Here is a 144,179-nt window from a genome sequence, read left to right as displayed (position 1 = left end):
GCCAGACCACGGAGGACCTTATAAATCATTTTTAAAATCTAGATTTTACTCAAAGAGCAATGGAGAGCATTTTAAGAAGTTTAAGTATTTCATGTGCATTGACAATGTATTTCAAAGTTTATATGCAATCCTAAATATAAGGGAAGATCTGTTTTGGAGTATGTTGCATCTTCTTTGGAAACTTGCCAGTGAGTAAAATTGCAAATGGCCAGATGGACCTTAGAAGAAATAAGATTTCTACTCCTGGCCAATAAAAATTTCATTCTCGAGGTAAACAAATATGTATAAGCATAATTGGCCCTAACAAGAATTAAACCCACAGGTATTTTTTGTTTATAATGAACTGACCTATTCTTACTTGGGATTTTTTTTTTACTGTACTTGGTTCTATGGACCAAATGGTATTGGTTGTTTGAAATAACTTTAAATAATCTCTCAAACCTGAGCAAGATCCCCTGGGCCATTAGAAGATGAGCTATTTGCATGCCAGACTGCAAGGTTCAGCATATGGTCCCTCGTATTTGCATAAATAAAATCTTAAGAAAGCATTTTCAATGAGGTGTATTTTATACTTGTCTTTCATCCACAATACCTAAATTGTGTTTTTTCAAGAATAAATTACTTCCTTGTACATTGTCCTAAAGTAATATTTAATTTGTAATTTTCCCTTATACAAACAATACATATTTAGTGTTAAAAATAGAAATAAGCAAAAAGAAAAAGATTAAAATATCTCGTAAGAGGCAAATACTTCCTTTTGTTGATTGTTTTACAAAAATGAAATTATATCCTGTATCCTGATTTGTGTTGGTCATTAATATTTTTCCATTTAACCACATTTTTAACATGATTCTTCACCTAAATATATTTTAGTGAGTGTTGCCCTCCATCTTATGCGTAAAAGTGTTTTAATCAATCCCGTATTGCTAAACATTTAAGTTACTTTGTTTTTAAAAACTGTAAGTAATACTCTAACTTATGAGTTAGGATTAAATAACATCTAATGGCATAGTAAGAGTAAAAATATACTAGCCACAAAATATATTTATCAGCCCTAAGCTTATTCCAACTTAATAATGATCAGAACAAAGGAGTATCCTTTGGTTGTGAGTAAGCCTCCATAGAGAGATTAATATCAGATATTCAGTTATTTTAAGAAATTGTATTTGTATATACTCTGAGGTCATCTAACTCCAGGGCAAACCTCTGTCAGTCTGTGTGAATTTCTGTGGCTGCCATAAACAATCAGTGCAAGCAAAGTAACCTTTAACATTGCTTATGGGGCTAAATAAATATACTAAAAAGAAAGAACTCTTTTTCTTTTAATATAGTCACTTAGCTCCCAGCATAGAACATCTTGAGCTTCAGGACAAATAAAAATTTCCCCAAAAGACAGCCCTGAAACCACAGCTAGAGGAGTAAAGAGGCTGTTGGAATTTGATCTAAATGGACGTCCTCAGTCTTGGCTCGAGTCTGCAGGAGTCTCTCCCAGTGGAGAAATGCGGCCAGTGGTCACAATGAAACATGTCTGCAGGCCATTGCAGTGATCCAGAAATACTAGGTTCCCACCTGCAAAGTTGAAGTACTGAGCCTCAGTGACCTTGACTGGATGTAGTGTCCACATTTATAGTCTGGTCTCTGAGCTCAGACCACCTGCATTTGAATCAGAGCTCCACCTCTTCCTAACTGTTTGACTTTAAGCAAGTTCTTCAGGCCTCAATTTCTACAGGAGACTGTAAGAACATCTTATTAGGCTTGTTCAGAGGCTTAAATAAAATAATCCATTTAAAGCACTTAGTTCAGTACCTGGCTCATCGTGCATACTTGGCAAATGTGAGTTATTAATTTCTGGAATTTGTGAACCCACATAGGATCAAGAACCACATGCTAACTCTCTATCAAGACAATTTTTCATTTATTTCACTTGTTACCAGTTCCAAAAGGAGGAAGACAAAATCTTCAAACACCTTGGTATGTCAAACCTTATTTTAAAAAGAATTTGTGTGGGTATTTATTTAAACGATTTAAGTGTGTAATTCTGAGAGCAGAATTCTACAATTACCTCTAAATGAAAGAATACGTTTATAGATTTTAACAGAGTGAAGTTGTGAAAGTAGAAATTTTCCTCCAAAATTAACTGGTGGTTACTTGCAAATGACCAGGATTTATTACTCAAATGACTTTTAAAAACTATAACAAGTAACTATGGAATAAGTATACATATGTAAAATATGGCTCCTAGTGAGATATGGGCTAAAGTCCATTTATCACCAGGTTTTGTCTGAAAAGAAGAGGGGAAAGATACATTGGTGAACATTTTGTAGTGTTAAAAGATGATGACTACATATATGCACTAATATGCGATATTTGTTTTTCTCTTTATGTGGAATCTAGAAAAATAGTACAGAGGAACCTATTTGCAGGGCAGGAATAGAGACATAGACGTAGAGAACGGACATGTGGACACAGCGTGGGAGGAAGGTGGGGTTGGAATGAATTGGAAGATTGGGACTGACACACATACACTACCATGTGTAAAAATGTTAGCTAGGGCTTCCCTGGTGGCGCAGTGGTTGAGAGTCCGCCCGCCGATGCAGGGGACACGGGTTTGTGCCCCGGTCCGGGAAGATCCCACATGCCGCAGAGCGGCTGGGCCCGTGAGCCATGGCCGCTGAGCCTGCACGTCTGGAGCCTGTGCTCCGCGACGGGAGAGGCCACAGCAGTGAGAGACCCGTGTACCGCAAAAAAAAAAAAAAACCAGATAGCTTGTGGAAACCTGCTGTATAGTGCAGGGAGCTCAGCTCGTACTCTGTGGTGACCTAGATGGGTGGGCTTGGGGGGTGGGAGGGAGGTCCAAGAGGGAGGGGATATATGTATACATATGCAAAGTGAATCTGCTGATTCACTTCGTTGTACAGGAGAAACTGATATGGTATTGTAAGGCAACTATACCCCAATAAAAAATAAAATAAAATAAAGTAAAATAGATAATCAACAAGGACCTACTGTATAGCACAGGGAACTCTACTCAGTACTCTAATAACCTATATGGGAAAAGAATCTGAAAAAGAATAGAAATATGTATATGTATAACTGAATCACTTTGCTGTACACCTAAAACTAACTCAACATTGTAAATCAACTATATTTCAGTATAAAATAAAGATGATGACCAAAACAAAGTGATCATTTCTATTTGGATAAAATGAAAAATGTTAAATATGTACAAAAAAAGTGTTCTGTGTTTTTCCACCCCAGTGTTGTCTCAGCTAACTTAAGAAAGCCCTAAAATCCTATTGGAGAGAAAACAATTATTTAAGTTGTTTGCTACCATATCAGCCTAAATATTTTTTTTCATTCTATTATGATTTGCCTTTCTTCAGTGGATGGTTGAAGGAAGTGATCTTCGGGATAATAAAAATAAATTAGGAACATTATCACAATTCCAGACTTCCTATTGAATTGATGTGTTTTAACAAATATTTGGAATTGTTCATGACTATGTAAAATAATTCTGATCAGTGCTTCCTTGTAATATATAATATGTGGAGTTATTTTCTGAAATTTAAGTCTTTCGATGTTGAATCTATTTTTAAATGTTCATTATTACATGATGCACAAGTGGTACTCCATATACTCCACAAATATTTTCCTTGCTGTATTATTATGAAAACAATTCAATACATTAGAGTAATTTTTTCAGTAATTTTAGCTTGAACTGAAGATCATGCAGAAGGAACAAGCTTATCACAAAGGACCATCATCAGTATGAGCCACATCTGGTTCAAATACGTGAAACTTATGAGGTTATTCATCCTTTGTTAATGCTATGGCTCTATTGTCCCCTTAAAAGAAGAATAAATAGTTTCATTCTTAAAAAAAAAAAAAGGAGAAAGAAAAAGAAGGGAAGAAAGAGCAGGAAAATGAGGAGCAGGAGAGTAGGACAGAAAGAGGAGGTAGAGGAAGTACACTTGATAATGTACAATTGCTTTTAGATATATTAGAATGTAAAAATGCCTAAGAATCAATCACAGCTATTGAAATACTGTCATTGAGAGCAGAAGTATCTGAGATCCTAAGATAAATCACAGTATACAAAACTACTTTCTTCTCAAAAACAGACCAGCTTGAAAGTGGTCTTTGGTAACCTAACATCTCTAGGTCTTCATCGTATCATTTGAAAAGTGAGAGATTCAGCTAATTACCTTTTAAAGAATTTAATTATCTGTAATACCTATGATTTTATGAACAATATTAAATATGTTAAACTTCAATAAAAGCAAAGAAATTGGAACACCTCTAGGACATTTTTTTTTACTAAAAGGTTGTTTTACTTAAAGAAAGATAAGAATAAGTTTTTTTCCTTCTGCTTATGTAAAGATCAATGAAATTAAGGTTAGCACTAATTTAAAAGAAAAGTTACATCAAGGGGAAATGATAAGGAAATGAGAAAACGTTTTATGTTACAAAGAAATGAGAAAATTCCATAGAATTTCATATCTGAAAACAGGCAATATACATAATACTCAAATCCATTTTTGTGTGTATTGCTCTTTTATTATAAAAGAAATACATTCTCACTGCAAACTAATCCATTTGGGAAGTGGAAAAAAAGATGGTAGTTCAGAGTTCTAAACACTGTAATTAAATATCAAACCATTAACAATTTTCACTTGTAGTGATTAGTACTGGTTCGGTATGGCACATTCCTCCATCTGTGAAAAAAATCATTCTTCTCTAAAAGTAAAACATATATTAAAAAATGAAGTCATCTATGGTCCCACTTTCCACAGATAATCATTAGTAAGAGTTTTGTGTATATCCTGCAGCTAGCTTGCTTTCTCTCTCTCTCTCTCTCTCTCTCTCTCTCTCTCTCTCTCTCTCACACACACACACACACACACACACACACACACACACACACACACACTTTTTTGTTGTGAATTCTTACTTTTCATGAAACCTTTCAATTACAAGTAAATTATTAACTTAAAGAGATAAGGATTTTTGAAAAATGGATATTCCAGAAAACCCAAGTATAAAAGAGCAGGTGGGTATCAAGACATACTGGAATCAAGAAGATCATCAGAGACCCCACCATATTTTTCTCTTTTTCTGTGGGGCCATTAAGTCTCATGTTTGCTTCTTTCTGCACATCTGCTTTTTTATTTCCCTCACAGCTTTGGCTTCCTCACAGTTCTGGAGTTTAAAAGTTCAGTTCTTGTAACCATCCCAAATAAAACTAGCATCTCTTAAACTCAATTCCAAACTCTTGGAAAAGAGAATCTTGGCTCTATTTATATGAGTTGAATAGGGCATGCTGTAGTTCTCAAGAAAAGGGACATGTGAGTTGGGTAGACCTCATAACATTAGTCTGCTGTACTGTGGACATCTTTTGTGTCAATAAATATAAATCTACCTCACTATTTTAGAAGCTTCAAGATAACCCCATTACTTGAATTCTTTACTTTCTTCTTGATAGGGTATTTTGAATGTTTGGGCATCTTTCTAAGCACAACTTTATTTCTTTAGGAATAGTACCCATAAATGGTTCAAAGAGTATATATATATATATATATATATATATATATATATATATATATATATATATATATTCTTTTTGCCCAATTACTTTTCAGAAAATTTAAATCAATGTTGTGCTTAGTTGGTGGCTGATGATGAAGGAAAGTGCTTACTTTTCCAATCTCACTATATAGTAAAGGTAAGTTCTGCCCATGGAAATGCAAGCTTTTAAGTGGGAAATATTTGTAAGCAGTAACCATTTACTTTTTTGCACATTCTTTCACTGAAGTATAATTAACATAGAGTAAAATTCACCTTTTTGTGTATAGTTTAACAAGCTTTAACAAGTGAATGCAGTCTACCATACACAATCAAGGTATAGAACAGTTCTGTCACTCCAAAAATTGTCCTCCAGAACTGTGTACCCTTCTCTACCTTAGCCTCTGGGAACGATTGATCTGTTTTCTGTCCCTACAGTTTCGATTTTCCAGAAAGTCACATAAATGGGATGATAGGGTATGTAGCTTTTTTAGTCTGGATTCTTTCTCTTAGCATAATGCATGTGAAGTTTGTTATGGGTCGAATTGTATCCCTACAAATTCACATGTTGAAGTCCTAACCCCTCAGTACCTCATAATATGACCTTGTTTGCAAATAGGGTCATAGTAGATACAATTAATTAAGTTAAGATGAGGTTATACTGGAGTAGGATGAGCCCCTAGTCCAAAATATATATCAGGTGTCTTTATAAAAAGAGGAAATTTGGACATAGACAGGGAGAATACCATGTGAAGACGAAGACAGAGATTGAAGTGATGCTTCTACAAGTCAAGAAACACCAAAAGTTGCCAGCAAAGCAGCAGAGGCTAGGAAACAGGCAGGAAACAGATTCTTCCTCACAGCCCTCAGATGGAACCAACACTGCTGACATCTTTATCTCTGGACTCCCAGCCTCTAGTACTGTGAGAAAATAAATTGTTGTTTAAGCCACCCAGTTTGTGGTATTTTGTTAAGACAGCCCTAGCAAACTGATACACTTTATTTTTTCCATGTCATTGTATGCATTCACAGTTTGTGTCTTTTTATTGCTGAGTTTTATTCTATTGTATGAATGTACCACACATTGTTCACCCATTCATCAACTGAGGGGCATTTGGTTTGCTTCCAGTTTTCATTGATTATGAATGGAACTGTGGAAAACATTTGAGTACATATTTTTATGCGATTGTAATTTTTCATTTCACTTAGGCAACTAGGATTGTTGTGCAATATGATAAGTGTATGTTAAAGAATATAAGAAATTGCCAAACAGTTGACTAAAAAATCTTCCATATTTTACAGTCATACCAGCAATGTATAAACATTTTACTCACTCTGCATCTTCACTAGAATTTGGCATTATCATTTTATTTTGCTTTGTTTTGTTTTTAAATATCATTACAGGTGTGGAGGGGTATCCCATTGTGGTTTTAATTTGTTTTCCTGTATTTATTAATGATGTTGTATATCTTTTCATATGCTCATTTGCCATCTCTGTATTATCTTGGGTAAAAGATCTGTTTAAATCTTATGCTCATTTCATTATTTGATTGGTTGTTTTCTCATTGTTGAATTTTGAAAGATCTTTATATATTCTGGATATAAGTCCTTTATGAGATATTCAACTTGCCACTGTTTTCTCCCACTCTGTAGCATGTCTTTTCATTTTTCTTAAGAGTGTCATCCAAAGAACAGACATTTTTACTTTAATAAAGTTCAACTTCTAAATTTTTCTTTTATGGATTGTGCTTTTGGTCTTGAATCTAAGAAATGTTTGCCTAATTTAAGGTCATGAAGATTTTCTCATGTGTTTTCTTGCAGACACTTCATAATTTTTAGCTTTATATTTAGGTTTATAATCCAATTGGAGTTTTTTTTTTTTTTTTTTTTAAAGAAGATGTTGGTTATAGGAGATTTTTGCTGTGTTGAGTCTTCATTTCTGTGTGAGGGCTTTCTCTAGTTGTGGCAAGTGGGGGCCACTCTTCATTGTGGTGCACGGGCCTCTCACTATCACGGCCTCTCTTGTTGCGGCGCACAGGCTCCAGACGCACAGGCTCAGTAGTTGTGGCTCACGGGCCTAGTTGCTCCGCAGCATGTCGGATCCTCCCAGACCAGGGCTCGAACCCGTGTCCCCTGCATTAGCAGGCAGACTCTCAACCACTGCACCACCAGGGAAGCCCCTGGAGTTCCTTTTTTACATGGTGCAAGGTATGAATTGAAGATTTTTTTGTTTTGGAGTTTTGTTTGTTTTGCATATATGTATACAATGGTTTTAGCACCATTTCCTATTAAATTTTTAAAGTTTTGCCATCTACTTTCTTGTTAAATAATGGTCTGTGCTTTTCTTTTAATGTTTTTGTTTGGTTGTAATATCAAACTCATAAAATAAGTTTGGAAATACTTTCTTCTCATTAACTTTTTGGAAAAATTTGTGTAGAATTGGCATTATTTCTTCTCAAATGTTACAAAGAATTCACCAGTCATGTCCTCTGGATCTGAAGTTTCCTTTCTAAGATAATTTGTAACAACAAATTCAGTTTATTTAATAGATATAGGTTGTTCATGTTATTTATATTTATCTATCATTTCTTTCTCTATCTCAATATGTCTATCTCTATCTTCTTGGAGTGGAGTGTTCCAGTAGTTTGTGTCTTCAAAGAATTTTTCTATTTTAATTAAATTATAGAATAAATTGACATAAATTTGTTTATATTATTTCCTTATCATACTTTCCTATCTCTGTAAGTTCTGCAGTGATCATCTTTCTGTCATCCCTGATATTGGCAATTTGTCTTATCTTTTTTCTTATTTATCTGACTAAGGATTTATAAATCTTATTGATTCTCTCTGAAAACCAGGTTTTGATGTCATTAGTTTCCTCTATTGCTATTGTTTTATGTTTCATTGGTTTCTTTTCTTATATTTATTATTTCCTTTGTTCTGCTTACTTTAGGTTTAATTTGCTCTTTTTTTTTTTAAGTTTTAAAAGATGTGATAGGGCTTCCCTGGTGGCGCAGTGGTTGAGAGTCCGCCTGCCGATGCAGGGGATGCGGGTTCGTGCCCCAGTCCGGGAAGATCCCACATGCCGCGGAGCGGCTGGGCCCGTGAGCCATGGCCGCTGAGCCTGCGCGTCCGGAGCCTGTGCTCCGCAACGGGAGAGGCCACAACAGTGAGAGGCCCGCCTACCACAAAAAAAAAAAAAAAAAAAAAAAAAAAAAAAGATGTGATAAATTTTCTGAGTTTAATTTTAATTGCTATAAATTTCCTTCCAGGAAATGTTATGGCTTCACAGCACAATTTTTGATATATTATTTTAATTTTCATTCAGCTCAAAATATTTTCTAATCTTCCTTTTGCATTACTCTTTAGTTTTTACTCTTTGTAAGTTATTTAGTTCCCAAACTTTGGAACTTTTTAAAGATATCTTTCTATTATTGATTGTTAATTTAATTTCATTATGGTCATATTTTGTATTATTTGAAAATTTTTAAATGTATTGAGACTTGTTTCATGACTTGGAATATGATTTGCTTGAAAATGCACTTGAAAAAATGTATATCTGCTGCTGTTGGGTGAAGAGATAATCTCTAAATGTCAACTAGATTAAGTAGATGATAGTACTCTTCCAGTCTTCTGCATTTCTATGGATCCAATTTTCATTGTATATTTTCTACCAATTATTGAGAGAGTGGTGTTGACATATTTGGCTGTAATTTTGAATTGGTTTATTTATCCTTTCAGTTATGACAGTTTTTGCTTCATGTATTTGGAAGTTTGTTGTTAGGAACATAAACATTATTATGTTGTATCCTCATGATTAATTGACAACTTTATCCTTATGAAATGACCTTCTTTATCACTAGTAAATTCTATAATTTACATAAAAGCATTCCAACTTTCCCTCCCATTAGTGTTAGAATGATATATCCTTTTCCACCATTTTACTTTCAACTTCCTTGTGTCATTAATTTAAAGTCAGTTTCTTCTAGGAAGCAAATAGTAGAGTATTACTTTTATATACAATCAGACAAATTGATAATCTCTACCTTTTAATTGAAGTATTTATGCCATTTATATATAGTGTGATTATTGACATGACTGGGTTTAAATCTACTGTCCTATTATTTTTCTTTCTATGTTCCATTTGCTCCTTGTTCCTTTTTTCCCCCATTTTCTGCCTTGTTTAGAATTAATTATCTTTTATGATTTCATTTTATCTCTGGTTTATTAGCTCTAATTTCCTGTATGTGTTTGTTTAGCACTTGCTTTCAGGGATTCTGCCATATATCTTTAACTTACTATGATCTACTTTCAAATAATATTATACTACTTTGTATAAAACCAAATATTTCCATTTTACCTATCCCAACATTTCTAATATTATTGTCATAAATTTTACTTCTGCATTTGTTATAACCCCCCACAATGCAATGTTATTATTTTTACTTAAATAATTATCTTTTAAACTGATTTTTTAATTAAAATATTAATTTATACGTATCTATATGCTACTAATTCTTGTGCTCTTCTTTCTTTTTTGTAGATCCAGATACCTATCTGGTATAATTTTCCTTCTACATGAAGGACTTACTTTGACATTCTTATATTACATGTCTAATAGTAGTTATTTTTTTCATATTTTGTATCCTAGAAAAATTATTTTGTCATAGTGTTTGAAAGGTTTTATACTGGATATAAACTTCCAGATTGACAATTTTCTTTTCTTTCAGTATATTAAAAACATTGTTCCACTCCCTTCTGGCTTGCATTGTTTCCTGAGAGAAACAATTTGTCATCCTGATCTTCGTTTCTTTATATGTACAATTTCTTTTTCTCAAGCTGTCTTTAAGATTTTTCTCTTTGTCACTGGTATTATTAATCAATGTGATTAATGCTGTGTCTTATTATAGTTGTCTTAATTTTCCTGTTCTTTGTTCACTGAGCTTCGTTTTCCATTTCTGGAAAATTTTCTTATTATTTATTTGAATATTCTTGTATTTTTTAAAGTACTCTTGAACTTTTATTTCTGGAACTCTCAAGTCATGTGGAAATAGTTTGATCTTTTATGAAACTTGCTTCTGAACTTTGCTAGGTGGGAACAAAAAGCCTTTAGTCCAGGGCTAATTTTTCTTCACTACCTAGGCAATGCCTTTTTCTAACACTTTACTCAGTCATCCGTGTTTTATACGGTTTTTCTGTCCTGACTGTTGAGAATATCAACTCTTAAGGCTTTTTCTGTCTGCACTTTACAAGTAGTTTTTCCCCTGGCTTGGCAGTTTTCTCAGATTCATGTGCTGATCAGTATTTGGCTGAAGACTTAAGAAGAGGGAACCCTTGATAGATCTCTGGAGCTCATTCTCTTTCTCTGCAACTTTCTCTCCATTATTCTTTCCTTGTTCTACCAAATCTTCCAATTCTGTCTCCTTGGTGCAAGGTAACTGCATGGTTTTGCTTGCATTCTCTCTGTACTGTGGCTTGGAAACTCCTAAGGCAGTAAGTTGGGGCAACTGTAGGACTAAGGTTGCTTATTACCCTCTTCTCCAATATCACAAATTTCACTGTCTGTTGTCCAATATCTGAAAACCATAGTTTTTTCTTTTTCCCTAAACAACTAAAAATTTGTTTAAGACTGGATAGTAAAACTTGTCCCTTTCATTTCAAAGTAGAAGTTGAGACATTTACTTTACAAACACTCTTCTGTGTCTTGCAAACTCTGTAATATAGAAACCAAGGAGCTTTAATAATTGATTGCACATACAATTGCTGTGTAAATGAGGCCACACACAAAAATGGGTTTCTTTTCTTAAAAATATTTTGTTAATGTCAAAAAGTTCAGTGACCAAAAACATTTCATTCATTAAGTCTGTAAACATTTTTCATGTTGAACATCTGTTTGGATTTTAGTAAAATCTTCTGGTTCCAAGGATTGAAATTTAAAATGATATTATGTGGTCATTTGCAATTCAAATACAATTAATATTACTTGCAGGGAAAAAGTCTGAAATCATCTGAATTGAATGAATTAAATGTAATCTTTTACTAGTGGAAAGCAACGAAACTATAGAGAAAATTATCTCAAATTTGAGCATAAATATTGTCTCTGCCTATAACTAACTTACATCAACTTTCTTTTATGCGTGCCTCCAAATGATCCATCATATACAGTCAAGAGAATTCATTCAGGAGATGTTGGAAAAACACATAGACTCACAAGTATGCTTTTAGTGTTTTTTTTTCCCCTTTTGACCAGTAGTTTTCAGAGAAACTGCTAAATTTAATTTGTTTAATTAGTAATTATGGAACTTCACAACTTTTGTTCAGGAATTTCTTAGCTCGTTTGTTCTGAGAAAAATTTGAGAGAGATAAGTAAGGCCAAGCTCTGGAGGTGAGAAAAAAAAAGACAGTTTGATCCAAATCAGGCACATTCTGAGGGTGGCTTGGGCTTGCTGAAAATGGGTCTAACATATATATTTGGCTCAGAAATGTAACAGTACATCATGTCAACCTTTTCTTTCTCAGACAAAATTTCTTTGATCTACCCTGAAAAGTCTAGTTTTGCCAACATTCCACATTGCTACAAAAAATTTTTGCCAGAATTAATGGTGAAAATATAACTCTAAATTCAGTCAGTGTTGAGTTTACCTAGATACAAGTATGTGAATTGCGTTGATGATTTAGAAGTAAGCAAGAGATCAAACTTATTACCAAGTCAGTCCACCAAAAACTAACTAGGCCCCATACAAAAAGTTGAATGAATTCGTGGAAATTATCCATTAAAACACAACCCAGAGGTCAGCTTGGGAATTGAAATATTGCAAAGTGCATATATTTCAACTTAGAGAATTAAGAATTGTGAGAGCTACCAGAGTTGCTTTATGATAACGAGTTTTAGTTAATAATGTCATTTCTGGTAGTCAAAGTTGACAAATAGAATGTTAGCCCTCAAAAAGTATTTGATACTATGTCTTCTGTGTTTTCCTATTTCCCTGCTAGAAATGGATAGTCAACATGTTTAATGCTTCTTTCAAAAAAATTTTAAAAGGACAAACCTGGAGACCTTGGGATATTTATTACCTTCCTCAAAATGTAGAAAACACTTAATGATAACATCTCTGTTAGCTGTGGTGACAGAATTATGTATTTACATCTAACACATTTTTTCTGTATAACAGGGATTACTTAATTACATAGTACTCACATCCAAGGAAATTAAAGTTATTTTAAAGTATGAAGAACATCTTTTTAAGTGAAAGTTTCGTTTACTGTTTCTGAAACATATATTCAACTCAGAATTTCCAACTTTTTAAGAATTGTGAATACATGTCATACACAGTTTGTGTCTGTATATATAACGTATAAAGTAATTTTACCTTTAAAAATCTAGTGAATGTATCACTTGCAAGGAAGAATAAAAAGTATGATTCTAAGACAGTGAACTCTTTAGTTCAAATAACTGAAAACCTGTTACGGCTATAATTACATAGGTGGAAAATTGGCAGTCCGTAAACCATAGACCTAACGTGAGTTGGTATAAATAATTACATGTTTATATAGCTCAATTTAACAAGGCTACTCTGGCAAAAGTCATTTAGAAAATACAAAATAAAAAGTTAAAATTCTAAGCAACTGTACTAGTTAATTCAGTATTAAAATCCATGTTGATCACAAATGATCCAGAAATAATATTAAAGAGCAAACCTGTAGAAAAATTACACATCAGTGCCCTTTTAGATGTATATGGATGATTAACTTTGAAATTGAAAGAGTGTTTATGAATCCTGGTCACTCTTTAAATGTATAAAGTCATATTATATTAGTGATTGTTGTTAAATAATTACAATATGTGGTAATTTATATTATATAAATGATATAATTTATATGTTTATCTATGTTACAATGTTGCTGTACATTTTATAGTCCCATAGCATTTACAAACCAGTTTCACATAAAACTTCTCATTCAATTCCCTTAGCAAGTCTACAAGGCTGCTGTTAACTCAATTATTATTATTCCCATTTTCCAGTTGAGGAAACTGAGTCTGAGTGGTTGTACCTGGCTCATATAGTTGGACTTCTGAGTGGCAGAGGTTAGTAAGAATCCAATCATCTAAGCTGATTACTTAATAACAAAATAAGAGACTTCATACAAAATAAGCAATTCTATTATATGGCTGTTATTATCTAAATAGTACTTCTTAACGGAATGAAAAAGAGGAGAAACAGCATGCTTTTGTAAATGGTTTTAATGAAGGTTCTGTTAGAAGGAATTGGTTATTTTTCTGGTTGCATTCATCATAGCACAATTAAAAAACTTACATGAATTAGAAAAAAACATTCTCTTTGTTACAGTATATTCTGCAATAAAAAATATTTTTAAGAAGTCAACCATTGCTTTCAATCCAGGTGTAAAAAAAACAAAACTGTCAATGAGCAACTTCAGAAATAGTATTTTTTAAATGATGCCATTTTGTATTCTGACACTTCTGCAACAGAAAGGGGAGAACATTTTGCGTTAAACAATGAGGATGTGTCCTTAGTTTCCTTCTCTGAGCTTTGCCATTTGAAATTTGCCTTTATTTTATGTACATACAACTCCAGACATGTGCTAAGACACAACCTTCAGACACTATTTGCTAGAAAGATGCAAATTGAAGACCTGAAATCTAACATGCAATAAATCAAAAATAAGCAGCACAAGCAGCACATAAGGGGACACCTTCTTTCCTTAATCTGTAAAAGTCAAATGTCACAGTTGATGCATCGACCAAACTGCAATGGAAAATGTGTTCATTTCAGATGCTGAGTCAGGAACACCAAGGCTGTGTGAGCAGAGGATGACAGATGGAGACTCCCAACTTCTAACTCCATCTTGGGAAAGGAATAAATGGAATTTTCTCAGGGCTCACCCACAAGGGTGACTTTTTTTAAGGCTTTGGGAGATTTAAAAATAAAAGTTGAAATTTTCAGAAAATGCCTCCCTAAGAGTTGGTTATAGGACATCCAAGCCTACAGGCAACTGTAAATGTGTTGCTTTTGCTGGAATTAAAGTTTAGGAGCTTCCCAAGGGATGGTCAAAACAAAGCAATGCTTTCCAGCATGTGAGACAGGTCCACTGATGAACAATTATTCTAAGTATATGCAGAAAAACTTCATTGTTCATTTGCTTGTTTTCATTTTACTTGCTAACATTTTGAGTATGCATTTGATGAATATAAAATCCCTCGGTTTCTGCAGGCAATTGGTTCCAGGACCCCCAGGGATACCAAAATCCATGGATGCTCAAGTCCCTTATAGAAGATGACATATTACAGTCGGCCCTCTGTATCCTCAGATGGGGAATGGGGGATACAGAAGGCTGCCAGTACATAGCAAATATAGCAAGCATATTAAACTTGGAAGATTGGGGGTTATTAGGACAAAAATAAAATAAAGGGAAATAGTAAGAAATAATGATCCGGATAACACAGGATTTGATTCCTTTAGACTTCTTGTATAGACACTAATCCCATCATGAGTGCTCCATCCTTCTGATCTAATTACCTCCCAGAGACCCCATCGCCAAACACCATCGCATTGGGAATTAAGGCTTCAGTATATGAATTTCGGTGGGACACAAACATGCAGTCCATAACATTGCCTGCCCAAAGGTACATAAGTAGTAAGTGACACAGCTCATGGAAAGGCAAACACTCTTAAATGCTAGGATATTCTGCATAAGCATGGAAACTGGGCAGTCCTACTCCATACTGATCTCTTCACCAGAATCATCTGACTTGTGAAAATGCACTGACTTTGAATCACAAGGGATATGGTCAGGGTATCCGCATTTTTATTTAAGTGTATTGGGTACTTCTTATGTTTAAGACTCAAAGCTATAGACTGTATCTTTACAATAGAGGTACATGTACAGCCCCTAAGAATAGAGATTGTTCAAAAGTTCAGATGATTTAGTTCTTTCTTTCTGTGAACGTATGCTTTCTTGGCTTTTCCAGAGATGTTTTCTAGATCAATGAATTCAAATTAGCTATTAATACAATTGTAACCCCACACCTTCCACCTGCATATTATTTGGTAGCTGCTAAAGAACTTTTGTATATATTCTCTCATCTAAGCCTGTGAGACTTCCCTGAGACCAGCAAGCCAGGTACAAATTTACATGTGAGAAAAGGAAGGCTCTGGGACATGAAATTACTCAGTTATTAACAAATAGAAAGTAGTTGGTCAGCTGTCTAGAGAGTCTAATTCTTAGTCTTGTCTTATTTTTGGCAGCTTCTCCAGTTCCATCAAGAATTGAGAAAGTATACTGTAAGCCAAATCTTTGAGACCACTTGCCCTGAGCAAATGTCCAGCTGATAACTGAGAATTAAACCTGAGCAGAGGTAGCCATTGCTATAGTAATTCCCCCAGTTCACATTTGGCTGTAACCTCAGACTTGTTGCTTTCACCTAAAACTCTCCTTTAAAAACAAAAGTTGGAACCATGGTGATATAGAGGAAAAGGCCTGCCAAGGTGAAAAGGGTGGGCTTTTCTCCCATCCTTTATCATCCCTCACCACACATGACCCAGGTCAGTGTCACCTGACATCTCTAGTCAACTACGGGGGCAGTCAATGTAGAAAACATGGAGAATAAACTCTCCAACACACTGGGATATAATTCCTGCCATTATTTTATTGATTTGAGTTTGCTTTAGTTTTATTGTTTTTCTCCCTTTCTTTTTTCTCTTTCCCTTTCTTCCTTGCTTTCTTTCTTCCTCTCTTTCTTTCTTTCTTCCTCTCTTTCTTCCTTTCTCTCATTCTTTCTTTCTCTCTTTCTTTCCCCCTTTCTCTCTTCCTCCCTTTCCTTTCCTTTCTGTTTATTTATTTTCTTTATTCTTTACTCCTTTCTTACAATGAATTTTAGTGGAACAGGATTTTGAGATGTGCTAATTAATAGTTTTGAAATTAAAGATATTATATTCACTTTCAATCCTCTAAGATCCAGAAACATATGAAAAACCCACTCCTTTTTATTAAAGTATAAAAATGGTTTATTTTGTAAGTTATTTTAGATTGCATTTTATCATAGAAATTTAAACATCAATTAAAAGCAAATTACTTACATTATGAATTATCACAACCTAAAATAAACATCTCTCTAGATAGCATTTACATATCTCCCTTGGACAAACATGTAATATACAATACCAATAGGAGAAAGTTTGTATTAAAAATAGGCATTGTATATGTTTCTTACTGTCTTTAACACATCAAAATTATAGTTTGTTTCCAACAACAAATAAGTAGCCAGATATCTTCAGAATTAGAGGTTTGAAAAATACTATCAAAGGATGTTCTCATTAATTCTCTCAGCTTCTGCTAAAGTTTACAGGAGTAAAAATGTGAAAATTGAATAAGAGGATATCCCATGGAACATTCTTATAAAAAGTGAAAGTGCCAAAGAAGAATAGTAGCTATGTTATTTTTGATTTTTAAAATATATTAGAGAGATTGTTATTCCCTCATCACCACAACATCTGACTACATTCAAAGAGCTTAATGAAAGAGATGAGTCTATGTGTTACATTAAAAAAAAAGAATTTTGTACAAGCATGTACTGTGAAAGAGATAAACAAATTACTTTCACACAGTGCTATGTCAAAGAGATTAATTCTGGCACAGATGTACTTGTTGGCACTGGCTATAATACAAGTATTGTATATTTCCCTCAAAATTGCTAGTATTCTACCAAGTAAATAAATGCCATTTTTAAAAGGCCAAGGACCTTGAGGAAACTAATAAACATCAGAAAGCAAGAATGCATGTATTTATCTGGTCGTTTATTTTAAAACTCAGAGTTAACATGCATTCCATATTAGGTAGTATCACTGTTTAACTGTTTTTATAGGTCAAAGTGGGTAACTATCAGCAATTCATATGGTTCAACCTAGTAGAATATCTATTATCAGGTAACAGCATTCTTGATTAATTGTCCAAGTAACATAGATTTCATAGTACAAGCTCAAAACCACAAAGTAATAGGAGGTTGACCTACAATATTCACATGCGTTCCAAGGTAGAATTAAATCTTATACTCTAGTTACAAAATCTTTTATTGGCTATTATCCACTTTGTTGGTTTCTTGCCTGTTATTTGATTTGTCCAAATCAAGTTCACTTGTGGCTTAAAACATTTATAGGCATACATGTGATATCATGTACACAACAATAACTTTCTTTTAGTCATGATGATACCAATTCCATGTTGGTCATGGCTTCATAAAAACTTATTTCTGTATCTTACTCAAGTGGTGGTGGTGTGAAAAAAGTTTCCATAAGGAAAATTACATTTTATGTGCTGTCCTTAATGACATGTTCTTATTAAGTCATCTCACCTCCCTAATTTAGTATGGTATGGAAAGCATCTAAGAAAATCATGATTAAGGATCTTACTTGAAATGAGAGAACTAAATTCTGTTAAGCTATCTAAAAGAGACAAAGCCACAGACATTGAAACAAGAGGAGTTATAAGTTAGGGACCATCTTTACACAATATTAGGAAAGAAAGGATGTGTGCTGGGTATTCTCTGAAGCTCTCTCACCTACCTAAACTCTATCTGGCAGAGTATTCTTTACTCCTTTCTACCCTGCTCTCACCAATGTCCTCGGGCTTCATGTTGGTTTAGACCCATGGCAGGCATCGGGAAGAGACTAAAGGACAGTAATGTGGGAGAAGGTGAAGGAATTATCTCTCCACACAGTCTGCTGCTGGTCCCTTCCAGGCTTGCTGAACTTCAGCAGAATCTGCTTTCTTCCATGTCTCAGCTTCAAGTGAAAGGCCCCTCTTCCACAGGTTTAATTTATGTAAAGTTCTAATGACACTGTCCCCTCCCCTTCCCACTTCAGTCCTAAGAATGATAATGGCTTCATTCTGGTGCGAGTTTCTGAGTGTGTCACTAACTTTTGTTTGTTTCCTTATCCCTACTCATACCTCTGTAATTTAGATTCTTTTCAGCTAAACTCTTTGATGATGTTATGTGTTTATTTACAATACTTGGAAGGCACAGCTTTTTATTTGTTTCTTATAAGCTTCGAATACTGTTTGCAATATTTATAATATTATAAGTAAGCAGGCAAACAAACAAATACATACATTAAAAGAAATGGAGATTACAAGCAGTTGAGAAGACTTCTGGAAATGCTTTAGTCTGACACGTGGGGAAACTTTTAAAGCAGTGGTTTTACTGTATTATTTTCAAAGAATTTTTTGGGTTTAATTTTAGTAATATATTTTATTTAACCAAGTATTCCAAAAATATTACTAGTTCATCATGTAAAAATCAGTATAAAATTATTAATAAGGTATATTACATTCTTTACATGAAGTATTTGAAACCCAGGATATATTTTATACTTACAGCACAGCCAGCCCCTGGAGGGCTTGGTAAGACACTTGTATTACAGAGAAAGAAATAAATCCTAAACATTGAGAAATTTGCCATTTCAGTTTTGGAGGTCCACTGGTCAGAGGTATACCATGACATCCCCTCCAAAGCAAACAACCAATTTCTATATCTTGCTTCCTTTACCACAAAGTAAAAAATATCAACACCTACTATGTCCCAGAGTAATTTTTTTATTGAAGTATAATCGATTCACAATATTAGTTTCAGGTGTACAACATATTGATTCAATATTTTTATAGATTATACTCCATTAAAAGTTATTACTAGATAACAGCTATATTTCCCTGTACTGTACAATATATCCCTGTTGCTATTTATTTTATGCATAGTAGTTTGTGTCTCTTAATCCCATACCCCTATCTTGTCCCTCTCCACTTCCCTCTCCTCACTGGTAACCACTAGCTTGTTCTCTATATCTGTGAGCCTGTTTCTGTTTTGTTTTATGCATTTGTTTGTTTTATTTTTTAGTTACACATATAAGTATTAACAAAGAGTATTTGTCTTTCTTTATGGATGAGTAATATTCCAGTGTGTGTGTGTGTGTGTGTGTGTGTGTGTGTGTGTGTGTATACCACATCTTCTTTATCCATTCATCTGTTGATGGACACTTGTGTTGCTTCCATATCTTGGATATTATAAATAATAAAATGCTGCTATGAACATTGGAGTTCATGTATCTTTTTGAATAAGTGTTTTCATTTTCTTCTGTTACATACCCAGCAGTGGAATTGCTGGATCATATGGTACTTCTATATTAGTTTTTTGAGGAACTTCCATGCTGTTTCCCATTGTGGCTGTATCAACTTACATTCCCACTAACAGGGTACTAGGACTCTATTTTTTCTACATCTTCACCAACATTTGTTATTTGTAGACTTTTTGATGTTAACCATTTTTACAGGTTTAAGGTGATATCTCGTTGTGGTTTCAATTTGTATGTCTCTGATGATTAGAGATTTTGAGCTTTTTTTTTTGGTATATACTGAATGCATACTTTATTTATCTATTTATTTATTTATTACAAATATTACCATGTATATGTCTTTATGCTTAATTAATATTTAGGGCATTTATTTATTTTTTTATTTTAACATCTTTATTGGAGTATAATTGCTTTACAATGGTGTGTTAGTTTCTGCTGTATAACAAAGTGAGTCAGCTATACGTATACATATATCCCCATATCCCCTCCCTCTTGTGTCTCCCTCCCTCCCACCCTCCCTATCCCACCCCTCTAGGTGGTCACACATCACTGAGCTGATCTCCCTGTGCTATGCGGCTGCTTCTCACTAGCTGTCTATTTTACATTGGGTAGTGGATATATGTCCATGCCACTCTCTCACTTCATCCCAGCTTACCCTTGCCCCTCCCCGTGTCCTCAAGTACATTCTCTATGTCTGCATCTTTATTCCTGTCCTGCCCCTATGTTCTTCAGAACCTTTTTTTTTTTTTAGATTCCATATATATGTGTTAGCATACAGTATTTGTTTTTCTCTTTCTGACTTACTTCACTCTACATGACAGACTCTAGGTCCATCTGCCTCACTACAAATAGCTCAATTTCGTTTCTATTTATGGCTAAGTAATATTCCATTGTATATATGTGCCACATCTTCTTTATCCATTCTGGAGATTTTGAGCATTTTTTATGTGCCTGTTGCCATCTGTATGTCTTCTTTGGAAAAATGTCTTTTCAGGACTTCTGCTCATTTTTTAACTGGGGTGTTTGGTTCTTTTAATATTGAGTTGTATGAGCTATTTATGGATTTTGGATATTAATCCCTTATCGGTCATATCATTTGTAAATAGTTTCTCCCATTCAGTAGTTTTTCTTTTCATTTTTTCAATAGTTTCCTTTGCTGTGCAAAAGCTTTTAAGTTTAATTAGGTCCAATTTGTTTATTTTTGCTTTTCTCTCCCCCACCTTAGGAAACAGATCTGAATAAACATTGCTACAATTTATGTCAAAAAGTGTTCTGCCTATGTTCTCTCCTAGTGTTATGGTTTCAAGTCTTACATTTAGTTCTTTAATCCATTTTGAGCTCATTTTTTGTATATGGTGTAAGAAAATGTTCTAATTTCACTTTTTTACCCATAGTGGTCCAGTTTAATCAGCACTACTTATTAAAGAGACTGTTTTTTCTCCATTGTATATTCTTGCTTCCTTTGTTGTAGATTAACTGACCCTAGGCATGTGGATTTATTTCTGGGCTCTCTATTTTGTTCCACTGATCTATGTTTCTACTTTTGTGCCAGTACCATGTTGTTTTGATTACTCTAGCTTTGTAGTATAGTCTGACATCAGGGAGTCTGATTCCTCCAGCTTTACTCTTTTATCTCAAGATTGCTGTGGCAAGTCAAGGGTTTTCTCTTGTTCTTTCACCTGAAACAAATTCCTCTATCTTCTCATTTTGCTTAACTTTTCTATATGAAATTAGGTGGAACCATTACCCATTGCAGTCTTGAAGGGGTGTCCTTGTGTAGGAGCATCCTTATGCAGTCTGCATGTGCCCAGTGGCTTTGGTAGGAGAGCTGGATTTGATGTGAACAAAAGTCGCATCTTTCCTCAGAGTGTGCTGGCGGCTATCGTCTTGGTAGGAATTGGGGCTGGAGATGGTGGGGCTGAGGTGAGAGCTAGGTGTGAACTGGAGCTTCTCCTCTGCCCAGAGGTCATCACTGCCTATTGGGTATGGGACCAGGTCTTCAGAGTAGAAGGCTTGAGGGTCAGGTCTGAGCTGGTTCTGTTCCTCTTAAGTGTGTGCTCTCCCACTCCCAGCACCAGCATCCCTGTCCCAGAGGGAAGCAGTGCTGGAGCAAGAGGAGCTAGTGTGGCTGTTTGGTGTGGGTATGGGTATGGGCTGTGTGGCCCTAGCTGCAGTCAGCGACCCACAGTGCTTCTGATGCAGTGCCTGTGTAAGTGCCAGTATTGGCTGCCCCCACCCTATTCAGATGTCCCTCTGGGTCTGAGCTGCTTTTGTGCCTCACAGCTGCTTTTGAGCCTCCCTTTAGCCCCTGTGGCCTTCACCCTAGTGGAGCTACAGTCAGAAAGCAAGTGGGACCAGAATGGTTGCTTGGGGCAAGCTGGGTCATGTGTCAGGGTGGTCACCAGAAACCTACCAGCAACCCATGCAGTTTCAATCCTTCCTCTTTGTCCTATTTTGGGAGTAAGGAAGTATGTGTGCACTCCTCACAGCAGAGTCCAGGCTTCCCACATCCTTCCTATTAGTACCCCTGGCCCTCCAACCAGACAAGGAGACTCATTTTCCCCCAGGGATGAGGTGCCCAACATGTGACTTGAACCACTTACTCCCCAGACAGAGGATGTCTACCCATATAACCCCCAATTCTTCTTAGTCTCTCCCCAGGGCACAGGTCCCCAACTAATCACTTCTCTTCCCTTCCTACCTGATCCCATGTGTATCTTTCTTACAGCCTGGGTTGTACAGGAGTCTTTCTTCCAGTCTCCGGTTAGTTTTCAGTGAGAAGTGTTCCACATGTAGATGTATTTTTGATGTGTTCATGGGGGGAGGTGAGCTCTGCTTCCTCCTAGTCTGCCATATTGATCTCCCCCCAGTGACTTTTTTTTTTTTTTTTGGTTATAAGATTAGTCAAGAAGTTATCAAAAAGGATAAATTTGATTATAGTATCTTCATTCATTCAAGAAATAACTAATAATACAGCTGTAAATAAGGTGGATAATGCCTAGCCTCGTGGAGGTTATTATCATGCTGGCAATTAAGTCTTTAAACAAATAATTACACATATGGCAATTCTTATATTTATTAAGAGAGAAATACAGTGGAAACTAATCTGGGTAGAAGGCAATGACTTATAAACTGAAAACTGAAGGATGCATTAACTAGGTGCAGATAAAAAAGCAAAAGCAGCCCAGATCTGCATGAAGCCTCTGTGATGTGAAGGAGCACAAGGTAATTGAACCACTGAAAGGAGTCCAAGGTGACTATATCACAGAGAGATAAGTAAGATATGGTAAGATATGAGACTAAGATTGCAATGAGAGTGATATAATTTTAAGACCTTGTGGTTAAAGATTTTAGAGGCTCTTCTAGGAGCAATGGTAAACCATTGATGGATATTAGAATAGCAGCAACATGATAAAATCTGAGTTTGTAAAGACAACTGTAGCTGCTTAGAGAAGAAAGAAAAAAGAGGTAGGATGTTGAGGCAGCAACAGTGGATAAGAGGAGACCAAGTAGGGCTTCCCTGGCTTCCCTGGTGGCGCAGTGGTTGAGAGTCTGCCTGCCGATGCAGGGGACACGGGTTCGTGTCCCGGTCCGGGAAGATCCCACATGCCGCGGAGTGGCTGGGCCCGTGAGCCATGGCCGCTGGGCCTGCGTGTCCGGGGCCTGTGATGGGAGAGGCCCATCCGTGATGGGAGAGGCCACAGCAGTGAGAGGCCCGCATACCACAAAAAGAAAAGAGGAGATCAAGTAAACTACAATATTGATTTAGAATAGGATGTTACATATGGAGAGATGTAAGCAAAACTGAGGGAATGGCGATTAACTGAGTATGGTCGGAGATAGAAGGAGACATCAGAGATGATAACCAGGATTCCACATTGAACAGAATATTTGATGATGGTGTAGTCTATTGAGGTAGAGAATCCTGGGTAAAGAGCAGGTTTGTGGTGAAAGAGAACTGATTTGACTTTGAAAAGTTGAGTTTGAGGCATTTAACACATGGACCAAGTCAGCAGTTGAGTTTGAGAGATGTAAGGATAAGACATTGCCTAGAAAAAGAGCACTGAGGGAAGGGTCAAGCTCAGGGTGGAATGTCAACCTTTGAAGATTGAGTAGAAGAGGAAGAGACAGCCAGGGAGAGCAGCAAGGAGTGACCAGGGAGTTTAATGAAAATGAAAAGTTTCTGGTGTCAGTGGAGTCAAAGCAAGAAATTCTTCCAAGAACAATCAAATGCCTTGGATGTGGTTGAGATTTTACCTAAGATAATGAAAGATTACTTTTTGGATTTTGTGATACTGCGGTCATTGGTGGCATTAGCGTGGTCAGTTTTGGAGTGGAAAGTGGAAGCAGAAGATAATTTGCAGCTCAGTAAGTGGAGAAAATGAGTAGAGACAACTCCTAAAATGCTTGACTGAGAGAGAAGAGTAAAGAGCAGAAGTGGGAAGGGACATAAAATAGAGGGAGTTTTTTTTTTGTTTTTGTTTTTGTTTTAAGATAAGAAGCAAGATTATCTGAGATAAGAATGTTCACATAGGATAACAAGTTGAAGACTCAGGAGACACCAGGTAATGTAAAGTACAGTAGATAAAGATTTCTGAGATGGCAGGAAGGGAAGGATTTGAGGAAAAGTGAAGGAACTGGGCGTGGACAGAAGATGGTATATTACCCTCATTGTAGTAGATAGGTACATTTGGTTTCAGGAATTGAAAGCCTTCCTCTCTGGGAGCTTATACTTTATCTGTAAGGCAATTACTGAGAGTGAAAAAGGGTGGAAGGCTAGAGGTTTGACAATACTGTGGAGTAATGAAATAAACATTATGTTAAATGGAATTCTAAGTCATTTAGAAAAAATGAAAAGAAAAAAGCATTGCCAAGCAACACTGAAGTTTCATTTAACTTTAGTGACCATAAATTTAGAAGTACCAATCGGATAAGTTTTGTACAGTGCTTTTTCAACAAAGTGCAGTGTGCCCAACAAGGGAGCACTGTTGCCCCAATGACAGAGAACCTCTCATCTCCTGCTACATCTCTGTGTGAATTTGTGTATATCCCTGTAAATCACCACACCCATCCATGCACCCATGTACTGACACCATATAAAGATGAGTCTCTAAGAGTCTTATCCTCAAAAAGAGTCTCAAATCCACTCTCCCTAACCCATTTCTAATTCACAAACTATTTATTGGACCTTGGGATCATTTTGTGTTTGTAGGCACGGTTCATCTCTCGAACACTAATTTATATTGCTTCCACCTGTGATGATCATTCAGATTGTCCTTCAGCATGTGCTATCTCATGCACCCATAAAGGAAATAGTTTCCATGTGAAAATTAGGAGTGGTCTTTTGTCACTGACCTAAGCCCATGTGCAGGGTAAATAACTCAGTTATGCTGTCTGTACAACCCAGACTTCTTGTTTACCTTCTTCCAACACATCTTTCCTGTTACCTTAGGGTTAAAAATGTTATTCATTATTTCTAACAACAAACCCCCCATAGAAATGCCCTATCTAATACAGATTTTCCAATCCTGAAATCAAATTTGTGACCAATTCAAAGCTTGTCTAATATCGAGTGAGGGAAGGAGACTCTATAGAGGATTTGAATCAAGTTATTCTGAAGTGATCCTCTGCGACTTCACTCACTAAATCCAAGGACTAAAAGGGACCAAGAAAGAGGAGAGCAGGTAAACCTTGTTTCAAGTAGACCCAAACTGTACAAATGTTAGCTTTTCAAGCCTTCTCAAGAAAGTGAACTTTAAACATTTAGGCACCATGGTTTCCTTTTGAAATCTGACGAAATTTACAAATACTCTCCCTGAAAAATGCACACACAATCATATGCATATGAATTTTTATTACAGTTTTAAGAGTTTCCCAGATACCCTAAGTATCATTCATGAGTATTGGTTCATAGCTCTCCAAGTAAATGATCAGTATTCAGAGGAAAATCAGCACATTCTTTGAGATTTCTTCAATCAGGCATTCTAGACACTAACTCTGCAAACCACTCAGAATTATATTTGTCCCAAGAGGTGTGGGGGAGAAAAATAATCACCCTCCACATTTTCATAATACCTGTCTTAACAAGGTAGCATGTTTCTCATAATCCAGACCTCAAAAATTAGAGTAAACCTTTACATTTTTTAATGATACATATTGAAAAATTTAACATGTTTTTTAAACTAATTATCATAATTAAGAAAAACTTGTAGAGATGGAAATGAAATTAGAGAATCACAAATCCATGCTGGAGATGTAGATTCTGGGTAGGCTTACCAAGCATCTTGGTTTGCGCAGGTATAAGAAGTGTTCCCAGGATATAGGATTTTCAGCACTAAACCCAGCAAATCCCTGGAAAACAGAGACGAATTGGTCATTCAAATAGGTAGATGACTTTATTCCTTCTTAACCAATGTAGCATGGCACAGAAAACTAGCCTCTGGCTTAATCAATTCAAATTTGTGCTTAGGAAAAATTACAAGGGGTAATAATTAAATTTATTGTAAGTTTACTTTGTGATAGGCAGAGATTAACACTTCCATGTGGAATATCACTTTTAAATCTAAGTTATAATAGAGGTATTATTATTACTACATCTTAAGGATGAGATTCAGTAATTAGTCCAAGGTCAGGTAGTGAGCAAGTAGAAAGTCCAGCATTCAAACACAAGAAACATGACTCCTGGGCTTGAGATTTTGGGGTTTTTTTTTTAACATCTTTATTGCAATATAATTGCTTTACAATGTTGTGTTAGTTTCTGCTGTATAACAAAGTGAATCAGCTATATGTATACATATAACCCCATATCCCCTCCCTCTTGCGTCTCCCTCCCACCCTCTCTATCCCACCTGTCTAGATGGTCATGAGGCACCAAGCTGATCTCCCTGTGTGATGCAGCTGCTTCTCACTGGCTATTTTACATTTGATAGTGTATATATGTCAGTGCTACTCTTTCACTTCGTCCCAGCTTATGCTTACCCCTCCCTGTGTCCTCAAGTCCATTCTCTACATCTGTGTCTTTATTCCTGCCCTGCCCCTAGGTTCATCAGAGCCTTTTTTGTTTGTTTGTTTAGATTCCATCTATATGTGTTAGCATACAGTATTTGTTTTTCTCTTTCTGACTTACTTCACTCTGTATGACAGACTCTAGGTCCATCCACCTCACTACAAATAACTCAATTTCATTTATTTTCATGGCTGAGTAATATTCCATTGTATATATGTGCCACATCTTCTTTATCCTTTCATCTGTTGATAGACACTTAGGTTGCCTCCATGTCCTGGCTATTGTAAATAGTGCTGCAATGAACATTGTGGTACATGATTCTTTTTGAATTATGGTTAGATTTCTTGACTATTATTGTATGAAAGTACAATAACTAGCCTATTAAAAACCCAAGTTTTAAAAACCTTTGAGAACACATGAGGATATTTAGGTTTGCACTGAAGACTGGACAGTTTAAATATAAAGACAAAGGTATTCACCCCTATAGATACAGTAGAGACTATTTCTAATTAATTCTCCTCCCAAACCTTTTTTTCTACCAAACACAACATGAGTCTCCTGTATATTTTGAAAGACATGCTGTTAATGTCCAAGCATAAACTGGACAACCATCTATTGGGCTGTTATATAGTAGATTTATTCATCATGTGAGTATGAATTGATGACTACTAATAACCTTTCCAATTAGAATTTCTCTAAGTCTGTGAATTTCTAAACTTATACAAACTCTTAATTTTCAAAATGTCATTTCCAATTCTATACATAGTTTAAGTGCAGAATTAAACCCTACTGGCATTTATGAATCAGGCTAGGGCATTCCACTTATTTCTACAGCAGCAAGTATTTGAAATGTTGGAAAGGCTTGGGAACTGTGTGAGATGAGAAGCTTCCCCCGACACAGATAAAATATAATGTTCTTTTAAAGTAAGGCCAACCAAAAGAAGACACCATCTGTAAAATTTTTAAATCAGGTATTCATCATTTCAATTTTAAGAATATAAAGGCAACCCAGCTGGATGATTCATTGGGACAACATCACTGAAGGCAATCTGGTCTTATATTGAACACACCTGCTGGAACTGGAAGGGAGACAGAATAAGTAAAAGAATTTTTATCTTCCAATATTATCCAGAAATATTACAGTAAAAATAGTTGGCAACATTTTTCTATACAGTCCAAATTGAATGAATATGTCTGGCTTTGTTTCATTTTATTTCTCGTTGTAGGATGTGTCCACAATGGAAATTCCCAAACTGACCTTCCTAGCTACAATAATAGTTCAGTCAAATGGTATGATTCACTAAATAAAAGAAAACAAAGGTTTAAAAGTGTTTGGTTTAATCATTCAAAGATTAAACTCATCTATCACTCAGTAGAATCAATTGTTTATGCATGTAAACATAGCTTTTATTTTAAAAATTCTCAAAGAGAATTGAACTTACATGAGGAAAAAGGATAGGCAACATTGATTATAGTCAAGAAAAAATGCAACATTTAAGATGAGCAGTAAGTAAAATTATTAGGAAGTGAGAAGGGGGAAAAGGAGGAATTGGTTTTAACTTCCAGCTTTGATTTGACTCTCCTTTCCAATCACTTACCATTTCTCATACCCCTTTCCTTTTTCTATTATATGGAAATTAGAAGGAAAAACTGATAGGTTCAAAACGAGTAAAGAAGACAAGGTGTCTAAAGAAAGAAAAGGATAAATAAAGTTGGAGCCTTGTCCTGGAGCTCTCTTTCTACATGAGAAGTTTGAAGAGCATCATTTCCTTCAAGGAAACAGGGCATTTTGTCAGCATGGTGCTCCCTGATTTTTTTACTGCTAGCATTTCATTCACCACTGGCACCAGCTGGAGTCAACCCAAAGCATGCTTCCTCCCCAGAACCGACTAAACTACCATGATGTTCCCAGCATGGCTCATCCTCCTACCATCTACCTCCATCCTGGGTGTAGATGATTTAGGAGCTTTGGGAAGCTGGGATAGAATCACATTTTCAGTTTTGTTCCTGCTAATCCTTTAAATCCTTTAAATTATGTCAGTTTACTTGCATTTTCATCTCCTTCTCTTGTGTCAGATTATTGCTAAAATGCCACATTCTCAGGGAGATTTTCCCTGACATTTAAAACATCAGCATCCACCACTACTCAGCTGCCTACTCTTCATTCTGCTTGTTTTCCTCTCACATTGATTATTATTGAATGTATCATGTATGTTCATAAGTAAGTTTATAAGTAAATTTACCTATTGCTTTTCTCCCCCTACCCTGCTCATTTCCATTAAAATCCACAAGGCAGACACTTACATCTGTCTTGTCTATTGCTGTGTCTGTGAACCTGGCATGTAGTAGGCACACAATAAATGTCAATTACTGGAATTAATTATTTGTCTTGTCCCCTATATCTGGGTCATAGCAGAAGCATCCTACTTTGGTTACCTCTATCTCTTTGAGAGCAACAGATAATATAATGATGAATATAGGACCCATGTGTGACAAGGAGATACAGTCTGGATTTTGGAGGTTGGAGACCTGGTTTTGTATCACTACTACAACCTGAGCTTTGAACTCTGAGCTTTAGCTTCCTCTTCTGTAAAGTGAGAAATCATTAAAATCATACCCTCTTTTCATCTCAAATAATTTATTTGAAAAATACATACATAGTAAAATTTTATAGAAATATTGGTTATTTCTGTTTAACAAGAAAATCTGCCTGCTTTATCTGAAGTAGTAAGTAGCATATGGGAGCCTACAAACTGTATTAAGACATATCTTTCTTGGATATGATCTATGGTTCTAATTGGCTGGACACCTGAAAGAATTTACTTATGTTCCCAAGCAGTCCTCTTTCTCGAGTCCCTAAGTTTAGAGACTTAGTTGGCCATTGTAGCTAAATTATATAATATCATCTATCTTTTCTACATAATGCTATGATGAACTAAAATAATTACAACTTTATATTCAGTATGCATTTTTCAAATCATATAACCTGTTCTTTAGCAAATGCACTTTAAAATTTTGAGAAGGAAGTCATTCTTTGATATGTTTATTGTCACTTGAGAACAATTGGTGTGGTAAGCTTATTGTCTGGAGAGAAAATTGTTATTTGACTTTATAGAATATCCTACTTTTCATACCATGGGTATAACACTTCATTTTAGAAATGTGGTACTCTAATATTGTAGGAGCATGAAAAGGAGGCGATTTCAGTCACTACTTAAGAATCATGAGCTCAGAGGACATCTAAAAAGTCTTTAAGGAACAAAAAACCTGGAAATGAGGGGGGGAATGACTGGATATATTTTTACCTTTTATTTGAAGTCCTTCTGACTTCCCTTCTCACTTGATTTAGATTCATTGCTCAGTATTAATTCTGAGGCTAAGGAAAAATAGGCTGCAGGGGAAGTTACAACAAGCTGAGAAGCAGATAAGTCTATACAACTACACTCTAAAGCTCATGGAAAATTTCAGTGTCATTTGCTTTCATGAGTCATGATGTCTCATCTGCAAGTTAGTCCCTCAAAACCTGACACAAATAGTGCCTTGCTAGAGCTGTTACTTCTGCTGAGGACTGAATGTAGACTCATTTGATTCTTACCATTATCTTAGTCAATCTTTCTTATTGCTCTAGAAGCTCCTTTCACAAAGCTGATAGAGGCTTCCCATTCTGCCTTGTATTAATCTGAATGGATAGAGTGACTCAAAGAAAAACAACCACAGATAGTAGCAGTAGAGTATATAGAGGTCACTGATCCAATCCACTTATCATAAAGAAAAGAAAACTAGGGTCAAAGAAGGCTGAGTGATTTGTTCAGAGTGAGACGTGGAGTTGAAATGAAGAATGACGTGTTTGTGTCACGTCTAACGCTCTTACCACATAATATTCTCTACCTTGAGTGTTTCTTTTGACCTACTTGAATATTTCTAAATGTTAGATTGGAGGAATAGAATAATTCGTTACATATTCATCAAAGAAAGGGCAAACTACACAGTTAGGGTAATTAGGGCAGACATTTATTCCTTAAATGGGAAAATACACAGGAAGTATTTAGATCAGTGGTTGGCACTTACCAATTACTCAATTAGTGTTAATCAACATATATTTATTAGGTGTTAGGTCTGAGTTATTTGTGAACTGTCTTAGAATTGAACAACATGAATCATCTATATAACCATGCCTTAGCTCTTGTGACATTGGAAAATCTACCTAACTTGTACAATTCACTTTCCTCATCTATGAAAAGGGAAAGCCAATATGAATCATCCAGCGTTGCAATAATAATACCTGGAATTTAAAAGATGTTCATAAATGGTGGTTGTTATTATTAAAATCTCTCATATCCTCAGCATGATAGCAACTAATGACTCACTATTTCAATCCATCTTTGATAAATTGAGACAGACTGAAATCGACAAATGTCTCACCTCCCTCTACCTCCTACCACAGGGAAAGACCATTTCCCTGCCCCCTTGATGTTAGGTGTGACCATGGGACTTTCTCTGACATATTAGCAAAAGTGATATGCATCATTCCTAGGTGGAAGCACATAAAAGCCACTGCATGATTTTTGTACTGTCTTTCTTCTATGCTTTGACTGGTATTCTGGATGATCCCAACCTACATCAACCTAGGGACCTCAATGAGGACCGCATGGGACAGAGAGACCTGTCACTGAAAGATGGACATATAACGTGAGCAAAACACAGCTTGTCTTATTTTCTGTCCATGTAACTTGGAGATTTTATTTTCCTTACTGCAGTATAACCTAGACTATCCTGATGATACAAGAAGACATTTCAAAGTTAAATCTTTGATAACTATTCACCCAATGACATCTATGTAAATCCTTACTATTACTGAACTTTTCCTACAACAATTCCATATGACTTATTAATTCTGTCCCTCATATATGTCAACAGATTCATTCAATAATATTTTCTGAGAGCACACTGTATTCCCTCATTTCTAAGACATAGCTTTTGCATAGTAGCCATGTAGCAGATGCTTGTTAAGGTAAACTGTCAAATTGAATTAGAACATGTCATTATTACTCAGAAGACCTCATATTATTGTTTCTTTTTGGGTAAGTAATAACCAGTCTGCCATTCTGGATCTAGAAGAATGAAACAGACATCCATCAACCTAAAATGTTTAAGCCCAGTTTCACCTGTAGGTAGGTACTACTGATGTCCATCAGAATTCCCTTTTGTAAACTTTGAGTGCTATATATGATTGGGCTGAATGCAAAGTGGATATAAAAAATTATATATATATATACCTTAGGTCAAAGTATGAAATTTATGTTTGGCTCTTGTCTGCCCTTCCAGTGTCACATTCTGCCTTCCTAGTACTCCCCAAACAACTTTGGACATATATGTAATGGATTTTAACTGTTCATAAAACTATATGGCATTCCAGTTTTTCTTGTCCCTGATACCCCATTTCAGTCCATGTCATTCAGCCCCAGGATTAGCCAATCAAAGGTTTCTATCAACCTAATCTACATGCCTGAGTTAGGAGTGGTCAACTAGAGCCAACCAGAGCCAATCAGAACCAAGGAGCATCAGTCCTGGGACTCTGGGACTCCTGCTATAGTAAATAAGAAATTATCTTTCTGCTGGGGACTGAACTGAGCCTGAAGCTTCTGCTGGCATCTTGCCACAGCAACATAAGAGCCTGCCTACCAAATACACTAATACAGAGAGAGAGAAAGAGAGAGACAGAGAGACAGAGACAGAGGGAGAGAGAGGAGAGAGAGAGAGGGAGGAAGATAGAGATTGAAATTATCCTTTTTAAATCTTCTCTCCTTTTTCAGGTCTCACCAATTCCTTTTCCACAGTTGGAGACCTGATGGCTTGGCAATTCTATTTACTGTACAACTTAAATCATTTCCTCTGGAGTCCTTTTGAGAAGTAGGGTTACTCTTCTTGCTACTCATATTGCACAGTAGGAAGGCTAAATTCGGGTCTCATGCCCTCCATTTTCCTGTGAAGTTGGCTATTAAGAATGTCTACTATTCTCTCCAAGAACCTCCTTTCTAATTTCACACCTACCTCTCCAGTCCCAGAAAATGGTTTTCTCTCCTAATTCGGATAAAAATATGAATGATTAGGAATGAATTCTTACAAACACCTATTCCCACATTAGATATACTTATGTTTAACCCACCTCTTTTTTTCCTGCCTCAGTGAAAGAATTGTCCCTTCTATTTCAAGTTAATTCTCCTACATGAGCTCTAGATTTTATTCCTTCCTATTATTTCTAGGACTCTCTTGTATTCATATTCTGTCTCCCTGTCTCTCTCTCTCTCCCTTTCTCTCTCTCTCTCTCTCTCTCTCTCTCTCTCAATATCAATCTCTCTCTGTCTCCATTCCTCTATTAACACATATGCACTCAGCTGTTGTGTTGCCAAATTTAGCCAGTAAAACTAAAAGATCCCCTAGTAAATTTCAGGTAAGCAATGAAAAAAATTAATATAAGTATGTCCCAAGTATTTCATGATATAGTTATACAAAAATTACTTGTTTTTTACTTCAAATTCAGATTTAATTAGACATTCTGCATTTATTCTGGCAATTCTACTTAGCTACAATGCACCACAATCCACAAAAGCAAGTTCGGCAAAGTGGCTCATTGTTTTTTTCTCATCTTCTGTATTGAGTCATTCTGAAAGAATGGTTTTGGCTTCAGTCTGGTATAATCTTACATCTCTACAGAGCTTTCGCTCACAAATATTGACCTCTCAGAGTATAACTGAGGTGTCATCATGTCAAAAGCTTCTTTGCTTTTTAGGAATGAAGACTGATAGGAAAGAATGAGGAGACTGAAGGAAGCAGAAAATTCTGTCCTAATGTACATTTACATGCACTCTCTCACTCCACATATAAACTCTCATCATCTCTAGATCTCATTCTGGTCATTGCCCTGTGGTTTTCCTCTTCACAGAGTTTTCTTTTACATCATTCTATTCTCAACCCTATGTTATCTGCCATCATTCCCATCATTCTAATGAGTCTAATGAAAATAAGGTTATTAACCAACTTCCAATCATGAAATTCAGCAGACATATTTAGTCCTTACCTTACTTGATCTCTGCTTTGTTTATTATGTTTTACTCACCTTTCTTCCTGAAACATTAACTGTTATGAATTGAATTGTGCCCCCACAAAAAAAGGTACAATGAAGTCCTGTTCTCCAGTACCTGTGCCTATCGCCTTATTTGGATAAAGGTCTTTGCAGATGTAATTCAGTTACGATGAAGTCATTAGGGCGGGTTCTAATCCAATATGAGTGGTATCCTGTTAAGAAGAGAGAAATTTTGACCAAGACATACACACAGAGAAGAACACCATGTGAATCTACAGACACAGAAGGTAGATGGTCACATGAAGATGGAAGCAGAGATGGGAGTTATGTAGCCATAGCCAAGGAATACCTGGAGCTTCCAGAAGCTGGAAGAACTAAGGAAAGGTCCTCCCCTACAGGTTTCAAAGAGATCACGGCTCTTCTCACACTTTGAATTTGTACTTCAAACCTTCAAACTGTGAGAGAATAAATTCCTCCTATTTTAAGTCTCCCAGTTTATGGTACTTTACCAAGGCAGCCCTAGGAAACTAATAGACTCACCTACCTTAATGCTCATGACACGATTAGATTATTTTCTGATATTTTCTACATTTTTCAGATTTTTTTCCCTATTCTTCTATTTAATACTTAAATGTTGTTATTCACCAGAGTTTGATGTTCAGCTCTTCTCATTTTACATAATTTATCTAAATGACCTTATCCCTCACAAAGCTTCAACTACCATCTGTGTACTACCTATCAAATACAACAATTTATTATGATTAATGTTAGTATTATTAGTCAATAAAGAGTTTTTTGTTTTTTTATACCTCTGTGTCCTAAACACAAGTAGCACTATCTTGAAAAGAGGTCATATTGAATTCCTCTTGAATTCGTGGAGGAATCCATGACTCAGGAAATGGATGCACCTTGAAAAGCTGTCCATTCTCCTTTTGTGTCCAAGAAGTGTTCCAGTCAGCTTCCTCCACCCTAACTTTCCCAACAGTCATTAAAATATTTAATTCTGAAGTCAGTGTAAATACTTATTCTAACAATTATTGTGGGGCATAACAAGTGATAGAATGAGAAGCTATTGAGAGAGACTGATTCTGGTTTCTTCCTAATACGCAGAAACAGCTGAATTAAGCACCAAAGAATCCGAGTTCTAAGCATGATTACTTTATTATTACTACCTAAGCAATATTTGTTTACTTATTTTTTATTCTTTATTTATTTATTTAATTTCCATTTTATCCCTTCAAGGTTTTGAGGTGATTCATAAAACATATATAAAATAAAATAATACCAAAATTAATAACCTTATGAAATGCACTTACTAACTAAAGTTCCCAAGAGTGCTATGTTGCTTAAATGAGAGAACATGTGAAACTGGGCTTTATATTATAAAGTAATAAAAACATGTAAGGTATTATTATTTTGAGAAAAAGATAGTTGTTTTTCGAAGAAACTATTATCAATGTCTTACTACATGAGTTTCCAAAATCTAGTAGGTTTACCCAATGTGTGAATCTAGCATGAATTTAACAAATGGCTCAGCCTCTCCATTCTTAAATGACAGAGTGAAAGAAGCCGAGATCGGCTAACTTCTGGAAACAGCTGGAAGAGAGAATGCAATGAGAACAAACAAGAGCCAGACAATGATTCTCTCTTTTGTGGACAATATTCTTAGATTACAATGTTTATGAGGATTATAGAGGCCTCCATAATCCCTAATAGACCAACCTGTTCTTGAGTTTTTTTTTAATTTGAGGTGGTACTTATTAATCTGATTTATATTTGAAAAATACCATCATAATGGAGCTGATGCACACGAGTCTTCACGATGGATGCATTCCATCCCAGTCCCCTACTCATACCCACAAGCATATGATTGCATTGTCTCAGGTGAAACACACCTGTGACTTTCCCGGCATTTGGCATGGAACTTGCCTGGTATAAGCCCATTTCTGAATGGCACATTGCCCCTTTGCTCCTTTTCTCTCAAAATGTCTTCTTTTAGGAAAACAGAAAAACACACCTAGACAAATGACAAAGCATGCTTCCATAAAAGACCTTCAGCATGCATGAGCCAGCCAAGATCTGTACGTGTTTGATTACTGCCAGTACATTCATCCAGCAAACAGATGCAAATGGGACTTGAAGGGACACAGAGCAATAAAGTTTTCCATTGTGCTATGCTGCACAGCACTGCAATTATAGGCACATCTGCGGTAACTCATATTCTGGGAATCTAACAGAAAGTCTTTGATTTCATTTTTCTACCTGCACTGAAAGCCAAATATTGCTATTTCACACATTTCAGTATCCTGGTTTTATGTTGATCAAAGCTGGTGACAAGGTGACTTCCTATTTTCACAGACTCCCCTCTGTCACCCCCCGATCCCTGTCATGGCCAGCAAATACTGGCCTCTGATCATCAAACCTCTGTTCACAGATTCGGAGAAAATCTGCTGACTGGAGCATATTTCTTCTACAGTAGGCAGAGGAACAAAACAACATAGAGGGAAATAATGAAATAAAGGATAAAGGAATTGGCAACCAGGAGCTTGGCCAGCAGAAAAGAATTTTCTAGTTAATAAATTAAGGTTGAACATGACAGAGCTGAAATGTAACCTTTACAAGTAAAATCCACAAGAATTCAAACTTGAAATTTTGGAAAATACAATGACAGAGCTGTCTTTGTTTAATGGTAACCTCAGTGATTTAAGGAGAATTTTAAATTCCAGTGAAACTAGAAGAGAAGGAAAGAATAAAAAGAGTACTTTTTCAATTTTTCTAGAATAAAATGGATTAGAAAAATATTTGTGAGAATGCTCAAACAAATGAATAAGACACATATGTATCTACCTTGAATTGACTTTCATAAAATGACTTCTGAAAACTATGCAATTCAAATATATTTCAGATCTGCCTACATTTCTAAATTTTAAAAAAATCCTTATATACTTAAGTCAAAGTGTACAGACTTTGAATTACTAAAGCAACTCTTCAGCCTGTTTCTCTTATGTATGGGTTTCCTGTCAATTTCAAATTTGTAATTTCTGTAGATATTTTCCTACCATCTTGAATAAGTTATAAAGGAATAAAAGAAGGAATTTTAGGTAGCAGTCCCTTTACCAAGTGGAAAGATTATATTAATTAATGTTAATCCCATTACTTCACTGTATTAAATCACTGCATATCTTGTCTCAACTATAAAATCTAAAGTTAATATCAGAACTATGGAAACATGTAATAGCTCATCAGAAGGAAGCAGAATCTATAACCTAATACCTTTATTTCATAGACGGGGAACATGAGACCCAAGAAGAATAATGGTTACACAATACAGCACAACTTCAGACTTGGATATATTTTTTAAAAATTGTCCCATCACAGATTCTTCAGAGACCTTGTCCACTAATCTCAGGTTTTACCTGTTTTACTCGTGAACTGACAAAAATAAAGATGTCTTAGTATCTCAGAAATGGAAGGTCAATCAGAGACCAGCTTATCCCGCTGACTAGTAGATGGAGACATGAATAGTTTCAGAAACAAAAAATTATGTCCTATGCAAATCAAAACTACACTGAGGTACCACTCACACTGGTCAGAATGGCCATCATTAAAAAGTCTACAAATAACAAATGCTAGAGAGGGTGTGGAGAAAAGGAAACCCTCCTACACTGTTGGTGGGAATGTAAGTTGGTGCAGCCACTATGGAAACCAGTATGGAGATTCCTCAAAAAGCTAAAAATAAGGTTGCCATATGATCCAGAAATCTCACTCCTGGGCATGTATCCAGACAAAACTATAATTCTAAAAGATACATGCACCCCTATGTTGATAGCAGCACTCTTCACAATAGCCAAATCATAGACGCAACCTAAATGTCCATCAACAGATGAATGGACAAAGAAGATGTGGTATATATATATATATACAATGGAATACTACTCAGCCATAAAAAATAATGAAATAATGCCATTTGCAACAACATGGATGTAACTAGATATTATCATACTAAGCGAATTAAGTTTGAAAGACAAAGACAAATATTATATGATATTACTGATATGTGAAACCTAAAATATGACACAAATGAACCTATCTATGAAACAGAGACAGACTCGTAGACATAGAGAACAGACTTGTGGTTGCCAAGGGGGAGAGTAGATGAGGGAGGGATGGAGTGGGAGATGATTGGGGCTAGCAGATGTAAGCTATTATATACAGAATGGATAAAAAACAAAGTCCTCTGTATAACACAGGGAACTACATTCAATATCCTGTGATAAACCATAATGGAATAGAATATAAAAAATAATGTATGTATAGCTACAACTGAATCATTTTGCTGTAGAGCAGAAATTAATGCAACATTGTAAATCAACTATACTCTAATTAAATATTTTTAATTAAAAAAGGAAACTATTTCCTTAAGGCTATGTAATTAGTTAACTAGTTAATAATGGGAGTTGATGATCTTTTACCCTCTATTCTGTAGTTCATCTAAGCAAATAGAGTTCAGTCTCATTCTAAGTCCAATGAACTCTGGGAAATGTGCTTAGTTTATATGGGGACTTACCTACCTAAACTAAGATCAAAATGCTTTATTATATAATGTGAGACAAAGGATTCTACCCACCAACTTTGTGGATGACAAAGAAAAAGGGACTGTGGGTGGTAAATCCTCCTTCTTACACACACACACACACACACACACACACACACACACCCCGAAGTCCTGAACTCATTAAATTGCAGTGGAGGGGGATACTTCATTGAATGCCCTCAAGTTCTTCTTTGTATTTAAACTCCTGCACCGGCACCCTCAACTTCCTCTTTATCAGGTTTGCAGTGCCTCTGCACTGATATCTCCACATTAACATATACTCTCAGAAAAAGGATTGCTATTATTCATATCCTAATGGACTTTTAAATATCAGGGTCCAACTTTTTCCAAAGGAATTTGCATTTTAAGCCATGTACGTATTTGTACAAAGAAAGTTGTGGGGTTTTATCTTTTTTTCTCCTAGTAAAATCAGCGACAATTAGGTAGGAAAAGCATTTGGGAGCACATACAAAGTTTTCCCTGACATCCTCAAAATAACACCATATGGCTCACTTCCTTCGTTGCCTTTGAGTAAGCCAAAATCCGATCCCACACTGCCTGCAGACTCACCAAAGCTCAGTCACATGGCCACGTATTTGTAGAGTACATCTTCCTAGGTGTGGCCTGAAACCTGAAGGGTCATCTGTTTTTAGTGAATCTCCCAGAATTCCCTTTGTCAATATGTAACAGGTGACTGACTAGCACTGAAGGATTAGTATGACTGCACAGTTTAATTCAACTTTTTTAAAAAATATCGCTGGAAAGTTTGAGGTGAATGCCTGAAATTCTGTTATCATTACTTTCTGTACAATAATGTATTTTTAGTTTGCAAATATCAATAGCATACCCTTCAATTTTCAAACTATAAAACCGTTACCACCTTATTAAGTATGTAAAAGAGAGGCATGTTCTAGAAATATTGTGTTACAATTTAGTTCCAGCTTTGCAACTAATGTATTCACTCATTCATTCATTCATTTATTCAACAAGCCTGTACTGAGCTCAAATTACATCTACCCTGTGGAACTTGTATTCTAATAGAGGTGACAGACAACAGAAGTAATTAATAAGTAAAACCTATTTTATGTTACAAGGTGATATGTGCCATAGGAAAAGAAAAATTTTAAGTACATTAAGAATAGAGGAATGAGGAGAGGCCAGAATTTGGCAAGGTTTCAAGGGAAGTTAAAATTGCAATAACCAGGAAGGAAAGGGTAACTGTGGAAGACAAGACTTAAGGCATAAGCATGAGCTATACTGACCAATCTCTGAGTTTTCTAATTTTTGAAAGGAGAACATTTAACTTAAACTGATGGCTGAAGGAGAGTAAGAATTATAATTAACATCTATCTATGTAAACCATGTTATGGAATGGGAAAGCTGTAGTTCTTCTATCCTCACCATCCTTACTCCATACCCCACTTCATTTTTAATTATATGCCTCAAAACGTAGCCTCATAATTTGTCTATTCTCTTCTGGGGGATTTTGTAGTCCCTTTTTTTAACTCTTTCACTTTATTCTGTACTCAGTGGTTAGATTTACGCTCTTGAAAGATGACTCTGCACATGATTCACATCTTCAAAATGCTTCCATTTCTCCATTGCCTATAGAAATTCAAAAGTCTGAACTAGTGTGTAGGGTGTCTTAATTGCAACCAAAAGAACTTTGTAAGAAATGTCGCCCATGACTTTCTCAAATTATGTCCAATTTGGACCACACTTATATTCACCTATGGACTGCCTTGTCATAGAACTTGTTCCATATCCCACCCACCAAAAATCGTAGCTCAAGTGCCACCTCTTCCTAATAAATTTTATGATTTCCTTTGCCCTTAAAGCCAAAATAACTCTCTCCCTCCTATGAAGCTTGTTCCATTAGACTATTAACTATATTTTGCTCTGTAAAATAATTGTGTGCGTGTGCATTTTTTTATCCTGCCAGAGTAAAACATGTAAAAACTAGGCCAAAGTTTGCAAAGCATCTATTTCCAAACTAAGTTGTATAGAGTTTCTCAGAGGGTAATCTGAGAACTACTGAGCACATGACATATTCAATGAAGAGAAAAAGGTGTTATAGTTAAAAATGATTAGGAAATAAATAGATTAAATATGCTTAGGCCCTATGGTTTAAATAGATACACTGTGTATACTTCCTAATATTTATATAGTAGTACATAAAAAGTTCTGAGTTAGAGTCTTGCTTAACTTTGTATATTCCTAAATTCATCTGATCATGGAACCTTTTTTTTTTTTTTTTTTGCCTAACTTATATGAACGTATTTTGAAACTATTGTTCAGATAAAAAGTTTTTGATAAATGTTAAGGTAAAAATTTTGTCTGTTACTTAATTTCTGAAATGCCTTACAAATAAAAACTTTTAATTCAGCTGTCTTGAAACTCTGTGTTTCAGGATGACATCAAAATTTCCCAGATGTTAAAACACTCTGTGATCATTTTGTAATGTATAGAACTATAGGGCCACTATGTTCAGCACCTGGAACTAACATAATACTGTGGGTTATTTACACTTCAATTAAAAAAAATAAAATAAAGAAAGAAAAATAAAGTAAATGAAAGAAAACTTTTAAAGTAACCATCAGTGATAACATAATGCAGTTAATTTTTATTTGAGGCTCAAATATTTGGTTAAGAATTTTATGTACTTATCATTTGGACACTGAAGTATACTGTCTGGGATTTATAATTTAGGCAATAATAATGTGTCCCAGTAAAATTTCACTTACAAAGCTTAAGATAGAGGCTCTTTCCAGGGCCAATTTTACCAATAAATTAAAATATATTCAATTTAAAAAGAAAGCACGGCCTGGGCTCTCTGTTTGATGACAGATTGACCTGGTAAAGGTGGCTACCTAAAGGTGTTTTATTGGTAAAGACAGCCTCCCCACAGCATATTAAGTCTGCCAATTTGAGCCAAATACATGCCCAAATAGTGAGAATTGTACAAGCGAATGTAGGAATGAACAAATAAATGAATTCTCTGTGTTTATAAGTGAAGAGAGGGGAAGAGGATAAGAAGACATTCTGCTTGTCATGAGTAGTGGCTTATCACCGAGCTGAAAGAAAAAAGTATAAAAAGCAGAGAACAAGGATAAATAAAAGAGGACAAACTTCAGATGTCCCATTTTTGCCTGCTTCAGCAGCTCTTAATCAAGGGCAATGTTGCCCACTAGAAGGCACTTGGAAATGTCTGGCAAAATTTTTGCTTGTTGTAAGTGGAGTGGGGTAAGGGATGCTCCTGACATCTGTTTGTAGAGGTCAGAGATGTCATTCAAATCTTATAATGCACAGGACAGGTCTCCACAGAAAAGAATCATCTGTCTCAAAGCGTTAATAGTGCTGCTGTTGATAAACCCTTGCCTATACTGAGTTCAGAAGTTGTGAATTGAGGTATATTTTGTGTAATGGAGAAGGTACGTATAACATTGCTTCATGGAATGTATGAAGATTTTCCCTTTGTTTTGGTGTTTCTACATAGCATTTTTTGTATGAAGAGGCTTCTTCTCCAAGGGGATCATTGTTAGAATCAGCACAACCAAACATAAGGGCAAATAGGCACAAAGCAATTAATAATATGAGATACATGCAATGATGCCATTAGGTTCTCATGGTGATTACTCACAGCTTTGAGGAGAAGTTTTAAATGCTCAGGGAGAGTTTTATAATTCTTCCTTTAATTCATTGCCATTTCCTCAGATTTTCTCCTAAAAAATTTTAAAATGTGTCCTTAAATAATCTTATTGAAAATAAAATATATTTGCTTAATGTTTGGCAAAAGTCTGAATAACATGATCTCCCCTTTTTAGGTATTGTGGATGTGTATGAATATGCTATCCTTAAAAATATACCTCTCTTCTCTTGAGTCTTCTAAATTGTTTCATGGTTGGAGCAAAAATTATAACACTGTCTGATGTGTTTCTAAATGTATGTAAAGGGACTCTTTATGACAATTATATTTTAAATAGGCAAGGATACAGAGATGAGGTAAGGTTACTATACTTCATTTGAACTGGTAATATGGTGACACTAGTAGACTGTGTTATGTATAAAAAATAATACCAAGAACAACCATTATAAAAGATACACAAAGAGATACTCAAAAATACCATATATAAATGAAAATTTTTTTTAATGTTCAAGTAGTTCACAAAAAGGAAAGAAAAAAAAAGAGGAAAAAAGTCAGAAAAAAACAAATAGAAAACAAAAAATAAAATGGCAGACTTAAGTCCCAACATTTAATTATATTTAATTATATTAAATGTAAATAGTCTTAATACACCAACCATAAGACAGATTGGTGGATCATATTTAAAAACATGATTCAACTATGTGCTATCTACAAGAAACTTATTTCAAATATAACAATATAGGCAGGCGGAAAGCGGAAGTGCGGGGAAATATACACCCTGCAAACACTGATTGAAGAAAGCAAGAGTGTGCCTACTGATATCAGATAAAGTAGATTTTAGAGCAAAGAATATTACCAAAGTGGCATTATTATAATGCCATAATGCATTATCATAATCAGAAAAGTGTCAGTCCCCCAAGAAGACATAGCAATCAAGTGCATACGAGCCAAACAACAGAGCTGCAAAATGTGTGAACCAAAACTGACCGAACTGAAAGGAGGAATAGAGAAACCTTATACTTGAAAACCTCAACAATTGCCAGAACAACCAGATAAAATGTCAGCATGGATATAGGACTTAGCAACACCATTAACCAACCGGATCTAAGCAACATTTATAGAACACTCCATCTGACAGCAGAATGCACATTCTTTTCAAGCAAGAGAGACCACATTCTGGGCCATAAAACAAAACTCAATAAATTTAAAAGAATTCCATTGTGTCTGGACTATATTCTTCAAATATGTGAGATGAAACTAGAAATCAATAACACAAAGATAACAAAAATTTCCAAATGTTTTGTGAATAAACAAGCACTTTTAAATAATGCATTATCAAAACAGAACTCTCAAAGGAAATTAAAAAATACAGCTAACTGATTGAAAATGAAAATACAACATATCAAATTGTAGGACACAGATAAAGCAGTGCTGAGAGAGAAATTTGTAGCACTAAAGGCAAGTAGAAAAGGGGAAAACATTGAAATTAGTCATTCAAGCTTCTACTTCAAAAACCAAGAAAACAGAAGATCATAAAAAAACTAAAAGCAAACAGAAGGAAGGAAATAATAAAAAGTAGAAATCAATAAAATTGAAAACAGTAGAGAAAATCAATGAAGCAAAGAGTTGGTTCTTTGAAAAGTTTAGTAAAATTGCCAAGCCTACTATAAGACTGACACAGAAAAAAAAAAAGGAGGGGCAAGAGAGAGGTAACACACATGTTACCAATGTCAGAAGTAAAACAGGAGATATAACCACCACCCTGAAGATAGTAAAAGGATACTTAGGGAATACCACAAACAACTCTACACAGGAATTTTAAAATTTAAAATACACAGGAATTTTAAAACTTAGAGAAAATGGATCACTTTCTCAAAAAAAAAAAGAAACAATCACAACTCACCCCCTATGAAATAGGTAATTTGACTAATTCTTATAACTATTAAGGAAATTGTATTCGTAATTTTAAAATCCCTGAAACAGAGATCTCCATGTCTATGTGGTTTCACTGTGTAATGTGAGCTATAAAGTTTTTGCAGATGATCTTTATTAAGTTAAGAAAATTCCTTGGTATTCCTAGATTTGCTCTTTGAAAGACCCTGTTAATGGGATCGAAAGACAAGATACAGAGTGGGAGAAAATATTTGCAAACCATAAACCCTGATAATCATCCTAACCAGAATATATAATGAATTCTCAAAACTCAACAGCAAAAGAAACCAAACAACCCAACTAGAATATGGTCAAAAACATGAAAAAACATTTCACTGAAAACGATATACAGATTGCAAATAAGCATGTAGAAGATTTCCAATATCATTATCCATTAGGGATGCAAATTAGAGCATCAATGAGATGTAGTTACACACCGATCAGAATGGTAAAAATGTTAAATATTGACAACACCAAATACTGGGAAAGATATGGGGAAACTAACATTATCCATACATTGTTGGTGGCAATGTAAAACAGTACAGCCATCTGGAAAACAGTTTAGCAGTTTCTTAAAAATCTATCATACAATACGCAACTACTTTATGACCCAGTCAATTGCACTTTTAGGTGCTTATCCTAGAGAAATGAAAACATGTGTTTATACAAATCATGTAAACAACTGTTTATAGCAGTTTTCTTCCTAATATTCCACAACTGGAAACAACTCATATGTCCTTTAATGGGTGAATGATTAAACAAACTCTGGTACATCCATACCATGGAAAAATACTCACAAAAAAGAATAAACTATTGACACAGAAACAACCTGAGTGAATCTCCAGAGAATTATGCTGAGTGAAAAAGGCCAAAACCAAGTTATATACTGTAAGATATATATATATATATTTATATATATATATCTTACATTTATATAACATTCTTGAAATGACAAATGCTATAGAAATGGAGAACAGATCAGTAGTTGCTGTGGATTAAGGAGGGGGTGGATATGGGAGAAAAGTGTGAGTGGCTATGAAAGGGCAGCATGAGGGATTCTTGGGTTGATAGAAATTTTCTGTTTCTTAACTGTACCAATGTCAATATCTTGGTTGTGATATTGTACCATAGTTTTGCAAGATGTTACTACTGGACTAAATTGTGTAAAAGGTTCATGGGATCCCTCCATATTATATCTTATAACTGCATATGAATATACAAATAAATTAAAAGTTTATTTTTTTTGAAAAAGCCACATTTGCCCTCTTTTAGGTTGTTTCCCTTAATCCAATTAATATTTGTCAGGTTTTGACCATCTGTCAATCTCTACTCTTCAGAGACAGTTCAATGACTTACTGGCAAGCATTTATAATCTCCCAAACCAAATAGTCAGTTAGTGGTGGTTCCCTAGAGTACTTTGCTGAACTGTGTAATCATCCCACATAAGCCAAGCAGGAAGAAGTGCCATAATTGATTATCAATGTCTACAGTGGATGTGGAGATAAGCGATGGCAGAAGACATCTTTGATCTGTTGAGCAGCATAAACACATAAACAGAATATTTACAATATTAGAGTATAAATAGTAATAAGCAGAAGTAATAAATAATTCTGCCTGCTGATGTAGAGAAGACACCAAAATCATAGAAGCATTTTAAAAAGGCATAATGTAAGGGAAAGAACTTTCCATAGAGAGGAAATCATACACACAAGCAGAGTGAACAGCACTCGTTGATTATAACATAGCGATACTACATAAGGATGGCAGGAAGTGAAGCAGAACAGACAGCTTGGGTTTACCTGGTCTTGGGCTCCTTACAGCATGCTAAGGATTTCAATTATTCATAATTTTTAATTACTTAGAATCAAGGGCACATTATAATTTCAAGGACTTTTTTCTTTTTAGAAATGTACAGACTAGGTGTTTTTATCTGAAATATCATCATCAGTTGTATACACATAAGCAGCATCACTTGCAGAAAATCAGATGGAGTGAATCTACTTCATCCTGGAGCACTGGCACAATTCCTTGAAGAGTCAATCCTTTTTTGAGGACGGCTAGCTTGCTTGAAACTATCATAGGTCAGAAAAATGCTTGAGAAAAATTAAACTGAATTATTTTTTACAATTGGTGCATAAAGATGCAAACACCATGCCTTTGGAGAGTCACATATGGTGCATCACACACATTAGTCTGGATTTCTTGGTATGCAGCATTTAGATACATGATAGAACAATAGCTCCTAACCTGGTTGACCATCATTCTTATCCAGGGAACGTTAAAAATCTAAACTCCCAGGCCATACTGCCAATTTACTCAGCGAATCTCTTAAAAAGGACCTAACTTCTCAAGTGGTCCTAACTTTGGGCAAGTTTGAAAAGCACCATATTAAAACTTAAAGCTTGTTATATATGGGCTGAACTGTATCCCCCAAAATTCGTATGTTGAAGCCTTAATTCCTAGAACCTCATAATATAACTGTATTTGGAGATAAGCCCTCTAAACAGGTAAGAAGTTTAAAATGAAGCCATTAGGATGGGCCCTAAACCAATCTGACAGGTGTCCATATAAGAAGAGGAAATTTGATGGAGCAACACCAGGAATAAGCACACACAGAAGGACAACCATATGAACACATAGCAAGAAGGCAGCCATCTGTATATCATAGAAAGAAGACTCAGAAGAAACCAAACCTGCCAACACCTTGACCTTGGACTCCAGAACTGAGAAAATTAATTTCTGTTGTTTAAGCCACCCAGTCTCTGGTATTTTGTTATGGAAGCTTTAGCACACTAATGAAGGCTGGTTTATGTTGAATAAAATGATGTTAGAGTACTTGTCCTAGTTGAAAAGGTGAAGATCATAGCAAAAGTAGAGATGACCTAGCAACAGCCAGAAGATAAATGAATAGGGAATCATCTATTAGAACCGGAATGTGTAAACTACAACCCACTGGACAAATCTGCCTCATCACCTATTCTTGTCAATCAAATTTTATTGGAAAACATAGACATGCTCATCCATTCATGAATGTCTATGGATGTCTATGGCAGCTCTCAGGTACAATGGCAAAGTTGAGTATTTGAAAAAGAAACCATTTGGCCCATAAATCCTAAAATATTTACTATTGGGCCTTTTACAGAAAAAAATTTGTCAACTTCACACTAGAATATAAACTACAGGAGGGCAGGGACTTTCTGTCTAGCATATCATTGTCAATAGAACTTTCTGCAATGATCAAAATATACTATCTGTACAGTCAACATGGTAGCCACCAGACACATGAGGCTATTTAAACTTAAATCAGTTATAATAAATTAAAATTGAGAATTTAGTTCCTCAGTCTCATTAGCCACTATCAAGTTTGCAATGGCCGTGTATGTGGTCAGTGGCTACCATCTTGGATAACACAGTTCTAGTCTCACTCCTTATTGTATTCTTGGTGCTTAGATCAGTGCCTGGCAAATAATACACAGGCATTCCAGAAATACTGATAATTGATAAAGGAGTAAATGAATGAATCAGTGAGGAAAGAGAGTTTCTCATGCATATATAAGCATTAAAATTCACACTGAATTAAATTCCAAACTATGCCACTGTGGTAGGCAGAATTATAAAGAGATGTCCCCCAAAACCCCCATCTCATAGTTATTCAACCCTAATCTAGGTACTTTTTTGAAGGGACTTTCTAATTGTAATAATTAACGTTATAAATCCTAAGATAAGGAGATGAAACTAGAACATCCACATGAGCCTAATCTAATCATGTGAATCCTTAAAAGCAGAGAAATTTCTCTAGCTGGAGTCAGAAGGCAGATGTTGCAGAAGAGGAAGGAAGGTGAGATGAGGCAGAAGAGGAGCCAGAGAAATTAGAAGTGTAAAAAGAATTTCTTAACCTTCTGTTGTTGACTTGAAGGAGGCCACAGCCCTTTAAATGAAAGTGGACTCTAGAAACTGAGAACAGCCTTCAGCCAACAGCTACATAGCATTGAATTCAATCAGTAACCTGGACTCAATGAACCTGGAAATGAATTTCCCCCCATGGCCTCCAGACAGGGACACAACCATGTTCTGAGTCTCTAAGCGTGGAACCAATAGAGCCACCTGTGCCTGAACTTCTGACTCACAGATACTGTGAGATCATAAAGCTGCTAAACTTGTGGTCATTTGTCATTTATATAGCCACATGCAGGAATTAAGTCTCCAAAAATTAGGTTCTTGGAGTGACTATAAAGAAAGCATGAATAATTATACATCTGAGAGGAAAATAAACCCCCATCCCATTCTCCCCATATCCCTTCTAAAGGGATTTGGGGGAAAGGCAAGTACTCAGCTTATATAAGGCAACACTTCCTGGTTCAAAAATACATCTTTGGAGCCAGTGCAAAACTCAGCTGTGCTGGCTGAGTCAGTGGAACACAAGAGCACCAGAAGACACCTCCTCTCTATTCCCACACCCCACCAAGTTCTACATTAACTAAGGGCTTTGTAAAGAAAATTTCAAGCCAAACTGGACTGGAGCACCTCTGTCTGAGGTCACACACACACACACACACAAAATATCACAAGCCATGTAACTATGTCCCCATCCTATCTTTTATCTTAATTTCCTCTGGAGTAGTTGATTTTCTTTCATATATCTCTTGAGATATGCAGTTAAACATGTTTAACACATAAGTATGTCATTCCCCAGGGACACCAAACAAATATACATATGAAGAAACTATGAAAAACACTTAACATCTAGTAAATTATTTCCAAATACCTTTAAGGTAATGGCATATATTTAGAAATAGAAATGATCTTAATGATAATCTGTCACTCTGATTCTAATTCCCCATCTTTCCCTTCCAAACACACAAAAACAAGGGGTGGTGGGTGGAACTCCACCGCTGAGGAGAACTTTGCTCCTTGTGAGTCTATGAAAAGAGCATGTGAGAGGAATATTGGTGGAATTTGTAGATACCCAAAGAAGTAGAAGAAACCATTCATGTTGGAAACAGGGGAGGCCTAGGAAAAGATTATCCAGCATCTCCAGCCTCTGTAATGGAGCATGAGTCTTGTCCATAAGGAAGAAAAGAGAGGGGGAATGCTTATCAAGTACACGGCCAAGAGGATCTAACCCAGATATATGTGTAGTTTAATTAATGCGTAGAGAGTCTTATAATGGTTTCCCAGTTGTCTAGAGAATCTTATAGTGAACCATCCCTGAAGAGAAGATAAAGAAGTGGTAGATCCTTAAATCCTAATATTATAAAAGGAAAGGAGAGGGAAATAAATGTTTTACAAAGCAACAGATGAAAACATAAACAAGGGGAGAAATGGTATATAAGATTGAAGCCAGATCATGGGAGCCTGTGTACTAGATCCTATTAGTGGTCCCCCCACACAGATTCTCTTTACTAGTTTGGTGCACTCATCCTCTATAGTTGGCATGACTATTGATGATAAAGGCTCACAGCCTCACCATTCTCTGGGAAATTGCCCATGGCTAAAGGGAGTCACCTCAGCTGAAAATGCCTAGGATCTGCAGTATTTGTGATGGCCTGTAGGTATAAAAGGTGGTCTCCTTGCCTCAAGATGGAAAACTCACTGGTGCCATTTATACTTCAGAGCTCCCCATGGGATCAGGCTAAGGCTAGATGCCAGCTGAAGCCACATCTTTGCTTAACTTCTTCCTTTTTTTTCTCCTGCTTCCTTCTCTTTCTTACAGGTTTCTGCTAAAAACATCTCCTTAAATATTATTCAGGCATAAAACGGAATGAAATAATGCTATTTGCAGCAACAAGAGTAGACCTAGAGATTATCATACTAAGAGAAGTAAGCCAGACAGAGAAAGACAAATATCATATGACATCACTTATATGTGGAATCTAAAAAAGTTTTTTGAATGATGCAAATGAATTTATTTACAAAACAGAAATAGACTCACAGACATAGAAAACAAATTTATGGGATTCGGGATAAATTTAAAGGATAAATTAGGAATTTGGGATTAGCAGATTTATATACTATATATAATAGATAAACAATAAGGATCTACTGTATAGCACAGGGAACTATATTCAATATCTTGTAATAACCTATAATGAAAAAGAACAGGTTAAGTTATAGATAGATAACTTATCTATCTACCTATCTATATAAAACTGAATCACTTTGCTGTACATCTGAAATATTGTAAATCAACTCTACTTCAATTTTTTAAAAAATCTTAATCATTCATCTGCAGAAGAATCCTTATCTCACATTTATTTCTAGGGAATCTGACCTAAGATACACAGGAGTGCCAAGCTAAGAAGTTTGGATTGTATTATATAAATAATGGGGAGCTACTGAAGGTTTTAGAGAAACTGTGCTCTGCAATGATTAGCCTAGAAACTGGCAGCCTGTAGAAAGAATTAAGGGAATAAATCCCCCTCCATCACTAATTATCACACAAAAGTCATGGTCTTAAAATTAAATATTAAAGAGAGAGAGAGGGAAGTAACACTCAAAATCCCTGCTTTATGACTATATAGATTTACTCAAAAAAGAGTTATAATATTTTTATTACAAAAATCTCTGATTAGAATTTCTATGGCTATTATTTGCCAGAAGTTTGTAGTTTGAAAGTTTGCTTTTGTGCCTTGTGTATAATCTTGAAGTACCTTTTTTTTTCTTCCTGTGACATTGCCCACCCATATCCACTAAGGACTAAACAGTAGAAAATAAATTTACCTTTAGAAAGAATGACTTAAGCTAGATATAGAATTTTTTTTTTTTTTTTTTTTTTTTTTTTTTGTGGTATGCAGAACTCTCACTGTTGTGGTCTCTCCCGTTGCGGAGCACAGGCTCCAGACGCACAGGCTCAGCGTCCATGGCTCACGGGCCCAGCCGCTCCACGGCATGTGGGATCTTCCCAAACCGGGACACGAACCCGTGTCCCCTGCATCGGCAGGCGGACTCTCAACCACTGCGTCACCAGGGAAGCCCTAGATATAGATTTTTTAAAGGCAAGATTTAAACTCAGGAGTGAAGGTAGGCCCTTGTAGATTTTCTGACCCTGGCTGGGAAACCTTAAAAAAACAAGGCTAAAAATCTACCTGTGTTTGGTGGTTTGGGTGTAAGTTAACCTAAGTTCATGACCATGACCAGAATACCCTCAGGAAATTTCCTCTGATGGCTGACTCCAGGTAATCAGGGCTTAAAAGTCACACAGCTTAAATGTCAAGCATAAGACAGATGAAAAGGAATATATGTGACTTTCATGCAAAATGCTTACAGTTGGTATGCTAAATATCTCTAAATAATGTATTTGCCAGAAACCAATGGAAGATATTTTTATTCATGTTCAGAGAGTTCACAAACAAATTCTATTATTGTAAAAATCTAAAAATATACACAAATTTATTTTATCTCCCCTCAGTGAGATAAAGCTATGTAGCAACAAAATTTAGGTCTTCTACTTGTATCACGAAAGACTGGAAACTATTTACTAATGTGGCCCTCTATTCAGATAACTTTCAACCCCATTGTCCTAGGAACAAGCCCTGATAAAAGAGGAAAAACAATAAGAACAATAACATTCCCTTCTCTTATTCACTCAGATTGTCATGGAGTGTGATATTTAAGGTAATAAAGCATAGTGCTTTTGGTCCACTCCCTAAACAAAATTTTAATAACCCCCTAATATGTACATAGTCTTAAATCTGGTGCTGTGAGTTTATATTACAGAGACTTACATATAGTAAGCACTTAAAAATTCACTCACTGGCATTAAAACATTATACATATACTATAAGGAATTTTAATTTTCCAAGCATAATGCAAAGCAAAAGAACTTTTTGATGATTCCAAATCTCCTGGAACTCCTAGTTTTGTAAGACATGGTAGTAAAGTGAGTTCTTGTGCATTCCTTTATTTATTGCACTTACTTTTTTTAAGTATCTATATATCTATATACATATACATATCTATATGTATCTCTGTATCTTAGGCACTGTTGTAGTCACTAGAGATAGAGCAGTAAGCAGAGTAGACAAAAATCCTTGCCTTCATAAAGACTGCATTATAGTAAGGGAAACAAACATCAATGAAAATGAATAAGGAAAAAAATACAAATAATATGATCAATAGCAACAAATCCCATTGGAACAAATATAATAATGCAAGAAAGGAGGAGGTGATGTCTGGGTTTGGGAGAGGAGAATAATTACGTATTTAAATAAACAGTCAGGGAAGATTTCATTAGGAAAAATTAGATCTTCTCAAATGAAATACCTAAGGGAGATAAAAAAAATAGCCAAGCAAATATCTGGAGGAAATAATTATTCAAGAAGAAGAATGGTAATTTCAAATGAAAACGCCTGGAAGCACAAAAAACAGCCAGCATGCCACTAGGTCTTAGGTGAGTGAAAGTGTAATAAGAGAAAACTAAGAGAGGTAATGGCAAGATCAAATAGGGTATCATCAGCAATTTTGACTTTTACTTGTGTCCTATAGAAGCCATTGGAGGTTTTAAACAGAGTCATGACTTATCTTTAAAAAAAAAAAAAAAAAAAAGAACTTCAATGACATTAAAAGATACCAACCCCACAATTTTGGCTGTAATCAACTAGAAAGATAAGAGTGACATTGACTAGGGTAGTGGCTGTGGATGCAGTGAGAAACATGGAGATTCTAGTAACTTTTAAAGTAGATCCAAAAGCATATTTCAAATGGTTGGATATATAGTAGGAGAAAAGTAGTCAAGGATGATGTCAAGGTTTCCTGCCAGAGCTTTGGAAGAATGGAGCTGGAAGGATTAACTAGGATGGGGAAAATGATTAAGGGAGCAGGTTTGGAAAGGATATGAGGAATTCAGATTTGGACATTGTATTAGTTTGCTGGGGCTGTTGTAAAAAAGAATCACAAAAGATGGCTTAAACAACAGAAATTTATTGTTCCAGAGGCTAGAAGTTCAAAATCAAGGAGTCAGCAGGGTTGGTTCCTTCTGAGGTTGTGAGGTAAGGATCTCTTCCAGGTCTTTCTCTTTGGCTTGTAGGTAGCTATCTTTTGTCCACATCTCTTCACCTGTCTTCCCTCCTTGGGTATCTCTGTCCAAATTTCCCCTTTTTATAAGGATGCCAGTCACATTGGACTAGAGTTCACTCTAGTGATCTCAGTTCAACTTGATTACCTCTGAAAAGATCTTAATCTCCAAATAAGGTCACATTTTGAGGAACTAGGATTTAGGATTTCAACATACTGTCAGTAGGGCCACAATTTAATACATAAAAGACATGGCAAGATCAGGTTGACAAAATGCTATGTTATTTATTTCCACTCTAGGTTAAATGTTAATGTTATAATGACATATTATATACTCTGGAAACAGAATGTCCCAAATAATGTCAAAATACATTTCTTGAGGACAGAAATTTGTCATTCTTTTTGTTTGTTTGGTTGGTTGGTTTTAAACTCCACATACTTTTTAGCATAGAGGCTTTAATATATTAGAAAATATTATCTGAGAAATTCTTTAGCTGCAATTCACAGCTAATTGAGGCTTTTTAAATAAAAACATTTATAATATTCCCTAAAAAGAAGTGTGATGGCAGACAGATAGAGGATTAAAGAATTCAGCCACTCAGTTATGTCACCAAGAACTTTGGGCTGTTCATTTTTCAATTCTGCCATTCACAGAACATTGCTATCATCTTATGAGTATCCCCTCATCACTCCAAGATGGCTACCACAGCTCCAGGCATTACATCGTCATACAACCATGGCCAAAGAGAAGGAGAGCTACTTCTAACAGTTTCTTATTCATCACAGATTCAATCTTTCCCAGAAAACTTATAACCACCAGCTCTTACAGGCTTCCTTTCAGAGACTCAGGACTGTATCATGTTCTATTTTCAGTGGAGACAAGGAACTGAGAGTCTTGTAGTTTCCATTTTTAACAAGGAAAAGAGACTTTGCCTTTAAATTGCAAGAAGGATGGAAAGGACAGTGTCTTCCACAATAAGTCTTCAATAAATACCTAATGGGTGAATGATATACAATCATGGTTATGGAAGTTCAGTGATGTCAATGATTGCCCACTATTTTCTTAGAGTGAATTCTAGACTCCATAGGATACCTCTTTAATATTAGATATTTGACTTTATAATTTCCAACTAAAAAAGAGTAACATAAGCACTACCTCCAATTTACTTTACTTAGATTCCCAATTTAGAATTTCTGAAAAAAAAATAGCATAGGAAAAGAGTCAAAAATGAAGCAAGATATCAACAACAAATAAGTAATTGTTAGTCAATAAATAGGTAATACCAAAAAGAATGGATGAAAATTTTATGAGAAGGAAAACTTATGTACAGTATGAGAGTTGTAAGAGTGAACTGGTGGTGCTATCAGAAGTCCTCCAAGTAAGAAACCAGATTAATTGACTCAAGGACTTCTTCTTAAATTTTATAGTATGTTTTGGCTGTCCCACTTAGCACTGAATCATCTTCTTAATACTGTTACTGACTTAACTATTTAATATGTGTACTATTTCTTTTCCCATTGAGTAGAAAACTCTTTGAAGATAAAGGATATATCTTTTACAGCAGCATCTCAACCAAAGATGATTTTGCCCCTCAGGAGACATTTAGAAAAGTCTGGAGACATGTTTGGTTGTCACAATTCAGGATGAGTGCTATTGGCATGTAGTGGGTAGAGGCCAAGAAGGCTAATAAATAATCTTCAGTGCAAAGGATATCTCCCTCCAATATCAACAACAAAAAGCTGTCTGAACCATAAGATCAGTAGTGCTGAGGTTGAGAAACCCTCTTTTTACAGTGATCCTCAAAATTCCTCATTTAATATTATAGACATTTGAATTGTGCCAATTCTTATAACTAAGAATTCAGCGAACAGCTACTAATGTTTTCTTCTAACACCTTGTAATGTGAACAGTTCAGGCTCAACAGATTTCTCCATGCATGGATATTTCAGTGCTTTCCAGGAATGTGGTGCCCTTCTGCATGCATAACTCAGTTCTAAGCTGACTGTAGAAGTTCTGGAAATATTTGCTGAACAGAATTGAAATTAATTTGATGTTCAGACTAATAAAACATCTTTGGGCCCTTGCAACTGTCTCAGCTTGTGGTTCAAACTAGTTGAAAGGGCTTAAACTGAATGCAAAATTATGTTGTGAAGTTCTAACAGCAGTGCTTTTAAAAACTGTTAAATGATTGCAGATGACACATCTATTTCAGTTTCAATGAGAACATCTGAGAGAGATAACAAAGTGGTTTGAAGCAATTTCCACCAACAATTTGAGGAAATTAGAAAATATGCCAGAAAACTATACTGCAACAGAGGGAGATGAAATGCATGACTTCCCTGAGAAACCAGGAAAGGGAAAGTGCTGTGCTCTCTTGCTGTTCTAAAGGTCCTTTCAATGATTGGCCCCATATGCTGTAAGTTCCATGGAAATAGTATTTAGATATCTCATTCTGACCAAGCATTACTTGGTCTTTTTCAATTTCCAGTGGAAGACATTAAGAAGGATGTGTTGCATGAGTAGCTGTTCTGTGTTACAATTTCTAGTAAGTTGTTGCATTGGTTTGCAATTTTCTTAAATTGTGAAAAATAAAAGGAAGGAAGATACAAGTAGAGCTTTTCTCCATTATGTTCAAGTGTTTGGCCAGAAGCTCCCCTGAGATTCTGTGATAGTTCGTCTATAATATGGTGCAATTGGATCATCATTATACTTACATACCATCTGCTCACTTCTGTAATTCTGCTTTTTTACCCATTTGTTTCCATTTCAACTATTTTCATCTGAAGTGATACACATTTGCTAAGAAAAATCCCAAGCATATTGGATGTAGGAGGACTTCTGGACAAGTGGCTTTCAGTGTGTTAGAAGATAGAATTTCATTTAACATGCCTGTATCTATTTCATTTAGAGCTGGTTTTTGAGGTCCTATATTTGGGAAGTTCATTAAACTGCACATTTCACAGTTTTGCTGTTCTTTTCTCTTTAATGATGCTATTTGGATTCAGGCACACATTCAGGAGAGTTGGAATGGAGCCAGTTTGTGAAATTTGGTATCTGAATTTCTAATTATTTTAGATTATGAATTCTGTATCACACATCACATTCTGCCCCCTGATACACATATGCTATCCTTGCAGAGCCCCCTTGCCACAGCTGATCTTTCTCAACTCACTTTCAAATAAAAAAATAAGACTAGGAAATATGGCTATCTCATCACAGTTTCTAGTACAAATCCTTTCCACCACCCCACAAGAAAAATGCTGTATTTTCCAGTTGAGAGTAGTATTTCTTTCTATTGCATTCAGTAATAGTTGAAAAACTCTAGTGTTAAACACTAAATTCATTGTGTTACCTGAAAATTGACCAGGTGACAAACATGAGAACAACTAACACAAGGCTCTGTACTCTATATACCTGCTCTTATACTAAGCACTTCATGTGTGTTCAGTGATTCAAGCACATAAGAACTTTAGGAGGTAGGTATTAGTATTTTTACCATTTTAAAAACATAAGTATATTGAGATTCAGTGATAGTAAGAAATTCAACAAGTTTTCATGGCTAGTAAATCTTGGAGCTAGAGTACACCAGATTTTTCTAATCTCAAAACCATATTCTTAACAACTAAGTTCTAATTGGCTTGTGTGATACAAGGTTTCCTATCAATAGCAATGACACTATCATTATCTCAGAGAATCTGCCCCACAAGATGAGACTTACCTGGTCCCTTTCTTTCCCATTACCAAGACAGACAAGCATTTCCATTCTTCTGAGACCGAAGGCAAGATGGCAAGAGAGGAAGTCCTTAAGGCAAGAACTGACTTAAATAAATTAGATGCTGAGTCATGTCTGTGAGTGAAAGAACCCTGAACTCAAAATGATACGGTTATAGATTCCTCTTCAGGCAAACTACAAGAGAAAAAGAGCCCTAAAATTCTAAACCCGTTTTCTGAATCTATGAGTTAAATTAGTCTTAAAAGTTATCAGACACAAAAATCAGCTGTTTCTATATACTAACAAGGAGCAATCTGAAAGGAAATTAAGAAAACAATTCAATTTACAGTAGCATCAAAAGAGTAAAATACTTAGGAATAAACCTTATCAAGGAGGCAAAAGATTTTACACTTCAAACCACAAAATGTTGCTGAAAGAAATTAAAGAAGACACAAATAATTGGAAAGACATTTCATGTTCATGGATTGGAAGACTTAATATTGTTAAGATGTCAATACTACCAAAGTGAGCTACAGATATAATGCAATACTTATCAAAATCCCAATGGTGTTTTTTGTAGAAAAATTCATTCTAAAACTCATATGGAATCTCAAATAGCCAAAACAATCTTTAAAAAGAGCTAAGTTGGAGGTTTCACACTTCCTGATTTCAAAACTTATTACAGAGCTACTGTTATCAAAACAGTGTGGAACTGGCACAAAGACAGACATATAGACCAAAGGAATAGGAAAGAGAGCCCAGAAATAAACCCTCACATATATGGTCAAATGATTTTCAACAAGGGTGCCAATACAATTCAATGAGGAAAGGACAGTCTTTTTAACAAATAGTGTTGGAAAACTGGATATCCACATGCAAAAGAATAAAGTTGGACCATTACTTTACACTAGTGCATATACAATAGTAAACTCAAAATGTGTCAAAAAGGTAAATGTAAAACTAAAACTATAAAGAAGAGTTTTAAGTTTTATAAAACTACAAAACTTAGAAAGAGAGGTAGGGAAAAAGCTTCACAGCATTTGATGTGACAATGATTTCTTGGATATGATACCAAAAGCACAAGCAACAAAAGTAAAAGCAGATAAATTGGACTAGATAAAAATTTAAAACTACTCTGCACCAAAGGACACAATTAACAGAGTGAAAAGGTAACCTATGAAATGGAAGAAAATATTTTTATGTCATATATCTGATAACCAGTTAATATCCAGAATTTATAAAGAACTGTTAAAGTCAACAATGAAAAAACAAATAACCTGACTTAAAACTGGGAAACGGACTTGAACAGACATTTCTACAAAGAAAATATACAAATGCCCAACAAGCATGAGAAAAGATGCTCACTATTACTAATTATTATCAAAATGCAAATCAAAATGACAATGAGATATCATCTCACACCCATTAGGATGGTTACTATCAAAAAGGAAAACAAAATACAAAATAACAAGTTTGGCAAGGATGTGGAGAAATTGGAACTCTTTGTGTATTTTTGATGGGAAAGTAAAATGGTATAGCCACTATGGAAAAAATTATGTCAGTTTCTCAAAAAATTAAAAATAGAATTAGAAAGCAATTTCACTTTGGGGCATACATCTAAAATAATTGAAATTAAGGTCTTGAAGAGAAATTTGTACATTCATATTCATAGCACTGTAATTCATAATAGCCAAAACGTGAAAGTAACCCCAGGTCTCCATTGTCAGATAAACAAATAAACAAAATGTGGTGTGTATATACAATGGAATATTACTTGGCCTAAACAAGGAAGGAAATTTTGACATATGCTACAACATAAACGAACGGTGAGGATATTAGACTAAGTTAAGGAAACTGTTCACATAAAAATAAATACTGTAGGATACCATTGATATGATATGTCTAGAGTAGATAAATTCATAGAAACGGAAACTAGAATGGTGGTTTCCAGGGGCTGGAGAGAGAAGAAAGAAGGAACAGTTGTTTAATGAGTATAGAGTTTCAGTTTTGCAAAATAAGAAAGTTTTGAGATTGGTTGCACAACAATATGAAAACACTTAACCCCACTAAACCATACACTTAAAAATGGTTAAAATGGTAAATTTTGTAAGCATTTTGCCACAATTTAAAAAAGTTTGGGGAGTTAATAAAATACCTCCCCCCCAAAAAAAACCCCAATAACAATGATAGGGATATGGCACAGGGATACAAAAGTCAACTGGAAGAGCTCAAATTGCAACAATTTAAGTAACAAAATAAAGTAGTATTAGATGCTAACCAAAAGTATAAAATAAATATTCCTGAGTCTATAGTGAGGATGTAATATCTACATAAATTATTTGAAATTCCTCTGTACAGGTTATTTGTCTATTATTAGTTAGTTAATTAGTTTTGACAGTTTTGAGATATATTGGTCAGGTGTTTTGTAGAAGGTCTCTTAGTTGGGATTTATCTAATATTTTTCTCATAATTAGATTAGGGTAATGGGTTTGGGGGAAGAAAACCAAAGAGGTAAAGTGCCATTCTCATATCATATCAAGGGTACATACTATCAACATGGCTTATAACTGTTGATGTTGACCTTGATCATCTGGCTTGTGATAGTGTTTTTCTGGTTATTCCACTGTAAAATTACTCTTTACATGTAGGGACATTCTACAAAATATCTGACTAGTAGGCTTCAAAACTTTCAAGGTCATAAAAAATAAAGAAAGTCTGAGAACCTCTCACAGTCAAGAGGAACTTAAGGAGACGTGAGGCCTAAGTAAACTGTGGTACCTTGGATGGAATACAGGGACAGAAAAATGACATTAGGTAAAAACTAAGGAAATCTGAATAAACTATGCACTTTGGTTAGCAATAATTTATCAGTTTGGGGTAATTAAGTGTGACAAGTATTCCATACTAATGAAGTATATTAATAATAGTGGAAACTTGGTGTGGGGAAAACAGAAGCTCTCTGTACTACCTTCATAATAATTCTGGAAATCCAAAACTTTTCTAAAATGAAGCTTGTTGAAAAGAAAAGAAGAAAAAAATATAACTGGAGTTAGGTGTGAGGAAAAGGCAAACATCATTGTTTGTTTAAATAATATTCACTCACCTCAAGCCTTCTCACCCAACGTTTTTGCCTACCGATTTTCTCCTAGATTCATATTTAAAATGAAAATAACAAATGAACAAAAAAAGCCACAGTACATAAAAAGGAAATTAATATTTTGAAAGAGAAGAAAAACAACTAAAAATGGAATAATCTGTATTTAAAGATCATGGTGTCAGGTTGATTATGAGTATGTTTAAATCATCCATGGCCCTGTGTCAAAGCCTCCATGTGTTTGTAAGTGAGATATACAAAAAGATCACCATCCCTGCTGTATGGAGCCATGTGATGAAAATCAGCACATTCAGCAGCCTTTCCACATGATTTCAGCTCAACAAGGAAGGAAGGCAAATGTCAAATTTAAGCCTTGTGACTCTGGACCCTCCGTGCAGTCAGATCTCTGTGAGAAGTAGGCTAACACGTTGTATTTCCTCCTCTATGACAACCCACAATACACCTGCCTTCTACAAGCTATAAAGGGATGGAATTTTGTATCAGAGTATCAACCCCTCTGCTATCTAGTTGTCCATCTTCAGTAATCCAAAGGGATGTCAAACACACTAATAACCACCAGAACAATGTCAAGGTCAGCTAATGGTCTGTCAGCTTGTAAAAGCCATAAGGACTGTATCAACTGGCATTTCTCTTCTCCCCATCTCAAGAAACAGCTGCTTTCCCATTTGCCTGGCGGCTTGCCAAAGAAACACAGTTAGTTAACACAGAGCTGTCAATAATCCAGAGTAGCTGGACTTGATAAAGTAATCAGGAGGGGATATCATTTAATCAAGGTCCTCGAAACAGGGAAAAGAAATTGGGATTGCTAATCAGGTAATTGCAGGAGGAATTGCTCAAAAATAATTTGTATTGAGCTGATGGAATGGCAAGTCCAGCTTACAATCAGGAGGAAGGATTTTTTCATGCTAGTGTCATCCTTACTATGACTGCTAATCTTTGTGCAGTGTGCAAATGAGATAGAAATCCATTCTTCCATGGCTCTCAGATCCCTAAATATCACATTTCTGGCTTGTGCAAAACACAGATATTGACTAGACTGTCTCTGGAGAAAACAGACTTTGCTGTACCTTTGAAGGAAAATATGGACACAGTGGATCACATTCAAAGTCACTTACATATTGACCTGATTATATCCAAATATGTGATTATGAACAACGTAAGCTTCTATCCCAACAGGGAATTTAACATACTGTGGATTTTTCTCGGAAATTTTGAGGAAGTGTCGTAAGTAGATTCCTCTTGATTTACAATACATGTTCAAAAAGGATTACCAGGGAATATAAAAATTATAAATAATACAACAGTAAGCATTTCTGTAAATTGACTCCCATGATTTTTTAAGATTGAATATAATTGTTTACAACCCCTTCATCATTACAAAGATAATTTAAGGTAGCTTCCAGTTCTTCATAAGATAAGCAAGATAAACATTAACTCAATATCAGCCATAACATGAAAAAAATAAAGTAAAATAAAATAGATTAACAATAGTAATGAGTAAAGAAACTTTCCAGTGAGAGAAAATATTGAACACTTGACGTGTACTAGAAAGAGTGCTGTTTATCTTCACTGAATGTTTTGTGGATATTTTACAATCATTGCTTTTACTCTTCCATTGCCCTAATTTGTCTATATTCTGTATATTGAAATTATTATAAATATGGAGTCAGAGACCATACATTAGAAGATTCATTCACCACTTCATAGTTATGTGCTTTAAGTTCTGCTTATCTGATTGTTTCTTCCTTGAAAAATTGGGATAAAAACAAATACTGACACAAAGTTTTGTTTTAGAATGTAAAGTGCTTAGCCCACTGTGTCGTAGGATGTAATAATCACTTAATAAATGATTGCTATTAATATCTCTTCCTATCTTTTGTCTTATTTCTTCCCAAGCTGTGCTTCAGAAAACTGCTATCCTTTCCTTAAGTAAAAGATGGAAATAATTACTAACGCCTTGGTCCTTTGACAGGGGCCAGTTATAATTCCACAACTTGATATGACCTAGACAGGATCCTATTAATCTGTACAAATATAACAGGGAAAAATTATTTAATGTGCAAGTATCCTTAGCCTTGAACTATCTCTACCTTATCCATTCCATCTGTCCAAGAGAATCTTGTACTTGCCCATCACACTTCTTCTTCCCGCCCCCAATCTTTACTCTTTAAAAAATAATTTCAACTGATTAGTTTATGAAATCATGTGATGCATGGGGACAAATTTAACTAGAATTACTGATTCTAGTTGGGTTACAAGAAATCTCTCACTGATTTTTACTTTTATACTTAAGCTGGATGTCATCAGAAAGAGTTATTGCACTCAAACAAAACTAAATACAACTACAAGAATAGCTCAACTGGTGCTCCGTTTGTAAGACAGGAGGAAGAGGAAAGATTGTCACTGTCATGTAAGATATGTGTTAATAACATTCTGTGTTATTTTGTGATATATAGGCACAAAGTCTTTGAAAACAAATCTGTTGTTATGCTGGATTTAATGTGCTAGTCTTCTAGGATTCTGACTGCTGTAGACTCAAAGGGGGACTGATTTTAACTCTCCTTTCAAGAGCTCACCCATCCATTAATAACTTTACAGAGAGCTACCCAGTCTTTAGTATACAATTATTTATTAACAATTTTGTAGTGAAACTTTAGGAGATACATATAATTAGAAGATAGCTTCCTTAAAAAAAAAAAACAAACTCCAAACATACCAGAAATAAAGTTATGTGTCCTTCACTCTTCCTCAGACTGATTATTGATCTAAAGCAGGGAGCTTACCTCTAAAAGTTTCTATTTCTTTATAATAACTTCCCTATAATATGTCAGGAAGCCCTGCTTAACATTAAGGTCTCTACACTCAATAATGTATATTACTCCATACTTGTATTTATGTAGATTGACAAAAGATTCTAAATTTCATCTAAAAAATAAATGTGAAAATAGACATGAGCATTTAGAAAAAAAAAGTACAATGAGAGTGACTTTACCAGCTATTTATGATTAACACAATCAGATACCAAATTTATTATGAATCCAAAGTAATTTTAAAAGTTTAATAATGGCACAGAATAGACAAAACAGAAAGAACAGAAGCAAACTGTTGTACAAGAAGGATTACATTTGAAATCCATGGGAGAAGAGTGGATGGTGCTGAAATACTGGGTAAATAACAGCCAAAAAAAGGTTAATTTATTTTTCATGCCCTTTGTTACAAATAATTCTTGTTGGAAAACAAAGTAGAATATAATTCATAAAATTAATAGAAGAAAACAGTTTTCATTCAGAATTGAAATTATAAAGGAAGATATTGATAGATTTAACTACATAAAATATAGTTTCCTTATTTTGAGAGTCATTTTAAGATTTATTATTATTATTTTTTTTGGTTTTGTTTTGGCTATACCACACGGCATGGCATGTGGGATCTTAATTCCCCAACCAGGGATTGAACCCTTGCCCCCTGCATTGGAAGCACAGTGTCTTAACCACTGGACCACCAGGGAATTCCCCAAAAGTCATTTTAAATTAATGAGAAAATAATGACTTATTAAGTAAGTTCTAATAGCAAAATTGGCTAGCAATGCAGGGGGAAAAATGGGGCTGTTCATTACCTCACTCATCAAAAAGATCCTTCCAAATGGATCAAAAATGTAATTCAAAAAAAAGCCATAAAGCAACTGAAGGAAATATAAATATAGACTTTTATTATCTTATATTGAGAATTTCTATGTATAATATCAATGGAAGTTTCTGCAAAGGACATGATTATTTCTAAAAAAAATTTTATATTATAAAACTATAAAAAGGATCAAAAGATAAGTGATAAACTGAGGAAAGGATTTGTACTATATGTACCAATAATCAATAACATTAATATATAAAGCACTTTTGTAAATTAAAAAGACCAATACCCCAATAAGAAATTGACATAAAACAAACCTTTTTTGCAGAAGGAATGTAAATACTCAATAAATTTACAGAAAGGTGTTAAACCATGTTGATAGCTGATTAAAAGCTCATTAAATAATTAGATACCAATAATTGCATTTTAGTTTAAAAACTTAAAATAAAACATACTTTGTTGAAAATGATATAAATAAATAGTTCTATCATATATTATTGATGGGAATAAAATTTGTACAGTTTTTTTTGTGGGCAGTTTAGCAATCCATATCAAAACTTATATGTTCATATCCTTTGCCTTAGCAATTCCATCAGAATTTATTGCAAGGAGGTAATGAGATAAATATACAAATTTATATGCAAATATAAAAATATATTTAAAATATATATAATGATGTTTTCATAATCTCTTATGGTCATCCATAAGAGACTGATCAAATATATAATGTTATACCATCAAAATACCATTTAGCTAATAAAAATTACTTAAATCCATTTATTGATGGATTTCCATTTATTGATATGAAAAATTCTATATGATATATTAAGTGAATAAAGTCTGTTATCAAACATTATACATAGTATGATCTCATTGTAGTGTAATTTTAATATGTTCTTATGAATAGGATACTCATCCTCATATAAAATATATTTTATGAGTAGGCACACTAAACCTAAGGATTTATAACTAAATACTAACTGATTATTCATGGGAACACAGATGATTTTCATTTTCTTCCTTATACATTTTTTGAATTATCTAATCTTTTAAATAACATGTACTACTTTTGTCATCAGAAAACAATATCCATTCTGTAAACTACTAATTAGGGCATCGGGCAGTATTTGCATTTTGTTAACTTGTATTTTAGACCTTGATTTGTTGGGACTTGGTTTTCCTCAGCCAATTTATTTGAATTGATAATATATTCTTTAATTGTATTAAGGTTTTTGAAAAATAATCTAAAAGTATTACTCAATTATTTTCTCTTTTCATGTTATAAAATTTGTGACTTGATAGGAGACAGAGAAGCTTAATATCTAAAGTTTCCACTTCTAACAAGAGCAACTTGACTTTTCCTATTTATACTTACACACCTAGTTTTTATTTTCCTCACTCTTCTTCCCTCCTTCTCATAAAAAAGGGGCACCATCCTGTTACACAGCTAACATTATTCCAAACATTTGTAGTCTCACTTTTTTCTGAAGTTGAATTCAGCAACTTTGTATATTTCATTATTTCTTAAATCACTTTTTAGTGTTAGTCTAGTCTCTGTAAAATCATATAGCCTTGGCCTATCAAGCAAGGTTCTCTGGACTAGATGATGTAGTTCAATTTCATTGTTTTTCAGGTAAAAACACCAGAAACTGGAAAACTTCTGTGAACTGCTATGGATCACCCAGCTTGTTAGGGGCAGAGCCAGACATGCCCCTTAAGTACACTGACATGGTCCCCTTCTTCATACGGCTGATCCACTACACTTAACACAGATAATACAATCATCAGAGGAAAGCCATCTTATAGTCTCCTTACTTTATAGATGGGAAAGTTAAAGCCCAAAGAAATAACTGGTAACTAGCTTACAGTCAATTTATTATTTGTTGCCAGAGATAAGAATAGAGATCTCACATTCTTTTCTCACCAAACTCACAGAGAAGTTTTGTATAAATCAGAGATAAGACTTAGTATGGTGCAATGGAACCAAAGTATGTCTTGTGGAACACTGTTTCCCTGTAACAAATGACTTTGGAAAATTCTGAAAACTTTGTGCTGCCCTCTGGGATATGCACAGAACCCATTGGTGCATTAAATTAAAGCTGAGAAGTCCTGCCACAAATGATCCAATTATACACTGTATAACCCAGAATTGTCCAAATGCATGTGACCATGGAACTCTGTCTCATAAAAATTATCATCATCTTGTAGATCTAGTGTTTCATTGAACATTTTGTGATATTTTTTGGTTGAGAGCAGAGAGACCTGAGATCAAATCTCATAACTACCAGTCTCTGCATAGGTGCCCCTGGGCATATAATTTAATTTTCTTCATGTGTGACAAAAAGGGTTGGGAGGTGGTTAAAGTCTCTCTCATCGTTATTAGTGTTTTGTTGAACACTATATATAGTGTTATGTTGAACGTATGTATCTTCAGGCTAAGATTACTATTCAAGATCCATAAGAACGTGTGTTTATCTGCATATATGAAATATATCCTCTCTTTCTCTTTCTCCCTCTTTCTCCTTCCACCTCACACCCTCTCTCCCTTGTCCTTTCTCCACCCTCCTAAAACTTCTGATCCTCATTAGGAAAGAAGCATATAGACAGTGGTTATTTAAATTGAAAGCTGCAAGCAACATAAGTGTCCAATAACAGATGAATGGATAAAGAAGACATGTTCATATAAATATATATATATATATATATATTAACACACATACACACACACAACAGAATATTATTCAGCCACAATAAAGAATGAAATAATGCCATTTGCAGCAACACGGATGGACCTGGAGATTATTCTACTAAGTGAAGTAAGTCAGAAAGAGAAAGACAAAGATCATATGATATCACTTATATGTGGAATCTAAAACTGCTGGCTCATGCACTTTGAGTGGTAGGGCCAAATATACATCACTCTCTCTCTCTCTGGTTCTAGGCTTTGGTATCTACTATTTCTGTCGTGTTTTGTTTTACTTTGTTTTGTTCTATTCTTCCCTATCTGCTTTACCTACATAATTCCTAGATTTCTGCATGGTAGTCATTTGCTTCAGGAAGCTTCTCTTACTATTCCCTGAGTTTTAGAAAATGATGGCTCTCTAACTCACATAGGTTTTTAAATGCATAATGGTTCAAACAAACATAGCAGAAGCTTAATTCTCACTTATGTAATAGTTTTAGTTCCTGTTTAAAGTATCCCTGGTTAGCTTTCTTATGCGATGATTCAAGGACAGAGACTTCTTCCATTTTGTGGCTCCAACATTCCCTGTGGTCATCTTAACCCAGATGGTAGAGAGCAAAAGGAATTGGAGATGATGAATGGTGCATGACCATTCTATTCACATTCCGTTGGTTGGAACTCATGCCCATGGCCATACCTAACTGCAAGAGAGCTTGGAAAATGTGGCCTAGTTGTGTGTCCAGGAGAAAATATGGATATTAGAAGCAGGGAGTAATCTTTAGCCTTCTCTGAGTAGAACTGGTATTCAATCCAATTGTGGGTCCCTATGGTAAGGTAACCCAGAGTATCCTAACTGCACTTATCATGGGGTCTGGGGAGTGATAGGTGCTTAATAAATCCTCTATAATAAACTAATTATCAAATGAATAGTGTGAGATGTTATGATTTGTACTGATATGAGACTTGAAATATTAGACTAGAATTCAGACACCTGGCTCTTTATTTCTAATATGTGATAATGCAGGAAATTTAATCTGTCTGGGTTTCAGTTTCTTTAGATGGAAAGAGCGATAATAACTACTTTTCCTATTAAAAGAACTATTCTGAAGATCAAATGAGTTGTGTATGTAACAGTTTTTACAACAGTAAAGCAATTGTAAAGAAATTATTATGCAATCATATTTTTAATAATGGATATAATATATTCTAGCCACACTAGTAGAAGATTTTTGGCCCTATGAACTTATCTTTGAGAAATAAATTATGAAAGAGTATTTAATATATACCACTTTAGCAATCAGCTGGCAAAGGTTACGCTAAACTTCCTGTGTTATGTTTAGCATTTTGAGAACCTAGTAGGGTTTGTTGAGAGGATAAAATGAGCTAAGCCACATGAAGTCCTTAGGACAACACCTGCAATAGTAGGTGCTGAATAATTGTTACCATCATTACAATTCACATGTGTTGAAAATGATTTGCCCCAAGTGCAATGCTAAGCACTTTATATATTATCTTATTTCATTGTCATAACAACTCTACAATGTAGATAGTATTATTATCCCATTTTATAAATTAAGATAATTTTCCCCTTTATTTCCAACTGTGAGTGTCAACATTCATTCATGTTCTGAACGTCAGATGTGCAATGGTACCTATGAAGCCACATCTTCCATCAAAGGACGTCTTTTATCAATCCTGAAGCCATTTAACAGTAGCTGACTAAATATATCATAAATACTCAACAACTTGCTGCAGGAAGTTTGATATTGTTGTTTGCAAAACTTTCCTTTTTTAGTCTCAGATTCCTCTTTCGTGAAGCTCAGGTTGCTTCCTCACAGCATCCTTGTGACAAATAAACTTCTTTTCTTTGACATTACTTATAAACAAATGTTTTTCACAAACCAACAACCAATCCACCTAAATCCACCTAGGTTCCATAATGATATATTACTGTCCTGTACTCTTTATAGTTCAGGTTATGATGAAAACAAATTGGGTGATTTCTCAATTACTTTGTCTAGTCAAAATTCTTTATCTTGTCCTGGGTCTCTTGGAGGAACCGATAGAGGGCACAGAACACTCAAGAAGGTATCAAGTTAGTTGGAGGAGCCTGAAACCTTTGCTGATGAAAGCGCTTTCCTAGGCTTCTTAGTTAGCGACTGTGGTTTTGTGTTCAACGTGCAAAAATCAGGGAGTTAAGAGCGATTTTCCTTCTGCCTAATTTGTCAGAACAAAAATTATACCCATCTGTAGGCAGCATCTTCCTGATCTCTTATTTTAAAGTCTTCTTTTATTTATTTAGCTCTTTGCTGCCTTTCTATTATAAAAGAGAGAAGCCATAGTTCTTGTTAGAATATAAAATTTTCATCTCTGCTCAGTGATCCCCATGTTTTCTTTTCCCTACTATGGTGCATGACACAAATATGTGCACAAAGAGTTGGTCAAATTGGAACAGCACGTTTGGAAGGGGGAAAAATCTTCCCATGGGCACTCATGAATTCACCTTGGAGCTTTATAAGCAAGAGTCTACACTACTTTGCACTTTTCTGTGAACTACATGGGTCCAGAATTAAGTGCTTTGTTAAAACTGTGTTTAGGTAATTCAGAATTAATCTAAACTTCTAGAAGATATAGGTTATTTTCATGAGAATCATGGTCAACAGCAACTGGCTGTTAACAGAGTAGTCACCTTTGCTCATTTTAATGTTTCTTCATTAAAATAATTCAATCAAATTGGTTTGAAACAAAATAATTTGTCCACCCACAAAAATGTCCATTTTTTAAATAAGTAGTTATGGGAAGTATCCTATTTTTAAGACCCTGTGTGAATCCATGATATTATGTAGATATAGGTATATATATATATATATATATATATATATATATATATATATATATAATATAAATACATAATATTAAATATACATACACATGTATTTTATAATTATACATATACACCCAACACAAATAATAGTCCGGGATAGGATAAATGAACTCTTAGCAATGTGAGCAACTGGCTGTGGGTGTACAGAGGAGGAAACACTTAACTTCTAATTGAAACATAAGAGAGTGTTTGCTCATATCTCCTGGGACATCTGCCCTGGGCCCTGTCATTTGAATAAATTTTAATAAGCAGAAAATCCAGAAAAGGCATTTCAGGGTGGGAATGCTATGAGTAAAAGCAAACAAAATGCCTACTGCAATTGAATACAGGGAGGAATAAATTATAGATAGAGAATCAGAAGGGAGGAAAAGCTGTAGGACGTTAGATGGGAAAAGTAGTCTAGGAAAAGATTGTTATAAACAGTATGAATTAGTTCCCTAGATGGCAACTTTAAATCTCTTGATAAATCTAAAGTCTAGGGAACGTATCAAATGGTATACTGCCCTTATGCTAGCTACGTAGCCCTCCCATAAAATCATGCATATATATCTAGTTTAAACATTATCTCCAGCACATTATTTAAATGTCAATGTAACTACTTCACCTGGGGGAAAAAAATAATCAGTATAGAAGACCAGAAAAGGATCTCAGGAGCTCTTGGATGTCAATGAAGGGCACCAAAGGTAAAATGTACATGAAATATGTTCAGCTGCTTGGAAAGAGCAATTGTTCCTGATAATTAGACTTAAGACTCAATGCTAAGGAGGGAAGCTGAAGGCTGTCAGCTCCTCTAGAGGGTCCCGCAGAGAGGCAGGGACATGGGGAGGATAGGAAGGACATGTGCACAGCTGTGAAACACAGAAAGCATGTCATGGAGAGCAGGATCCAGTGGAGCTGTACCAAATAGCTACCAGATGTGCTCTTTTGTCAACGACCTCATCTGAAAGAGCTCTAAACTAAATATAACAAAGTAACATTTTTAGTGCTGTGAGGCTCATACCAGTTGAACCAAAGAACTACCACCTTGAGAGAGAGAATTCTTCCTCATGTGGGCAGTTCGTCTTAAGAGATATGTACGAACAATGTCATTAGCTTTGGAGATGTGAACAGAAAGTGGAATAGGCATTGCACCCTGTTGGCAGGAGATTGGGGTCCCCAGGGCACAAGGGACAATAGAAGTGTGGGTACAGATCTGGAGCACAAGTAATACATTATCCTACAGATTCAAAGACCATAGACCCATGACATGCTCCCCTGTGAGAAATTAGAGAGCGTGAGGTATTTATTCCTTTAAGCACTTAGAAGAGCAAAAATTACTGCCTAGAAAGACTTGTAGAGATGGAATTCCCATAAAACTGGTTGAAGAGCTGATTGAAAGCCAGGACTCTTATTTTTTTCCCTCACTAATATAGTCTAGAAATCAAGACCTACCAATATTAAACATGTTATTTTCTCATTCTCCAAAAAAATCTATAGAACGAAGTGCCAAATTATTATATTTTGGAAAAACTACCATTTGCAACATATGGGTAAACAACTACAGACTCAAACACTGATGTTGCCTCTATCAGCTGCAGTGCATACGTTCCTGACGATCGACACTGGTATATATTTATTTTAATCCTTTTGCACCGCTGTATAAATATAGCCTGTCAATGTTACGACATACTTTATGCTGAATACCAGCTAAACCCCGACCTTTAGTTTGCTGACTACATGAACCATGAATGCACCATAGCATTCCAAAGGACATAAGGATGTTAAATCTCCCCTACATTTTAAAGTTTAGATGGATTTAACTTCCCCTTCCACTTGTATTCATTCCAGCCATGCAGATTCTGCACAACTCAGTGGAATGTGTGAGGAAAGGGGTCAAAGAGAGTGCATCGTGGTGAAAAAAGTACTGAATGAGCTGCACGTTTTCCGGACTAGATTTTACCTTTCTCACCATCATTTTGGTTAACTTAGGCAATCACAACTTTGGAGAATCACTTTTTTTATTTGTAAGGTGAAAAGAGGTAAACTTAATGAGTGGGTTAAAATTCAAATTTTAATGGTCTAAATTCTCAAGAAAACAGAAATGCAGGAAGACCAAAGGAAAGACTTGAAGGAACTGAATTCTGATTGCTGGAGCAGAAGTGAGTCAGAGTAGACATAAGGTGTCAAATATGTGTTCCATTAGTTTGCAAAACACACTGAGTTAAATAACATTGGTTAGAAAATCCTGAAGATTTTCTCCTTATCTAAAATCCTATGACCATAATATTATGCATGTCCAAGTCACTGACTCATTAATTTTCCTGGTAACATAGGAACAGATCTTTAATGCAAAAAGATTGTGTCTCTCGATTTGTTCCTGTTTTTGTTTTTTATTTTAATCTGTACTTTCAATGTCTAAAATAATATCCAAAATTTGGAAGTGACTCTGTAAAAGAAGTTCTAAACGGGTTCTTACTTTTTCATTTTCTTTAATTTACTTAGAGAAGAAAGCAACGTCCAGTCCATGCTGCCTAGTTTGCAGATACCACTCAGTTTGCTCCCTTTAGGAGATTTACTTATAAACCAAGACCTCTATTTCTATTTTAGCAACTCTGGATGGTGTTTGATCTTTACTTGAAACCTATACAAGAGGTCTGTAGAGTGGAAGACTATTCTATATGATTGGAACATTACCAACTTACAGACGACCCTAACATTTTCCTTCCCATCAACTCCACTTATATCCTGGTCTTGGGGCATGGAACCCTCACAATATAATCCTTTCCCCATTTGCCTGTGAATTCAACAACTATTCATTTATTCCTTTGACATCTATTAGTTGAGAACATACTGTTTGCCAGGCACTGAGCTTCATACTGAGAATGCAGTGGTTCATAAAACATAAAAGTTTTTTGCCCTCTGAGAACATGGATCCCAGTGAAACCAGGAAACAGGCAATGACATCAACATATGATAAGAACCAAAGAAGTAAAACCACAAAGTGCTATGTGCACTTAGAGGAGAGTTACCTAAGCTTCTCTTACAGGGCCTAAGTGGGCTTTCCAAAAAAATGATACCTAAAATAAGAACCAAGGAACAAGTGAAAACTTAATTCTACTACTACTAGGAGTGGAAGGAGCCTTTCTTTCCAGGCAGAAAAACCTAAGGCCTAAGAGTGATATAATATGCTATATTCAGAAATATAAGTACAATTTTGAAAAAAGCATAGTGTTGTGGTATAGGAGAAAAAGGGATGTGGTTGATAAGATGGGCAGGGTGTAGCTAACATAGAACCATTTAGGTATGACATGATATATGTTATATGTTAGATTCTACACAAGGTTCCATGAGACTATTCATCTCATATTCAATATAAGTTATAAATTTCCACAATATGCTGAGTAACAAACTGTCCCAACTCTCAGTGGCTTAAAACAATGAATATTTATTTTGCTCATGAATCTTCAGTTGGGTGATTTAGTCTGGGCTAGGCTGCATAATATCCTGGTCTCAGCTGGACCTCCTGACATGTCTAAGGGTTGACTGGACATTACGTGGCTGATCTAGGATGGCTTTGACTGGGGAGCCTATTTCAAATGTCTCAATTCTGTCCATGCCTGTTCTCATGAGAAGACAGAGGGACCAAAGGAGAAGCAGAAATGTGTAAGAGTTTTTTCAAGTTTCTGTAAGAGTCATATCTGCTAACATTCTTATGTCCAGAGCGAGATACATGGCCAACTCAGAATGAAGAGGGTGGGGAAACAGGCTCCTCCTACTTCAGAAGAAGCACTGCAAGTCATGTGGCAAAGAGAACAGTTACAAGGATAGCTGAAGAATCATGACCACTAATGCCATCAATCAATCAAATATACAATTCTTGCTGGGCAGTGGAGTCTTTGCTTCCCAAGATGACGACTAATCTAAAAGATGACAATGATTTCATTGGATGAGATCTTTTCCTAAATGGACCACTCACCCACACCCCCTCACCAGCACACACATGCCCTATGAATCGATATGCTTTGTCTTCAACTTCTCTGAGATAGTACTCTGCCTTCTCCTAAAAGAATCAAGTAATGGTTGCACTTGGAGGAAATTTGAGGAGAAGAGAAAAGTAAGATATAAGTGGAAGGGAAGTGTATTCATACAAATAGATGTTTTAGCAAACTTTAGAAAACTATTTAATGTAATTAAACCTAAATTAGAAAGTGCATTAGTTAAGAATAAATAATGTACCAAACACTGCTCTAAGTACTTTTACCAAGATTTTCTCAGTTCTCTTTCTCTTTCTCTCTCTTACACACACACACACACACACACACACACACACACACACACATTAGATAAATGCTATCATCATATTATCCTCCCAATTTCACTTTTGAGAAAACTGAGACTTAGTGAGGTTACAAAACACATAGCACCTGAATTTTAAGCCCAGCAGTTCGATTCCAGAGCCCATTTGTTTAAATAATGTGTGCCAAATTGTCTTATCCCCAAATGTTCTAAATCCTACCCTTAGAGAAGAGTATGTTTGAGAAGACATTCCAAAGTCTATTTATTATACATTTTTCCTAAAAGTAAATGCCAAGACCCATGAAAACTTCCTATAAATGAATAATGCAGTGAAAACCTCAGAAATCTATAGATTGGTGTCATGGAAAGTCTGCTTTCCTAACGAGTTTATCTTTGATTAGTGATTCATTTACATAGATTTTGTCTGTGTGTCAATCCTCATGATTTGTGGCACTACATATTTTAGAACTTGACATATGCATTCTTTTCACAAGCCATGTTTCACAGCAGCCTCCATTGTCTATGATAATGAAGAAAGCACGTCAGTAATATGGAAAGCCCAGTTTCTTTCCAAACTACATTAGGACAATTATTCAGACTAGTCTAACAGTTGCCCTACCGTCCTGTGTGTTCACTAGACTGCCATGTCGACTGCCCCTTTCCCTGTGGATAAAATAGCCATTTATTCAAGAGCATATCTACTGAGCATCCACTCTGTGCCATGCACTGAGCCTAGTATAAGAGGTACAATGGGGAACAAATCACTATTTTACAGTTAAGTAGGGGAAACAGACCCCAAAAACTCCATAACTAAGAATAATTACTATTTAAAATAAAACCTATAGAGGTCAACCTATACTATATACCTATACCTGTATGCCTGTAACAACCTTACATTTTTTAGAATGGTCAGGGGAATCCTTTCTAGGGTGGTAGCATTGGGGCTCACTGTAACAAGCTCAGAAGAATGAGAAGACGTGTGTTCAAGGAGTTGTCTTTAATCAAAATGCTGAGGGGATGTTGAATCTGGGATATTCAAATGTTGTGAAAATTGAGTTCAGCAGGAAGCAACTTTTGTTTCTGGGCTTTTTATGGAAATATAATAGTCCTCATTCCTTCCTTGGTTACATGTACTCAATCAAGATGAATTGTGTTCTGGTTAATCAGGACCCCACAAGGCCCAATGACATAGTTCCCATCCTAAGTCTGGGCCTCGTGCTACCTTCGGGTTTGAAATGGGGCACACCTACCAGGAGGAGGAGGTGATGTGAATAAAGGCATAGCCGGGTGGCTGAAAGACTTTGGAGCCCTCAGACATATAGGGCAAGACCCCAGGACAGGGTCTGGCACATAGCTGACAATATCAGCTAAAAATAAAGAAGGAATGGATGAAACATCCTGAGAACCAATCCCCTCACTTGTGATGTCAGACCAATAATAAACAACTGATAAGTTTGCACAAGGCTTAAATTAGACTAAGGTGTTTAGTTCAGGGCTAAGCTCACGGAAAGCACCAAAGAGACAGTAGCCACTATGATGAAGAGGCAGAGACTAGGAAGACGTTTATGATGTCATTCCTATGTTTCTCTGCAGTGAGAAGCACATTGCTCTTGCTTGCAAGCTAATTAGGTATTAGCACTTACAAGACATATACATGGGGTTTGAGGATTTCATTCCTTGTGGACAAGCCCTCCAGTATATTATTCATTTTTGTGTCTCAGGCACCTACATACACTACATGCTTAACAAATATCTGACACATAATTAGTTTATTTAGTTCTTTCCTGATCCCTACAGAGTATCACTCTTCTGGAAAGTGACCTCTGTAGCTCTTTTTCTTTTGGCTGAGGCTACGTTTTCTTCTTCAATCGTGGTGAAAGTATGTGGAAAGCATGGGAGTCTCTGTCCCCAAATGGAATTCACTTACTTCAATGTCATCATCCATCAGTGACCAAAATGTACCTTGTAACTGCCACAGCTTTCCCCAAGCCCAGCTAAGGAATGAGTTACACTTTGGGTGGGTTGTGCAAGAAGAAAAGCCTGCCTGTTCCAGGAATAGCCATATCCAGGAGAAACGGCAGCAGCTGTGGGTGGCTCTCAATGACTTGGCTCTGACCGTGAGGAAGACCGAAAGGCATAAATTCTGAGGCTGGTTTTAGAGCCAGTTGAGCTCCTGAAGGGGAAGCCCAGTGGATGGAAAAGATCATGCTCTGCTGCTGCCTGATAGGAATATGAGTTGGGCTCCTTAGAAACTAGAACCCTGCTTAATTTACCTGTCAAATAGCGTGATGGATTTGTCCAGAGAGTTTTTAAATAGAAGATATAGCTCTTCACTCTACGTGCTTCTTCCCTGAAGTGGGGAACATATCTATCACTTGCCCAGATCGATGTGGCTAACTCAGGGTTTTAGCCCCACCCCATAGAGTATCTCTACTCTGTAAATATCATTATTTGGAGTGTAATTTAAAGATGGCCCATTGTGCTCTCAGTTTGTTTTCCAATGAAGGTTCTAGGGAGCCAAATCCACAGTCGCCTCTCGTTGGTGGTCTGCTGGCATGCCCAGTGGTGGCAGCCTGGAATGCCACCATCAAAGAGTCCCAGACATAAAGACCTAGAAGGGCTCAGGGAGAAGGGAGAGCTTACAGAGGTGGAATGCTCAGCCCACATCATGGTTTCTCACTATTTTTCAAACTTCTTTAGTCCACTCCTCTAAGGATTCTGTACATTTTTATTCTCTTATTAGGAAGCATGCTTTGAGGGCAGGGATTAAAAAACAGACAATTCTTAGAGATTCCTAGTCTCCATGGAATATAAGGAAAAGAAACATGAATTCTGGGTGCAGCATATCCATTAATTTGCAACTCTTGGACTATGCCTTTCAACAGAGACTGAAGAATCCCATGTAAAGTCACTAATAGTGATTGTGCCTGTTTGATTCATGGTTTTATAGCAAATGTAACTGTAAGCATGAATGTGAAATTATATAACATCCTAATCCTTCAGTTGCCAGCAATAATGTATAATTCTATTTATTTCAGCGAGGTGAACTGAATATAAAAATTTACCTATTTAATAGAATATTTATTTTGTTTCTTTTAAAAACTGCTTATTTTTTAACAATGGAAACAAATAATAGAATTCGAGTTCTTCTGGCAGAAAAAAATATTGAGAACAAAACATTTATATTCATATGATTGATGAATAATTGTTTTCAAATATCGACATTTATAGAAAATGAAAGAATTCAAAGTACATTTTTCTCCTCTTTCAACAATAAATTAAAAGTTTAAAGGGTCCCGTACAAATTGTTTAAGTTTTAAAACCTTATTTCGATTACAAATAAAAAGATATCTGGATCTAAGATGGCAATTTGAACTCAAATGCTCGTATAGTTAGCCCTCCCAAATACCACTAATATGCTCCAAAACATAAGCATATGTTCTTAATGCAATATAAGTATGAACTAAGATGGAAGTTTTCTTTTATTTTTTTTTAACATGACACCAATACCAGAAGTCATAATGGAAAAGACTGATTACATCGAAAATAAAAGTTTTCTAGTAAAAAAAAAATTACCAGAAAGAAAGTAAAAAACCTAATGACTCACTAGAAAAGCATTGGCAATTTATGATAGAGTGATAATATCCTTAATATACAATTAAGTTTTATATATCAAGAAGAAAAACAACCTAAAATTCACAATATAAAAATAACACAGGGGGGCTTCCCTGGTGGCGCAGTGGTTGAGAGTCCGCCTGCCGATGCAGGGGACGCGGGTTCATGCCCCGGTTCGGGAGGATCCCACATGCCGCGGAGCGGCTGGGCCCGTGGGCCATGGCCGCTGAGCCTGCGCGTCCGGAGCCTGTGCTCCGCAACGGGATAGGCCGCAACAGTGAGAGGCCCGCGTACCGCAAAAAAATAAATAAATAAATAACACAGGAAGATGAAAAGGCAATTCACCAACGGAGGGCAAATTGTCATTATATTCCTGAAAAGATGTTTATACTCACTGATAATAAAGAAGAAAATCAAATTAAATTTCAGATTAGCAAAAATGTAAAAGAATGATATTATACAATATGAGTGCACATGTGGGGGAATCAGTTATTTTCACATATTCTTGATACAAGTATAAATTTGCTATGTTTCTGGAGAGCACTTTAGAAGCATGAAATAAAATTTTACCTATCCACACTGACACAGAAATTTCACTTGTAGGAATCTATCCTTAAAATAAATATTTAGGCAAATAATATTCAAGGATGTTCAGTAAAGTATTGTTGAGTACATCATGAGATATAATACAAATATCCATTAAAAATGATTTAGTTAATTAATTGTGGTGCTATACAATGCTACAGGGGGATAATAGGTAGCCATTTGAAATGTCATGAATATATAGATATTGAAACAGAAATTTCTGTAGGGCTGTAAAATAAAAATGCAATTAAGAAAAATCATGTATTGCTTTTAGTTTTGCTTTCTACTTACTAAAAATATCCAAGAACTTTAAAGAACATTGAGAGAAAATGTCACGATGCAACTGATTTTTTTGTCTCTCTTATAGCCCAACCTTGAATATATATGCATAGTTATTTGCATATGCAATTTGTGTTCATTTCTTAAATACCTTATTTTAAATATATTTACTTATCTTTGGGGCTAAGGACAGATTTCAAAGGTGGTTTTTATTTATTGCTTGTGTATAGTGAAATTTAGCTTTTATTTCTCAGGACTGCTAATGACAATGCTGTGCTTTCTATTTGAGAGTAATATGGCTGAACTTCCCCAACAAATTCTACTCCTAGGAAAGGGAAATCACCATGGATGCTATTTCTCCTTGCAGATTAATGTTGATTCACTCAAAGTTTCTTAAATATATGCATTCATTCATAAGTAAACAGATAAATAGATAGGATGTAATTAGGTGATGCATGTTATGGGAAATAAAAGTGAGTGAAGGATGTAGGGACTCAGGGATGTATATGGGCAATATTACAAAAGACTGGCTGATATATTCCTTTGCTTTGAAACTGAGAAGGCCTTAAAGCAAAAATACCCCCAGAGCAACAAGTATATCCAGAGTCCAGATCTTGGTTTCTTATCCCAGTCTTCAATAAAAAGGACCAAAACTCCTTTGAGAAATAGCTAACTCTAGGGCTGGGGTAGAGAATACACAAGATAAGCCTGGAGCATATTATTGTGCCTAAAAGTAAGGAAGTAAGCATTCCAACATACATACACACTCACACACACACACACACACACACACGCACAATGATGGACTTACCTCAAAGGGAAACAGGAGCTAACTGAAATAACTCCCAATGGCCAAAGCTGGAACAATTTGAGCCCAATAAGTAACACAGTATCAGATTATAAGCCATAGTATAAAATGCATATGGATGAGTTCACATAGATGTAAATATATGATCAAATAGATAGATATACAGATAATCTCCCACACAGAATTCCAGATAATTTATGTAGATAATCTGTCCTTCAGAAGATAGAGCATAACTCTTCACTTCTTCAGTGTGAGCTGAGTCTAGTGACTTCTTTTGAAGAATACTGTTTGGAAAGCAGGAACAAAAGAATAATTCTACACTGGAGAAACCTGACAAACAAGACCTTAACCAGGTGATGGAGGTCAACATGAGAAGTGGTAAGTCATGTTGGCTGTATGTATCCGTGGTATGATGTGATGAAAATGGAACTTTACCTCTGTGGTTTGCATCCCCCTCAAAAATTACTCCAGCCTAACCATGAGCAAAACAGCATAAAAATCTCAACTGAGAGACATTCTACAGAATACCTGACCAGGATGTCTCAGAACTTTTAACGTCTTCAAAAACAAGGAAAGTCTGAGAAACTCCCACAGTCAAGAGAAGCACCAGGAGACACGAGGGCTGAATGTAATGTGTGTCCTGGAGGAGATTCTAGAACAGAAAAAGAGCCTTAGGTAAAAATTAAGAAATCTGAAGAAAGTATGGACTTCAGTGAATAATAATGTATAATGATTGGTTTGTTCCTTGAGACAAACCACCGTACTAACATAGGTTAACAACAGAGGAAATTGGGAATGAGGTAGGTGGGAACTCTACTATCTCTGCAACTTTTCTGTAAATCTGAAAGCTATACTAAAATAAAATGGTTGTTTTGGTTAAAAAAGGTGGACAGGGTAGACCTCATTTAGGCAATCATATTGAGCAAAGACTGAAAAACCATGAGAGCGCCAGTCATGTGGACATCTAGGAAACGGTCTGCGTAAAGGGAGCATGCTTGACAAGTTCAAGGAAGAGCAAAGAGACCAGTGAACCTGTAGTGGTCAGAGGTGAGAGAAGCAGGAGAAGGTAATGAGAGAAGTCAGAGAAGACCTAGGGTGGAGGTGGGGCACAGCATAAATATACAACCTGTAGGATACATGGGACTGTAGGTCATTTCAAAGTCTTTGACCTTCACTCTAAGATGAGCAGCCATTGGAAGGTTTTGAGCAGAGGAACCTAACCCTTTTGAAAGACCCATTCTGTCTGATGTGACCATGGGGGCAAGTATGAAATAACAGGCTGTTTCAGAAATTCAGGTCAGAGGTGATAGTGGCTTTAGCAGGTTGAACAGTGGAGGTGATAATAAGCACTTGTATTCTGAGAAGACTTTGGAAACAAAGTCAAGCTGGTTTTCTATCAGATTAGATGTGGGGTAACAGGAAGAGAGAAATCAAGAATAATTCAAGAAACTGTTATGTCTCGTGTTATGTATTTATACCTTCACTTATATCAAAGAAGCTTTGAGGATTGCCTCACTTCATGATTCTGTATTGTTGAAGCCCATTAATAACCAGCTGGCAGGTGCATTCCCACCACTATTCCACCTCGAGTTTCGAGATGGCCTGCATTTGGTCTTAGAGCTTTCTCCTGGATGATCCTTCTGTCCAACCTTTTACCTTGAGGCTTCATTCCAGCTCACCCCTCCATCACTGCCACAAGCGGGCAGAAAGCAACTTTCCCACAAGGGACAAAGCTTTGGGGTGCAAGGAGATCTTACCAGCAGGAAACTGTTCAGTTCCTAGGAAGGGAAATCACCATGATGCAAAAAACATGTTTTCTGCAAAGTGTCTCCAAATAAAACAATAAGTTAGATGTTATATTTTAAAGTGCAGAAACTTATGGATGTATAATTTCAGTAGCTATATTTGTCTATCAAGCACCCAATTGAGATTAATGACATCCATCCTCCTCTCCATTACCATTATAGTAAATTTTCCCTTACTATTATTGTAAGTAATGGAACTTTTGTGTTTTCCAATTACTATTTTTATAAGCTAAATTAAAAGTAAAAAGACATTTAGAATTACACAAATAAGCACTGCTATATACACGAAAATAAAAATGTTCCTGAAATTGAACCATAGACATACTTGGTACCACCATATTATAGTTCAAAACGTTCATTGACCACTGAGAAATGAGAGTCTGAATTCAACAAGTGAAAAGCGACCAGAGGCATCAGTGTAAAATGTAAAAAGTAGGGATTACACAAAAGGAAGATGTATAGAAGTTGAGGACCGCCTGTGTAAATGCTATAGAGAAGTTTATCTTTGATAATGTCAGGTGAATCTTGGCTCTTTGTTCTGGCATATTTGCTTCCCCTTGGGGGTGCCTGACAAACAATGAGTAACAAATTCACACTTCCTACGGGTATTTTAATACTGATCACCTTAACATAAAGAAAGTTATTTAAGTTTTCAGCCTAAATGTAGCTTCCATACTTTGGAAATGCAGGTAATGGTACATAGCTTTAAAATTGTTGTAAGGATCAAATGACTCAAGGCATTTAACACTATGTCTGCTACATGTTCAACAGATGGTGACTTTTATCACTAATAGTTATTGTTTGTGAAATTTAGAGCACCTTGGGAAGCTCAAAAAAGACTTTCAAAACATACTGTATAGATAAGAACACACCCCTTCTAATTACAACACTATCTTTAATATAAACTACACCTCCTTATTCAGCTTTGCAAGGACATCAGAGGAACAGTAATATGAGAGACAAAATTGTTAAGACATTGTAAACATGGCCATTGAAAATCCTAATTCCAGGCATTCTCTTTGCTTGTTTCCACATACAATACCTTAGTGTCAGCATCTCCCAGCTTGCCTCTGACACAAAATTCACATAAAACATTTTTGAGAGATCATATGCTCCAATTTCTAGGTGTCAAATAATTGTTCCCCAAAATATTAGGTTTGATGATTGCACACCAAGTCAAATCACCTAACATAAATATATTTCATTTAACACCCCATGGTCCCTGCAATGCAGAAGTAGACTCCAACAAAGAAAGGAAGTCAGCCCACATATCCCGACCTCCAGTCCAAAGACAGTGAGTGCGGTGCAAGCAGGAAAGGCAGCGTGTTACTCACAGCCTATAGCAATCGATGCAAATCTATGCCACAGTTAGAAGGTGTCTTAATTCCAATAATAGACATACTGTGATGATGAATCTTTCACAACTGTTTTCTCTGTAGCTGCTTAATTCAAGCCTTCTGGCAGAGATGGTCTGATGCTTCAGTAAGTCGCTGACCCCAGAGTGTCATGCTGGGCCTCCAGCAGGTTGAAAGGAGTGTCTGGCCTATGCGTTGGGTCACCTGAATGTTGATATGAAGTCAGTGCGCAATGCGATCGGTCAAATTTCATCAGCTTCCTAAAAAACACCAATCAACTGACAAATAGAGCACTACTGGTGGCTGATTCTATGGTCATTTCTGTCCAGCCTCAGACATGGTCACCTAGAAATGCTTTGCCAGTGACCACAGATTAGTCCCACAGGAAGTCCTTGTCAAGAACTTCAACTCACCTAGCCTTGGATAATATCGTAACCTTGTCCCTGGGAGATTCTGTTTTCTTTTAAATGACTATTGTTTACATATAAATTTATTTGGAAATTGTCTTGTGCTTCAGATGGGAGAAAAAGTTCATATAGCCATTTTGAAAAACAAATTTGAAAATACGTATGCTTCAAGCCTTAGAAATTCCAAATCTTGCGATTAACCCCGAAGAAAATTATTTATGCTGTAAACCTGACAGTGACAGAGATTTGGAAACACTCTCAATGCTTGTCAGTGGAAGAATAGGTAGAAAAAATGTGGTATAATTATACCATGGATTACTACACTGCAGTTAAAAGAATCAAGCTACATTTATCAACATAAACAGATGCCAAAAACATAACACTGAAGGGGAAAAAATCAAGTTGCAGTGTGTATAATTCATACCAAATAATCTATTTGTGTCAATTTTAAAATTATATATTAAGCAATATTTATATGTTGCTGGACATTTACAAATTTTAAGTCCCTGGTTGAAGATGGATGGAAAGGACAGTGCAGAAGAAAGGGATAGAACTGGGAAAAGGGCCAAAAGGGGACAAATTAGTCATGGAGTTATGATTTGAACAGTAGTAATATTGTGCTAATAACAGGGGATATAATTGATTGAGTCAATTCAACTCTGCACCTGAAGTCCAGCATGGCCACAAAAAGTTAATGAATATCTTGTGAAGAGTACGGCTTTAAGGACAAAAGCAGTACAAGAGACTCAAGTTCTGTCTAGGTCATTCCACCCACTTCCCTCCTGTGCCTCCTGCAGTCTGACCTCTGAAAAGGATGCCGGTGGCTAAGACTAAACACTGTTCAAGCTTTGGCCTCTCTGTAGACAATGCCAGCGAAGACTCCAGTTTCCAGGATGGTTGGGTACTGCAAACACATCAAAACAATCTACTACCTAACCTATTAACACTGAAGACATCTCAATGACTATTACGCTAGACCTAGGCACCTCCTACTAATCCATCACACCATCCTGTCCTCTGTAATGTCCATCCCTCTTTCTCCTAAAACAAAAAAAAAAAAGAATGAATGAATGTTAGAAAACAGAGATGCTTCAATTTGCTTCAACTGACCTAATAAAATATATAGCTCTTCTAAAAATGACCACAGTGGTCAGCAGCTGGCTTTATACACCTTTTCAGCTCAGTGATGCAGACTAAATGCAGCTGACATTCATGTTGAGATAATTGGAATGTAAATTATTTTCAAATGCTTCTTTCTTAAAATAGAGAAGAGTCTGTCCTTCATATTTGAAAATGACATTAATTATGGTTACACTCAAGGCTGTGTGGTGAAATGACTTTATCACACTTGTTATAGTTTTGTTTAAATATGTCTTTAACAGTTATGTTCTTGTACGAAATAAAGGCCCTTTAATGGAAATTTGTTTGCCTCCAAGCCAAATTTGTAAAGTGGAACCGTAATAGTGCTGACTGAAAACACTCGTTGGGGCAAATCTCCATAGAAAGGAAAGGGAATTCAGAAAAGTAATCACCAGTCTGTAGCGTGTGTGTGTGTGTGTGTGTGTGTGTGTGTGTGTGTGTGTGTGTGTGTGCTTGGTTTTGTTTTGTTTTTGGTGACTCCCTGAGTTACTTCATGCATTAGTGAGTCACTCAAGATGTAATTGTTCGATACCATGTGGCCTTATGCGAAGTCACCTCTTCATAGCTAGGCTTCTAAAAGCCTCCCTACCCTCCAGTCATTGACTCTTAGCTAGCCTTCTCTCTTGTAATCACTCTATGACTACTAACTTATTGGACTATTTCCTAAAATGAGGCCAAGGAGATCCCCAGTAGAAATACTTACACAACCGTGGCTACTCTTGCTTCAACCCCTTGACCCCTTCTCATTCTGATAAAGTACATGTGACCGCATGGACCAACCTCTATTATACCCACACTGTCAGTTTCCTTACCAAAAATGACTGAGCTGTTTTTCACTTCTCCAGATTAACGTTAAGTAAACTCAGACCTTGATGGTCTCAATTGATCTAGGGAGAGGTGTAGAATTAAGGCAGGCAGAGTTGAAGGGAAAGGCATGATTGGCCATAAGACTATGGCCATCTATGGCTTCTTATAAGACGATGAGTGGTCTGTTGGAAACCAGAGTAGAACATCCACAGCAAGACGAAACATCTGGGAAATGGTGAAATTAGCTCTGCTCATTAAAAATAATAATGAAAATAATGGTAATTGTATCAATTTAATCATTAATTCCGAATAATGGTCAAATCATTAGTTCTGAATGATAATCAAAATAACAAGGCGCTATAGGGACTCCCCTGGAGGTCCAGTGGTTAAGACTCCACGCTTCCACTGCAGGCGGCACAGGTTCAATGTCTGGTTGGGGAAATAAGCTCCTGCCTGCTGCGTGGTGCAGCCAAATAAATAAATAAGTAAAATCACAAGGCTAAATTATACAGGTTAATACTAAGTCAATTGTCTTTCAGAGTCATCAAACGCATTTCAGCAAAAAGAGAATAGCGGTAGAGGAATTTTAGGATGAAACTGTGAAAGAAGGAGAGCTTGGGGGCATACTGAAATCAACAATGAAACCTCCTTCCAAATTTTGCTCCGTGCAACCTTAGCTTCATGGAGTTCACGATATTCTTTATTCTCTTTAAGCAATGTCCAAGAAATGTATTCCCATTGACCGTGAGCAAGCATGTGAAGGTGTATTGGAATAACCTAAAATGGTTTTCACACAGAATCAGGAGCTCCTTGGTCATTTCCAGTTAGACCCACAAAACTGAAAGATTCCTGAGATGGGTTATAGCTTGCATTATGGGGCTCATTTATTTTAATCTTCTCCAAACAAATAAATGGCTACAATTCTGTGTATATTACAGAACTTTTCCATCTGTCACATCTAAGACAGGCATATTATCAGATAATGTTAATTTTTGTTAATGCATTAATTATTAACAGCATTTAACCATTTTAATAAAGGTCCTTTTGAATTATTGAATACATATCATCCCCCAACACCTTTTAAGGACGCTGGATGCTGCTAACCAGAGGGCATTTTGCTGAGCACTGTAATAGTTCAGGAGAGGCAACTTCTACATACAATAGAGTGGTGAGAGACTTGGAGACCTGGAGAAGTACTTGAGAGGAGGAGATTGTATTTAGGGGAAGGTGGGTACTTTATGGAAGGAAAGATGAAAAGGGACTAGAGGAACTTAGGAGAAGAAAACAAGTAAAGGTCAATCCATGAACTTTTCTAAAATCTAAATTGTTTATGCTATAACCCACTCCTCTTCTTTTCCTGGCACATCTTCAGTAGATTCTACACTGATGAATATTTGATTTTCTCTTATTAGGATGGGGGATAACATGGACAGTTAGTTTCAGGAGGAGGATGAAGGGACAACTGACCTCTGGGTCACCTATGATGTATTTCAGTAGCTTCAGCCACATCCCATGTATGGTATTAAGCCTATTTTCAAAAAAAAAAAAAAATACTCAAAACCCATTAATAGACGGATACTTTTTTCTTACCCATTGTCTTTGCATTGGCCAACTAGCATCTCTTACATAGTCATTCAACAAATATACATTGGACACCAACTCTTTAAGAAACACTTAGCCAGATCTTTGAAAGATTTAGTGTTGAATCAGATGTTCACCTTGCCTTTAAAAGGAACTCAGTTCAATAAGGACAATGAGACCTGGGCACTGTTAACCATAATTCAGGGTAGAAAACAAGAAACCCTATAAAAATGTAAGATTAAAAGATTTGCTCCAAGGGAAAGGAATTAAGAAAGAATATGTGGAGGGGTTAGCACTTCAACTGAATCTGAGAAGAAATTTAAAATTAACCAAAATAAATTACTCAGATGTTTCCAAAAAAACAAAATGTGATACACAACTCAGAATTTTGTTGTGCTGGTGGTTACCATGGTAAAGGATTTCAACTCTTTGTGAGGTTCCCAGTACAAAGAATAAGATTTGGGTGATGTAACAGATCCATTATGCAATCCACACTCCCTCCTATAGGAACCAAATGTGACACGAAGAATAACAAGAAGAAAACCCATGTACTTGTGAGATGTTAACTGTAGTATACAGTCCAGAATTATTGGACATTTTGTCTTTCCTAAGGAACAGAGGGATAATCAAATTGTTGCTGAACCATTCATTAGTTTTAATCTCTACCTTTAGAAAGAGAAACACTGCATGTTAGATCATCCATGCTATCTATATCTTATAAAGCCAGAGTCCCTGTGACCCAGTTAACTCATTCTCATTGAAAATATTCTCGATAAAGTCATCTGAAATATGGTGTCTCTTCCTTCCAAAACCATGACTTGCTCTTCAAGAGTAGGGGTCAAAATGGGAAATGAGGACTCATAGAAGTTGAAGGTCAATAACTTGACCCCAAAGATAGAAAGGCTGATAATTCTCCCAAGAAATTTTAAAAACATGTTTTACTCTATCAACTGAATTATGAGACAAAAGAAAGAATTATAGTCCACAGGAAGCCACAACCTCCAACAGAAAATATAACTGGAATGAGGGGAAAGCAGATTTTTAACAAGAATATTACACCAGTCTCATATCCAATAGTGAGAACATTTAGATTTCTTTATTGTTGTTTAATCTGGTGCTGCTTTATGGAAGTACTCCCATCCCTAACAAGCCCTGAGCACCATCCACCAACACATCCAACTACAAGTTAAATCTAATAACTGAATATTAATGAAGTTCTTGTAGGAGGAGCTATTGAGTTTTCACACGTTTTCTTATTCAAAGCTGTGTCAACATCAGCAGAACACTACCATCTGTCTTGGTACCAAATATGACTGATCATTAGATAAAGAAATGATTGAAGAATTCATCAGGTTAATTCCTTCTGGGCTTCCCACACGGCAAGAGTCAAGCCAAGCCAATGTTAGTTTGCTACTATCTCTAACTTTCTGTTGTTCTCATTACCACTGCATTCCTGATAATTACATATTTCCTCATTTTGTTAGATCTAATTTTGTGCTTATCAGTCATGAATCCTGAACTACAATTAAAGACATTTAAGGTCATTCAGAAGTGTCTCACATTGTATGAATTGTAGATAAATTTGAACTGATAATTGAGGCTGCGCCCTCACCAAACACACGCACACACACACACACACACACACAAACACACACACACTATAATTATTCAGCATATTAAATAAAATAAACAAATTAGGTCAATAAAATTTAAGTCCCTTATTCCTCTGAATGGGACTTAGAAGTAAATAATATAATAAAGGATAAGCCTGGACCATGGGAGTATCCTCCCTTGAGACCTCATATGAGGTCACCACTTTCACTGAATTACATTTAGATATCATGCCCTGGGCCTCTTCCGATGACACTCCTTGTTTTTACCACTCTGATGTTTTGAGAAGATTTTTCATAATATTACATCAAGATATTGCTTTGAGGAACCACTGGAAATTTTTTTCTCACTCCAAATTCTAACAATAATTGTGTTTTTCATAAGTTACTAGCTTTGTGGCATTAATCATGTTTCCCTTTTTGTATGTATTGCTATAAAACCCAGTCCAGACAAGTTCATGACCATATCTTCTAGGAACCGCCTCAGGATCAGAGCTATGGTGAGGCCAGTAAGATGCCTAGAGCACAAGAACCAAGGACCAAGTCAGGATGCCTCACACTAGCCCTGGCCTTAAAGTCTTGCAACAAGTAGCATGGTTATAAGGTTAGAATAAGGTCAACCCTTAGTTTACCTTATTTTTTCTTAGTTCATAACTTCCTCACTTACATGTATTTTTATCTAGTGTGAGTTTTAATGTATCTATCTATAACCTAAAGTGTATACGTAGATAAATAGTCTAAAGCTATAGAAAACCTACTGCTAATCAAAATTGCCCAATAAAATTTATCTGCTATACTATCAGGAATTTCAGAGAGGTCATAGGTCTGACACTGGTATTTTCACAATGTTTGCAGATTTGTGCACATTTGGAAGTGTTTTGCTAACAGAGGAGAGACTGCACACAGCAACATTTAAACAAGCAGATTCTGGAGGCAGTCTACTGGGATTCAACTTCCAGCTCTGCCTTTTAATAGCTGTGAGACCAGAAGCAAGTGGCTTAATCTCTCTGTGCCTCAGTTTCCTCATCTGTAAAATAAGAATCAAAGTAGTAACTACTTCGTAAGGTTTTTATGAAGAGTAAATGGATAAAAGGGAAGTACTGAGCATCGTTCGTCATAGTTAGTAAATAATAGGAAAGCATCTGTATCTTTTGTATACTAAAGCTGAATTCTTCCTTGCGTTGTATCTCCCATATTTAAAACAACTTGCTTCCTATGGGAGTATTGAGCCTCTCTATGGATAATTAAAATATGGAAGTAAGATGAATGCAGCAAAAAAAAAAAAAAGCACATGGACTTCTATATTCAGCCCCGGCATAATAAAGACCTTGGAAGTTGTTACTACCATCCTTAGAATAAAAGAATGAACAAATTAAAATCGACACTTTTTTCAGACCCATCAGAAAACTGAAGTTGCATAACAAATCATCACTCCAAAAGTCTGGAGAGAAAGGTGAATTTAGAGTCAGAGTTGCTTCCCTAAAGCAGATAGATATGACCACTGGAGCTATAAACTAGGAAGAAAATTAGAGGATAGTTTTGATAAGTTGATGGAGACTGAATGTGGACTAGAATAAGAATGAGAAACTCCTGGAGGATGCAGACTTAAGGGGATCCCCACACTTTGGCGAGTTGTACTTCCAGGAACCATACGAGGTACTCACTGTGAAGATCCCAGAAAGAGGGCCTCCTGACCTTGGCAAGGGAAGGGAAAGAGTAATCATTGTGAAATTTACCCAGAGCATACTCCACAAAAATGACCTACTCCTCAGAGGAAGAAAATTACCAGAACCTTATCCCAGCTGGCAAAGGCATTCCTCTCACTCTAATCCTCTATAGCTTTCCTGTCTCACCTAACAGGGAGCAACCACTGGAACAACATTTGGGAAGGTCACAGCCCAGAGAAATAAGTCCACTGAAAGACTGAGATTTATCATAGATTAGAGAAAGTTAAACCCACCCTCACACCAACCACCAAATTAATGAGGCTCTAGGATAACAACAGTGCAAGGTGCATACTCTCTCTGAGGAGGAATGCAGAGGGAAGCTCAAGATAAAAAAACCAAAGCAAGTAATGTAGAGAGAATTAAAACATCTGGCACCAAAGCTCCAACAAACAAAAACACAGCCCAATTCTTAACCATATCAACATAAGTCCTCACAATGAAGGCCTATTTACCACAGGTTCTAATACCCAAAGCAACATATCCAGCTCTCAGCAAAAATGTATAAAGCATTCCAAACAAAAAGGAAAGAAAGAAGGAAGGAAGGGAGAGAGGGAGGGAAGGAGGAAGGAAGGGAGGGAGGGAGGGAGGGAGGGAGGGAGGGAGGGAGGAAGGAAGGAATGAAGGAAGGGAGGAAGGAAGGGAGAGAGGGAGGGAGGGAGGGAGGGAGGAAGGGAGGGAGAGAGGGAGGGAGGGAGGGAGGGAGGAAGGAAGGAAAGGAGGAAGGAAGGGAGAGAGGGAAGGAGGGAGGGAGGGAGGGAGGAAGGGAGGGAGGGAGGGAGGGAGGAAGGAAGGAAGGGAGGAAGGAAGGGAGAGAGGGAGGGAGGGAGGGAGGAAAGGAGAGATGGAGGAAAAGAGCAATCTAAAGAGACATAACAAGCTTCAGAAACAGACTCAGATATTACACAGATGTTGCAATTATCAGATAGGTCTTTAAAATAATTATGATTAATATGTCAAGGCCTCATTGGAAAAAGTAGAAAAGATTCAAGAACAGATGAGTATTGTAAACAGAGAAATGAAAACAAAAAAATCAAAGGGAAATGCTTTCTTGGGCCCATCAGTACACTGTCTATCAGGAGACAGAAACGCTAACATAGTATTAACAGTGAAAAGCTGAAAGCTCTTCCTCTAAGATCAAGAACAAGATGAGGACGCCCACTCTCACCACTTTTATTCAACATAGGACTGGAAGTCCTAGACAAAGCAATTAGGCAATAAAAAAGGCATACAAATTGTAAAGAAAGAAATAAAATGTTCTCTATTTGCAGATAACATGATACTATACATAGAAAACCCTAAAGACTCCACACAAAACCTGTCAGAACTAATAAACAAATTCATTAAAGCTGGTCTTGGCAATGATTTTTTGGATTTGACACTAAAATCAAAGGCAATGAAAAGCAAAAAATAAACAAGTGGGACTACATCAAACAAAATCTTCTGCACATCAAAGCAAACTATGAACAAAATGAAAAGGCAACCTATGGAAAAGGAGAAAATACTTGCCAACCACATATTCAATGAGAGGTTAATATCCACAATATACAAGGTGACAAATACTTCACTTATGTGTGGAATCTTAACCAAAAAATTCAAACTGATAGAAACAGAGAGTAGAAAATTAATTGCCAGGGGCTGAAATGTGGGGGAAAGAGGGAGAGGTTGATAAAAGGGTACAAACTTTCAGCTTTAAGATGAATAAGGTCTGAGGATTTACTGCATAGCATGGTGATAGCAGAATTATTGTATAACTGAAATTTGCTAAGACAGTAGAACTTAAATGTTCTCACACACACACACACACAAAGGAAATACGTGAGATGATGTATGTGTTAATTAACTTGATGGGGGGAATTCTTTCACGATGAATATGTATATCACGTATAACAAATCATTGTACTGTACATTTTAAATATCTTACAATGTTATTTGTCAATTATACTTTAATAAAGCTAAAAGAAAACTAAACAAAAACTCCTTGGCAGAGTGCAAAGTATCCCACCTTCAGCTCTCCCTACCTCTCAATCCCTCGTAATACATATCACTACCTGGTGAATACAATTATTATATAAATATAAAAGTGTTACTTTCCCCTCCTCTGAGCCTGAAAAGTCTAAGGGACCACACAATATCCACTGGAATTTACCAGAATCTTTTGATATTAGACAACCTTTGACCTGAAAGGATGAACAGAGAAAAATAAGCAAACACATAAAAAGAGACATTAATTCAAAAGAAATGACCCAATCGAAGAAATCAACCAAATATTCCTCAACTTCAGCAGATTCAGTGTAATAAAAGGAGAAAGACTTGGTGAAAAGTTAAAGAGAATATTATATTTTTGAATCTGTACTAGTCAAGCACTAAGTCAAGCCATCTGAGATCTGGAAGAAATGCCTATTTCCAAATTTAAAATTGCAATGCTGGCAGTAAAACCTTCATTAGAACACCTGAAACCTTAGTCTATTACAGCAGAAGATGTGCTTTACAGATTATTCAATAACTAAGAGTTAAGAATAAAGATATGAGTCTTCCCTGGTGGCGCAGTGGTTGAGAGTCCGCCTGCCGATACAGGGAACACGGGTTCGTGCCCCGGTCCGGGAAGATCCCACATGCTACGGAACGGCTGGACCCGTGAGCCATGGCCGCTGAGCCTGCGCATCTGGAGCCTGTGCTCCGCAACGGGAGAGGCCACAACAGAGAAAAGATAAGAGACATGGAAAAGGTATCAAAGAACAATGACACACGTGTAACAACAGTTTCAGGAGAAAACAGAAGAGAAGGATGAGAGGCAATACTCAAAATAACATTTAAAAAAAAAAATTTTTTTCTTCAACAGGTTTGAGGTTTGGGGTCAAAGGGGCCCTTGATTGCCAGAAAAAACAAATGAAAAAAAGCCATATATTTTATGACATGTTTTTATTTCAAAAATAAAGGAAACAAAATTCTTGCATGAACAGTGGCAGAATAATAAAGGGGTTGCCTACAAAAAAATTATATAGTAGTTGCAGATTAAAATTCTTTTCATGACATAAAATGACAGAAGTCAATGAAGCAATGTCCACAGAGTTTTGATGAAGAGTACTGTGAAACAAGAAAGTTATAGTGAGGTGAGATAAGAGAAACAGAAAGGTATCAAACATGAGAAGTCTCAGAAGGTATTTCAACCAAATATATTTTCTGGAAAAAAATGAGTCTAATAACCTTGAAAGAAGAAAATAAAAAACAAATACCAAACCTTGGAGACCTGGGTTCCATTTCTTTGTCTCTATTGTGTAAAAGCAGCCTTCCCTCCTCATTCTGCCCAGGGTCAGTTACCCCTGGAATGAAGACACCTCCTTACCTGCTGGTACCTGGACACACAGAGTCCAAGGTGCCCTGGAGGCAGGCATAGCTTATATTTAAATGGAAACTTAGTTGTGTCTCCTAGCAAAAGTGAATGCCCTTTGGAGATTAGAATATCTAAGCCTGAAGAACCCAGGGTTGTGGGGGTGAGAGTTAAAAATTATCCTATATAATGTCAATACATAATAAATATTCTTAATTTCAATAATTATAGCTATTAATTATCATTCTGTCATGTTATATACCATAATTTGACATTTCTCTTGCTCTCAATTATTTGATATATAAACGATTCTGTAGTTGGGTCATTGGGAACAATGGCAAACAAGATCCTTTGGTTTTTGGACTCATATATTCTTCTTTTTTTTTGGAATTTTATTTTATTTATTTTTTTATACAGCAGGTTCTTATTAGTTATCCATTTTATACATATTAGTGTATATATGTCATGTATTCTTCTTGATAAGGACACAGCATTATATAGAAGTGTCTTATCTAGTGCATATACTGTGTCCTGAAAGACAGCACCTCATTTTGCAAAGGACTACTACCAGACTAGCATTTCAGCTCTGCCTTCATGAAGTAGGCTGTTCTAATGTGCTATCAGACTGCCTCTTTCAGGTGGTATGTGATTTAACCAATGGATTCATGGTCACAGGCCCACTCCTCCACCCTCTTGGCTGAAATGTGGGTGCCCTGGTTGGATTCTGTGCTATGTGGTGTCCCATGTCTGTGGACTAGGCATTCATAAGCCTTCACAAGTGGTTCTGGCTGAGTCTGTTGGTGAGAAAGGCAAACCCATACCAGAATAGGTCTCTGTCCCTGTAGGGATTAACCACTGGTTCTTCAGAATGGAAGACACTGAATATAGTCAACTTGCCACCAAGTTGCTAATTAGATTTTTGGAGCAAAGTGTCATATTGGGTATCAACATTAGCTTCTATTGCTAATAGGTTGAACATTCAACATACAGAGGCAGCTGTAGCTAGATTGACTACGGGAAGGAGGAGTCCACGTGTAGCCTTCATCTCAGCCACTCAGTTCATACACCCTCATTGCCAGTTCTGGGCTTCGCCAGTGATGGAGGTCGGCTAACACAAACTGGCTAAATCATCTGTCTCCTCGGTTTTCCAGTGCCTTTTCAGAGGTAAGTGCTTTGCAGTGGGCACACAAAGTCTTCGCACACCGTGCCCACCCCCAAATGTCCATCCACCTCCTTGTCTCCAACTTCCCAATCCTTTTCCTTACAGACTCTGACCACCTTTAGTTACTTTTTCTTCAACACACAAGCACTGCTCACAACTCTATCTTTGGAAAAATTATTCTTTACTGACTCTCAGGGTTACCCTGATTGTAGCCATAATACAGCTTCTTTTTATTTTTAGTTCACACCAACCCACCAAGCTCACCCATCTGTAAATCCAATTTGGGCTTTTCTCCTCCTTCGGCCATATAGGAACTTCCCCCTATAGTATAGTCATAGGGACAAGCTTGAGAAAAAGTGCTGGTGCAATTTTGGTGGGAGATATGAGGATCTGAGCTATCTGCTCATGCTGTTTACTATTTGTTGTGTCTACACTTCCATTCTTGATGTATGATCTCCATCTTACAACGGATTGCTGCTGTGCCCACCTGATTGTATGACTTGGTGGTCCAAGAGGACCTAGCTTATAACGGATAGTTCTAGATGCATGTTTATTAGGCGCACCGTAGTGAAATGTTCTGCCTCTACCAGAGCCCAATAAAACATCGGGTTGTTTTTTCAAAAGCCATATAATTCTCACTCAAATGGCATGACCTTGTTCTAGAACATCAAGGGCCTTTCACTGTAATCCTCCCAGTTTTTAGGCTTGCCATTTTTTCCATGCTTTATCTTTTTCTATCACTGACATTTCGAACATAGAGGTGGCTGGACTCTATGTCCCAAATAGCAGAACTGCTCACACCACAGCCTGACCTACTAAACAGAGTCCTTTCCTACTCTAAGCCCCATTCAGATTTAGCAGCCTTCCATGTCACCCAGCACATGAAACAGAGCTGTATTCCTAGGACCTGGGTGTAGAATGCGATGCCTCCAGAACCTGAAGCAGTTTACAAGGAGCTGTGCCCCCTGCCTTCTCAGCAGTAGGCAGCACAAGCTCTAGCCAACTGACTTATACTTTGGAGATTATGTACTGGAAATCTCCTGACAACTGGATTCCTAGAAGTTTACCAGAGCGATGGGTCCCTGATTCATCACTGAATTTACCTCTCGTTCTCCAGAGTGCGTGTATTTCACCAAGGTCTCCAGCATATTAAGCACCTCTTGCTCAGCCTGCCACATCAACATGGCACCGTTGATATATGGGAGCAATGTGGTGTTCTTTCGGATATGCAGGTGGATTTGTATCTTTGGATCGCATCCTGAAAGAGGAAGAGAGTTAACATAGCCATTGGGGAAACCTGTGCTTATCGTTGTGTAGTCCTCATGAATGTGCATGCTTTCTGTCCTTCTCTTCTGGTTGGGATAGAAAAGAATGCACTCACCAAATCCATGGCCACTTGCAATGTACCTGAGACCTTATAAATTAACTCTGACAATCATACCATACCCTGTAGAGCAGCTGTGATCAGAGCTACTTGATTATTTGTTGTAGGCTATAGTCATTCTTCAGGATTCATCCAGTTTCTGCAGGGAGCAGACTAATGAATTACATGAAGATATGGTGAAGGACACCACATTTAAGGTCTTTAATGGTGACGTTAGTCTCCACCACTCCCCTGGGCTGTAATATTGTTTTGACTCATCCTCTTGGTGGAGCAGGAATGCCCAGCTCTAATCTTCCTCCTGTGCTCAGTCATTGGCTGAGCACAGACCAGGGAGAGCATGGCCACACGCGAATGGTAAGGTAGTTCCCAAGTGACAGCAGCTGAGTCTGTCTGCCAGTGACTCTTTGCAGCAGGTTCTCTCAAAGGGAGAACTTAACTACAGCTCTATCACCATCTCAGCTAGATCAATCTACATGTATCCATTAATCTCTCTATATCGATCTAAACATGTAACATTTCACCATACACAAGTAGGGTTTACCCCAAGAATTCAATATATCTATTCACACTAGAAGACATTTTAGTAGAATTCATCAAACTACCAGGTTGAAGATGGAGGAACATATAAGCAAATCAAAAGATGGCAACAGTTTTACTATTCTTTGGTGCTTTTCTATCTATTCAAAAATGTCAACAAACAAATCTTCTGCAACTGCATGACAGTCATTTTGAAAGAGAATTAAGAGACTTCTCTGCTGATGCTCAGCATCTAGAAATAATGCTTTCAGAACCTACTGATGATCATAATCTGGACCATCTTAAGAGTTCTGGCCAATCAGATCAATCAAGTCCCCCAGTTCTGTACCATTCCATCATGTGCACCATAACACGCCTGCCACGGGGCTACTTACATTTTTTTTTTTTTTTTTTTTTTTTGCGGTACGCGGGCCTCTCACTGTTGTGGCCTCTCACGTTGCGGAGCACAGGCTCCCGACGCGCAGGCTCAGCGGCCATGGCTCACGGGCCCAGCTGCTCCGCGGCATGTGGGATCTTCCCGGACCGGGGCGCAAACCCTTGTCCCCTGCATCGGCAGGCGAACTCTCAACCACTGCGCCACCAGGGAAGCCCGGGGCTACTTACATTTGCATCGCCTCTGTAGTCTCCCATCAGTTAAGGATAATGTGGAACATTTCCAAGGGCCCCAGTATGATTTCTTTCCCTCTGAGCAAGAATGGAAAGAGACATCATAGTATCAAGGAGGAATAGTCACATACTTTGACTAGCCAGGAACTCTAGACTCTGGAACAATATTGCCTTCACATGGACACTGAAAATATATTATAGATTTAATTTAGTGTTCTGGAATGCAGCAAACAATTTTCCTTCAGATAAGCTTTCTCCAAACACGGCAACTGAGGCAACTTTCACATATACAAACCAAGTGGACCTGGAAAGTTCAACAAGCTGGGTACAAGCTGAACCACAAGAGCAAACTAAGCACATTTTAAAATAACAATAAGGATCATAAAGCTAATAATTACAATCTCTCTGGTGAGATAAAAGGTCACTGTGACCACCAGATTGCAATGCCAAACATCCTGCCTGGCGTGACGCTTTCTTCGTCCTTGTGCTTTTGTAAGTCCAGGGTCAGGCTGCAGGCAGGCGCCGGTCCCAACTTTCACTTGATTACCCTCCAGTGACTGCAAGTAGCTCAGGTTGCAAATTTGTTTATATTTAGAAGAACAGGTGTGTGGCTCAGTTCTAAATCAAGTCAGTGCCATGCTGGTGTCATCCTGGTGCACTTCATATAGCTGAAATAACGTAATATGGAAAAGGGCAACACACCTACCTTGACCTAGTAAGGGCTGCACGGAGCACACAGGAATTTTATGTCATGAGTTCTGTTCTTCAGATTCTGTTCACTGTCCCCACTTTGCACAAATCTGCAAGTTTTTTTGTGTGTGTTGGTTGGTGTTTTCCTGTGAGAAAAGCAATCAGAAGCCCTGGATTCAAATGAAGTCTCATTAGAAGATTGAGTTATCTCTTACCTGTGTGACCTGGGGATGATTTATAATATCGCTGGTCTTCTGTGGGCCCCCTCTTTAATACAACAAGATTTCTGTAAAACTCAAATGCCACCATGAGGTGAATGTGCTTCATAAATGCTAAAGTACTCCACAAATGTAAAATACCATGATGCATGTAAAAGATCTTTATGACGCTAAATATGATCTATAAATGAGAGCTCATAGAATGGATGGAAGTGTGCAGTGAGCAATGTTATAAATGTCAGATCCATGACAGAATCCAAGACCAGGTGTTCTTGAAAACAGCAGCTTGGAAGTCACCTCCTTTAATCTTTATTTCTATTAAGAATTCTGATGAAAACGTAATGTATTAAGAAATGGAGTTATAATGTAAAGTTATCCTGCTAGTGAATTTAGCTCTGATACTTGTCTAGGTTTCCATCTTAATTCTGTTCAGTGTACAATGGGACACTGAGAGACCATGCATCATTTTGTGGCATCCCTAAATGAAGTAGGTACCAAGTAGAAGGCTTTTCAGTGGAAAAGGAAAATGGAATTTTGTTTCCATTTCACTTCTCTTTATACTGTAATAGGGTGGATTGGGTGTTATTAAAAGCTATATTGATAAAATAAAATATTTTATAGAAAAAAATAAGTTGTACTTTTCATTAAGTAGCTTCAGCATAAGTATTTTTTAATAAAATGTTTCCTGTCTACCAAGTGCATCTTTTTCCCCATAGTATACCGGACCGTCCACTAAATAAGTAAACAAATACAGATACATGCTTTACCAAACACGAGTGACAGTACAAGCACCTAGAATGGACTTGAACTTTCTCCTGAATCATCTTTAAGGTCTACTTAGTTGCTCTGAGATACAAGCAAGAAGAGAGAAAAATGTCTAAATATGTCGACCTAAAAGATACAAGAATACCACCATCATAATATTCCAGAAGAAAAGCCATGGGGGGTTCTCTTGTTCTCCTCCTCCTAGGACAGGAATTGCTTCTGCCACATGCCTGGCCATGGCTGCCATCCAGCCTCAACTTGGCCAGCCCTGCTCAGTGGTTGGAGCTGCTTTGGGGATGTGGCCCCAGACTCTTGTGCACAGCCCAGCTTCCTGATTGTGTGTTTCAACTGCAGGTGCTAATCTATTACACCCTGGACGAGCCCTAATTTATATATATCTCTCTCTCTCTCTTTCTCTCTCTCTCTGATATTCTCTCTCTTGTTCTCTCTCTCTCTTTACAGGTTCAAAGCTAGGAATCCACTGATGTCTTACCATGGTGGAATAGAAGACAGCTTTGTTTGTTATTGCTCCACAAATAACGATATCCAACCAAGGCAATGACATGTATAAAATAATTTAAAATAGTTTTGAGGACTTTATTTTTCAAGGTGTAAAACACTTCCCTTGCTAATTTTTTAAGTAGAAATATGAAAATGTTAGATTATTTGAAAAGAGTAAGTAATTAAAAATGTATTTTAAACAGATCATAACTAGTGGAGGAAGGACACTAATGAGGTTGATGGGAATGGGAAGAAGGTGGTAGGGAAAAATCAGGGTGGGAAGATTGAACTAAATGAAGAGGCAGAATAAGAGAGAGAGAGAGAGAGGTAAAAGGAAACAGAAAAAGACAGAATCACACTCAGAGAAGGGGGAAGTGAGAGAGTGGGAGAGAAGGATGGGAGAAAGGTGGAAGGAAGGAAGGATGGAAGGGAGGGAGGAAGGAAGTGGGGGGAGGGAGGGAGGGAGAGAGGGAGGGAGGGGGGAGGGAGGAAAGAAACAAGGAAGGAAGGAAGAGGTTTGAGGTGAGTGTACTGATCAGAGATAAATTACTCGCTAGTGTCCAGGCTGCCTGTGCCCTGTGACCATACCAGCCATACTCATAGTCGCTAATAATAACATTTACTGAATGTTTACTATCTCCTAGACACTATTCTAAGTACTTTCTATGTGGGCCTCACCAGAACCCTATGAGTTCATTTCTGTTATTATAGTCATAATCATCTCTCTCAGACAGGAGAAATCTGCACTCTACAGCTCGTAGGCCATGATGGCAGGGCCGGGATCCTGACTCAGGTGGGCTCCACACCATGGGCCACCTGCCTCTCAGCTCCTGAGGCTTCTTTTTTATGCTCCATGTTGACTATTAGCCAGTTTCCCTTTTTGTTGAGATTTCTGTGAGCCTTACAGAAGTTAAAAGCAATATGTTCTGCATCTAGAAACACTGTATTTAGTACTATTAATAAATTGCAAAGTCTGTTTTAAAATTAAAGTGTATTTTCTTTGATGATATAAACCTTTAGAGGCTTACAGATGCTTGGCAATTTTCTAGCAGTTTCAAGTTCCTTTGATAGTTCCAGAATTTATAATTGCCTTATTGTTTTGCTTAGAGCGATCAGAGTTGCTTTATTCCTGTTAACCAAGGTAAAATTTAATGAAAACTAGCATTTATGTCTGCTTCCAGTCAAATCCTTGTTTTGTAACCTGGTTAATACTAGGTAAGAAATAATAAGAGAAGCAAACTATGTAAAAGCTACGAATAAATTTTACATGTATGTAATAAGTACAACACTGGGCATGTCAATAAATAATTAATGAGTAAATGAAATTGATTAATTATTTCTTAATAACAGCTTTTAAATGGCTTTTAGCATACCTCTAGAAGCCCTTCTAAAAATATTCACCAGTGGAAGAATGGTTTCTAAGTGATATCATTAAAATTAAAGAAGTATCCTTTATTTTCTATGAGTTTCCTGAAATTAAGCTCAGCATCCACTCAGGAAAATGTAATTATTTTAAGTACTTTAGACAGAGGAACATTAATACAAGAAATTAATTGTTTAAAGAGGTGTTGAACAAATATGAGATGGAGAGGCAAAAAGGAAACAGGGCTGACACCCAGAGAGCAGAAACACACCACTGCCCCTGGGCTGGATTTCACAGCCTCCACAGACTGCTGAAGTGTTGGAGTTGCTGTCAGTTTCCAGAGAGCTAGTGTAGAATGCAAGTGTGTTACTACAAGCCCTTTAGAGCTAACCTGAATAGATAGTGCCTAAATAAGGGCATTACAACAGCAGGTATTTACCTGAAATCTCTTGGTTTAACCTCATAAGCACCTGTACAAACCAACTGTTCTACCAGAAAAATAAAAAAAAACAGAGGAATTTGGTTAGAGGCATTCTATCCTTATCTAAGTATTTTAAAGTAAAAGTAGGAAGCATTGTCCATTGTCTGTAGGAGTTTTTAAACAACTCTCTGTTCTATATTCTCCTCTGTTTGCTTTTTAACCGTCTTTACCTTTTTTTTTTTTTTTTTTTGCCTTAACTAACAACCACTTTTCAAATTTAGCTCTTTGCTATTTTTTCTTTGGATTATAAAGGTAATAATGCTTGTCTGCCCATTAAATGGATTGTGAAGGTACTTACTGAGTAAGGGGTGGTAAGTTGTGAGGAAAGAGTTTATAAAAGAACAATTCCAACTGTAAAGTGCCACCACGACTCTCAGAATGTCATCCTACGTCACTTACAGAGGATGGAGGTGATGTTCACAAGCTTTATTATAGCTCTTACACAGAGCAGTTATTTCAAGGCGATTGCTTTGTTCTGATCCCCACAGTCAATTGTGAGGTTAATGCCATTTAATTTTACGTACACATTCAGAAAGAAATGAGATGGCTTGATGGCAACATCGATTTCAGGATTTCTTTTGTTAGATTGAAAAAGCAGGTATTTCACCTTGCATTACTTGTTTGAAGCCCCCCTCCCCAAAATTTTTTTAAATAAAAAGATCATGATCAACCCAAGCGTCATGTTAGGTAAAACAGCAATGTTTTTAAAATTAACGAATGTTATCTGGATCTCAGCTGAATTACATTAATTTTGATCAAAATGCTGAATGTCATATACAGCCAAGCTAATTCCACTGAGATCCAAGAGGCGAGTCAAGTGAATCTTGTCCACCAGCGCGGTGGAGAATCTGTTGGGCTCGTGGATTTAAAATCCTCCAAACAGCTTATCTCCTGAGAGGTTTCCTGAGTACTCTGAGCCTCCTGATGGACAGATCCATGCTGAGATTCCTCCTCCGTGAATCGGGAAAAGGACTTTCCCTTTCCCTTCTTTGGCAGTTCTCAATCTGTGTGTTCAAATGCATTCAAGTACATGTGATGGGAAGGGTTCCATTAGCTCATGGAAGGCATTTAAGTAGAATCACCCTTGCAAGATTAAGTTCAGGAATCACTTTCCGTTTGGGATAAATATTGGCTATCAATCAAGAAGTAGGCAAGTAGGTTTTTATATTTAAAACAGACCCAAAAAACCCCTCAGTAACATAAAGTGGGGGTTATTTTCAGTCAATTCTCAAAATTTCCTTCGAAGCAGCATAGCATCATGGTTATAAACATGAAATCCATAGACGGGTAGCTTGAGTTTATACCCTGACTCTATCATTTAGTAAATGCAAGATTTGGGGCAAATTACTTCACCAGTCTGGGGCCGTTTCCTTACCTCATTAAATGAAAATAACAATAGTGCCAATTTCATAGGGTTATTGCAAGGATTAAATGAATTAAAATTTGTAGAGCTTAAAATGGTGCTTAACACATATTAACCACTACATATGTGTTTGCTAAAGAAATAAATTCTTTGCTTGAACCAGGAAGGTCAGTCCCAGCTCTGTACACACAATGCACACAAGCCCCAGTGCTGAAGAAATAAATCCTTCTGAGAAGGAAAAGCATAGGCTCCCAGAGCCTTATTTTCAGAATGGCTCGTGTTGCTTCCAAACATTGGCTATTTAATCCTTCCAGAACAACCAAGGGAGAATTTATGCAAATAAATTTCTCCTTTTACAGAAGAGAATGCTGCTGTCCAGGAAGATCAAGTGTCTTCCTTGAGATGACCCAAGGAACTCAACCCCTGCCCCATCTTTGTTGCCCTTTTAGATTGACTTGCTATAAAACATAGGCAATACTAAATAGGTAGGAAATCAAAAACTTAAAAGTGTGACATGCAAACCAATTTAAGAAATAAGTACATATAGAGAAATGAATCCACTGTATGAAGTTCATGAAACTTTTTAGAGACTGGATCTTTTCTAATGGCTTCAGGAAACGAACAAAGTACGTACTGCTGAATGGACTTAAGGTTCCATTTAAATTTCGTAAATGAGGAGGGAACTAAAATATGCAGCTGGATTTAAAAAAAAATAACCAGTTATTCATGTAAGTAATGTTCAAATACATACAAATATGATTTGACTCTGCCAGGCCAGGAAGGAAAAAATATGATTAAGATGCGTTTAGGAGAGGAGATAGCATGAGAGCCCTCACTATGGTGGGATGTCTTACCTGGTCAGGGTATATAAAGGGAAGAAATAAAGACGAGAAGTGGTTTGGGTGGAAATGATGGATATTTTCAATGCCCTCTCCCATAGCCCCTTGTTGAGCTTTGAAAAACAATAGTTTCTTCATGCTAAGTCTTGTTTGTGAAAGGATCCTTGGACTTTACCCAGTCCAGTGAAGTGTCTCACAGGAGGGACAGAGGGAGAGAGAGGGAGGGAGGAAAGGAGGAAAGGGGGAACAAGAGAGAGATTTTCAATTATTCCCATGTTAAGACATGGCTTGAAAAAAATCGTAACTTCTAGTATTTATATTTTTTTCTGACACCAAAGCAAGAAATGCTTATTGCACAAAATTAGGAGAGTTTTTAAAATATACAACAGAAAATCAAACTATGTAATTCTCTTATTCCACTGTGTGTCTGAGTATCTTGGGCTACATCATTACCTCCCCCCCCCCACACACACACACACACTCATCCCCTATGACTATAAATTCATATGGACTTTTAGAAATCAAATAAGTATCTAAGTGTACAGCTTCTTGACTTAGTTTTACACCTTATTATGAGTCTTCTTCTATACCCATAAATGCTCTTCATAGATTTTGATTGGCTCTGCCATAATTGTGTAATGAGCTACGTACAACTAATGGATGCTGTTTCTATTATTTTCCCAACATAAATAATACATATACTTGTGACTCTTTATGCACTTCCGTGATTATTTCCTCACAAGAATTTTCTAGAAGTGGAAATCTTGGATCACAGCGCAGGAGTGTTTTAAAGCATTTAATACATAACATTGTGTTTTGTGTTTTCTCCAGTTATTGCTAAACTTGAATATTAAACATTTTTGTTTGATATAAAAATGTCTTGAGTTTATCAAGTCAACTGCTTTTCTGTTTAATTCATACTTTTTTCTTTTATCTGCCTTATAACATTTACCATGCTTTCCTTATGATTATTTTTTATTATTATTTGATTTTATTTAAGGATTAAGTGGTTCGTTTTTCTTCTTTCTCTAGAAAGAGTGATAAGCCCTTTAAATGTAATTTTTCATTTAACCCTAGCAAGAACTCGGTAGAGACCATGATTAGCTCCATTTTACAGATGAAGAAAAAGGACTCAAATGAAGTAAACAATTTACAAAAATCACAGAGCTAGTAGATGGTGAAATGGGTCTGACTTCTCTATATCCTGCAGGGATTGAAAGACAATGAGCTTCCTTACGTGTGAGCACAGCTCCATGGCCACATCCCCGGAGGTGGATGTAACACCCCTCAGAAGTTACAGCCGAAGACTAACAGTGTGCTCTACATAGGACAATGTTTTCTCTTTAAAGCGATTAAGTGACAGCAAATGTTCACTGGAAATGTGACACCAATTTCTCATATTATTGTAGGAGAAAATTTATCAAGGAGTTTTCTGTTGCATCTCTTGTTCCTATGGATAATTCTTATAAAGCTTACAGAAATGTTTGGCAAGACTGCATTTATTTTTGTTGTTCCTTTTACCTATAATGCTCTTGCTGTACTTTTTTTCTTTTTTTTGGTTTTTTTTTCTGCCTGGCTAACATTTATTTCCTTTCCCCAAATCATTCTCCTCTAGGAGCTTTCTCCAAAATACCCTCTGAACCTCGTAATGTATTCTAATAGCACTCTGCATGCTCTTCCTGGGAGCTCTACCAGAATACCTTTTGCAAGAATAAGTTTATAAATTCTAAGTAAGTGAATGTTTGGGGAGCTTTCTGTTTATAATTGCAGTATTTCCTCATAAGAGATTTAGCAACTCACTTTGTTTTAAACAAACAAAAAAACAGCTGCTGTCATTTGGGCTTCCAAACAACATGGTTCTATCAATTCAGACAAAGGACTTGATCATAATAAAAACCATGAACATGTCACGGCAGAGATACACACTCACTTCCGTGAATGTATAACAAACAGCATCCCACATTCGTGGGAATGGACTTGCAAGGCCACCTGTCCATCAAAACAATATATTGAAGTCCATAAAATCGATGTTCTACATTATCCTCAACTAGCTCCACTCCACTTAGTCACCAATCATTCTAACAGTCATTCGGCTGCTGTGTCCGAGGTGGGTAGCGAGAAATTACATCCATGCCAATAGCTTGGCTCCAGGATAAACAAGGAAGCCCTGAGAAGCCCTCTTGTAACTTTTTCTTTCCTAGTTCAGCCACGGCTCAGATCACGGCCTCAGCTTGTCAAATCACTTTCTCAAAGCAGAAGCTGGGATCTGTAGCAAAAGTGATAGATAATGCTAGGTCCCCATGCAGGCAGTCCTTGCGACCCAGGCTGCTTCAGGCAGGTGCTGTCTGCGCACACAGCAGGCACATGTGCCTTGATGCACTGGACTCCTTTACAGCAAAGTAAAAGAGACCTTCACAAAGCTCCACACCCTGAGGGAAACAACTTGAAGAGTCTCACCAACTTGGCAAGCCAATCTCACAATGCTGCTTTGCTGACAGATAACACCTCTCTCTGCACGATTCCCACTTCTCAAAGCAACAGTGAGAAACATTTGCAACTTTTGAGACAGTGACAGTAACTGTCAAAACAGGCACAGGAAGAGTAAGGAGACAGTTCAAGAAGCCATAACAGGGAACACCAGGGATTGGACACAGTCAATCTGAGTTGGGGGAGGGGATGAAAACCAGAACACCAGACACACCGTGTGGCCTCTGAAGAGGAGGCAGAAGACGGTACTCACCGTGTGCACCAGAGAAGAACTTGCATTAGCAGAAACCAGGCTGGGGACTCTGCTGTCCTCACTATTTATGAGTGAAACTCCCTCTCTCTCTCTCTCTCTCTCACTTCCTCTCTCTCTCTCTCTCTCTCCAAATTACTCAGAGTTCTTTTGGTTGCAAGTGACAGAAACTACAATTCACACTTAATTAAGCCAAGGAAAAGGGAAAAGAAGGAGAAGGAAGAGAGAAAAGCAGGAAGGGAGGGGGAAAAAAGGAGGCTCATTCAACTGTAAAACCCAGAATTGGGGTCAGATTTGGGACACAAGTGACATCATTATGGCTCAGTCTTATTCTCCTCCCTCCTCGGTTCTGATGTCCTCTGTGTTGGCTTCACACACTCCAAGCTCTTTCCTTTGTGTGAAAATTAGACTTTCAAGAGTTATACCCTACATTCTTAGCAACCTCAAGAAGATTAAAAAAATATATACTTTTCCTCTAATACATCCAAGAAAAAACCTGAAAACTCCTTGGTTTGAATTAACCTGGCTGGGGTCTCCTATGCACACCTGGAGCTCCACTCACACTAAATGAATGTAGAGAGGGTTTCCCCCAAAATATGGGGACACTGATACCAAAAGGGAAGGTGGGTTCTAAAAGGCAAAAATAACAAACTTTTGGTCAGGTCACTGTGGTTGGAGGATGAGCTTACATGGAGAGTTTAGAGGAAGTTTTCTGGGTTATCTGTCCAGCTTCCTTTTTCTGCCTTTTGGTAATAGTACCATCTTTATTTGTGGAACTTTCTTACTTCACATGGTTTAGTGGAACTGCCAATCACAGGACCCCGATCACAGGGATGAGCCTGTGACTTGTTAGCCAATCAGATCTGGTCTCCTGGGACATGTAATCTTTAGCTCTGAGGTACAAAAAGTGGTTGGAGTTGAATCAGCCAATGGTGGAGCCCTAAAGTGGTAACCGTAAGAGCCTGTTTCTAAGATACCCAAAGTATCTTAGGGGACTTGGTTCCTGTCCTTCCAGACATCTTGCTGCTCAAGTCTTCCTTCAATTTTGTATTCTACTCAGTGCATTCCCATAGCTTTGTTTTACTGCTCACATTAGTCAAGGCATTTCCATTGAGTGCAGCCCCAAAGTGTGGATACAACTGAGTAAGTTTCGGAAATCCACATTACCTTAGCTGTCCAGGACTGGATTTAAGTTCTTGTCAAAATCTATATCCAGCCCTGAATGGAAATAATCTAAGAACATTGCTGTTTCTGTTGTAGAAGGAGGACTATGAAAAGCTGTGGTTCCCAAATATACAGTATACTGACTGACCTCAAACCTGGACTTGTGCTAAATATTCCTTCTGAGATATTTGTTCCCTAGTGTGCTAAAAAGGAAAATTAACCAGTCAGAGGTAAGGCAAAGCTCTGAGTCATTTTTCCATTCTTACAACCATATACATAGTAATTAGATGATGATTTAATTTTTTGAGCACCTACTCTATGTCAGACATTAGGAAAGGCATGGAAGACACCATGCTGGGCAACAATAGACACAACCCTTAACTCAAAGGGTGTGACAGAGAGAATCTAAAAATTAAAAAATCATAGACTTCATACTGGTTTCCTAATGCTGCCATAATAAAGTACCCCAAACTGGGTGGCTAAAACAAAGAAATTTATTCTTTCACAATTCTGGAGGACAGAAGTCTGAAATCAAGACATTGGCAGAGCCAAGCTCCCTCTGAAGGCTCTAGCAGAGAATCCTTCCTTGCTTTTTCCAGCTTCTGGAGTTCTTTAGCTTGTAAGACTTTTCACTCAATCTCTATCTCCATCTGTGTGTCTCTGTGTCCTCTTTTCTTATAAGGACAGCAGATACTGTATTTAGAGCCCACCATAAATCCAGGATGATTTCATCTCAAGATCCTTAATTAATTACATCTGCAAAGGCCCTATTTCCAAATAAGGTCACATTCTGAGGTCCTCGGTGGACATGAATTTTTGGGAGACACTATGCACCACACCATACAACTTAATATATAATTAGAAACTAAGCAAGACCAATGAAAGGAAAGAATATGATCTTATGGGAGGATAAGAAAGGAGTGTGAACTAGACTTTGGATGTAGTAGTTTTCTTTTGCTATATAACAAACTGTCATAAACTTAGCAGTTTAAAACCATAACCCCTTAATATCTCAGACTTCTGTAGGTCAGAATTCAGGCACAGTGTGGCTGGATTCTCTACCCAGGGTCTCAGAAGCTGAAATCAAGGTGTTGTCCAGACTGAGTTCTAGTATGGAGGCTCCGGGGAACAATGCACTAATAAGTTCTATTCGGGTGGTTGGAAGAAATCAGTTCCTTGTGGTTGTAGGACTGAGGTCCCTGTTTCTTTGTTGTCTGACTGCTGGGGGCTGTGCTCGACCCCTAGAGACTACCCACATTTCTTGTCACAGAGTCCCCTCCCTCTTCAAAGCCAGTGATAGAAAACCTCCTTTGTATTGAATCTCCCATGATTCAAAGCTCTCTCTTCCAGAAGAAACCAGTCTCCTTTTAGGGTTTACTGGACTGGGTTTGGCTCACCAAGCTTAGGCTCCCCATCTTAAGCTCATCTTATTGGGAACCTAAATTATATTTGCAAAATCCCTTCACAGTAGTACCTAGATTAATGTTTCATTGAATAATTGGGAAAAGGTGTATATATATATATAATATATATATATATACATATATATGTATATACACACACACACACACACACACATATATATATATATACCTGGGACAGGTATCTCAGGGGCCATCTTTGAATTCTGCTACCACAGTGGGTCAAGGAAAGCTTGCTTGGGGAAGTCTTCGTGAAGTTGAGACCTAAAAGATGACTCGGCTAGGGTTTCCCTGGTGGCGCAGTGGTTGAGAGTCTGCCTGCCGATGCAGGGGACGCGGGTTCGTGCCCCGGTCCAGGAAGATCCCACATGCCACAGAGCAGCTGGGCCCGTGAGCCATGGCCGCTGAGCCTGCGCGTCGGGAGCCTGTGCTCCGCAATGGGAGAGGCCACAACAGTGAGAGGCCCGCATACCAAAAAAAAAAAAGATGACTCGGCTAGATGAGGAGGGAGAAGGAGCATTGTGGACAGAATGAGAGTGAAGAGGAAAGAGCTGCTCTCACAAAACTGAGAGAAGACCCACGTGGCAGGAGGACAGGGAATGAGGGCGAGGCTGGAGAGTGCTGTGAAGGCTGGGCTACATCATCCAGGGCCACATAGGCCACAAGAGGACTGGAGTCTTCCCCTCTGCACCAGGCAGTTACAGCCACAGGCTGAGGGAGAATCTCTCTGAACCATCTATAGAGTTTGAAAATCTGAAAAAGGCCAAACCTGTAAGGATAAAAGTCCAAGTATTTACTAACTGATTAGACAAGGACACCAGCTTTAGTGCTGAGCCATGCTCCTTTCTGCAGACCCTGGTTGCATTGTCATTAGCCCATTGTTGCTGGTTTATAGGGAGGTCCAAGGGGTTCTAGGGAGGGAACAGTGGCAGAGTGACCATATAATTTATCACCCAAACTGGAACAGTTTCGGGAATGATGAAGGGCATTGTATTAATTACACTAGAGAACAAGGGTATATCAGGACTGCCCAGGCAAAGCAGGAATTATGGTCACCAGTCTTTTGGAACTCAAGACAGTGACTATTTACCAATCAAAAGGGAAATTTTTAAAACGTATGTTAACAAAGCCTCCTTCGTGCATATTGACTATGTATCAGCACCACACACTACAATTTAATAGGCTGAAATTCAGTAACTAATCTAGCACTAATTGTCACTCTGGGAAATTGTTCTTACACCTCAATTTCCCCTACTTTGAAAGTAAGTTTATCCCTATTCCTCCTTAATTCATTCCATGTGAATTCCATTTAAAAGGATTTATGTATAAGCATGTCTTTCTTTTTCAATGTGTAAATGGCAAAATATTTCCTGTGGCTTTCCATTGTGATAGCACTGGAGAGAAATTTGATAAGACAAATAAAAATTCCCAAATGAACAATAGTGAGTATTGTGCCAAGAGATGTCCTGTCTCTAAGGTCTGAGGTAGCTTAATCCTAGAGCCTAAAGCCTGGACTTTGTCTTCCATTCCTGTGTACAAAGGCTGTTCTCTGCCGGAAGTCAGCCAGCTGTCGTTCTGCTCTGCTCAGGCAGAGAAGAGAAAACCTCCACTCATTCCACAGGGGAGCATTTCTCTCCCTTCTCCATTTATCAGCATTTTACCTGTTCCTCAGAGCCCACCTCAAATCCCACCAGCCTTGGGAATTCTTGACTTATGACGCCAACAGGTGACTCTTTCTTTCTCAAGTTACACATTTTGTGTCTTTCGTGTGCATCATGTGATGGGAATTTTATCACATTAACTCCCTTTCAATAAGTGCCTATTTTTCACAAGGTCCCAATTTAGTTTAGTATAACTTCTCACAACCAAATCCTAGAGTATAACAAATTGAGCTAATCAGTTTGAGCCCCTCACTTTGGAGGGCCCTCACAGCTCCTGGTACCAGGTGGCTAAAGTTTCACATGACAGGATTGAATGGTAAAAGCTGCCAACTGGTTGGAAAACAGATCCAAGGCTGGTATACAGCCAGTGGGCGAATCATTAATGACCCTGAGGGCAGCAGCCCTTTCCACGTGCACCATTAGGACACATAGGGTTTTCTTCTTTTTGTCTTCAAACCTACCCTTAAAGTTCAGCTTAATTTCAATATTTGCTAAAAAGCATGGGAAGAGCTACTCATTGTGGTCTACCCTATGCCTATAGGTCTTTAGGAATACTTCTAAGTATTGAAGCCTCTAAGTCTCTAAAGCAAGTGTTGGCAAACTTTTTCTGAAAATGGACAGATAGTAACTATTTTAGGCTTGCCGGCCATATGGTTTCTACAGCAATTACTCAACTCTGCCATTACAGTGGGAAAGCACCCCAGATAGACAGTATGTAAACCAATGAACATGGCTTTCTCCAGTAAAATTTTATTGACAAAAACAGATGGTAGGCTGGATTTGGCCCATAGGCCAGAGTTTGCTGACCCCTGGTCTAAAGCCCAATCTAACATAGTATCCTACCAGTACGTAAGCGTGTGAAGCACACACTGCCCAAATCATAAAATGCTTTAATTTTTTATTTTTTTAAACGCTCCTCTTTCTTTTCCTATATTCAGTCTTTAGCTTCTCAATAACAGTAACTATAAATTTTACAGTGTGTCCCGTAATTCCAGCCTCACAGGAAAAAATGTGTAGTTTTCCATCCATAAGTCACACTTTCCTATCTCTACAAACCTTCATGTCTCTTATGAATGAAGAAGTAATACAAATTATTTTCATGATTGAAGCTGTTTGAAAATGTAAACATATGTAGAGAAAATTGCAAATTTTGAGCATTTGTTGTAGCACATTAGTGAGGGATGTAACCTCATTACTGCTGACCTGATTCACCATGTGTTTGTTGACTAATCACATCAGAATTTGTATGAATGAAAGCTTTGTTTGCTGTCTTTTCAATAGTAATTTTCCTATGATGTTGGGCTTATGGGAAAATCTGAGTTTCTTTTCTATCACAGTTGTTTCTAGATTTGAGTACGTTTTCGTTTCTAGATTGTAGTAGAAAAATAAATGTTGGATCTCTGCTAAACCTCTATATAGTCAGAGAACTTTCATGTTCTTCCTGTCCTAATAGAAGTCTGGGAAGCAGTATAAGTAAATTACTGACTTTCCATCAAAGCCTTCAATAAGTTTGTCTCTTCCTCCATCAGCCTGAATAACTCAAGTCTCAACTTTGGAGAGATTCATTGACAAGGAAATGAAGAATTCATGATAGCTCTCCTGTAAATCTAACAAATTTGTCCTTGTCATATGATATCACCCTATTTACTTTCTACCACCCTTGCTGATCTATATATTTTGTCCTTTTATTCTTTTGTTGCATACAGCATCTCTTTCTACTCTGTTTCTAGACCTTTTTCCCCATATTACCCAATTCCTATAAGATACCCTTTTCTCTGCTCAAAAAAAGTCTCCCTCCACTTTAAGATATTTTCCTCAAAATCCTGGTAGTGTTTTAACTTTCAGAATTATGCATATGTTAAAATTCTCTATAATGACTAACAGTCAAGGGTGGAATGGGATTTTTAAGGGAAGACCATGAGCCTCTGAGATACATGTTGATGTAACAGCTAAAGAACTACACAGAGAATCCGTTAGTCACTACATGACTCTCTAAACTGACCCTCACTGTGGGAGTGCTTGGTTGCAGGGTCAAAGTTGAGACATCCAAGTCACCCCTGCCTTTGGCAATCCATGCCTAATTCTCCCTGCCAGTGAGCAGGCCAAGTCCAGAACCTAAACTCAGCACAGCAGTACCTTCAAAGGTGAAGCATGAAGGTCAAATCACTTTGAACTCCCTGTGGGAAAAAGTGTTACTGAAGTCAAATGGGTTTTCTTTGGAACCATAGCAACTTACGTTTTCTTGAAAGCCATAGAAGAAGTTGTAATATGAAAAGAATTCCATAAATAAAGGTTATTAAAATGCCAGAAAATAGTCAAATGATAGTCATACAAAACAGAGCCCGTGTTTAAATTTTAAAACAAGCCGCCTTCAATGTAATAGGAAAAATATGTGTTTGTTAAGCCCATGGGCCCAATTCTGCTTTCAGTGAAAATCCGGAATTCCTGCTTAAGTCAATAAAGTGTGTTTGGGGGGCTGTTTTCAGAGTAACAGAGAAAACAGGGATGGGCAGAGGAGAACAATAATGTTTAGGGACCAGATTAGAACCTGGAATGAGGACCAGCCTGTATTCAGCAAGTACCCACCACATCAGTATGACTGTATAACTGTTGTGGAAGGGCAGTATCCATTCTGATTGGCCAGTGCTCACGCATTGTAGTCAGTATCTATTTATTTTTTAACTTTTGAATTTTATTTTATTTGTTCTTTTATACAGCAGGTTCTTATTAGTCATCCATCTTATACACATCAGTGTATACACGTCAATCCCAATCTCCCAATTCATCACACCACCACCACCAACCCCCGCCGCTTTATCCCCTTGGTGTCCATTCGTTTGGTCTCTACATCTGTGTCTCTATTTCTGCCCTGCAAACCTGTTCATCTGTACCATTTTTCTAGGCTCCACATATATGCGTTAATATACGGTATTTGTTTTCCTCTTTCTGACTTACTTCACTCTGTGTGACAGTCTCTAGATCCAACCATGTCTCTACAAATGACCCAATTTCCTTCTTTTTATGGCTGAATAATATTCCATTGTATATCTGTACCATATCTTCTTTATCCATTCATCTGTTGATGGACACTTAGGTTGCTTCCATGACCTGGCTATTGTAAATAGTGCTGCAATGAACATTGGGGTGCATGTGCCTTTTTGAATTATGGTTTTCTCTGGGTGTATGCCCAGTAGTGGGATTGCTGGGACATATGGTAATTCTATTTTTAGTTTTTTAAGGAACCTCCATACTGTTCTCCATAGTGGCTGTATCAATTTACATTCCCACCAACAGTGCAAGAGGGTCCCCTATTCTCCACACCCTCTCCAGCATTTGTTGTTTGTAGATTTTCTGATGATGCCCATTCTAACTGGTGATACCTCATTGTAGTTTCGATTTGCATTTCTCTAATAATTAGTGATGTTGAGCAGCTTTTCATGTGCCTCTTGGCCATCTGTATGTCTTCTTTGGAGAAATGTCTATGTAGGTTCTCTGCCCATTTTTCGATTGAGTTGTTTGTTTTTTTAATATTGAGCTGTTTATATGTTTTGGAGATTAATCCTTTGTCTGTTGCTTCATTTGTAAATATTTTCTCCCATTTTGAGGGGTGTCTTTTCATCTTGTTTACGGTTTCCTTCGCTGTGTAAAAGCTTTTAAGTTTCATTAGATCTGTTTATTTTTGTTTTTATTTACCTTACTCTAGGAGGTAGATCAAAAAAGATCTTGCTGTGATTTATGTCAAAAAGTGTTCTTCCTATGTTTTTCTCTAAGAGTTTTATAGTGTCTGGTTTTACATTTAGGTTTTTAATCCATTTTGAGTTTATTCTTGTGTATGGTGTTAGGGAGTGTTCTAATTTCATTCTTTTACATGTAGCTGTCCAGTTTTCTCAGCACCACTTATTGAAGAGACTGTCTTTTATCCATTGTATATCCTTGCCTCCTTTGTCATAGATTAGTTGACCATATGTGTGTGGGTTTATCTCTGGGCTTTCTATCTTGTTCCATTGACCTATATTTCTGTTTTTGTGCCAGTACCATATTGTCTTGATTACTGTAGCTTTGAAGTATAGTCTGAAGTCAGGAAGTCTGATTCCTCCAGCTCCGTTTTTTCCCTCAAGACTGCTTAGGCTACTTGGGGTATTTTGTGTCTCCATACAGATTTTACAATTTTTTTGTTCTAGTTCTGTAAAAACAATGCTATTGGTAATTTGATAGGGATTGTATTGAATCTGTAGATTGCTTTGGGTGGTATAGTCATTTTCACAATATTGATTCTTCCAATCCAAGAACATGGTATATCTCTCCATCTGTTGGTATCATCTTTAATTTTTTTCACCAGTGTCTTATAGTTTTCTGCATACAGGTCTTTTGTCTCCCTTGGTAGGTTTATTCCTAGGTATTTTATTCTTTTTTGTTGCAATGGTAAATAGGAGTGTTTTCTTAATTTCTCTTTTAGATTTTTCATCATTAGTATATAGGAATGCAAGAGATTTCTGTGCATTAATTTTGTATCCTGCAAATTTATCAAATTCATTGATTAGCTCTAGTAGTTTCCTGGTGGCATCTTTAGGATTCTCTATGTATAGTATCATGTCATCAGCAAACAGTGACAGTTCATTACCTATTTTTAATATCACACCAAACAAGGGTTCTCTAAAATTTCTCAGCACCATAAAGCTTAATTTGTCTACCAATTTAGCTTGCTAGAGAGGGTCTCAAAAGAGACTCATTTTTTAAAGAGGGTTCATAGCACCATTTTTAGAAGCTATCTCCTTTATTCTCTTTCTGAATCATATATTCATTATCCTTATTTTATGTTCTCACTTGTTACGGATCAAGAAAAAAAATTGAGCACTGGATGGTTAAATGCCAAAAGCATATAAATATTTATTTGTATGATATCAAAGAAAGAAGATAGTTTGGAGTATAGTGATTTGATATTAATTTAGGTATAATTAGTAGTATTATATCAATTTATACAAAGAAACTCTACCTTTTAAGAACTGAACTATTCTAAGAATGAGGAACTCATGCTGTCATATATTCAAAGTCGAAGATACAAAAATTTAACTCCCTAATTTGTTCAGTTTTAAAAAAAAAAAAGAGGACTTCATGGCTTAACATAGTCAGATATTAGAAAGACAGAGGGGCCTCTAAACTAAAGCATGACAAGGATTCAGATCTGGAACACAGTCAGTTCCTTCTCTCTCTTCTCAAACCTCAGCTCTCCATCTGTCTGCAGGCTGGGTCCCTGCTCTCACACTTCTCCACTTGGTGGCACATGGCCACTGACAGCTCTGAAGTCACATCTTTACAGCCTTCGACCAAAGAGCAAAGATCGCTCTCTCTTTCCCAGATTTAGTTTTTAATATCCAAGTGAAGGATAAGGATTGGCCTGAATACTCTTTCATTTAAGGTGTTACATTTGAAGAGCACTCAAAAGACAGCTTTCTAACTTAACATGTGACATTTAACCATCATATCCATTAAGCCTTTGAACTTTTTTTTATATTGATTAATTTTATTTATTTATTTTCCAGCTTCAAGGAGATATAACTGACATAATATTGGGTAAGTTTAAAGTGGATGACGTGTTGATTTGATACACTTACATACTGCAAAATGACTACCACTGTAGCGTTAGATAACACCTGCATCACATCACGTAATTACCATTTCTTTTTTCTGGTGAGAACGTTTAAGATCAACTGTCTCAGTGATTAGTTTTCCTGTATATTTTCTATAATTTTAAAGCAATATATATTAATTTCCTTATAATTTTAAAAGCAACACACATGTACTCTAGAAAATGTTTAAACAACATAAATATAAAAACATCCATTATTGCTCTACCATTTAGAGATAACTTCTATTTCATGTTCTTATATTTCCTTTTAGACCTTTTGTTTTTACAGTTAAGATCATACTCTTCTGTTTGTGTTTACAAAGAAAAACTTTTTTCATATTCATGCCCCTTTTTAATTTTTAATTTAAAAATAATTTTTATTGTATATTGGAGCAGAGTAGATTAACAATGTTGTGTTAGTTTCAGGTGTACAGCAAAGTGATTCAGTTATACATATGAATCCATTGGTAAATATCAGTGACTTATCACTAAACAAAACAGTCTACTATATCAGCTAAGGATGCAAAGGAATAGAGGACCTGTCTGGAAAGGCAGAACATTAGAGGTTAAAATGTAGCCCCTGGAACCAGACTTCCTGGATTTGAACTTGACTTTGATGCTCACTGGGTGTCTGTCTCTGGGACAAGTCCATAACCTCTCTAAGTGTCAGAGCCTTCAGATAACAGATGTTGCTTACCCCAAAAAGGGAGTTGTAAAGATTAAATTCCAGATCAGTGTCTGACACTCAGTAAGACACACTTCAAATTTTCAGTTAATTTTCCTCCTTTATTACCCAACATAGTGTTAAATCATTCGTCTAAAAGAGCTAGTCAAAGGCAATTAGAATATTCCCCTGCAGGATAAAATTTAGCAACCCTCAGCAAGCATATAAAACCCATTGTGTTCTGACCACATCTCATCTCCCACCACCCACTTCATATGACCACACAGATTACTGGTGTTTCTCTGAACTAGACCTATGTTGACTCCAAGCCACTAGGCTTTTGTAAAGTTCCACTGCCTGAATTGTCCTCCCATGCCCATTTTCCCAAGAATATCTTACATAACTCTTTTTATTGTATAAGAACACATTTTAAACAGAAATCCCAATATAAGCAGTTATTATCACATCCGCTCAATGAAATCTTTTCTAATAACCATTTAGACTCATTACACTTGCATACCTGTCAATTCACAATTTATCTTTTAAACAATTTGCTTTACAGTTAATGAGCCAAATAAAATGATCTCTTAGAATATAATCACCAGAGAAAATTACAAAGATCTTATCTAGGTGCAAGGTAACACTTAAAGGGATTTTCCAATGGCTTTATTTTTATTGGAATATAGTTGATTTACAGTGTTGTGTTAGTTTCAGGTGTACAGCAAAGTGATTCAGTTATACATGTACATGTATTCATTCTTTTTCAGATTCTTTGCTCATATAGGTTATTACAGAATATTGAGTAGAGTTCCTTGTGCTATATAGTAGGTCCTTGCTGGTTATCTATCTTATATAGAGTAGTGTGTGTATATTAATCCCATGCTCCTGATTTATCCCTCTATGTCATGTTTCCCCTTTGGTAACCATATGTTTGTATTCAATATCTGTAAGTCTGTTTCGGTTTTGTAAGTAAGTTCATTTGTATCTTTTTTTAAAAATAAGAGTCCACATATGAGTGATATCATATGATATTTGTCTTCCACTGTCCGACTTACTTCACTTAGTATGATAATCTCTAGGTCCACCCATGTTGCTGCAAATGGCATTATTTCATTCTTTTTATGGCTGAGTAATATTCCACTGTATATATGTACCATATCTTCTTTATCCATTCCTCTGTCGATGGACATTTAGGTGCTTCGATGACTTGGCTATTGTAAATAGTGCTGCAATGAACATTGGGGTGCATGTATCATTTCAAATTATGGTTTTCTTTGGATATATGCCCAGGAGTAGGATTATTGGATCATGTGGTAGCTCTATTTTTAGTTTTTTAAAGAACCTCCGTACTGTTCTCCATAGTCTATGTAACTTTCAGGTCCTAGCTCCTGTGACTTCTCTTGGTTTCCTAAAGGAAGTGTGGATTTCTTTCCCCTTTTTATCTGACTCAATTATAAAAGTCACCATCTTGTATTATAATTGTTAAGAAATTTGTTTCATTCTCCTAGAATGAAAGGAGGTAGTTTTTAATTTAATTTGTATTTTATCCCTAGAGCCAACAATGACCAGAATATAGTAGAGTTCAATAAATGCTGTTGAATAAAGGAGAAGAGTCATATTCTTTTATCTCAAACTTTGCTGCATTGAAGCATGAAAAGTGATGGCATTTTTCCCAGACAGAAAAATATCACAAGATTTTTGGACCCAAGTTCAGTTTTGCCCTCAAAAATTTGAGCATAAAGGTATTGCTGGGCAATAGACATTGTCATGCAGTTACCCTCTCAAAGTCATGGCCTTTTCTAGAAGTTCACATCTATGGGCTTAGGAAAATCCCACCAGTCCTAAAGGTAATACACTCTTTCAGGTGAAAGGAATTTCCCCCTTCTTTTAACAAGTGTGATCAGCCCCCTGGAAACATTTGCAAATCGCAGTCAAAAAGGGAGCTTGTTATAGCACACAGCAAACTGCCACATGCATGATATCACGTAGAGTACAAAGGAAATATTATAGGTCTGACCAGCTCAAACATCTCTGCCCTAATATTTCCAACAGATGTGGGGAATCTTTCCTCTTTTCATAATGTGGTTTAGATGAATGTGTTATGTTATTCCTTAGAATAGAAAGATGTTTTAAACTTTTAAAAGATGTATATAGGGCTTCCCTGGTGGCACAGTGGTTGAGAGTCCGCCTGCCGATGCAGGGGACGCGGGTTCGTGCCCCAGTCCAGGAGGATCCCATATGCCACGGAGCTGCTAGGCCCGTGAGCCAAGGCCGCTGAGCCTGTGCATCCGGAGCCTGTGCTCCACAATGGGAGAGGCCACAACAGTGAGAGGCCCGCGTACCTCAAAAAATAATAATAATAAAAAAATAAAAGATGTATATATATATGTGTGTGTGTGTGTGTGTGTGTGTGTATATATATCCCTAGGAAGATATAGATATATGTATATGCCTGTCTTGCATACAATAGATTTACTAAACAATAAAATGATCTGTTATTTTGACACTCTTACAGTTCCTTGTTTTGTTTTTTGTCTGTCCATACTCATAACCTAGGATTAAATATGAGACCTTTCAAATAATTGCTCTGAGAATACTTTAAAATTTTCATTTTCTCTAGGTAATTTGAGAAAGTAATATCTTTATAAGGTAAGTTTAAGATCTTACAACATTTGTCTAATAGATCTGAAGCAGAGAGGAGTAAGCAGCCCACAAAAGTCCCAGAATGTTTTAAAACAACTTTCCTTTCAACATCTCCAAAGCAATTATACCTGAAAATACCCCTAAGCTCAAGGAGTGTGCATTATGTAAAAAACCTGAAGGAAAAAGTTTAAAAAATACTAAATACCACATGTGATTTAGCAAGTGATACTGAATGACCATCTATTTTCTCAGACTTACGAGAGTAAAATTATTTTCCTCTACCAATAAAGGTTTATGTCTAAAAGTAATGTAATGCCACATCCATGATTAATGAAATAAAACTTTAGTTTTATATCTATAACTTTGTTTTTGTATACATGCAAAAATAATTTTAACCAAATGCTTTGAGATACAACATTTCATTCATTTACTACTTGGTTTTGTACAAGAGCTACGTACAAGATGCCATGACAGATGTTGCTATTATGGCTAAAATATACAGTCTACAATATACAGTCATGGTTACCAAAATTTACAGATTTTAAAGATCAGGTATAAGACATATCCAATAATAATGATAAAACATAGGGTTTGGTAAGAATCAAAGAAGAGGCATAGACAACAAGCACTACAGGTACTCAGAGGAAGCTGACAGAGCAAGGAAGAGTCCATGGCGGCCTTTGCACTGGACACTGAACTATTGGGAAGATTTCTGATAGAATGAGATGACAACCAAGCATTATAAGCAAAAGGAAGAGTATGAATAACAGTACATGGCTACAGGAACACAAATCATATTCAGGAGTCTGCACATACTTTGAGAAAAAGACATCTCCAAATAGCAGTTCACGGACCAGATTCAGCCCACAGATACGTTTTGCTTATTATCCAACACATTATTTTTTTAAATCTTAACACTTAACTTGGTAAGTTAAGTTAAGTGTTACTTAACACTTAACTTAACACTTAACACTTGGTAAATTTCACATAAAAGTCACTTAACACTTGGTAAATTTCACATAAAAGTCCAAATTACTAGCATTTTGTTAAAAATTAAAAGATCCAGCAATAGTCAGCAAATATTTATTTCCCCATGAACACCATTGGCTGGAGCTTAGTAGAAATATTTAGACACCCTCCTATTTACCATAGTCCTCACCTCTCCCTGTAGTCTCACAGTAACCAGGATACTAATTTCCATTACCCAAAGAGTACTATACATGAATAGATGACCTCATATATAAACCCATTCATCTGAAGAGATGTTTAGGGAAATAGTGATAGATAATATTTGGAAGTAAGAAAGAATCCAAATTATGCAAAATATCTAATACCATGCTAAGGAGTTTGGACTTAATTAACAAAAATCAGAAAGAAAACTTCGGAATAAAACGATCAAAGTAGAGTCTTAAGGAATTGTATCTGGGAGCGAGGGAGGATATCTTAGCACACAGAGAGAGGAAGCCAGTAATAATAACCAAGGTCACCATTTATTGAGATCTACTGATCTTTTGGAAACTATTAAAACATTATGCATCATGCTCAAGATTTGAACCTTAGCTCCACCTCCTTCTAGCTGTGTGACTTTAGTAAATTATCTAACCTCTCTCAGCCTCAGTTTGGCACACAAGAAATAATACCTAATAATCAAAGAAAAAAAATATATGGAGCATTAAATGAATTAACCCAGTTAAAGTGCTAAGAACAGTACTTGACATATAGAAATAGCTCAACTAATGGTAACTATGATTTTTTAATTCTCAAATTCAAAGATATTATTTTTTCCATTTCATGGGAGAGAAAACTGATGTTCAGTAATGTTAAATATTTGCTCAAGGGAAATGATATCACATGAAAGAGCCTTATCTCAAAAACAGGCTAGGATCTGGACTCTTCATTATATTGTTACTTCCTACTGCAGAAATTTAGGAGAAATCTCCTTGTCTCCTCTGAGTCTCTTTTTCCAAATTCGAGGTTGAACTGGCTCATTGAAGGAGTCCTTCACAACCACCCCACCACCTGGTTAGAGGGACCCTCCCCTACGCTCTCTCCTTTGTCCACAGCATCCCCATCATGACAGCCAGGACAGGCTGTGTAGGTGAGGCACATACATACAGCCCCCTCACTTGCTAACCACTCATCTATGTGTATGTTAATGAGGGGAAAATGTACTAGTCATCCGTATTTCCTGAGAATCTTAGTTCACTTCACTGCACACACCCAGTATGCAATAAATTTGCTAAATTAAGTTAAATGATCAGTGGAATGCCAGGTTCCATCAACCATAGAGTAGAAAACAAAATGGAATATTTGCGGAGAACAGAAGTGAAAAGAGAATTCCAGATTTTTATAATACTTTATCCCACTAACATTTAAGCATGTATTTAAATACTTTTTAGATACTTAAATTGATTTTGAATAACATTAATAATTATATCAAAATTTTTAGCAATGATAAAGGGATACAACTTAATAAAAATCTTATGTGATTTGTTAAATCCATTTCATTTCGGTGGAATCATGCTTTCTCTACATGAGCTAGGAGCATGTGCATGTGTGTGTGTGTATGTTTGCACAATGATATGTTTTATGACTCATATGGAGACAAGTGCACCTATGAACAAATTGGATTGGACACACAGATAAATGTTGTAAAAGGTAATTTCAATGCTGCCCTAGAAGAAATACACTGAGCATAAAGGTAGTATTTACAATAGCACTATTTACAATAGCCAAGACATGGAAACAAACTAAATGTCCATCAACAGATGAATGGGTAAAGAAGATGTTGTACATATATATACAATGGAATACTACTCAGCCATAAAAGAGAACAAAATAATGCCATTTGCAGCAACATGGATGGAACTAGAGATTGTCATACTAAGAGAAGTAAGTCAGACACAGAAAGACAAATATCATAGGATACCACTTATATGTGGAATCTAAAACAAAATTAATACAAATGAACTTATTTACAAAACAGAAGTAGAGTCACAGATGTAGAATTGCCAAACATTGAACATTCTTATAAGAGAGGATCCAATAAGTCCTACAATAGGAAAAAAAAAACTGGGTTCCTTTGGTTTGACCGGATATTTTTCAAGCATGTTTAACCATAGATGACTTTCTTTCTCAACTATTTATTTGTAATTAATTAATTATAACCAATTGATCTCTTTCTTTTTCCTTTTTTTCTTCCTTTTCTCCCTTCCTTTCTTTCTTCCTTCCTTTCTTTCTTTCTTTCCTTATTTCATTCTTTCTTTCTTTCCTTATTTCATTCTTTCTTTTTCTTTTCCTTCCTTCCTTCCTTCCTTCCTTCTTCCTTCCTCTCTCTCTCTCTCTCTCTCTTTTTCTTTCTAGCATCTGTGAACATCCTGGCAAGATTTGTGTTTCTCAGGTCACATGTTGGGAAACACTGCTCTCTGTTGGATACTAACTCTTCAAAGTTAGACGTTAGCATCCTCTCTGCCTTCTCTGATTCCCTCCATTCCCCAAATAAAATACAATCAATTACCACTTCCAAATAATTCCAGCAAGACTACCATTCTTCCAGGCTTTAGTTTAGAAACCTTGACTCTCACTGTTTAACTTTCCTGGATTCAATTACTCAACGAGCCTTATTTTCCCCTTATTAAAAAAAAAGACTTTTATATTTATTTTTTATGTTTATGCTTCACATTTATATTAGATTTCTATTTTCTTTATTTCTAATTTTATATTTCTATTCTCCCTTATATAAAATGATTCCCTGGACTCCCGTTTTTCCTCTCCTTCTTGTGAGCTTTCATCCTCTCCATCAAAGCCTCTACTAGTTAAGGTGGCAGCGAACCCACAGAAGCTGTTAGTCCTGCTCCCAGCAGGCTCAGCTGGAGGCTCAACTCCTCCGTGTGTCTTCCTGATACTCCCACCCAAAGGAATCACACCCAAAGGTAACTGAGAGAAACCTATACAGATATTAGCTTGCCTCTAATCATTCTCTGATTGAGATGTTGGAGGGCTGAATTTGACATCTCAGAGAGATTACAAAGTAACATACCAGATCTTTTATTTTTCATACTTCACAATGTAGAGCCCCTCACTGGGCACAACTTCTGTGTATGATGAAGATAATCAATGGTTAAAAGGAATAAAAATTGAAATTCCATTAGGCAGGAGAATTAAAAATTCTCATTTAGTATATTTTCCTTCTTCCTAGACAAGTCAGCAGCATCTCCCTTATTTAGGCACCCTTCTCCTGGGCAAGGCCAACCCATAGTGGTGAGAGGCCAGCTCAAAAGCCAGAAGTCTCAGAGGTCTGATATTAAGGACGGCTTCCCACAAGGGTATTCAGACTGAGAAACTTCTGGGCTCCAATTTCCTCAAAGGTGATAAAATGGACAGAACCTGAAGTGGGTAATAAGGATAAATCTAGAGCCAGAAGCAGGAAACACCAGGAATCACTCTAGGGGGATACATGGTGATCCACAGAAAATTAATAGATTTCAAAGACATTTCTTGGAAAGTGGCACCAGAATTGCCCTGACAGCCTATTAAAGCTGGTCCTTGTACTCCTTAGCCAGCCCCAGGGTGCTTATTGCCCACAGGTTCTGGGTGCCTGGGTCAGACACCAATGCTTTTCTTCTAAACCTATGGGTGTATCAGCCTAGATTAGTCACTTCAAATCTGCAAAAGCCTCTGTCTCACAATTTTTCTTTAATGAAATTTTAAGCTCTAGTAACTGGTCTTATGAACTAAGTTCTGACAATGACTGTATAAGAAACAGTCCAGATCGATTGAGCTCACATTGAAATACTTTAGTTCCCTTTGAGTCAGAGATTCTACTTTACTTAAAACCAACAAGACTATAAACATAAGGAAGAAAGGATTTTATAATTAAAAGTGAACATTTCCAATTCAAGTTTATCATGTTCTCACAATTTGCTCTGTTTTGTGGTTCCTCCCATGAAGCTCGTTCACCTATTTTATGCCAGGAATTATCCTCAAGGACAGAAGCATGAAGTTGAATACAAAATAGTCCCTGCCCTTAACTCACAATCAAGTAAAAGTGTCAAGAAATCTCAACACAATATAAGTCGAACCACAGAAAAGTGCAGATGTACAACCATTACTGAACTACAGAAACAGCCATTTTTATGGCTTAGGCTCATATGGGTGTTTGCTTTAATAATAAAGGTGTATTATGAGTCCTGGTTGGTGTTGGGAATAGGGCTGCCAGTTGCCTCTTTTCCCCAATTTGGCTGCAAAACAAGGAGTGAGCAGAAAGGCATTAAGAGGTGCTGCTAAGGAAACAGATACAGGGCAGAGATTAGAGAGCGCTACATGCCGTAATAAGAAGTTTGCACTTTATTCCAACCGGAAGTAGGAAGTCACTGAAGGGTCGCAAGCAGAGGAGTAGTATTAACAAGTATGTTTTTAAGCGATGCCTCCAAAAAATGTTCAGGACCAATCATAGGAAGTTGAGACAGGAGACAGGGAGACAGGAGACTTGACAGTAATCCAGGAAAAGCATGATGAGGACCTAAATTAAGGCAGGGAAAGTCGATACGAAGAAGAGGGGAGAGGTTCAAGTGGGATTTAAGAGGGAGAATCAACAGGATTTACCGACGAATTAAAGATGAAGGAAAGAGTGAGAGAAATGTGTGAAAGGAAAGAAGGAATCAAAGATGATCCCCACCCCCCAGGCAAGACTGGCTATGTAATTTATGGAGCCCAGTGCAAAGTGAAATTGTTCAAAAGTTATTAGGAGTTTCAAGACAGCAACAGCTGAGCATTAAGCAAAGCATGGGGCGCTTCTGGAGTGGCGTTCACTCCACTGCACAGGTCACACGTCTGTGAAGCTGGCCCCGTTCCTAGGTTCAGACTGGTACTCGAGTAGACGATGGGACCATTAATTAGGGTCCGGAACGTGGGAGAAGGAGGAGGTGGGGGAGGAATAAAATGAGATTTGTTTAGCTATGTTGATTTTGCCGTTCCAGTGGCGCATCTGAGTGGGATGTTAGTATAAGGTGGTGATTAAAGCAAGCATGTTGGAGTCAGAAAGATCTGGGTTTAGGTCACAGCTGTTCCCCTTGTAAGCCATGAGATCCTGGACAAATTATCTAGATTTAATGTGCTTTGGTCTCCTCCTCTGTAAACTTCACAGAGTTAATAGATCAAATGGAATCCTATTTTAAAGTTCTTAGTCTAGTTCCTGATATATGCCGTCTGTAAAGTCATTCATAAGTGACATTTCTTATTATCATTAACATTATTATTATCATCATCATCATTATTATTATATCCAATAGACTTGGTTTTAAGTCTAAAGCAGTAAATCAAGTTTGGAGAATCATCGATGCACAGGTGGCTCAAAATGACAGCAGTGAAAGAAAATACACAGAAGAGAAGATCACAGTATTAACCCTGAAGAACACTGATATTTGATTGGGAAGGGAAGAGAGGGAGATAGAACGAGTTCTGGACCCTATAGAAGCACAAAGCTTAAACAAAGAAATGGATTGCTAATGGTGGTATTTCACAATAGAGACAGGCCTGTGGGGAAATACTTGGGGACAGGATCTCCCAGGCAGGCAGTCATTTACTCCACTGACAGATCTCTCAGTCCCTCCCTGCTCTCCAGACATAGGCTACAAAGGTTCCAGATGTTTCTTTTTCCCTCAAGTCATTTCTGTGAAAATTTCCAGCGTGATTACTAAATTGTAAAAATCTGACTCTGTTTCTAAGAGAAAATGGTATCTGATTAGTTTTACAGCACTCCACAACTCCAACAGTTTAGGGAAAGTGGTCTGCCTTTCATTTCATCAAGAGTATCAAGTGATGAATCTTTCATATGATATCAAACAAGTATCATTATTTAAAGGTTGGCTCCTTTTATTGACAATTTAACTTCTAATCTTTAAACTGAAAAATACATTTTTAATTTGTTTTTCTGAATCACCTTAGTGGCTTATGAATATATTCATTTTTCCTAAGTAAAGGGAAATGGAACAAAAACCTTGAAATGCTCTGTTAACTCCCTTAAATTTATTTAAGAACGTAACTTGGGACTCTATTCTGTAACTGAAATACGCTTTCTGCTTGAGTTCTTCAATTATGCAAGTACATAGTCTTCTGGGTTCTTTAGCAATTTAGCATCTGGTTTTCAAGTTATGTGATTTTTTTTCCATGAATAGAAAGAAATTAAAGTTAGATATCAGTTCACAAAATCCATCAACTTAACCATCAAACTTCGATAGGATTCTAGTAATATTTTCCACTTAATGGCTACAACAGACAGTGGCTGAGTGAGGTATGAACCAAAAATAATATGCAAATGGAAAGCACATTGCTGGATCAGGGTAGAAACAGACATTTTAATTGACTTTATTGACAGCAATATTTCCATTCTCTACAGTGGGTTACCTCTCCTTCAATCCCACAGGTCAACCCCACTGCCATACTCTGTATCTTCAGCACGTAATTTGGCCAAGAAACAAGTATAAAGAATTAACTCCTTCCATTTCTTTTCCCTCACCTCCACAGCCATCTGATAGCCACTCATCTCTAGTATTATCCTCTCCTTCAATTTCATCTTCACCGTGTGCCACTGACACTTTCTGTCCTCCTCCTCCGCTTTCTTTTTCTCCCTAACGCTTATCATTTTGTAAGATGCTATATATTTTCCTTACCTTGTTTATTTTCTGCCTCCACTACCAGAATATCAGCTTCATAAGATCAGTGATTCTATCTGTTCTGTTCATCACTGAATTCTTAGCACCTAGAGCAGTGCTGGGAACCAAGTAGGAACTCAAAAAATATGTGTTGAATAAATGAATGTCTGGCCTCCACCTGCAACATTTTCCCTTCACATCCTTCAGTTGATGTTCACAATGCAGCTTAAAAGTAGCTTTAAGGATGCCTCTTCTGGCCTTCCTATCTGGAATAGGCCTCTCCTAGACTGTTAGTCTTCATCTTAGTATCTTGCTTATTTCTTTCCCAATTCTGTATACTAAAATTACTTCTTTTCTTTGTTCTCTTATTCGAAAGGTTTCTATTAAATGTCTACTGTGTTCCAGGGCATGTGATAATCACATGGGATATAACAGTGAAGCCAAGCAAAGTTCCCTGCCCACATGCAACACCAACAGTAAGGGGAAACAGATAATAAATAAGTAAATTATACAGTATTATAGAAGTTTATAAGTGCAATGGAAAAAAACAAAGCAAGTTAAAGAGGGTCAGGAGTAGCAAGGTAGAGAAATGGGAGAGTTGCATTTAAGTAGGGCGGTTCAGGTAACCTTAGGAAGGTGATATTTAAGCGGGACTTGAAGGATTAGCTATAATAACTAGGGAAGCATATACTCTAGGCAGAAGGGACAGCCAGTATAAAAGCACTAAGGTGGGGCACAGCTTTTGTGTTCAAAGAATCCAAGGATGCCAGCATGGCTGGGACAAAATACAAGTTGGGGAGACTAGTAAAAATTAGTTCTCTGAGTAAAGAGGTCAGAAGTGGACTTTGTAGGGGCTTCAGCAGGTCTTTAGCTTTTATGTTCAGTTACATGGGAAGCCATCGGCAGCTTTCCAGCATTGTGGCATGATCCGGTTTATGTTTACAGTGCCTGTTTGCTTGTTTATTTCTTGTCTCCTTCAGTATATGATGGCCTTTTAACTCACCACTCAGTATTCATTGACTAGCGTGGTACCTGGTATAATACATAAATATGTAAGTGAACAGGTAAACACATGATGTTACCATACAATGTTTGCCATACATGGAGAACACAGAGTATATTTAGGTGAGAGATGGGAGGAGAGTCTGAAAGAGAGTTTAGGGATTTTTTAATGAGCATGCTGTGTAAAATGAAGTTACATAATTAGCATGAGATAGATAGATACAAGTTAAGTTAAAGCACGTTAAATGTTTACTAAGACGTATTAATTTGCAGCAACAAGAAAATATTCAAAAGTATATAAACAATATATTTTTTCCATGTCAACTAGATAATAGATTTAGTTGGGTAAAGGACGTACGTTTTTGTGTCTGCGTGTGTACCTGTGTACGTAAATACGATCCTTTGCTGAGTGCTTTTTATGTGTCATGTGTGTTCTGAGTTCTAATTACATTATCCCATTTAAACTTCTTAAGAACTCTGAAAAGTAGCAATTTTTATCCCCATTTAACATATTAGGAAACTGAAGTTTGGATAATTTAAATAACATGCCTAAGGTCAGACATCTAATAAGAGGTAGAGCCTAGATTTGAATCTGGTTTTACATGATTCTAAATCCCTTCATATTTTCAAATTCTTTTCACACACATCTCATTGGACTCCCCCAATAATAATGTGAGGCAGAAAAAAAAGACAAAATATTATTCCATCTAAGTGTATGTATGCACACACACACACACACACACACACACACAAGAGAATACTAAGACTTGATGAGCTTAGATGTTCATGTCTTGATTTGAACCCAGACCTTCTTACTCCAAACACATTTTGATTTTACTAACTACTTAAGAAATTAGACATTCTTTTATAACACAATCTACACAAAGTCAAACAAATATTGACTGTAGCAGACATTTTTTATTCCTTCAGGTCATCTCTGAACCAATCATACTTTTATGTACAAGTCCCATGCCTATCTTATGGAAAAGACTACCTCCCAGTGTATAACTGGAGAACGCCAGCCTCCCCTGAAGCTAGGACAAGACCTAGGCTCCTGCAATCACATGGGCCTTCCCTGAACTTTGAAGTGGGGATACAAGCAAATAGGGTGCACATACAATCCATTGTAATAAGGTAGGGGAGGCAACAGAATTAGCAACTGCGTCCAGTTCACAGGGACACAAGTGCTCAGCCATGGCGTTGATGGTACTGGCCACTTTGGCTGTACCCTGTGGTTTATGTGTATGTTCTGGGGGGCACAATTTGAGATATTGTCCCTGGCTGCCTTCCCCCAGGCCAGTCCTGTGGTCCTCTGGGAGACTCTCTGACCAGTCACCTACTCCCCAATAAATTCTTTACTACTTAAATTAGTTTATTTCAGTTGCTTGCAATTAATTACACCATTCAATGTACCCACCACTGGTCTAAATGATAAGGTATTTTTCTGGGGGGTCATGTTTGGCTGTTTAATCAACCTCAAGCAAAGACTGTGTCTTTCCTGATGTTAGATATATTTCACAGAGCTCATTTTTCTTCAGTGAAGAAAATGCTTGGGCAGAAGGAACTCCAGCAAGCTAGCAGGAGAAAGAAATAAACATATCACAAAGCAACCAAGTCTTTCATCTCACAGATCTTCTGCAGATGTTTAACAGACCTTCACTTCATTCCTTTTATAACACTGTCCTGAAAAATAGGTTATTTCTATGGGGAAAACTTTAGGCATGAAATGACTGGAATGGCTACAGGATTTTATGACATCTTAGCAGTAACAGCCAGTCGCCCTCAGGATATCTGTTTCCTTAATCTTCTACCTTCAAAAACATGACCTTTGGGCTTCCCTGGTGGCGCAGTGGTTGAGAATCTGCCTGCCAATGCAGGGGACACGGGTTCGAGACTTGGTCTGGGAAGATCTCACATGCCGCGGAGCAACTGGGCCCATGAGCCACAATTACTGAGCTTGCGTGTCTGGAGCCTGTGCTCCACAACAAGAGAGGCCGCGATAGTGAGAGGCCCGCACACTGCGATGAAGAGTGGCACCCGCTTGCCACAACTAGAGAAAGCCCGTGCACAGAAACGAAGACCCAACACAGCCATAAATAAATAAATAAATAAATTTAAAACATATGGGCTTCTAAGAAGACCTATGCTTAAAAAAAAAAAAAAAGACCTTTGATGGTCTATAAAAAAAAAATGACCTTTGATGGTCTACTTTTTATATATGGGTGTGTGTTCATATTATATTAATGTTTAATCAGCTTCAGGGATGCATTTCAGTTGGAAATCTGGAATTTTTCTCTCTGAATGCTTTTAGAATTTTTTATTAGAAGCTGTATTTTCCAGAATGTCTAGGCCTAGAAAAACATCATTACAATAATTTGGCAGTAAAATTTAAATGTTTCGTAAGGGACACTAATCTTTATTTTGTTAATGAGCAGAAATGTACATAATGTTTTTTATTTTTTGGTTTTTTTTGCAGTACGCAGGCCTCTCACTGCTGTGGCCTCTCCCATTGCCGGAGCACAGGCTCCGGACGCGCAGGCTCAGTGGCCATGGCTCACGGGGCCAGCCGCTCCGCGGCATGTGGAATCTTCCCGTACCGGAGCACAAACCCGTGTCCCCTGCGTTGGCAGGCGGACTCTTAACCACTGCGCCACCAGGGAAGCCCCATAATGTTTTTTTTAATGAATGCATTTGGAGGCTCCTGAAAATTTCACTCTCTATAAATAAACTTTATTGTTCTCAATATTTTAGCCCCAGATCCTAGAAAATTAGTTTTGTTTTTTTTTTAATTTGGTTGGTTTTTGTTTTGTTCTGTTTATGTGTGTGTGTGTGTGTGTGTGTGTGTGTGTGTAAAAAGTAAAGAATGAGAAAAGAGAAAGAAAATAAAGAAATGTAAGCTCCAATCAGAGTAGAATAATGGCTCTCTTAAAAGTGCTACAGGAGATCCTGGGCAAATTTGTGTTCCTCTTTTGGCTGGACCCTGATAACCAACAAGACCTTCCTTATTCCACCATCCTTCATATTTATATCTGTCCTGCCTCTTCCTGTTCCTCACAGGTTTGCTGACTTTGCTCTACCAGTTTCTGTTCTTTTTCTTTACCATGGCTTATAAATCAAATTAGTCTCCTGGTACCCGAACACTTGCATTTGGCCTAGGGACCCACATTCTCTTTAACAACTTTCCAAGAGGGACAGCTGTTTATTCTTTCTTTGTTCAACAAAAGGTTTTCAACCACCAACTACGAGCCAGGCATTGCACTAAGTGTTCTGTATCTTATGGTGAACAAAACAGACATGGTCTTTACTTTTACAGGATTTACAACACAATAAAGAGAAAACTTTTCAGTAAAATAATACATAAACAATTACATATGTATTGGTACCGTCTATGAAGGAAAATAACAGGGTAGAGTAACAGAAGAAGCTTAATTTACGCTGAAGATTAATGAAGGCCTATCAGAGGAGGTCAGATGTGAGCTAAAATCTGAAAGATGAGAAAGAGTCACGTTATGAGTTAGCACAGGTGAAGCTCCCTACAAGGCCAAGAGTTTGATGCTTGGGACTTAAAATAAGGCCAGTGGCTGGAGCAGTAAAAGAAAGGGTAATCAAATCTGAAGTTCTAGTGTAAAGCAAGGAACACACTACTTCGGGCCTGGTAGACCAAAGCTAAGAGTATAAAATAAAATAATAGGAATAATAAGAGTATAAAATAATGCAAAGAGTAATAGTAAGCTACAGAAGGATTTTTTTTTTTTTTTGCGGTATACGGGCCTCTCACTGCTGTGGCCTCTCCCGCTGCGGAGCACAGGCTCCGGACGCGCAGGCTCAGTGGCCATGGCTCACAGGCCCAGCTGCTCCGCGGCACGTGGGATCTTCCCGGACCGGGGCACGAACTCGTGTTCTCTGCATCGGCAGGCAGACCCTCAACCACTGCGCCACCAGGGAAGCCCTACAGAAGGATTTTGAGCATGCAAGTGTTATTTTCTAATTAATATTTAAAGACTATTTATAACGTGGAGAATGTATTATAAGAGGAGCTGGTTTATCTTTGAACTCAAAATTTAGTAAGTACTGTGCAAAATTCTACCCCCTGGAAAGATTTCTCTTCCCACACTGTCCCTCAGGGCCACCCAGGCTTCAGGTTGTAATGCTGGTGCCAGTATATCACATATAGTTATCTTTAACTAGGCTCCTTTTCTCATTTTGTCATAGGAAATTGCCCCTGAGACCATAATAGTATTTTGCAGAAGAAGCAGGTATTATAGGGATGTTAGTCACCTGTGCCATCAGGACATGCTTCCTTTTGATGAGGAAGTGCCCAGGGTGACACTTGACTCCATGGCTCAGTCAATCAGATGACAGTGAATTGATGACAGAGAGAGCTTGGACAGCACCATAACCCTGCGTTTAGTCTCTATGACGTCCCAGTAAAAAGCTAGGGTCTCCTCCTTAAAATAAAAAGAAATTTACTTGCTGAGGAAGTATGTCTTTGCTCCAAAACTCTGTGGCGTTTGTCACAAGCTCAATACAATAAAGATATCTTCCACAGATACTGCATCAGATAGGCAAGGCCATTCCTATGATAAATAATCTCCAATTCTCACTAGTTTAACACAATATAGATTTATGTCCCATTGCAGTGCTAATCATTTGGGAGCAGTGGAGGAAGCAGCCTCTACTCCAAGTTCCTCCCATCTTGTGATTCCCCAAGTCCTCAGAAACCTCCCCATTCAGCAGACATTATGGAAAGAGGGTTTTGGAGGATTTTGTCGGGTAGACCCGTAAGTGATCTATACCATTTCCATCAATCTCATTGAGTAGAACTCGTTTATATGAGTTTGATATGGATCTAGCCACAGGGAAGACTGAAAAATATAATCTAGTTGTGAGACCAGGATGAAGAGAACATGAATATGGATGAGTACTAATAGCTATTTAGCAAATATTTAAGCCCATTAGATCCAATGGGTCATAAGGGATTGGTGACAACATCTTGATTTGGTTCTAATTACATTGTCCTTTATACCCAACTCTGAGCTTTGCCAAGTTGAAACACTTCATTTTATCAAGGTTCTATATGTAATAATGAGCAATGGCTGCGCATTGCTGACCAGACCACATATAGAATAAGGTCTTTTCTAAGGCCCAGTGTTCTGTTGGCACAAAAATAATTTTACATCAGAGTTCCATTCCAAATCTTTAGACCATTCAATGCCATTATCTCTCTCAAAGCCAATACCTCCATGATATTTTTGGCTTCTATCCAAAATGCAAATCCTTTTGTATTCCACTCCTTCCCAAACTCTTACTCAGACCCCCTTTCTTCCGATTCATCATCCTTTTGAGGCCCTCCCTGCCAATCCATTTAAAGTTATCCTTGGGAACGCATGTCCCAATAAATGTTATTTCTATCATCATCATCAATTTGTTCACAAAAGATTCCCTGCACCTAAAATTGTTCCTAAGTTCACCTTTCACTCTATTTTTCCTTAAGATACAATTTTTCTCCTTAAGATTTTTCCCATCTTGGTTTCAGTCCACTCAGATAGAGTCTGCACATTCTGCCACTCCAAGTTCTTACAAGGCTAAGATTAGAGAATGGAGGTAGAAACTAGGAAGTGTGTGGAAATGATTCAGTAATTGCTTCTTGCCCATTGCTACTGTACAGTATTATTAAACCTACTCCCTAGAGTAACTATATCTCTTTGGGACCCTTGTCTCTCTCCTCATCACGGTCATCTACTTGCATTCTATTTCCTTCTCCACATTCACTAATGATTTTTTATCAGTAAGTCATTGTCTTCCATAAGGATGGACCCATAGTCTTGCCATCATCCTAGCTGACATCCATGTTCATTTTGATAGTTTTACTATGTTAGACAACTGCTTCTTGATCTCCTCCATGTCAGTAATTTTCTTATCTCCACACTATCCGTTCCTATAAAACATGGCTGATATTTCGTGAAGTTCCACATATTGTTCATTAAATTCCAATATTCCACTCTCCCACTACAAACATTATTTCACAAACTCATCTTTCCAAACCTCTCTATTTCTTACCCTCATAGAGACTGTCTGGCTGTTGTACCCATCAATGCTTCCTAATTGCCTGTACTTTCCAGGTCTTACTTCCATACCTTTCTAACCCATTTTCTTAGGCCTATCACATAAATATTTCCTGGTCCTTTCCTCAAACTCTTGTTTTCTTGCTTTCTTGCTTTCTCCACCTCATTTGCCCTGGAATAGTATAGATCTGGATAAATCCAGTTGCCTAACTTGCCTGTTCTTTATCCCAGATGACTGAACCCGGCTAAAGAATATCACTCAGGGAGCTTGATGATAAAAGCCCATATTAATTAATAATTTCTAAGCATGTACATTAATAATCCCAGCAGCCCTTCTATCTATCCTTAGCCCATTCATCTTTCCTTTGCTTCTCAGCAGATGCTCTAAACTTCACTTCTTTCCTCAAAACTTCCAACCCATTACCTGCTAGCTTATTCATGGAAGCTTTGACACTAGCTAGCCAGGAAAGATTAAGAAGATCTACTGTTCATACAGAGACCTCCATTCCTCCATGAGAACATGGGAACTATCAGGATAAAAAGAAAAATTCTATTTATTAATTTGAAACTTTATTCCTCATTTCCTTTTGTCTCTGAAGGAAAACCTAAAACTCCAAACTTCCCTCTCCATAGATATTTTTCATTTACTTTTACATACAAGCAATTTTACATACAAGCAAACATTTCATTAGCTTTAGGATGTGCAATACAGGCACTCTTCCAGTATTTTATGTATATCAGCTCCTTTATCCCTCAAAAGAACACCGAGAAAGCATAATTACTCCCCTTATTTTACAGATGAAGAAACTGAAGCATGGGATAGTTAAATGATGGGCCCAAAGCCACTCATCCAACAGAAAATTTCTCCTATGTTTAAAAAAAAAATTGGTCCTAAGTTCGCATTTCTTTCTGTTTCTTCTCTCTCTTCTTTCCTTTACGAAATAATAAACTTTTTAAAAATAAAAATCTATATTCATACTATCCACTACCATAGCTCTTATTCATCAACATACTGCTATTCACTTTTGTCCTCCCCACTCCAGTAAAACTGCTCCTGCTAAGGTCACTAATAACACCCATAGTATCAGATCGGTGACAAGACTCTGTCCTTCTCTTCTTTGCTTTCTCTTTGGTAGTTGGCACTGCTGACTGCTCCTTACTTCTGAACCCTTTCTTATCCAGTGGCCTGCATGTCACCTCTCCCATTTACTGCTATCGTTTTACTTATTCTCTCTTGGTTGCCCTTGTGAATTCCTCTTTCTCCCCTTGCATTTATGTTCGTGTTCCACAGGGATCAGCTGTCAACTTTCACTCCCATCGTTCAATTATTTATCCTTCAGAAACTTAGACAATTGCCAACTTCAAGAATTTGTGTGACCGTTTGCTTAAGATAATCTCAAAACTATTTTTATGTATATCTTTATCTTTCTGTGACTTTCAAGAATGTATGTAAATGTGCTGTTTTGGCCAGGCTAAACAGAAGGCCTCTTATCCAGGGATGACCAGTAATAGATCATCTTTAGCCCAAAGGTGAGGATAGGAGTATCATCTGAGACATGATAAGTAATATATGCTTATATGTCACGTAGAAACTCTTGTCATTTTAACCCATAACCGGGTTCGGGTCCTCTGAGAAATAGATGCCAAGATGGGATTAGATGTGTAAGAGCTTTATTGCGAGAAAAGCCTATGAAGAATTAAGATAAAGGAAGCAGGAATAGACAGGAAGAGCTTTCCAACCACAGTGCAGGTCAGACATTTGTGCAAGAAGAGTGGGAAGAGAATTGGATTAAAAAGTCTCAGACTATAGTGAAGTTTTGAAAATGTCTTGGTCAGGTTAATAGGAAGCTCGTGAGCAAAGAATGTCCATGAATGGACTCCCATTTATGGCAGGACTGCTATATCTAGTACTACTGCCATGCTTAGTCATTGGCCACAGTGTGAATGTCCCTATGGAGCCCAAAGTTGTGGTAACTGGAGATTGTTAGGTAGGCAGCTCTGTTCCTCACAGCAGTTTTCTTGATGGGACAGATGAGAAATGCAACTCCATGACCACCACATTGGTCTATCCCAATTCTGGTGTCTCCTCTGATTGTCTCTAAGAACAGGCAACACAGGACTCTGCTTCCGCCTTATGCCCACGCCACATTAATTATGTTATATCTAAACTGCTTCTGATTCCATTTATGATACCAATTAAGACGAACAACTAAAGTCCTCTTACCTGAAACCCTGTCTATAGTTGGCCAGTGAAGCATATCTCCACAAAAATTAGATCAGTCTTTTAGAATCAACAAATTGTTGCCTTGGGAATTTGATTCTATCCTCAAGGGAAAATACAGCTGATATTAAATGCCCTAGAAAGATCAGAAGTGTGACTCAAGGGGAATGTCCACTTGAGACACAAGGAGGTTAAGAGAGACACATCTAGTGTTTCAGGGGACCTCTTTTCCTTGTCTAGTTGAAGGTTAATCAAATATGCTCTCAAACATATATCTAAATACCAAGCTACAACCTTGAATTCTACACACAAACAACCCAATCTTCCTGAATATGCCCACTTCTCACGTTTTGTGTCTTCTATCTTAATGATCCCACTGTCCATACCCAGTTGCCAGACTAGAATCAAAGGAACCATTCAGGACTATCTTTTCAATCTTCCCCCACCTTTAATCAATCAGTCACCAAATCGAAAGGATTTCATCTTCCACCTCTCTTCTATCCATCCTCCTCTCCAGCCCTCATCACAATTCACCTGGATTAGCACAAAAGGCTTCTCTCCACTCCTACCTCCAGGATGGCTGGCTTTCCTTTACTGTACCATCAGAGTGATATTTCCAAATTGAAAATCTGGTAATGTAACAGTTATAAGTCCTTCAGTGGCTTCCCACAGTTTTCATGATCAAGTTCTAACAGTCTAGATAAGTGCCCAAGGCTCTAAATGATCCAGACCTGCCTCTACCTCTACTTTTGTCTCTTCTTACTCCTTCAGACGAATCCCTCATTCCAAGCATACTAAACACTACAGTCCCTTGAACCAACATGAGAGTTTTTGTGTCCATTTTGTTGTATATGCTGAGTCCTTCAACAGGACAGTTTTCCACACCACCCTTCCCATGCTAAGCCTTATTCTTCTCTAAATCTCTGGGAAGACTGTTTTGAAGACTCTCCTCTTTCCTCTGAAAGCACTAACCTATCATCACACTTACCCCATTGCATGTTATAAAAAGCATAAATGGTTTTCTGCAATCACGCTTAACTCTTGAGGGAGTTAACTCATTCTACTTATCTTTATGTCACAATATTCAGTAAAAAGGGTCAGACAGATGCTGGTCATTAAATAAGTGTTTAAATAAGATTCTTTGAATTGTCACCACAACAATTCACCTTCTGGTCAAACTGTTAGTGGTAGACCTTTCAAATTTTCTGTAGTTATCAAGTACATAACAATAAAATGTTTCACAAATAGAAATGGGTCAAATCAATTATTTGAGCCTAAAAGCCAAAATATTTATTATAGTCTAATTGATTTTAGAAAATATAAATTCAGTCATTACTCAACAACTCCTGAGGATCTCCAAGTTTTTAAAATCATTTCATCTTAACTTGAACATTAGGGTTTTCACTGATTTCTGCTATCAACAAGAACAGAAACAAGAAAGACAAGCACATTTTAAGTGCAGCAGAAGCAGGATGCAAATGCCTTGTGTTTTGTGATCATTTTTGAGTCACCAAAGTTTCTTTGCATATTACAAATACTTAACCTTAAGTTAGCCTATGGAATCTTAAAAATCACCTGGCAAAAAGTATATAATTATTCCTATGTTATAGTTGAAGAAGCCAAGACCAGAGAAATCACATTTACAGAAAGTGACATATTTATCAGGTGTTTATGTGTTACTCCCCATGCCTACCTTCTTCACTTTTGATTGATCATGATTTTATATATGTAATTTTCAGTCACTCATTAAATGTTCCTCAAACATTTAATACACAGCTAATTTAGCAGAAGGAGTAGTCCAACAGGACACCTAATTATTTAAAAAAATAGAGTTCAGTGGTTACTAGCATAAACTGCAGAGAGCTGAAGCCAGAAGTTCCTCACTAGCTATGTGGCCTGGACCTTACCCACTGAGTGCCTCAGTTTCCTTATCTGCTAAACAGGGATGATCCACAGTACTTTCTCCATAGGGCAGTTCTGATTATCAAATAAGTAGATAAATATAAAACACTTAGAATGACGCCTATACAAAGTAAGTGTTAACTATCATCATGTGATATCAAAAATTAATAATTCTGTGGAGATGACAACACTTGGGATCAAATTGCACCCACAAAAGTCGTGTTTACAGGGTAATTCAATTTCTTTCCAACTAAACAATGCCCCTTAATGTAACTATGCATTCCAAACCAATAACTCTCATTTAATCATGTTTAAATATAGATATAAAAGGTGATCACTTAGGGCTTCCCTGGTGGTGCAGTGGTTGAAAGTCCACCTGCCGATGCACGGGACACGGGTTCGTGCCCCGGTCAGGGAAGATCCCACATGCCGCGGAGTGGCTGGGCCCGTGAGCCATGGCCGCTGAGCCTGCGCGTCTGGAGCCTGTGCTCCGCAACGGGAGAGGCCCCAACAGTGAGAGGCCCGCGTATCGCAAAAAAAAAAAGGTGATCACTTAAACCCCCCATCTTAAATATTATCGATATCTATTAGTTTTAAAAACGTAAAAACTTTTTTTAAATCTTTGTTTATATTTTGAGAAAATTTTATTTTTCCTTTCTTGGCTAAATGGGCGATTAATATGTTGGCTGTACTTTGTTTCATATATTTTAGGCATGTGTAAGAAAAGTGAAAAGATGAATGTTTCATTTATGGAGCTTAATGCTTATTGACCTAAGTAATAATTATCATAATTTACATTTAGATGTGACAAGTATCATAAACAGAAAAATAAAAGATTCTGTGCAATAAGATTTTTATTCTTTTCATCACCCATGTGTACATATACACTTAAAAGCTATATGTAAAGACTAATATTCTACTTTATTAAATATTATAATAATTTTTCATGATGCTATACCAGTTCATAAAGATTAATTAAATCAAATTTAATATTATCATAACATAATAGAAAATATTTTATCATAAAATAGAAAGCATTATTAATATTTCCAAAAATACTTCTATTACAACCTTAAAACTCAAATAATTGTATGTTTACTTAAAGTATAAGCAAGAATAATCAGATTTGGGATAGTTATTTAATTTTATAACATCTACAGTATTGAGTAAATGATAAGGATTAAGAAAAGTGAGTAGAGAGATCATAGCTTGGACAAGTCTTACCTCCTCTTGAGGGGACAGGAAGAAGGTGATGGGAAACAGGCGAGGCAGCTAAGAAAGGAGGCAAGAGGGCCGAAGGAGTAATGGGAGCAAACAAACATCTGTTTCAAGGAGTGTATGAGCTGTCCTAACAGCTCTACAAATATTTCTACCAAGCAACGGTTGAATTCCCATGAAGTCATGGCCAAAACACCCAGGAGGGAGACCGAAGAAAAGTGAGAGATATTAATCAAGACATTCCATCACCAGCAATGGGGAAACGGCAGCATTTTACCCACAAGAGGACCAATCATCCTGGAAATGCTTGCAGAGCATCTAGGGTATTTAACTGACAAGTGAGCACATTTCTTCACCATAGTGATTTAAACAAATGATTCCCATTAAAAGTATGTCTCCCTGACACTCTGGTTTTAGTCATCTAAATTTGGTTATTGGAGACTTTATTGGGCTAGACATGAAAAGCAGGTATATAATTGTTAAAAAAAAAAAAAAAAAGTAATATTACCCTGCAGGAAAATGAACTATAAGCCTTTTGTGAAACAAGTAAGGACTTACACACTTTTTTTTTTTTTCACACTTTTTAATTTGCTCTTTTTCATAATGATTGCTTTGAAAAAGCCATCTCCTTTTGGTCAATATGTACTTTCCACGTTGTCCTGCTGGAAAAATCCTCCTTATTCTTTAAAACGTGGTTCAAATGTCACTCTCTGACAAGAGCTTTGTCTAAATTCTGCAGGCAGCGTTAACCAAATCCTTCTCTGTACATTGTCCACATTTTTATTAGGACATTTGTCATACCACTGTAATTATTTCCAGGTTGGTCTGTCTCGTAGACAATAGGCCCCTGGAATGTATGAATGAATAGTGAGAAATTGAATGGTTGGGATGTGTTTCAGAAGGGGAAATTATGTTTTTGGCTCATTTAACTCCAAAAAAAGATCTTTCTATAATCTGGGATTTCTAACACTTTGGGTTCACTTTTTGAAAAATAAAATAATTGGGGACAACAGGTGGGTTCAGTTTAACTAACCTAAAATTCACTCTTCCAAGACCATGTATTCATTTTTCTTTCTTGTTCGTGTCAATAGCATGCTTTGGATCAGTGACCCTTTTCCTTTAAGAAGGAAAGATCATTCAGATTTTTATTAAGTCCTGGCAATTTGCTATTTAGTTCTCTTTGTTGTTCTGCTTGCTAGAGTCTTATGAATAGTGGATGCCTGCTCTTCTGGGAAAAAAACACTTCATAGAGCTCCCCCATCCTGCTTGACATGTTGAACAACCCTTAATTTGATTTACTGGAAAGAAGAAAATGCTGTTCAACATGTTTTCCCTCCTGAGATTAATCTAGTTAAGTATGAGAAAGGAATGGGGTGCTTAGCACTCAAAAAGCTCAAATTATCCTGAAAAAAAAATGAAATTTATAGAAATTTTAACTCATGTAAAAAACAAACCTTTTCCTCCTACTTCATAGTGTAGAAACTAAGAAGTACGGTGATCAAAAGAATAAACAAAATTTCTCTTCTTCTTTAATGAAGATTTAAAAAATAGGAAGCATTCTGTGTGAGATCATTAAACTATATACCCATGGAAGCCTTTTGTTTCTTAAATGCTCTCTTTTCTATTCATCAGAATCTTGTAAGGTTGACTTTTTGCATGCAAGCTAATTTGAATATCTTCTTATGGACTTTTTTTCAATTCCCATTCCAAAGGAAAAATTGTAGAGTTTAACACATACAGTGAACACTAATCAATGACAAAATTAAGTTCCAAAATAATGACTGATGTTTTTAATGAGAAATCATAGGTCCTGCTTTTCTGATAATAGATTTAATGGGAAAAAAAGTGTCTAGAAATTAGATATGTAAATATTCATTCAACAAATATTTATTATATTTCTAGTACGTGACACACCATAGACACACAGGGAGGAAACAGGCAAAAATAGAAAAATATTCTCATGTGGAGCTTCCGATCTACTGAAGAAAAACAAAATGAAGATAAATAAATAAGGTGTGTGTGTGTGTGTGTGTGTGTGTGTGTGTGTGTGTGTGATATTCGATGGTGATAAATTGGTAAGTACCAAGGAGAAAATTAACATGAGAAGAGAATAAGAAGGATCAGATTTCTTACCCTATTTTAAATAGGGTTATTAAAATATATCATAAGAATACATAGTGTGGTCAAATATAGGAGGCGAAAAAAGCCAGTTGTCATCTGTTTGTCTTAGTCACTTGAAATCTGGCCTTTGAATTTGAACTGTGGAAAAAATGAAGAGTAGATATTGAGCCCTTTCAAAGACCCCTGATCACTCAGAGTGAACTGGAGATTCAGTAACATCTCTTGAGCTTAACTTCAGTAACACTAAGCCAAATTTGATCAAGTCCTGACAGAGCACAGCCAGAGATGATAGGTGTCCTTTTAAACAGTGGCCTTTTTTCTTCCATACCATAATGTCAGGTCAATGTTATAGCAGAAAGGAAGTATCCAAGAAAGGAAAAAATATAAGGTAAGAAACTTTCCTCTCAAAATCCAAGGAAAACAATAATTTGGCTGAAATATTACAGATGTCTGCTAGTAGAGTAACCCAATGCAAAGCGCTTTCTTGACATTAAACTACACTAATTAAATGGAATTGTCAAATTAAAGCTGTCACGCTTTTCAACCTTAAAGCAACCTTTTAAGTCATGTTCCTCAACTCAATATTCTACCAAGAAAGAAATAAGATGAATTGGATCAAAGAATGTGCTCAAGATTATACACATAGTAAACTGCAGGGGAAAAAAGCTCTTGGTAACTCCAATTTAATTTGTTTATTGAATTTTTTAAAGTATTTATTGAGTGTCTATTACATCCTGAGTCCCAAACTGAGGATATAGCTCTGAGGATACAGCTGAAAACAAGAAGGGCAAGATCTCGGCCCTCACAAAGGTTTCCTCCTACTAAGAGGATACAGACAATAAAAAGGAAACAGGTAAGATGATTTCAGATATTGACATAAAATAAGGTAACGTGATAGAGAGTAATGGCAGGGGACCACTTTAGAAAGCATTAGAGCTTTAGACATCATTTCCTACTTGAGGAAATGACATTTGATGTGAACTTTGAATGACAGGAAGGAACCTAGCAAGTAAAGATTTAAGAGCAAAGCATTCTGAGGGGATTTCATAAAAGAAGGGAGACAGTAACCTGTAACTTAAAGCAATATTTAGTATGCTAATTTTTTAACTATCCACAATACGAGCTAATGAACTTCTTATTGTCAGGATTTCAAGAAACAACAGTCTTTGAGTAGGTGATTCTGATCCAAAATGACACCAAAAAGAAGTTTTTTTAAAAAAAAAAAAGAGATGTCAAATGCCATAAATTTGAAGCTCACCTGTCTTCTAGTAACCCTTATATCAAATAATATTTCTGGATAACATTTCTTTTAAGAAAATAATATGCATTAGAGCATAGCATCAAGATTTCCTAATAAGGAAACACAAAGAATACAAAGAAAACAAAAAAAAAAATCAAAAGCTTAAAGGTTAGCAGGTCTGTAGTCTTTGGTATCCGGACATGATTTATGTTACAAACAAATGCAGTAAGCCTGGGCCACAATACAGAAGTGAAAGCCTGATGAACTCAGAGAATTGTAACTTTCCCCAATAAATCACAATTACCAAACACCAATGATAAATAGCTAGAATCTCAGAGTATTTACTAGCTCTCACCATTTGTTGGTTTGTTGACTATTTGACTCTTTCCTCCAGAAATTGGTGTTTTGTAGTTCAACCCCAATGTATTAATATTTAATTGTGAACCCTTGGAAACATCAGTTATGAAATTTTTAAAGAACTTACTATTATAAACAAGACTAGAGTACTGCAGAAAATTCTTCTCCATGATTCTAGCTTACATTCTAGAAGAAATAAAAGCCTCCAAAAAAGCTTTAGATCAAAGAAGAGACGTTTAAAAACTGAAAGAACTTATATGAATAATGAAAGAAATGTTGGTTAAATTTTCAATCAGAACATCTCCAAAAGAGCAGCTAAGTAAACTATTGATATGTCAAAGGAACATAACCCAAAAGAACAGACGAAATATCAGAGTTATCAATAAATCCAATCAACAATCTTTTTTGCATTGATATAAATAATTTTTCCAAAATTTTAATATTTCATCCTTGCAGAATGACTGCAATAACATTTTTTTTCTTCCAATCTTATTGAGGTATAATTGACAGACAGGTCTGTATAAGTTTAAGGTGTACAGCATAATTATTTGACTTACATACATTGTGAAATGGTTACTGCAATAAGTTTAGTGAACATCCAGCAACTCATAAATACATAATAAAAGAAAAAGAAAAAATATATATTTTACTTATGAGGAGAACTCATGATTATTCTTTGAACAACTTTCATACATACACAACCATGTTAATTATATTATTCAGGTCGTACATTGAATTTATAGCACTTATTTATCTTATCACTGAAAGTTTGTTCCTTTTGACCACCTTCATCCAATTCCCCCTCTCTCCACCCCTGCCTCTGGTAATCACAAATTTGATCTCTTTTTCTATTTTTTTTGTTTGTTTGTTTTTGAAGTATAATTGACCGACAACACTATGTTAGTTCAATCACAAAGTGATTTGATATTTCTATACATTTCAAAATGATCACTAGGAAGTCTAGTTACACTTTGTCACCACACAAAGATACTACATTATTATTGACTATATTCCCCACACTGTACATTTCATACCTGTGACTCATTTATTTTGTAAATGGAAGATGGTACCTCTCGATCCCCCAAACCTATTTCTTAAGTTGTTTCTTCTAGTAACCTCGTGAAGCAGCATTGATCTCCCCATTTCTGAGACAATAAGAACTGTGGCACTGAGGTTGTAGAAGATGAAAATAAAATGAGGAAATCCCAGAAACAGGATTAAATTTAAAAATCTTTAACATTTTCTTTCTTTTTTTTTTTTTTTTTGCGGTACATGGGCTTCTTACTGTTGTGGCCTCTCCCATTGTGGAGCACAGGCTCCAGACGCGCAGGCTCAGCAGCCATGGCTCACGGGCCCAGCCGCTCCGCGGCATGTGGGATCTTCCCAGACTGGGGCACAAACCCGCATCCCCTGCATCGGCAGGCAGACTCAACCACTGCGCCACCAGGGAAGCCCAACATTTTCTTTATAATTACTTAACTAAATTATTTCTTTTCACACTGTTAAAACATTTTGGTTGGCCATAACTTAAAAGCATTGCCTTGACATAGTAACACCTGAATATAAATCTATTCTCCCACAGGTTTTCCAGTTCTTCCCAAAGTTGAACCCAACACCTATTTAGAGTCAATACTGCATCCATAACTTACACAAATCAATCCTTCAGTCATCCTGAATGGGATTTCACTCACAGTAAGAACCCACACACCATCACTCTAAAATCTCTTTCCATTTGTGTTCCCACTGACCGCAAATAGAGCTCCAGGCAGGAGAAAGGTTTTTAAAGAACCATGAATTGATATCATAAGCTGCTGTGTGACTTAATGGAAAAATGTTTCAGGAAAAACTAGTCCTGAGCAGAACTGTGAAATACAAGTGTTTCTCTTCAACATCATCATCTTTGTCTCTCTTTTCTGGTTTGTTTTGTTGGGTTTGGTTCAGTTAGTGAGTTGACTCATTGGTGTTTTTAAAACCAAAACATTGCTGACACCAACTAAAAAAGACAAACAAACAAACAAAAATACCTGCAAGTAGGAAGAGCTCTATCACTCAGCTATTGCCACATGGAGTTTACTTCACAATTTCACATACAAGAAGTTTGTTCATCCCTTAGGTTTGCCCCTGATTTTTAATTATACTGCTGAAGATAGCAAGAGTCAGAGATCTGTGAAGCCCCCAAAGCAGGTGTTTTGATTGATTTCTATTCTCCAAGGAAATTCATCTCTAATCTGGACTCACTTCACACATTGGAT

At 36.8% G+C, this 144,179-nt stretch overlaps 1 long non-coding RNA gene across 3 annotated transcripts; it reads right to left on the bottom strand.

Moving 5' to 3' along the window:
- Positions 1-81,244: 81,244 nt before the first annotated feature.
- On the bottom strand, positions 81,245-138,374 carry LOC116756452. Of its 3 annotated transcripts, XR_004350651.1 has the most exons (6): positions 138,216-138,374; positions 96,720-96,849; positions 96,011-96,091; positions 94,590-94,744; positions 84,084-84,303; positions 81,245-83,172 (listed from the first exon to the last, which is right to left on the bottom strand). It is a non-coding gene; the product is annotated as an uncharacterized LOC116756452 (long non-coding RNA). The 3 variants fall into 3 exon arrangements; XR_004350650.1 differs by adding an exon at positions 85,546-85,606 and having other exon boundaries at positions 94,590-96,849; XR_004350649.1 differs by having other exon boundaries at positions 94,590-96,849.
- Between the last annotated feature and the right edge of the window lie 5,805 nt (positions 138,375-144,179).

This window comes from Phocoena sinus, chromosome 7 (genome assembly GCF_008692025.1).
Source record: "Phocoena sinus isolate mPhoSin1 chromosome 7, mPhoSin1.pri, whole genome shotgun sequence".
Lineage (NCBI taxonomy): Eukaryota > Metazoa > Chordata > Mammalia > Artiodactyla > Phocoenidae > Phocoena > Phocoena sinus.
The sequence above is the reverse complement of the archived record's forward strand: the minus strand, read 5'-3'. Positions and strand labels throughout refer to the sequence as shown.